The 144179-nt window shown below is 42.2% G+C and overlaps 1 protein-coding gene across 1 annotated transcript; it reads left to right on the top strand.

Annotated features, from left to right (window-relative positions):
* Positions 1 to 61373: 61373 nt before the first annotated feature.
* On the top strand, positions 61374 to 136032 carry N4BP3 (NEDD4 binding protein 3). The gene is made up of 5 exons (XM_073620443.1): positions 61374 to 61626; positions 118603 to 119034; positions 123652 to 124224; positions 127287 to 127547; positions 133269 to 136032. Exons 2-5 carry the CDS (start codon positions 118630 to 118632, stop codon positions 133794 to 133796), a joined length of 1767 nt encoding a protein of 588 aa, XP_073476544.1. The 5' UTR covers positions 61374 to 61626; positions 118603 to 118629; the 3' UTR covers positions 133797 to 136032.
* Positions 136033 to 144179: the final 8147 nt, after the last annotated feature.

The raw sequence follows: 144179 nt of genomic DNA, 5'->3' as shown, positions 1-144179 counted from the left end.
CCCCCCCCCATGTTGAGGGCATGTGGCCTGGTATGGTTCACGAGGGGGGGGGGGGGATCGCTCATTCCCTCCCTTTCCTGAACTGCTGGACTGCATGCTCAGATAAGGGTCTGGTATGGATTTTGGGGGGACACCACGCAATTTTTAAAAAAATTTTGGCGTGGGGGGTTCCCCTCTGAATCCATACTAGACCCAAGGGCCTGGTATGGACCTGGGGAAGACCCCACGCTTTTTTTTTTTTCACTTTTTTTTGCCGGAAATTCTTCTTTTTACATTTAGCTGTCAGCAGGGAAGCCCGCTGACAGCTGATGACTCATCGGTTGTTAAGGGCGCGGCGGCAGACTTCCCGGCCCCCTCCCTAGCAATCAGTTATATACAGTGAATGTACAGCTGAAAAAAAATAAAAACACAAATCGTGGCAAAATTGCGTCTTGGATGCAGGTCCATTGAAGTCTATTACATGCAAAACGCTGCATTTTGTGGGAAAAAAGTCCCCGACCCTTTCCAAAAACGCAGAGGCACAAAAATGCATTGATGTGAACGTGTTCCATAGGAACTCATGTTAAAAAAATTCCCTGCATTTCTGCAAAATGCAAAATGCATCAAAAAACACATTAGTGTGAATCGAGCCTTAGGCCTGGTTCACACCTATGCAGGTTGCATTTGATGCATATTGCAGGTGCATTTTTCAATATACGTTTTTGATCCATTGAAGTTTATGGAACCAAAAACACAACTAGCTGGTCCCTGGCCCTTTCCATAAAATGCACAGATTTGCACGTGACCCATAGGAAACCATGGTAAATGGACTGTAGTGTGTTTCTGCAAAACTGAAAACACACTGAAAAATGCATAGGTGTGAACCAGTCCTTAGAATTAAGTAGGTGTTGCTCGAGGTAGACATAATGTTGCCCCTTTTTATTTTACTATATTCTGGTAACTACTTCACTGCACTACAATTCTGTTTAATTTGACATGTCTATACTAAAAAACTGCAGTGCTTTGGTCTTAGGTGGTCTTCTGGATATCATCATTGTACATAATTCTTTTTACAAAATCCTAGGGTTCTGGTGCACACAGGCTTTTGTTTGTGTCAGAGCTGCCTAAGTCAATGTAATTGCAAATGCAATTTAAACAACTCAAAAGCAGTTTGATGCAAATCAGAGGAAACTTGAAGCAAGTACTATAGTAACTCAGAAGCACTGGAAAAGATACTGCATTTTATTTATTTTTATGCCTGATGTCTGTGTTACAGTACCCAGATCAGGCTAAAATGACTTGCAATCTAAGTGAATTATGTAAAAAATGAAAGCATAATGACCTAACCGTTGAACACTGATGAAGAATGGGTGATCAGCAGGACCAGCAATGAGGTGAGTTGAATTTTTTTGCATCCAATCTCTATGTTGATATTGGTGTAGATTTAAAAAGCAAGGAAATTTGCTCCAGAGCTTAGTGAATGAGGTGGAGCTCTGCTGACTTCCATCATCCAATCATGTGCAAACAAAAACTATTTTCTTTATTTTTGTTAACACGTGATTGGGAATTCTGTGTAAAGTGAGACTTTACCACATTTACTAAGCTCTGGGGAAAATTCCCTTGCAAAGTGCAACTTCCTTTGCAAGGCAGAAATCCTATTTACCTTTATTAAATCAGAAAGACAACAGGAAGATAAAAGGAACTATACGGATTAGCTTATTCAGTACTAATGACAACTGGTGAGGATTAAGTAGTAACAACACCTGTATGTGCTAAGCTAATTGCTTGCACCCAAAGCGCTCAAGCATGAAGGCTGGATTCACACCTATGCATTTTTAGTGCTTTTTGCATTTTGCAGATTTGCACTACAGACCGTGTTCCATAGGAAACCATGTTAAATGGACTGTAGTGCAAATCTGCAAAATGCAAAAAGCGCTAAGGCTCGATTCACACCTATGCATGTTGCTTTTGAGCGTTTTTGGAGGTTTTTTTTTCATGCTTGGCACGTTTTTGAGCAGCATTTTTGTAGCGTTTTTGCGGCGTTTTTGCCGCGATTTGCGTTTTGCGTTTTTTTTTTTTTTTTTCATTTTTTTTTACAGTCTTAAAAAAAAATTACAAAAAAAAATAAATAAATAAAAAAACGGCAAAAACGCACCAAAAACGCTGCAAAAACGCTGCAAAAACGGTGCACTTGCGTTTTTGATGCTTGTCCATTGAAATCCATTACATGCAAAACGCTGCTTTTTGCATGAAAAAAAGTCCCCGACCCTTTCCAAAAACGCAGAGATACAAAAAGGCATTGATGTGAACATGTTCCATAGGAACCCATGTTAAAAAATTCCCATGCATTTCTGCAAAATGCAAAATGCATCAAAAAACGCGCTAGTGTGAATGGAGCCTAAAACTGCATAGGTGTGAATCCAGCCGAAAAAATGGGTGCGTTCCTCTGAATTAACTGAGCATATCAAAAAACAGGAGGGGGAAGAGAAACTGAATTGGAGACCAATTCCAACCAAAAGCAATTCGTCAAGGAGGAACTTAGGCAATGTAGCAAAAATATGAATTAAGTTTATTAGAAAAAAATCACTTAAACACCAATCACAAAATGGTTAAAAACCAAATACCATCACCAATAAATAATATAGACAACGTTGTCTAAAAACAGAACTCAGATGGCCACCACTTACACACACCATTCACACCTCTGATCAGACATATATAGAATGATATCTAATAGTAGATCTTCCAATGGCGGCAGGTGTTCCTGCAGGTAAATTGCTGACGAAAAGGAGGTGGTAAGTAGTGCAGCCGTGGGAGATACACATCCACCATATAGGTGATAGCACAGAGGACTAAGAATAACCTGCTGGTAGATGTAACGTAAGGGGCTACAATCATGAAATAATATAGTTCATAAAGATTTATGCAATAAAGTAAGTAGCCACTATTGTAGAAGTAATGTCCTGTGTAGAGAGCTGTAAGTATTTGGAGATTGGAGTGTGCATAGATGAATATCAGAATCAGTCACAACATCAGTGCTATAGGGGAGAGAATTACTGGAAGGTAAGTATAACAGTCCCATACATGGGATATCAGGTTAGATCTCACCCCTCTGAAGACACCGGAATGTGACATTGCTCAAGCAGAGCAGCTGCAGCAGTCCTTCTCATACTATCTCCAAACAGCTCAGCAGGTTAGCTTCCATCCATCCACAAGCGAGATTTCGTAAGCAGAGTGCGTGCAGTGACACTTAGGATTAGTTGTATGAAGTTGGAGAGTACCGCGTAAATGCGGTTTATGGCATCCTCTAATACCCAAATCAGTTTGAAAAACCTCGCGGAGGTGCAAGCGGAATCCCCAGGGCTGGTGGGTGGGTCTGTGCGCATGCTATGCAGAGCGTGATGGCGTCATGCTTCAAGGAATCAGTGAAGTACTTACTTTATTGCATAAATTCCATTGGAAGATCTACTATTAGATATCATTCTATATATGTCTGATCAGAGATGTGAATGGTGTGTGTAAGTGGTGGCCATCTGTGTTCTGTTTTTAGACAACGTTGTCTATTTTATTTATTGGTGATGGTATTTGGTTTCTAACCATTTTGTGATTGGTGTTTAAGTGAATTTTTTCTAATAAAATAAATTTATATTTTTGCTACATTGCCTAAGTTCCTCCTTGACGAATTGCTTTTGGTTGGAATTGGTCTCCAATTCCGTTTCTCTTCCCCCTCCTGTTTTTTTATATGCTTTATTAAATCAGCCCTACTGTATTAAAAAAAACATACTGGAGATCTCTGCTATAACACACATTAGATAGCCAAAAATGTGTGGGACAAAGCAGGGTTGATTTACAAAAACTGGAGAGTGCAAAATATGGTGCAGCTCTATACAGAAACCAATCAGTTTCCAGGTTTATTTTTGTTAAAACCTAATTGAACAAGCTGAAGATAGAAGCTGATTGGTTTCTTTGCAGAGCTGCACCAGATTTTGCACTCCACAGTCTTAGTAAATCAACCCCAGCGTGTCCTTTTCAGGTGTCAGGAATTTTGTTTGGGAGTCAGATTAGATTCCAAACTCCAGATCCTTGCACGAATAGGCAACTTTATTAAATAAGCCTGCTGTAAGACAATTCAGTAAAACAAGAGCAAGTGGCATCATACAGTACCCCTTTTCTGTGATGATGCCACAGAAAATGCAGTGTGCCTGTTTCTTTTTTTTTTTTTTTTTTTTTATTGTGCCTGTTTCTATGCATTGCTACACTTTGCCCTTTGGCTTTGATCTCTGTTCTGCACTGTTGAATAATTATCATAGGTATTTACTAAAACTCAGATCTGATGCAGCTGTGCATGGTAGCCAATCAGATTCTAACTTCAGCTTGCTCAAGCTTTGCCAATAAAACCTGGAAGCTGATTGGTTTCTATGCAGAGCTGCACCAGATTCTGCACTCTACAGCTTTAGTAAATAACCCCCAAAGTGTTACAGTTACAGACACTTTTATTCACTTTAACAGCTTATTAAAAATAAATCAAATATTTGCATCAATTGAGCTTCTTTTCAGACTTTAATGATTTTCTGAGGGCATTTGCTTATGCAATGCAAGTATGACCATTCAGTTAACCTAACCAAAGCTTAAAGAGAATATAAGAAGAAAGAGAAAGTCAGTTCTTTATTCTCTGTGATTAAATAAAATGAGCTGTGTTCTGCACACTTTGATCTCAATCTACGCCCAGTAATACTGGATTGTTTCACTTGGCTAGACATGGAGAGAGGTTTAGATCAGGACAGAGAATCCACAGTATCCACTATATGTTATCTAGTTGGAATTACTAGAATAGTATAGTCATTGTATTCTTTGATTCAGTGTTTTGCAAAGTACAGAAAAAAAAACAATCATTTTAGAATAGACTAGAAGCAAAAATACAATTTAACAGAATAATGTCACTACAGACTGGTGTTCAGTAATCTGTTCCCAGACTGAACACATCTGAAAAAGTTACCTAATCTGATTTTTTTTTACAAAGATTTATGAATTTCAAGTATGTTCGTCTGGCAAATGCTAAGGAGGATCAGTACCTGCAAGGTCTGACACACATTCCTGCTGCGGAACCCTTTTCTTCTTTGGCACTCTTGAGCAGCCCTAATGCCCAGGTTCTGAAAAAATCATATGATTCAACCACCCTTTTTATTTCAACCAACCTCAGCCAAAACTTTTTTTTTTTTAAAGCACCAAGCATTTTCTCAAGAATGATATTAAACATTCTAAATATTCCGGATTTACATCAGATTCACTAGTAAAAAAATGTAGCAGAACTAAACCCATTTATTTAACTGTTTCACAAAACATGCAAAGGCATGCTGTGAATAACTGTCACATTTTTTTGGGCCAATTTAGACAGGAGCCAATTAACCTACCAGCATGTCTGAAGTGTGGGAGGAAACCCATGCAGGCACAGGAAGAACATGCAAATTTCAGGCAGGATTAAAACCAACAACCCAAATTGTTGTACACTGGTGTGTAGTCATGTTGGAACAGGAAGGGGTCATCCCCAAACTGTCCTACAAAGTTGGGAGCATGAAATTGTCCAAAATGTCTTGGTATGCTGACACCTTAAGAGTTCCCTTCACTGGAACTAAGGGGCCAAGTCCAACCCCTGCAAAACAACCCCACATCATAATCCCCCATCCACCAAATGATTTGGACCAGTGCACAAAGCAAGGTCCATAAAGACATGGATGAGCAAGCTTCGGGTGGAGGAACTTGACTGGCCTGCACAGTCCTGACCTCAACCCAATAGAACACCTTTGGGATGAATTAGAGCGGAGACTACAAGCCAGGCCGCGAGTCAGGCCTTCTCGTCCTACATCAGTGCTTAACCTCACAAATCTGCTTCTGGAAGAATGGTCAAACATTCCCATAGACACACTCCCAAACCTTGTGGGCAGCCTTCCCAGAAGAGTTGAAGCTGTTATAGCTGCAAAGGGCCAACTCAATATTGAACCCTATGGACTAAGACTGGGATGCCAATAAAGTTCATGTACGTGTAAAGGCAGGTGTCCCAATACTTTTGGTAACATAGTGTATATCTGTATTGTTTACTTATCTCTCTCCAGAGCTCTAAGTGCCGGTTCTCTTTGGTGCTTTGTTCCTCTGTTATCAGTCACTTCTGAGACGTTTTCCCAACACATGAGATAAATTTGTGTCGGGGGGGGGAGCTCAGCAGACAGCTTGTCTATTCACAACACAGTTCTTCTACTGTGTGAAGGGGGGGGGGGGTGTGACTTTCCTCCAATCAGCTCTCACATACTGTTACTGCAGCCTCTTTGCATCCTCCTCTGTGCTCCTGACAGATGAAGAAGGATTTTAACATTTTCTGCTCTTTGAAGGGGTGTAGGGAAGAAAAGACTGCAGATAAACAAGTTAAATCTATGTAGGGAGATTTGTTTCATCTCTGTGTATCATCTGGGGCTGTTCACTTCACTGGGTATATGTGAGGGTTTACAGCCATTTTAACTTAGGACAGGTAATTAAACAATCTTGTTGTGATGTCATCTCTGACAGAAATCAATTATGTTTACCAAGATGTAGTCAAGGATGCTATGAATATGGAATATGGTCTTTATGAAAACTATCCAAAAAGCAGTGCCTTCGCTATTGGGGGTGCGGCCCTCACCCGGGTGACACCCGCCAGAGGGGTGACACCAGGCACGGACTGGCCCCCGGTGCTGGATAGAGAGAGGGGCACCGTGGCTTCCTCCTCTTCTTCTGAAATCTCTGCTGTATTTTTTAACTCCCTGTGATGTGTGGGGAGGGAGTCCCAGAGTTTAGTGCCACGTGTCCTCTGGGAACTGGCACCACAATCACCCGCTCTATTATTGTGACAGGCAGGCAGGGAAAGGGGTGCCGGCTGCCTATCACAATTACAATCCTCAGACATAGGTGACAGAGCATAGGCCCCTCCTCCACTCTGGCAGTACATCCACAACAAGAGGAGGAGCCTAGGAGGAGGGGCATCTGTGTGGACAGAGTGGTCTGTAAAAGTAGGGAGAGAGATTTACACACATTGAGCATAGTGACACTGGGCAGATTTACAGGGGGGTTACACAGGTGGGTTACATTGGGGGGGGGTTACACTGGGGGATTACACAGGTGGGTTACATTGGGGGGGTTACACTGGGGGATTACACAGGTGGGTTACATGGGGGGGGGGGGTTACACTGGGGGATTACACAGGGGGGTTACACAGGGGCGTTACATTAGGGAGATTACACAGGGCGTTACATTAGGGGAATTACACAGGGCGTTACATTAGGGGGATTATACGGGGGTTACATTGGGGTATTACACGGGGGGTTACATTAGGGGGATTACATGGGGCATTATATTAGGGGGGATTACACAGGGGGTTCCATCGTGGGCATTACAAAGGGGGGATTACACAGGGGGGTACATTGGGGGCATTACATTGGGGGGATTACATTTGGAGCATTACACTGGGGGGGGGGGTTACATTAAACAGTTTACACTGGGGGCATTACATTGGGCGGATTACACAGGAGGTTTACATTGAGGGGATTACATTGTAAGGATTACACTGGGGGATTACGCGGGGGGGTTGAAATTTACACTGGGGGGGATTTCACTGCAGGGATTTACACCGGGGGGATTACATGGAGGGGTTGGAATTTACAATGGGGTGGGATTACACTTTGAGGATTACAGTGCAGAGATTTACACGGGGGGGGATTACACCGGGGGGGGATTACATGGGGGGGTTGGAATTTACACTGGGGAGATTACACTGTGAGGATTACACTGCAGAGATTTTCACCAGGGGGATTACACTGGGGGGAATTACACAGTGGAGTACAATGGGGAGATTATGCTGGGGGAGTTTACACTAAAGGGGGGAATACACTGAGGGGTTTTACACTAGGGGGATTACACCGTTATACTAGGAGGATTCACACTGGGGGGATTACACTGTTACAATAGGATGATTTACACTGGGGGGGATTACACTGTCACAATATGATGTTTTACACTGGGGGGAATTACACTGCTGCACTGGAAAGATTTACATTGGGGGGCATTACACTTGAGGGTATTTACATTGGCGGGGGGATACACTGCAGGGGTTTTACACTGGGGGGATTTACACTGGGGAGTACAATGGTGGGATTATGCTATGGGGGATTCAATTTGGAGAGTACACTTGGGGGATTTACATGGGGCGGGGGGGGGGGGGGGCATTACACTGGGGGAATTACAGTGTGGGGGATTTACACTTGGGGGATTAACCAGGGCTGCTCAGTCGCAAATGCCCAGGCCTATTTTTTGTCCCAGTTCAGGCCTGGGTGACACCATTAAGTAGGAAGTGATAACCCACTGCGATGGTGTCACCCCCATCAGTGACAGTGCACGGATTGGCATGCCGGTACTGACCGCATCATCATAACAGGGGCCGTTTTGAGGTGCTCACTGTGACCATGCGCTGCTGGCCCAAAACTATCAGGAGAGAGCCCAATGCGCTAGCCTGCCCAGTGTCTACTGCTCTGTCCTGCCTTCCTGCCTTCACTTCGCAGCGGAGAAAGCTATTTTGCTTTTTAGCAAATATTTGTTTTTAATTGCTAGTGTAAGATTTACATTAAAGTCATTTTGATGGGATTTTTATATCTTTATTTGCTTACTTGTGTACCTGCAGCTTTAAACATCAATAAGCTATGGTCGGGCCAGGCCATGCTGACAGGTCTGACAAAGCTTGGTCTTGGTAAACCTGTTGCCCTCCCACACGTCCATTGGCCCATCACTTTGGCTGGCATCTTCTCTGGCCAAAGAACATGCAGGTGGTAGGAAGTTCCGGAGTTTCAGAATAGGTTGGCTTTTTTTTTGAAGATAGAGTCTCTTTAATTAATGCTTCCAGGGATCATGGTTGCTGTACCTCTACAACGTCTGATTACTGCAAACTATGCTTTAATCAGTTGCATCACTACTTCTACCAGGCCATAGACTTGCAGGCACAGTTGCTGAGCAACAGTTCTAAGCAGGAGGCACGTGTAACACACAAAAATGGCTGCCCCCACAGCCCCACTTCATACAAGATTTAAAACTATAAACAGAAAAAGCAATGATAACAGTATTTGTATTGATCTGATCACATTCACATACCTATTAAAGAAATGTTTCCCTTTAAAATCAGTCAAGTGTTAAAGGCACTGTATTTGGTTGGAATGTTAATCATTCAATTAAAGCACTGCTTGATAACTCTGGAATGTGTTAATGTACGTATTGTTTTCAGATCTTTTCAAAACAGAAAGAAAGGCACTGAGAAATGTTCTTCCAAGTAAAACTGATAATTAGCTTTGTCTGTAACTTCCTGGTTGGTAATGCAGTTTTGGGGTAATGTTCCCTATTGTTAACGTACTTGATAGTGATTCCTTATTGTTGATAGCAAACACTGAATACCAATGTTTCCTGCCAACTCAAGCCAACCTAGGTGATGTATTAAGTTAGATAAATAGTCCAGCTAACTGAGAAGAAAATTGACTCCATTATAGCGTTTCTAAAATTAACTCTGGTATAGATTTCCTTCACAGGGTCAGGTTCAGCCAAGAATGGAAATTGTTAGGCCGAATCAGCTACTGACGTCTTATGTTAATACAAAGGCATCATTTCCGCACTGGAGTTTCCAGCTCTGCTTAACCTAGTCATGGACTCTCACCCCTCCTACCTAGATGGTCTTAAGCCTAGAACACACATTTTTTTCTTGATTAACCCAGCAGGGTTGTAGGGGAAAAAAAAACTGACAGTTCTTGTCGGAGCCACTGTACTACGTGATGTTAGTACAACAATCTCCCCTGCTGCTCTATTGTGTTCTGACAGGGGGATCCACACCCCCCCGCCAGAACACGCCGGTCAGTGCTTTCAGCCATTGGCTGAGAGCACCGATCAGGAGCCGGTTGACAGACATTTTCGGTTTCTATTTGAACCGTCCGATGCTGCCTGACATTCGGCCCATGTGTACTAAGCTTTAATCAAGCCATATACTAGAAGAGTTAATTTGAAAACCTTTGTTTCAGGAATGTTTGTTTGAGGTTGTTAATGGGGTTTATTTGATGGTTACTTTCGCCCACAGTGGAGAGAAAATAAGAAGATACAGGATGGAAAATTTATCTTGAACAAGTAAACAGTAAATTTTTTTCTCAGGAAAGGACATTCATTCCAAAATCGAATGTTAAAAGCAAACAAAATTTTCAAGTACTTTCAAACACCATTTGTTAAGTCAACAAAAGCACTGATGAGAATTCTCATACTAACGTTCGTACGTTTGTATAAAAATCTATTAGTGAAGTATTTTTCTTAAAGCGGAGTTCCACACAGAATTTTTTTTTTTTTTTTAAAGGTAATTTGTTCTTTTGTTCAATTTAAAACATTATTAAACCATGTTATTAATGAAATCGCCGCTCAATTCCAGTTTTTTCATATTACTTTTTATTTCTTCTGTGCAGAGCGCTTCCATCTCTAGTGTGGGCATGTGAAGCCCACTAGCATTCTCTTCCTGGATATGGTGATGCTGGATACCCAGCATGCACCTCCCGTTCTCGCGCGTGTGTCGTTTACACGGGGTGCAGGGAAAGGATTATTATGTTGTTGCCATAACAACAGTTGGCGAAGGAGGAACCCGCCCCGTTGTTGCCTTTGCTCGCATCATTTCTGGACTCTAAACAACGTGATTCTAGCCTTCGGCGCTACCCACTGACTCCTGAGAAAGATGATACACATCTCCCAGGAGCACAGGCGCCGAGGGATATGACGTCAATCACCGCTGACCCCGAGGTGGCAGAATAGAAGGGACCCCATAGCAACAGTGGTTACTGAGTGAGTTAAAAAAAAAAAAATTCCAAATGATGTTGCTCAAGGAGCTATGGATTTATGTAAAGTTGATTTTATGGGTGGAACTCCGCTTTCAGGGCAAGAGTAAACAGCCTTTTTAGGAAGTTGTCGGATTCCCATCTGAATTAGGCAGCCCATAGATGAGACTATTTTTTTCATTCAACCAGCAGGTTGCACGAAAGAAAAATGACTTGATTCCCCATCCACCCACTAGATGTGGATGGGGGAACCCTTCCCGATGAGAATATAATGCACTGATCAGCGCTGCCATCTGTAGTTGGTGCCGCTGATTGAGCAGGGAGAATCTGACAGGGCAGTTGTACATAAGACCCCCCCCCCCCACTTGATGCACATAGGTTTTATTAATTCCTACAAGCAATGGTCCACCTGTGTGTGTTCTTTCTGCCTTGTTAAGTGCACTGCAAAGGATTTCAGAAGGTCGTGCACTTTTGAGATCCTCCGTACTGTGCTTGATAAAGTTCAGCCCACTGGAGACAGGGCTCAAGTGGCCTCTTAAGCAGTCATCTACACCTAGCCTAATATAAGCATAAATCCGGGCTAAAGTGCAGTGAAGTGTAAAAGAGATTAAGAGCGTGTTCACCCCGGCACACTTTGGTTTGGGTGCAGTGTGATTTATCTGTGTTTTACACATGGTTTGCTCCCATAAACTTCTATTAGACAGTTTATGAAAGTGCATCATAGTCCTGCATGCTGCATCTTTGATGCACACTTGGTTTAATTACAGAATATGCTATATACTGATTTTGATTGAACTGACCTTTAAAAATATTTTTTTTTTTTGCCAATGTTTACAGAGAGCTACCAATGGACTATTCATCCTATAAACTACTCACTGGTGTTGTATAATTAGTGGGCAGAAACCCTTCTGCAGTATGTTCCCAGAGATTCAGTTGATGAACAAGGGAGTGAAACTAGAGTTAAGTTGCCTACAGACTTATGCCCCGTACACACGATTGGACATTGATTGGACATTCCAAACAACAGAATCCATGAATTTTTTCCGACGGATGTTGGCTCAAACTTGCATACACACGGTCACACAAATTTGAGAACCAGATCTCAAATTTTGTGCAACGGAAATTCCGATGGAAACTGTCCGATGGAGCCTACACACAGTCGGAATTTCCGACAACAAGCTCCAATCTCACATTTTATGTCGGAAAGTCCGACCGCGTGTCCGACCGCGTGTACGCAGCATTAAAGTGCAAGTCCATGTAAAGTGTAAAATCCCTGCATCTGGAGACACCAGAGATCTAACACTAACCTCTCTATCCCTGCAAAGAAAAAACGAGTATACATACCTTTTTGGAAGCCAATCTGACCCACTCCGACCGGATCCCACGGTGAGCTGTCAGCTGTGGCTTCTCTGTGTAGGCGGGTGCAGAGGAGACAGAGGACAACGGAAGCCCCATAGTAACTCTATGGGTGATGTCACTTCCTATTAATTTCACAGCCATTGTCATCCGTGTCCTCTGCAGAGCTTCTGTCGCTGGAGATCCTGTCGGAGCTGGTCAGATCGCCTTCCAAAAAGGTATGTATACTCATCTTTTCTTTACAGGAATAGAGAGGTTAGTGTTAGATCCCTAGTGTCTATAGATGCAGGGATTTTAGATTTTCCATGGACTTTCACTTTAAGAGACTGATTACCTATTCCAAACAATTATGGTTGGTTTGGGCAACAATCTTAAATATATAGGTTCTTTCAGATCCCAGCCAACATTTCCCTGCCAAGTCTGCTCAGGAGCAGAATAAATTGGTAGGGTGAGCTTCTCTATGGTTTTGGCAAGAGAAGCTCCTATACCCTGCTCTCTGTGTCTTTCATACTGCTTAACCTTACTGTCTGTATCCTACTTATTCCTGACCTCTCAAATCTATGCATTACTTAGTCAGACCCCTGCACTTGGTGTGATACCTACTCCTGACCCCGGTACTCTCTGTGTTATGCACTCCTGACCTCTGCTCTCTGTGTGTTATAGACTCCTGTCCCCTGTACAATATGAACTCCTGACCTTTGTACTCTGAATGCCCCTCCCGGGAAAAAGAATGATTTACGGCCCTGGATTATATGTTTTTTTTTGTGACGGGGGGGGGGGGGGTGTCGGATCAATGGAAATACGTAACTTACTCCCACAGGCTACCTTCTCATCATGTGACCAGTTCTCCAAAGTTGCTTCTTTTCCCTACGTGAATTGCAGCTCTCTGCAGGCATGTACTGGCCATCGGGACAACCGGGAGTTTCCCGGTGGGCCGATGGCTCAGTGGGCCAGTCAGGTGCAGTCCTGGAGCCGCTCCTCTCTGACAGTGAGTGATCGCGATTTCACTCCTGTCAGGAGGAGCAGCTTCCGTCATATGCTGGAGAGAGCATTAGGCTTTCTGCTCTCTCCAGCCTGCAGGGGGAGATGAACAGCCGGCGGACTTTCCTTCCTCTCTCCCCTTATCACTTGTTATCACATGACTGGAGAGAGGAACCAGAAGCTGCCTTCAAAACTGTGAGTACATGTGGGAGGGGGAGGAGAGGGAGGACACTCTGATGTGAAGGGGGCTTCTGATGGGGACTCTCTGATGTAAAGGGGGCTTCTGATGGGGACTCTGATGTGAAGGGGGCTGCTGGTGGGGACTCTGATGTGAAGGGGGCTTTTGATGGGGTCTCTCTGATGTAAAGGGGGCTTTTAGTGGGGACTCTCTGATGTGAAGGGGGCTTCTGATGGGGACTCTCTGATGTGAAGGGGGCTGCTGGTGGGGACTCTGATGTAAAGGGGGCTTCTAATGGGGACTCTCTGATGTGAAGGGGGCTTCTGATGGGGACTCTTATGTGAAGGGGGCTTCTGATGGGGACTCTGATGTGAAGGGGGCTTCTGATGGGGACTCTCTGATGTGAAGGTGGCTTCTGATGGGGACTCTGATGTAAGGGGGACGCTGTTGGGGACACTCAAAATTAAAGTGGGCCGTCATGATGAAGTCCAGGGCCATATTTTTGTCCCAGTCCAGCCATGGCTCTCTGACATCATCACAGCATTGTATGCAAGGATACAAATGGCCCGTCCACGTCCTGGGGGCATTGAACAGTGGAGAAGAGTGCCAGCTCTCACAGAAGAGAAGAATTAAGCTAAGGCAGGCCATAGATGGAGTGATTTTCTTTCCTGCAACACAGTCTGTGTTGATGGGGGAATCCTTCCCGCAGAGCCATTGTGTTCTCCTGCCCCTCACCCAGAGAACACAGTGATTATTGCTAGTGGCTATAACATCCGCTAGCAACTATCGCATGTGAAATCCAACAGGCTGGTTGCACCCAAATTGATCGATTGATCATGACCAAAATAGGTCTGCTGATAGGCTCCCGTTCAACACTCTCAGCCAATGGCTGAGAGCACTGACCGGAGTGTTCTGGCGGGGGGGGGGTGTCCCCTGTCAGTGCACAATAGAACAGCCAACGTCATATAGTTAGTACAGAGGCTGCTCCTGAGCTGTCAGTTTTTTTCTGTTCAGCCCTGCTGGGTTGGAAGAAAAAAACTACTAGTGTGTACAAGGCTTAAAGTCCCTGTTGTCTCTGCTATTTCTAAGGTGAAAAGGGCAGTCTGTTAGAATAAATATATCAAAGAATTGTTGGTTGCACTTGCTACTGGTGAATGGGAGATGCAATCAGAATTTTTGTGGTTGCTGTAGCACCAACAAGCATCCCCTGGTGTTGCCACTGGCCCCATGTCTCTTCTTCCATGCCTCCAGAGATAGTGACACCCACACTGTGACAGCGCTCAGGTGTCCCTATTATACAGCAAGTGGGTCCTGTATTTCCTGAAGTTCAGATCTCTGATAGATAATAACACAGAGCAGAGAAAGGCTCCTGAACTCCTTCTCAGCGAATGAAGCCTATGCTCAATATCTGAGGTCTGAGTGGTCTGCATGGGAGAGGTGTTTATTTAAGGGTTGGGGAATTAGTCCTTGGGAGGATTTCTGCCTGGGGGAAATGTGCTGGAGGGAGGAGAAATGGAGAATTTGTGATATGTGAATTTTTTTTTCTAGGAGGGGCCTGACACTTTCTAGGAGTCCTTGCTAGTTCTGACACTTGCTGCCCTGACACTTGTAGGCGCAATTCCTCTTCTCAACCCCTTTCCCCTAAGAACAAAATGATCTATGCCACTGGTGCTAGCAGCTATGTCATAGTAGTGACATTGCAGGCTGATGAAACCACAGTGCTCAGCAGGGATGCACAATATCTGACACACAAAGGTGGCCACAACTAAAAGCACTGATCAGAAACATCCAGTGTGGACAAATTCTTACATAGAGTCAATGTGATCAGATCATAAAGCAGTTTATTGAAAACTGTAGTAAAATTAATAATGAGCAAAAATAAAAAAAAATTTCCTTGCATAGATGGGAAGGCTGGTGCAACTAAATCACAGTACCGTGTAAAAAAGCAGAATTATAACAGACTGAATTTTGTTGTTTACAATATCTGACACACAGGGGTTGGATTGCAGATGTACAAGACAGCGAAGACTGGACTTACCGCCCTCTGGACAGTTAAGTATTTTTTTGTCTTTACAGGGTGCTTCTTAAGTTGGCCATACACTCTTAAAAACAAAAAGATTCCTCCATCCACACAAACAAGGTGGATGAAGCATTTCCCCCGCTGAGACATTTTCAGAATACACTGATCAGTGGCTGCAGTTAAGGCTTCATGTACACGGGACGTTTTTACAACCTCTCCTGAACAATTTAACTTGGCAGATAGTAACCCACGTTTAGCCTAGGTTCACATTGGAGTAATTTGTCATGTGATTTGAGAGATCAAATCGCATGACAAGTCTCAGCCTATTGGAGGCAATGACACTGTTCCAATCGGTGCGACACCGATTTTGCGGCGCCGCACCGATTTGCAAAAGTAGTTCCTGCAATACTTTTGCCGATTTCAGGTGCGACTTCAATAGACATCTGTGCATGAAGCCACACAGATGTCTATCAAGTAGCACCTGAAATCGCTCTTACCTTGCTACTTTGCAATCGCACTACTTCAAGTGAAGTGGATGCGATTTCAAAGTAGCATCAATGTGAACCAGGGCTTTAAACGTCCATTTTGGTGCGTTTACATGCCGTGTTTAGCTGCGTTTTGCCGCAGTTGCGTTTAGAAGCATTTAAAAAAAAAAGAATAAATAGCCAAAACTGAAAAACGCCTGTAAACGAAACGAGTTACCACGTTTAGCCGCGTTTAGAAGCATTTGGTGCTTGAAATGCCTCTAAACTCAGTTTATGGACCCATTTTTTTGCATTCCAAAAAAAAGCCTCTAAACTCAACTGTCTATAAACGACTATAAACGACCCTGTGTACATGTACTGATAAGACAACAGAGTTCAGGAGCAGTTGAAAAAAATGCCCAACTGCTCTTAAATGTCCATTTAGGAGCAGCAGTGTAGGCACAGCAGTGTAGGCTTCATGTACACGGGACGTTTTTACAACCTCTCCTGAACAATTTAACTTGTACAATGTACTGTGGACAGATGGCCTGCACAGTATGGGTACATCGCTGCCTGCTTCCGGGTTCAGGGGGCGTGCATGCACACCCCCACACTGCCTGCACCTGCTGTGATTGTACACAGCAGGAGTCTGTCAGCAAGTCTCAGCCAATGATTAATGGCTGGGACCTGCTTATCAGCTATGTACAATTACAGCCCAGAGCCCTGTGTTGACAATCAACACAGGGCTCTGTAGAGAGGGAGCAATCTCTCTGTTTCTTATCTCTGCAAAGCAGGAATAAAAAACAAAGACATCTGTAGTAAACAGCAGCACACATTACACACTGTTAGGCACACAATTAACCCCTTGATTGCCCTAGATGTTAACCCCTTCCCTGCCAGTGTCATTAGTACAGTGACAGGGTATAGTATTATCACTGATCACTGTATTAGTGTCACTAGTGAGGTCAGTGGCAGTTAGTCAGTTCCCCCCAGTGTCAGTGTCAGATTGCCCTCCCCACTATCACAGTCCCACTGTAAGTCGCTGATCATCGCCATTACTAGTATAAAACAAAATAAATAAAAATTACTGTTTACATACCATAGTTTGCAGACGCTATAATTTTCACACAAAACCAATCAATATACACTTATTGGGATTTTTTTTCATCAAAGACATGTTTACATTAATACATTTTGGCCAAAATTTATGAAGAAATGTGTTTTTTTTTTAAGATTTTTATTGGATGTTTTGTAGCAGAAAGTAAAAAATATTGTTTACAAATTTTCGGTATTTTTTCGTTTATATCGCAAAAAATAGAACATCCAGTGATGATCAAATACTGCCAAAAGAAAGCTCTATTTGTGTGAAATAAATGAAATAATTGAAAAAAATTATATAAATTTCATTTGGGTACAGCGTTGCATAACCGTGCAATTACCAGTTAAAGTAACGCAGTGCTACATAGCAAAAAGTGGCCTGGTCATGAAGGGGGGTAAAACTTTCCGGAGCTCAAGTGGTTAAACAATCAGGGGAGCCCACACTCTGATCGAATTCCATCTGGTACCTGTCTGAATTTTGAGCAATGTAATGCAGGGGTTTCTATTCTATATTCTATGTTTTTATCCTAGTGACAGGGTACTAAATGTACAGTGATCCTGTATACCAAGTGCAACACAATTTAAAACAAATATCTAAAAGTGCCGATGCATAAACCCTTAAGGGCTCGTTAGAAAAAGTGTATTGATCCACACAATTGTGCAACGCGGGATGCACGCTGGATGCACAGGTGTTTTGCGCAGACCCATGCAGGCAACCTGTTAAAATCAATTACAGGCCTCTGAGTGCACGGACTAACATGGATCGCCACGTGCATTCAGGAGTGTACATCCATGTATGCAGTCTGTCTGCATCCTGATCCATGCATCAAACCCACACAGATGTACGATCTGGGATGCATGTTAAGATTTTTATTATTATACAGGATTTATATAGCGCCAACAGTTTGCGCAGCGCTTAACAAAATGAAGGCAGACAGTACAGTTACATTACAATTTAATACAAGAGGAATCAGAGGGCCCTGCTCATTAGAGCTTACAATCTAGGAGGGCAGATCCATGCAGGTCTGTGCAGCTGGCGGCCTGTCATTGGATTTCAACAGGGTCTGCACAGGACACCTGAAGATGAAGATCGCCCCTTTGCATGGGCTTACTGATTAAAATTCCCGTGTGAATGACCCCTAGGGGCTCATTCACACAGGCATAGAAAACACAGTGTTTAGATAAAAACATTGTACAGTTTTGTACATATCTAAATGCAGTACTGTTGTAATCAATAAGACCATACACACAGCTACAGCTACAAGCGAAAATGCGCACTGTGTTTGGCTGAATTAAAAAAAAAAGTAGGACACAGCTGCGTCCCGGGCCACAGATTTTACATAAAATGTTTAAGATTTTGCATAAACACATGTAAAAAAGCATAAAATGTGTGTAAACGTGCTTAAACGCATATTAAGTGCATTAATGCATATGTACCTAAAGTGGAACTTCAGGCATTTTTTCATCTTTCCATCTATTAAAGCTTCTGCCTTTGTTGTTTTACCTTTGGATAGTAACACTTTTTTTTTTCTGCCAGTAAATACCTTATGCAGCTCACTTCCTGTTTCTTGTTTAGTCATTAGCCTAGGCTTATAACATCATGCACAGCTCTCTCTCACTCTCGTGAGAGTTTGCCAGGAAGGGAGGGGGGATGAGTCTTAAGAGGGCCAATGTGAGTTGTGCTCTGCCCCCCCCCCCCCCCCCTCGCTCACTGGAGCACTGGGCTGTGGAGGGGGTGGGAATGGCTCAGGCTCCCAGCGTCTTGCTGAGAGGTTGAGCCGGGTGCCAGTCCAGGCATGTGGGTGGTTCCCGACCATATGGTCGTGATTTTTTCTGAGCCTGTGACATCAGCCAACAGCGGGCTTCAGCCTGCTGTCTGCTGAAAACAGATCGCAGGAGTGCAGAACAAACTGCACTCTTGTGATCCCCAGGGGAAGTCCAGCCAAGCGAGCGTTGGCTGTACATCTCCTTTAAGGCAATAGAAGACTTGTTTGTGTCTACTTGCTTGATGCATCTAAAAGTGTCTAATATACTTTAGGCACATATTTTTCATCTGCTAACTCTGCCAGCAAGAACCTGCATTCCATGCAGAAATACTCATGTGCACAATAGTCTTGCACAGTCATACAGACTCCTCTCTTGTACTGAAATTGCTTACTCTGATTTCAATTCACACTGTGAGCATTTCACAGTGTGCTTTAGAAACTGTAACAAGTCAGATAAAAGCCAGTCTCATTTCCTGGATGGAGTACAGTATGTCCAGCATCATCTAGCGCTTTCCTCCCTAACCTCAGTGTTCCTGGTCCACCCCTTTCATTCATTGGATTTCAGTTCTTTCAGTCATGAAGGCTCAGCATCATATGTAGTAGTAACCTAGGGTTGCTCCAGCCTGACATCCACCCATTAAGGAATTTTGATGTTTGAATAACTCATTCCAAGAACCATCCCACTGTTTGCATGAAGAGTGAGGGCTTGAGAGGAGTACTGAGGGAGGCAGGGTGCTGGGATGTTTTCAGGAATCATAATACAAATACAGCGCCCCACCAGCCATAATCTGTCTGCATTGCATAGAGAGGCATAGAGACACAATAGTTAAATTACTTTTACTAAAATAAGGTAAGAAATAATAAAAGAAGAGGTTTAATTTGTAAAATTTCTAAATTATGTTGATTGGGGGGGGGGGATAGAGAAGGTAAAATATAAAGCAGATTAAACTTCAGTTTTAAGGAAGTAAATTGCGATTGAAGGCAGACTTTTTTTCTGCAGTTAATAAAACTTGACTCACGTTGCTACAGCTAAAAAGTAGGTAAAAAATATACAGAGCGTTTCCATTGTATATAGAATGCAGTGAATACAACCGGAAAGCAGTATTCTATCACTTTTGTTCTGCGTTTGTATACATTGTTGGAGTTGTACTGCTCTCAAAAACCTCCTAACTTTCGCCTACCTGCTGCCCGAGTTCACAATTGAAAAATGAGAGCATTGTATAACTAATACAGACAATAAGTAATTCCAGAAAAAGGGATTGGCTGTTCCAAACACACCTCGGGCTGAAAAATATGTTTATTTAATTTGGTGGAGTCAGGGAAGACAGACAAGAAGACAGTGTGAGAGCTAGCCACAAAATATTACTCATTGTACTATAAAGCAATTGCTCAATATTTGCTTACTATTATTCTATTAAATTATGTAAAATTGAAGGCCTGTTCCCATTGGTGCGTTGTGGTTGCGTTTTTCAATGCGCTAGAGAAAATGCATAGCAACTAGTATATTATAATGCACAGATATGAACAATCTGGGCGTTTCGGTGTATTGGTGCAAAGTGGAACACTAAAAAAAAAGCCTGCACGCTAAAACAGATCATTTCATGTGCGGGCAGTGTGAATGGGCCCTTATTGCAGAAAAGACATACTATATGACTCTTTTGCATTGAAACCTAAGTTTAGACAACATTTAAAAAATATGCTCAAAGGACATGATCTGCTATCAAGCTGATGTGTCCCTTGTGCTGCTGGCTCCTGGATTCCTTGTGCTGCTGGCTCCTGGATACCTTGTGCTGCTGGCTCCTGGATACCTTGTGCTGCTGGCTCCTGGATTCCTTGTGCTGCTGGCTCCTGGATTCCTTGTGCTGCTGGCTCCTGGATTCCTTGCAATCTTCACCCTCCGAAACTCCCCACTGGAAGATTGCGGTGACGATTATTGAAATGGAGGGAGCTGTGACTGGCATTCATTAGGAGTGCCCAGCTATGCCATCTCTCTTCCCAATGCCACCATTCATAGAAGCCATACTTTAGCTCCAATGAGTGAAACAATCTATGAATGGAGGGGCAGATCTTTAAATCATCCACCTGTTCTCCATTCATAGATCACGTTACATTGATAGAAGATGTAGTTTTGGCTTCTGTGAGTGGGGCAGCTGGGGGGAAAGGGTAGGAATAGTTGAGCACGCCTAACAAGTGCCTGGCCCTGCTCTCTAAGTTCTATTAACTTCCATTGCAACAAAAGATTATGATGTCGGGAGTTGTAGGGGTGGTGCAGGGAATCCAAAGGCCAGCAGCACAAGGAGCACATTGGATTAATAGTAAGTCATGACTCTCCTGCTGATTTTTTTTTAATTTTGTTCAAACTCAAGCCTTAAAATTTCTCACCTGCCTGTCCACAGTGTACAAGCAAAAATGTAAAATTTCAGCACCTGCCAAGGAGTGAAATCATCACAGCCCAGCCAATTAAAATGGCCAAAGATTGGAGCGTGGAAGAAGACCGGCTGAAGATGTCACTGGCCAGTGAGGGAGGTTCAGGATAGCAGAGCACCAGAGTAGAGGTAAGTAGAGTTGGGAGAACGGTTCAGCCCGAGCTTGAGTTTGAGCCGAACATTGGCTGTTCGCCCTGTTTGGGGAATACCCAAATTTGCAGGGTGTTTTATGGGTAGTCACCCCGCCAAATGCCCTGCAATGCACTGCGCGCTTTTTTTTTCTTCTTTTTTGGGTGTGGCAGGCGGCGTGATTGACGATGGATTTACATCGGGATACACTGTTTTTTATTTTTATTAAAGGAATTGTAAAATCTGTCTCTGTGTTCTGACACTTTTTTGGTGAATGGGTACTGGTACTATGTACCCCATACTCATTCACATGGGGGCGGCAGGATCTGGGGGCCCTCTTGTTAAAGGGGGCTTCCAGATTCTGATTAGCCCCCTGCCCGCATACCCCACAACCATCGGCCAGGATTGTGGGGAAGAGACCACAGAGCCCCCTTCCCCAAAGCACCCCCCTCATTATTGGCATGTGGCCTGGTATGGTTGGGGGGGGGGGCGCACGCTCGTCCCCCCCCCTCTCTCCTGACCTGCCAGGCTGCATGCTTGGATAAGGTTCTGGTATGGATACTGGGGGGGGGTACGCCGTTTTCTATTTAAAATGTTGGCGTGTACTGGGGGGGGGACCCCAAGCCATTTTTTTATTTGTTTGTTATTAATGTTTTTTTTTTTTTTTTTATTTTATTTAAATGTGATTTGACTCTGTTTTTCTTTAGAAATTTATTTTGTGTTGCAGCATGTTCCATGCATGCTACAGATATGCCACTTTACAGGCAGACTAAGGGGACCCCCTCAGGTACTATATTTAAAGAATTTTTTTGTTTTTATTGCTGCACTTTTAAGTATCATTAAAATCACTGCTCCTAAAAAAAAACATAGTTTTTAAGAAAAAATTTGCATTGATACATGTCCCCCAGGGCAGTACCCGGACCCCATACCCCTTTTACCCCTTTTATAGACAAGTGCTTGCATATAAGCCTTCAAAATGGGTACTCTTGATTTTTCCTGTTCGGCTCCTATAGACTTCAATTGGGTTCGCCGTTTGGGTTAGAACTTTTCCCCTGTTCGGGAGTTCTGCTGCAAACCAAACAGGGGGCTATTCGGCCCATATCTAGACATAAGTATAGTTCTTCTTTAACATAAAAATGTGGCATGCACCATTTTAGGTGCATCTTGACCCATTCAGAATTGTTAAAAAAAGAATTGACCGGCTTCTTAACACAATGCACCATTGTGAACCAGCCCTTTAGAGCAGTATACAAAAGTTTATGAAACCACAAAACCAATTACAATTCAGCTTTCGCTGATCTCTTTTATGGGAACTGAAATCTGATTATGTGAATGACTCTGCTTTGTACATCTTCATTGCTCTTTGCATTTCTTGTCTGCCTAAGCATGAAAATCTAAATTATTTTAATAAGAATGAAGATAAAGAATATAATAGCAGAGGAATGCGATCTGTATTAAAAGACTGGTCTTAGATAAACAATGTTACCCCAGAAACCAGGAGAACAACACAGAAAATGATGTGAATGCCTTTCAGTTGCGTAGGGGTTAATCGGGAACTATTTGCGGGTGGGATGACTTAGCGTAAGGTCTTTGATCTTTAGGTTCAGAGAATGGAACACACCCCTCCCAGCTCATAACCAGTGTGTGTATGACACTCCCTTCTATGGGGGAACAATGTATTTATTGCTGTGTCCAGTGCAATCAGTATCCAGCACAGAGAATTCAGTGATGCTAAAAATGTCACTAATACATGTATTAAATGAAGGAAATGGGCAGTTCATGCTACATACAATCAATGAAACTCAATCTTGGAGCTGTAAGTATGGGTAGATTTCCCTTCCAAAGTTACAAAATTGCCACGGGATGGTTGTAAATGGTTGTTTATCAGACCCCAGTTTGCTGGGATGCTCATGCAAAGTTCTAGAAGATGATAACAAGTGTTCTGATGCTGCATGTTATCTTATGGAGGTTCTCCAACTTGTTGCAATATCTTAGGGCAACCAGGCCAGTCCTTCCCTTTTCATTGTGAGAGGAGAGAAGAAAGCTGTTAACCATGCATGTACCAATTCAGTCCATCAGATAAGCTAAGTTGTTCTCAGACATCTGCCCGTCTTTGGCTAGCCTTAGTTACCATCATAATCAGGCATCTTTCTTGTGCAAATCAGTCTGACACTCATTTACTAAAAGTTTTTGTGATTGTGACATCTGCATCCCTAGACAGAAGCTGAATTAGCTTTCCAAAAATCAGTAGCAGAGTTATCATGGTGCTTGGAAAGTTTAAGCATTTTAAGCTCACACGCCTAAGACATAGCTATGAATAAGTTTTAATCTGGACCCGTGCTACAGGAATAAGTTTTACTCTGGACCCGTGCTACTTTCATCAACAGAGTAAGGGAGTTATGAATCAAGTTACACAGCCTCATAATAAGAACAGTCGTCCACAGAATGTCATTAAAGAGGCCGTCTTACATTCTTAGCATCAGTGTAGCTCCACTACCCACTGATTAGGCACAATTGTTGCTATTCCCTGTATGAGTTCTTAGATTAGTGCGGCGCTTACTAATTAATAAATACATTTAAAAAAAAACAAAAAAACCTATGAAATATAAAGTGCAATAATTGACATAAGCCTCATGTGTGTATCTTATCCATAAATATCTTGGTTTCATAGGATTGCCTTCATATATATATATATATATATATATATATATATATATATATATATAGATAGATAGATAGATAGATAGATAGATAGATAGATAGATAGATAGATATACACCAGTGGAATAAATTTAAAGTGCCATACATACTGTATACTGTAAAATGGCATACATACTGAAATGCGAAAGCGGAAGTGACACCAACAAGCCCTTCCAATGCATTTCGTCATACTGAAACGCTGCCTTGGCTTTTTATCTCCCTAATAATGCACACATAATGGAAGGAAGCATCCTCGGCTACAGTAGCCAAGGAATGATAGCTCTGATCCCGAAATTCACATAATACACATCACTTCTGGGGTGATTAGTCACAGGAGGGATCGGGGAATAGATATTCCCAGGGTTCCTCCTGCTTTTACTGGCAAAGCCATTTTCAATGGTCCTGGGCTCCTCGGTGAGACGGGAGAGCCTGAGAACCACTGTGGGTGCTGCCGGTGGGAACGCAGCCCCATAAAAGTGACTGGGCAGCTCTAGAGCAACCTAATAATTTTTATCAGAAAACCCTTCACAGCAGTAGCTGTTAGCTTGATTTAACCACTTGTCTACCATTCTGTTTTTAAATGCACCTTGGTAGACAAGTGGTCCCTCCGAGTCTTCTCCCATTGATGCATAAACTGCTGTCAGGAATGTCATGGTTCACGGCCTCCTGCTGCCTCGAGCCTCCTCTTGCTGGGTAATAAAACTGTGGGTACCTTTTAGGATGGACTGAGCCTCTCATGGGGCCTCCTTCAGACCCCAGGGCCTTGGGCAGTGCCCAAGTGCCCAATTGACCAGTCTGCCCCTGCAACCGGCCCAGGCGGTGCGTGTGAAATGCAGGACTGGCCAGGGGAAATCTCTCCCTTTCAGCCCATAGCTTTCCATCCACGGCCTGTTCTTTTTGGGTGCTGGGTCTATATTAAGGTAGGGGCCTGGAGCTGCAGCTCCAATAGCCGTACGTTAAACTGGCCCTGTATATAATAATGCAAAGGCAACTTTTGCAATATTTTCCTTCAATCCAGAGATTTTCCTTGCAGTACTTTTTTTTTCGCTGCTAGATGCCCTCCATCAGTCAACCCACTTCCCTTGAGCCCAGGTTGTCCTGGACTCACCTAGCCTGTGACTGGACAGTGAAAAGAGAAGTAGCACAGCGATGAGCTCATTGCTCTGTCTCTCTGCTTTCTCTTCCTATCAGCATACTTCTTGTCATCACATGAACTAATTGGCTGCATTTGCTGCTTCTTCCCCATAGGCTGTAGGGAGAGCAAAATGCTGATACCAGGCCAAATTCAGGTACTTACACTGCTTATATTTAAAAATACATTTACTGATGTATTGACTATTAGAGAGCTGCATTAATTTGTGGATAGAGTTCTACTTTAAAAACAAATTCTGTCTGCTGCAGTTTAGCCTCTTCTACAACTGCTTTTGGCATACTAAAGAAAGGTCATGCACATAAAATGCACAGGTAGAGTGTTTCACCTACCCCCTCACCCACCCCCCTTCTGGAAAACATACGTATACAGGAACCGTATATAAAAACACATGAAAAAAAAAATGCAATCTGATGAGCACAAAAATATAGACATGCTGAACTATAATAGGGCCATAAAACACTATAAGGTATAGTCCAAGAGTAATACTATATTTTATGTTATGTCTGCCTATTGTGTTACATTTTCCTCATCTGCGCAACTGTTGCATTACAATATACTTGCTACTTCTAGGCTTTTTCCACATACAGAAACAAAAACATTATCTTGCACACAGAGTGATTCAGCATTGTAATTATATATAGTAGTGGTAGCATTTATTACAATAGTATTGAAGTACAGGTTGCCAGGAAGTTCTTACTATACTGTTTTTTGGGTGTCATTTTCTGGGTGTAAATTGGACAAAGTTTAATGTGCAAATTACAGGAAGCACTTAAAATACATTGAATCATAAAGCAACTAAAAAAAAAAACACAAGGAAATGTAAGTGATGTCTAAATTATACTACACAGCAAAAAGATAGTACGGCATAGGTAATAAGTTGTCACTGGAGAATATTAAACTTTGCACAACCACTTTGTAGATGTAGAACTTTTTTTTTTCTTGTCCTTTGAAATGAGATAGAAACCCCATAGCCCTAAAACTGCCCATACACGTGGCCATTTTCAGTCAGACTAAGCCACTATCTATTAATTGGCAATTGCACATATGATTCAAGTAATCACCAGAAACATAGCAATCCACCACCAGAACTTGAATGATTATGGATCAATAAAATGACAGCTTCAACACAGTTTTCAGGGTCCTTTACGTACAATTTTGATCCCATCCCCTTCCAGTCAATCAAAACCACCGCTTTATGTCTTCAATTGTAGCCACAAAGAAAAAAAAAAGAACCGAAATTCTGATTTCTCTGTCAAATTGCCATGCATATGGCGAACCTAAGGCTGGCCATACACGGTTCAAATCTTGGCCAGTTCAGCAGGATTCAGCCGAGATTCTAACTGTTAATGGGCAGGCTGAATGTACCAAGTTCATCAGCTTGGGTACAACCAGCCTGCTGGATTCTCTTGCGATAGCAGCTGCTTCTCTGTCACTGACTTCTCCTGGCAAGGTTGGCTTCCCGTGTCCGCCCCCGCCAGGCAATGGCCCGGCAGGAGGGATTCCCCCATCAACACTGTGTTGATGGGGGAATCCAGTGAATTTCTTTCCTGCGCTCCATATATGGCCAGCCTAGGGCAGCCCATTAGTAAATCTTTTTTTTTTTTTTAATTCAACCAACGGGTTGAACAAAGAAAAAATGACTTGATTTCCCCATCCACGCATTTAAGGTGGATGAGGAAATCCTCCCTATTGAGATATTGTATTCTGACAACCAGCCTGCCCTTACATGGATTGAAATTTGGCTGGTGGAATTTCAATCCATATATGACCAGCTGAAGTGATTATAAATGTGGAATATATGGAGTACATAATGAGTTATACTGGACAAATTCCTGCTGTGCCTCTTTTTAATTCAATGGTCATATTACGAAACCTGAGATTCAGCAAACGTAGAAATATTATCGGTAATCAAAGCACAGATTTAGTATCTGAGATTTTTCAAGCTGTATTTCCATTTCTAAAGCATCATGTCTCCTCTGTGTACAGAGACAAAAGCAGAAACAAAAAGCAGTGGTTCAGATATAAAGAGCTGAGATCATTTTCCTTTGCTGTGGGTAGTATGTGTTTACTTGATATTATCCTGCTGTGTATTTTGCTCTAAGCCTGTGACATGCACGCCATGTGTGACTCTCAAAGGACTTTTCTAGTCTGGAAAAACATTTCTAGTAATGATCAGGTTAATCCGCATTCAAATGTTTCACCCCTGTAGATGGGCAGGGTTACAGAAGCTTTCAAGTGCTCTTATGCCGCGTACACACGATCGGGATTTTGGTCGGAAAAAGATATGATGGCTTTTCCGACGGGATTCCGCTCAAGCTTGCCTTGCATACACACGGTCACACAAAAGTTCGCTAAACTTTTGACCGTCAAGAACGCGGTGACGTACAACACTACGACGAGCCGAGAAAATTAAGTTCAATGCTTCTGAGCATGCATCGAATTGTTGCATGTCAGAATTGCTACAGACGATCGCATTTTCGGATAGGAACTTTTTCCGACCGAAAAATTGAGAACATGCTCTCAATCTTTTGCTGGCTGGAATTCGGCCAGCAAAAGTCCGATGGAGCATACACACGGTCGCATTTTCCGACCAAAAGGTCTCATCGGTCTTTTGCTGGCTGAATTTCCGATCGTGTGTATGTGGCATTAGAAGGTTAACACAGACAAGTCATTAGCAGTAATTTGGATTTTAGGATATTTTTTACAACAAACAATTTTGTCTTGGGTGGATAGTAACTACAAATTCAATTACACTTCCCTAGAGACACATAAGGCTGATTCTGGCCATAGCAAAGTAGCAGCTTTGGCCTCCTTCATGAGACCAACATTGAAATGAATTGCTATATGCGCAGTGAACTCTACACACACTCATTGGATTGTCTGAACTGACTTGGACCTGCCCCACTGATTTACCACAGGAGTATGAGGGATGTAGCTTGGCCCCTGGGACATCCACCATACCCTAAGTTCCTGCTTATTTTCTTGTGGATAATTTGGCTCTGTACATACCTCTAAAATCCTCTATAATAATTTGGCAAAGAACTGTGCAAACTGTTGGCGCTATATAAATCCTTCCTGTATAATAATAATAATAACAATAATGCAAACTGGGCCATATCTACCATAAGGAGCTCATGTGCCTGAGAGATCTCACTTTGGTCACCTTGGAAACTTGTAGGGTCATTCACATGGCATAGCTAAGGAGTAGATGTTGTATTAAAATCCATTATCCAAAGAGCCTCTCTACAAATGTGATTTCTCTACTCATCTTTAGGCTACATATATGGCTATATTTTATATAATAGCACACATGGATGAGTGCATAGAGGTGCAGGGTTACGGCACCATGCAACATTTACAAATTGTGGTGACCACCACTGAACATTTGTCGCTAATATTAGCAAAAGAACTGCATGGGGAATGGGAGTACAGGGGAAATTGTTCACAAGGTTTTGTATAATTCAGGTAACATAAATCCATTTCTCATTTATGGCAGGCTAAACATATGGAAAGTAATTTTGCATATAAAGTAGAACCCATGCCACCTTCGATAGCGCATTGTAGCATTATATTTACTAAAATAATAATATGACTCAAGAGGTGGAACTTAAAGAAAAGGCTATCATCATTCACATGTGCCTAGGGCAGCATGATCTCTAAATACAGTCCACGGGTACAGGTAATGTTAAATGTCAGCTATCTTATTTTCTATATATAACTATACAAGCACATTCACAAATGTTATTAATGCTCTTTTATATACAAACTGGTTCTTTAATTGTCAGATGCTCTGTCCATAAAACATTGATGCATGCACATCAAGGTTAGTAACACTGATGAATTCTACAAATCAATTCAACGTGAATTATTATTTTTTATATCAGATGTTTTTTATTGGTAGTTTTCAAATTAAGGGTACAGACTTGACAAAACATGTTGAACAAGGCACAAGAAGAACAGAAAAAAAGAAGAAAAATAAATGTCATTACATCAAAACATTATTCAGAATAAAGTCCGCAATAATACTTGCACAGATATCTTATACAATTATTTGTTCAATGAAAATGGGTTAAAAAAAGAATCTTGTAAAGTGGAAGTATGGCTCTGATAATATTCAACTAATCAAAAATCTATAGGAATTGAGGAGTTCAACCAGCAAGACCAAATATGGCCAAATTTTCACAGGGTGTTCCACAAATAGTAGCTGTGTTTTCACACACCTATATAGTTTTTGTAACCATCAGTGGCGGCTGGTGCTCAAAATTTTTGGGTGGGTGCAAACAAACTGAAAAATTCTGAAAAATACTAAAACAAAAACAACAAATTGCAGCCTCGCTGTGCAATCAATTTCAGCCACTGTGCCCATTATATGCAGCCACTGTCCCAATCAAATGCAGTCAACTCTGCCCATCATATGCAGCCACTGTGCCCAGCAAATGCAGCCAACTGTGCCCCATCAATTGCAGCCTCTGTGCTCATAATATGCAGCCACTGTGCCCAGCAAATGCACCCTCACTGTGCCCATCAATTGCAGCCACTGTGCCCATCAATTGCAGCCACTGTGCCCAGCAAATGCAGCCAACTGTGTCCCATTAATTGCAGCCTCTGTGCCCATAATATGCAGACAACTGTGCCTCCCCAACCGCCCGCTGTCTGCCGGCACTGCCATGGTGGTGGTGGGTCAGGCAGTGAGCTGTGGAATGGGTAGCACGGTGATGGCTCCTATATCCTCCGTGCGTGTCTTCTTCCTGTAGTTCTGCTACGCTGCCAATGGGATCGCCTCTGCCTTCAGCCAATCAGGTGCCTGGTATTACATCTGCGCCTCCTGATTGGCTGAGAGGCAGTTCTGTGTGCTTTGCTAACACACCTGGGTGCACTGCGAGCGCAATGGTTTGTGCTCGCAGGTCACCTGTTTTGGCGCCTTGTAGAGCCTATGGCTCTAATCGGGTGCTTCAAAAACACCCCCCCGCCGCTGGAATTCAGGCGCCCGAAAAGGGTCCAGACGCCTGAATAGGGGGTGGCTACAGCGGCCATGGATAGATTCATGCAATGCATGAATCTATACATACTACACAGAGTGGGTGGCTGGAGAGAGGGGGCCGCACCCGTGCACCCCTAATGGATGCACCACCCCTAGTAACCATTCTCCTGCAGTGAGGAAAGGTGGGGGGTTTGATGAAGAATCCCATTTAATGGCACGTATTCTGCATGTAGCAAATAGTGCTCTAGAAACTGCTAGAATCTTGTATTCATCTCAGAAGGTAAAAGGGTATGACTCCAATAAGGATGGCCATACTGTACATTATACAATTTTCTTATTCAATCTCCTTTAGATTTACCTTCGACTGTGTAGTGCAAGGGCCTGCCTGATTGCACACAAACTGAAAGTTTTTAGGTTTGACCTCATATTATATGGCTTTGGTAAATCTAAAGGAAATTTGTACAAGACAATGTTAATAAATCACGTGTCTGGTGATGCAACACGTTGGGAGGAGGAGCCTGTGACGTTCTCAGCAGTGCCAGTGGTGTCTGTGTGTGTGTACACTGGAGGCGGATGAGGAGTTCTCAGCTCGTAGCTGAATGCAGCTGACCATACATTTTCAGTGCAATCTTTTTGAAGCTATGTGTGTGGGATATGTGCGTGAAATTATTTTACAATACATCATATTACCGTGGTTTAAAGTCCTGCGCTATGGTCTTGTTTCTTGTTTCTATTTTCCATATAATGGATGGCCTATGAGAGTGGGGCTTATCACCATTTAGTACCAGCAGGAGAACGGTATCACTGAACTCACCGTCATTCACCCAAGCTTGGTTTTAAAGTACCGGTCTTGCTAAGAAGATTCCTACTTGTATTACTAGTAGTGGACTATATATATATACCTATTTATTCACTGTATTTATTTAGAGGTTTATTTTTTTAATTACACATACCCACTTGTACCTAAATATTTTAATATTTAAACATATATCGTTTTTTTATGGGATTTTTATTTTTGCACCCAGTGTGATATTAATTGGTTAATAAAAGCGCAATTATTTATTTTATTTAATAAGTATGGCCAGCCCAAGGTACAAATTATGTAATTTGTGAGGGTAAGGCCGGCCATAGACAGTTAGAATCCAGGCCGTTTCAGCAGGAACCGACTGGCATTTGAACCATGTATGGGCAGGCTGAATGTACCAAGTTGATCTTTTGATCAATTGGGTACAATCAGCCTGCCGGATTTTACATACAGTTATCACTAGCTGCTGGTATAGTTGTTAGCAATAATCGCTGTGATGTCCCGGTGGGGACTGCTTCCCCTGCTGAGAGAATACAATGGCTCCGCGGGAGGAATTCCCTCATCAACATTGACTGTGTTAATGGGGTAATCACGTGATTTATTTTCCTGCTACCCATGGTTGCAGGAAAGAAATTTGCTCAGTGTATGGGTTGCCTTATGATAACTTCTTTTCAATATCTTTTAAGCTTGGAACACCGCCATAGGAAGTGTATCAGATCTCCTTGGGGTCGACCACATTTGCTGCAGCAGGGGTCAGAGTGTAAGCCAATTTTATAAAGAAATTCTGATGTGGGATACTCCCTATGTAAAATAAAAAGCTGCGTTACCTTGTGTGAGTAAGATAAAAAAATGATATTTTAACAATTTGTAAATATCTTCTCAGGTGTCATTCGATATGGGACCTAGATCTCTTTCCCATTTCTGTTTATAAGTAAGTGGGGTCCTAAGAAGAAATTTTACCAAAAGCTTTGTATAAACCTTGGAAACGAGTCCCCAGTGTCCTAGGCTTTAGCAATTAGATCAAGTACAGGGATGTCAGAAGCAGAGAAAGCAAGAGGTAGAATTTTGTGCCACAAAGGTATTTGCATTCATTTAAAGAAGTAGGGCCAAATCTCTGCACTTCTGTGACCTGTATTCAGCCTACAATGGGTTATAGGCTGCTGTCAGCTGACATCACTCCAGGTTCTGAAGAGATCCTGACTTTAAGGGCCGGTTCACACTGCTGCAGTGCGATTTTAGTGCGATTTTGATCTGATGGCGTTGCAAATTTGCATTGCGAATTCTTTATGTGTTCTTGCAGTTCTACTGCAAACTTTGAAGTCTATGGAACTGAATTCGCATCGCACACGGATCAAACTCGGACAGGACCCTCTTTTTATGCAGATTAGATTCGGAATGCATTGATGTGAACGGCACTTATGGAAAACGATGTTATTAAAATGACTTGCGAATTTGAGCGATGGCAACGGCTCAAATTCGCAGCAGTGTGAACCGGCCCTAATGGTGCATGCTGGATTGGGGTGAGTGCTGGAATAGCCTAATTTGTTCTTGAAAATACACAAGGTTCTTATCACTGAATTAGCTAAATGGGATAAATGATCATTTTCCTATGCTGACTGTTTTTTTTCTAAAATTTATGAGCTTTGCCCGAAGTTCACCTTGAAAATAAATGGCAATTGTGTATATATTGTAACCTGGGGGACAGGTAGCAGGTACAAAGCTCCCTGGGATAAGCAGTTTTTTAGGCACAGATACCGAAACCAGAGAGGTAGCCAAACAAAAACCTAGCTGTGTCTCGGCACTAACTATACAATATATACAGGCCCTAACTACCAGGCTGAGCAAACCTACAGCTTGCCACCTTCCACAGATACAGCTTAACAGCTTTTTACTATCCTTTTGCTCTCACAGACCAGTGTTGTCTGTGTCTCCCAGGCCAAGAGCAAAGGCTGTCTGTCTCAGGTGAGTTTAAATTAGCCTGGGGGAAGAGGACCCCTGAGATACGTATAAACTCAGGACTTTTCCCGTCTCTCTCTGGGGGGCTCTGCTACAATATATAAGGTAGAAATGTGTCTCTTTTAAAAGTCAGATAATTAAATACATAGGGGATGATTTACTAAAGGCAAATAGACTGTGCATGTTTGAAAGTGCAGTTGCACCATGCAAGTGCAGTTGTTTCAGGGCCTAGTAAATGATGGAGAGCTCTGCTGACTTCCATCATCCAATCATGAAAAGTAAAAAAAAAAAAAAATTTTTGCTTGGACGTGATTGGATGATGGAAGTCAGCAGAGCTTTCCATCATTTACTAAGCTCTGGAGCAACTACACTTGCATGGTGCAACTGCACTTTCAAAACTACACAGTCTATTTGCCTTTAGAAAATCAACCCCATAGTGAGCCAAGTGCAGGTGACAACATGTGTAGCTATAAAACAATGGTAGCATAGGGGTTGATTTACTAAAGGCAAATATACTGTACACTTTGCAAAGCGCAGTTGCCCTCTGTGAGTGCAATTGCTTCAGCGCTTAGTAAATGAGGGAGAGCTCTGCTGACTTCCATCATCCAATCGTGCAAGAAAAAATGCTGTTTTTTTTTTCCTTGCATGTGATTGGCTATTCTTTGCAAAGTGATCTTTACCTCATTTACTAAGATCTGGAGCAACTACACTTGCTGAGTGCAACTGCACTTTGCAAAGTGCACAGCCTATTTGTCTTTAGTAAATCAACCCCAATGTGTCATATGACAAAAGACTAGAGACTCTAGGAAAAGCAGGGAGGAGTATTTGTTATCCAGCGACTCCCACTTCATTTTTTAACACAACCCAGTTGTCAAAGAGAGATGAACTAGAGTAACTGGTGAGACAGAAAATCAAGGAAAAATACACAAAAAACATTTCTGAAAATAGGCATTACCTATCCATTCGGCATCTAAGATATGTGTGTAAAAGTAAGCCATTATTGTCTACTGTCATTAGAGACAACAACTGAATTTGCCCACGGTAACATGACATATACAACATTATAGGGAAATATTTTTTATTTAAGTAACTTAAATAAACCTTTTCTGTGCCGGCACCGAAGATGTAGACGAATGAATAAGGGGGATTATTTGCAATGCAAAAAAAATATGGCTGCATGATGATGTAATGTCTTCATCCATCAAATACCATTGAAGTGGGCCACGTTAATTATCCACTAGGCACTTGAACAATAGAGAGATCAAGACAGGGGTTACATCAGGAAGCCTAGATCAATCTGGTTTATTCAGTCTTTGTCTATTACTGGCAAGCCATGGGGGATGGTTTCGTTATTGAAACTGTTTCATTAGGGAATAGAAACCAAAGTCATGTCTGATGGAAACTATGGAGCTAAGTGGACATAAAATGAGAGTGGCTCATTCATAACCATGAAAAGACAGACGGTACTACAGATTTTGTATGCAAACTTGGTATTTACAAAGCACTAGTCCCAGCTTTTGTTTACTTAGAAATCCAACACAGTGGAATTTTGCTAATTTTGTGTAATAAAGTACTCCTCTGTAATTATCTAATGTTTTATTTTACTAAAATGTATTTGTCAGTTCTTGTCTGCACCTGTTTTTTTTTCTCTTGTTGTACATTAAATTGTGTACCATCATTTAGGTTGCCCAGAAGCATTAGATGTCCATTGTTTAAGAATTCCTTTCAACAAGTGCAGGCAACAATGAAGCAGTCTGTGTGCAAAGCCCGCAATGTAATGGGCAAAGCTATCTCAGTAAAGTGGGGTACATTGGAAGAAAAATTCTGTATGAAGCACGATCGTTCGACTTTCGTATAGTGTGTACCCAACTTTTGACATCCAATTCAGACTTTCTAAACGAAAATTTGCAAAGGTACAAACTCCAAAATTTTTCTCGTACGTGAACGGAACTAATGATTTTCGCATAATGTGTACTGTTTTCGTACCGTTCTCATAGAAGAAAAATCAGATATAGAAGACTACGCATGATCAGAAACAATAAATAACAAAAAAGCCTTTGTTTAACGAGAATTTTTGTGCAATATTTTCATCCTCGGTTTCGACTTGCTGTGAATCATCGAGGAAAACCGGAAGGATCGTTCGCCTGATTTTCTTATAGTGTGTACCCACCTTAAGTTTATCCATGGCCATACAAGATTTATAATCTCCTATGGGTTCCCCCAAATGACCTGAATGTTGCATTGGATCATTGGAGTGGAATCGTAGTTAGGCTTTTATTCTGGCCAATCTACATTTTTTGGTTGGGTTGGAATTGTTTTGCCAACAGCCAAAAGATCTCTTGTGTCATATCTTCCAATCATGCTGTGATAGTCCCTTCTATGGACCCATAGCTAACTAAGCTTATCAACTATAGAATATTGGTGAATCAGGGTGGAGTTTGTTAAAATTGGGTCAGAGCTGTCCTAGTTCTGAGTTTTACAGTGATGGTAGGTATGTTGTATAAATGTTGATAATAACATGGCTCTGTAGTTTACTATCTATACGCATCAATAAACCATCATTGTATGTGTTTATATATGTATTACCTGGAAAAATTTCTTACTATTCAAACTGTCTCCTAATAACTGCAATCTGTAACAACTTTATGATAAAAAAATGCGGAGAACCTGTTGGGTGGCATGAATATATGTTCCCTTCCAGTGCTTGTATGTGAGTAATGCATCATGCATTTCTTTTTTATTTACACTTTTGAGTGTCCAAAAAATATAAATCGCAGAGAAAATCAAGTGAAACCACTAGTGCCAGCTAAAGTTATTTTTGCTAAATTTCCCAAACCAATATTTAATTTATCATCTAGTTACTCAAAACGGAGTAAACTATTAAAAGTATGGGTGGGATTCATAATTGTCAAGCGTATGGCTAGCATAAATTCAAGCATATATGAACAAAAACACCAAATAATGCATTTATGTTTTGATTTATAAAACATGAAATGTACAAGTAACTGGGTTAAATACCAGAATTTGACCTTGTTTCAACCTCTTGTATTTTCCTGTAACACAGTAAGGAAGAGTAGCAATTTGGGAAAGTTAGGTAGCCTAAGACTGGGTTTACATTAATGTGAATTGGTAGTGGGTTTCCCCACATCCAATTTGCATGACAGGAGATTGTGACTGGCTCTCAATGGAGCCAGTTCACACATCTCTGTGGTGGCTGCGGAGTGGATTGCACAGGGGTCCTTTGGCTCCGTTTCAGGTACGAATTCAGGCAAAAATTTGGGCCTGTTTCATCCCTGAAATGAAGAACAGGGACGCACCGGACCCTTGCTGTAAACCAAATCTATATTAGGTGTGTATATATATGAATATATATGTGCTGACAAAAAACATGCCAACAGGAGGACAGAGCAGAGAGATGACCTCATCATCCTGTTCCTGCTCCATTTCTGTCCAATCATATGCTATGAGCAAGCAGGTGACCTAGCTGTGTTGGTTTACTGCAGTACAGAAAAAGCAGGCTTTAATGAAATAAAGAGATAAGAAACAGAGTGCCAATCTGCATTTGTTAAAACAGGCCACCTTGTTTTGAAGGTTCCAAGGGTCAGAGCTGAGCATTGCAGACTTTCCCAGACAAATTGGTAAGTTTTCCTTTGAATGCCTCATTAACAATCTTCCAGACTTCAACAACTATTTGTATTCCCAAGCCCTTATAAATTGAGCCCCCAAAATGTGTTGACCTATCAAATACATTGACAAATAAAATGAATGTGAACAAATACTTGAGGACTGTCCAACTCTTCCTTATCTTTCTACTCTTTTTACCCAGTCAGGACCCTAACAATTCCAAGAGAACCATCCTCTTCTACCACACTTTCAACTTTAATGCAGATTTGTACTGTGAAAGCTATTGCTGAAAAAGGCAAGCAGAGAGCAAAGGAATAGTCACCAACATTGCCCGTGGTCTCTCTGCAGCTTATGTGTCTTACCATGCCTTGTTCTGAACTGAGGTTATGTGTGGAGGTGGCCATCTTGGAGGAGGCAGAGTTTTGCTTCCTCCTATCAGATCTACCCCTCTGATGATGACTGGTGACCTGAGAGCTGGTGCTCGTTAAGATTACCATCAATACTTCATCAAAAAGCATCAGAAGAGGTAGAAAAGCCCAGATCTACAAATTAAGTGACGCATAAGCAGGGGGATACTTACACTGCTATTTTTCTGGAAGAATTCAAGGCAAAACTAACCTTTTAATATATTCCTTGTAGCGTAGAGAATCTTCAGTTTTTGAGTTCAGGTCCACATTAATGGCCTATTCACACTACTGTTATTAACACATGTTAATGTAGATTACTCACATTGGTATAACGTGGTGCCCTTCATTTTGAATAGCACTCCAATACACCTTGCCGAGGAACTAATGTGCATTGCGTTGTGGGGCGATGCAAAGCCAGAAATGCTACATGCGAAATGTTTTATGTATTTTGGTGCATCGGGCAGGCCATGCAAATGGAATGCACATTGATGTGTAGCATAATGCATGTTAGTGTGCATGTGCTAATGCAGTGTCATAGTATTAATAGGCCCTAAGTTGCCCATTTTGTGGGCAATCCCATCACCTAATAAACATAACGTTAATACCTTTGTTTGATAATTGCACAGTGCATTATTGTACATATACTGTAATAGAGTTTATTTTATAGAAGTGTTTATTATATTCATTGACCTGTACAGAAATTGACATCACAACTGTATCAGTAAGCTAAACAAAATGGTTAAAACAAATGATTACTATCTACTGTTGTATTTCAGAACATCTGGTGACAGCAGTTAGCCCTCTTCTATTCAGTAAACTTAAACGCATTGACCGTAGAGGTAACATGTACTCTATAAGTGTCTGATGTTTGTCTAATATTTAATGGTTCTCCCTTAACAAACACACACTTCTTATGGTTTGCTTGACACTTTACCTTAGTATGGCAGCACTAACGTGCAAACAACAAATCCTTACTCTTCGCAAACATACCAGATTGGCCAGCTGTCCTCCAATTAAAGCACATGTAAAATCAATCAGTGGCCAGCTAATCTGGTATCCAGAAATCTTAACTTCTATGATAATATATATGCTTTATATATCCCCACATTCAGCCGGCTTCTCACATTGCTTCTGGGTAGGACTTCTGCCCCTTTTTACACGACTCTGTGGTTTCTCATTCATATACATGGACAAAGCTGCACAGTGCCCAGAGAGAAAGCTTAGCTGGAACCAAAGAACACTATAGAATAGTTTGCAGGTGTGTTGGATAGCATACTGGGCTATGTGGTTCCTCTCACTGACCCTTATGTCACAACTGTGTCCTGTGTTGATGCAGGGCTCAGCAAGAGGAACCACAGCACTAAGCAGTGTATGTGCAGCAGTGCCAGGAGATCAAGAAGGCATTGAAGACATAAAGAATTTACTGTATTTATTGGCATATAACACTCACTTTTTCACCATGAAAATTGGGTGCAAATAGCGTGTGCGTGTTATACGCCAATACTTCAATTTTAGCTACCTCGGAGGGGACAGGGAAGGGGGCAGGACGAGCGGCGTCAGATTACATACAGTGAGAAACTCCTGTTTACTTGGTGGCCTCTATAATAGGAAGTCCCGTCTCCTGGGCCGCCATTGGACCACTGTTCTGTCTATCATAGGAGATTCTCACTGTATGTTATCTGTCGGCGCTTATCCCACCCCTCTCCCTGTCCCCTCTAGGCTGCAGATGGGCATCGATCAGGCTGCACTGATGGCAATGGTGAGGCTGCTGCATTGATGTGGACTGATGAGGCTGCGTTGATGGCACTTGTGAGGCTGCAGATGGGCATTAATCAGGCTACATTGAAGGCAATGGTGAGGCTGCAGATGGGCACTGACCCTTATTTTGCTTCAAAGTTCCTTATTTAAAATTTAAGTTTTTTTCCTGAAACTTCCCTCTGAAAATGAATGTGCGTGTTATACGCCTGTGCATGTTATACGCTGATAAATACGGTAATTACTATAACCACTGGCCTACATGACACTTTTACCCCCTTCCTGCCCAGGCCAATTTTCAGCTGTCGTACTTTGAATGACAATTGCGCGGACATGCAAAACTGTTCCTTAACAAAATTTTTATAATTTTTTTCACACAAATAAAGCTTTCTTGTGGTGGTATTTAATCACCGAAGTGTTTTTTATTGTTTGCTATTAAACTAATAAATACCCAAAATTTGGAAAAAAAGACAAAAAAAAAGTTTACATAGTTTGTTATAAAATTTTGCTAACAGGTAATTTTTCTCCTTCACTGATGTGCGCTGATGAGGCTGCACTGATGGGCACTGATAGGCTGCACTGATGGGCACTGATGAGGCAGGACTGATGGACACTGATGGGCACTGATGAGGCCACATTTGTGGGCACTGATGAGGAGGCACTGGTGGGCACTGATGAGGTGGCACTGGTGGGCACTGATGAGACTGCACTGATAGGTGGCACTGATGGGCTCTGATAGGCGTCACTGATGGGCACTGGTAGGCTGCAATGATGGGCACTGGTAGGCGGCACTGATAGGTGACATTGATGGGCAGCACTGGTGGGCACTGATTGGCAGCATAGGTGGCCGCAGATTGGCAGCACTGGTGGGCACTGTAGGGACTGCACTGATGATCAGATCGTGGATCTTGCAATAGTGCTTTATTGTTTTAAAATGTTTTATTTAAAAAAGCCATAACAAAATTTACACTCACACTTAAACAGGCCTGTGTGTGTTTAACTTATACCAATGCTGCTAGGACGAATGTGTCACCTTTCAGCCGGCTATGCAGCCCCGGTCATCAGTAGTCCCCGAGGAAGTCACAAGGAGTGATGAAACTAGTAGGAGGGACCTGAGAGGCTGACGAATGTGGAACCAGAAAGGACTACTCAGAGGGGTTGATTTACTAAAGGCAAATAGACTGTGCACTTTGAAAAGTGCAGATGCACTCCGCAAGTGCAGTTGCTCCAGAGCTTAGTAAATGAGGTAAAGCCTCACTTTGCAAAAAGTACCCAAACACGTGCAAGGAAAATAAAAAAAAAACAGCATTTTTGCTTGCACATGATTGGATGATGGACATCAGCAGAGCTTTTGCTCATTTACTAAGCTCTGGAGCAACTGCTCTTGCAGAGAGCAACCGGGGCTGCAGAGCCGGCTGAAGGGTGATGCGTTCATCCTAGCACCGTGGGTATAAGTTAAACACACAGGCTTGCTTACGTTTTTTAAAGTGTGAGTGTAAATTTTGTTATGGCTTTTTTGAATAAAACATTTTAAAACGATAAAGCACTATTGCAAGATCTGATTGCTTTGCATGTGTCGATGTGATTGGAGTTCACGGGCAGCAGTAAGGAAGCTCAATACCTGAAGTGATCGATGTGATTGAAGTTTACGGGCAGCTTATAAGGAGAAGGAATATTATAAGGAGCGTTTCAGAGGATTTATCATTTTCAAAGGCTTTTTTATTAATCCTATAAGGTGAGGCACAACCGATGGAGGGAGCACAAGGATTATGAACAATGCACTTATTGGCGGATGATTGAGGAGAGATTGATATATTTATATAATATATAATTTTGTTGTGGGAAAATTTTATATCCTGCTCTCAAACTTTGTGTGTCGGAAAATCCGATGGAAAATGTGTGATGGAGCCTGCACACGGCCAGAATTTGCGACAACAAGGTCCTATCACACATTTTCCATTGGAAAATCCGACCGTGTGTACGGGGCAATAGTTTTATTTAGCTCTGCACTTATTCTGATTTTACTTTTGTTTATTGCACATGTTCAGGAAGTGTGGTTAGTGCTGGCAGCTCCAGTAGATCTATATAGTGGCTCACAAGGTTTTTTTTTATATATTCACAATAATTAAGGGCTTTATATTTTTATTTTGTGGAGCAATCCATTTCAATTATTCAAGTATTGCTAAAATATTACAGCAGCTTGTCTTGGCTCTGAGCACTTTCCTCAGATAAGCAACGGAAAGAGGAATGCGGGGAGAGATGATTTCTGCATTTCTGTTGCCGTTGCTTGTCTGGGAAAAGTGCTCAGAGCCCTCACAGGTTGTCACTTCACAGCATCCATCTCCTTCTTAGCTGTCTCACTCTTAGGAGCCAGAACAGTAAAAAATATAATGATAGATCGTCTTTAGGCAAAACAATTTTTTCAATTTTGAATAAAGTAAGGGAGGGGTAAAACCCCTATTTTTATTTATTTATTTTTGCCATGTCACATTGGGGTGATTGCTTCCTGTCCCATATCACTTCCTGTTCCATATCAGTTCCTGTCCCATATCACTTCCTGTCCCATATCTAGAACCGGAAGTAGGAGGAAATTCCTCCAAATTGAGGGAACTCCCTGGTAGTTACCAGGGTCACCAGAACTAGTGTCCCTATTGGAAAAATTCTCCTCTATTCCTGTTCTGGTGACTAACCAAAATTTGAGAGTTTCTTACACTTTTATATTGATGATAACAGTAGCCAGCATAAATAGAGAGGGTGAATCCCCCTAACAGGGACACAACAGGTAGCAATAAAAACCTGACAGGGGTAATAATCTCTCTCCACTCTATCCAAAACTAAAGAAAAAAGGATTTTGCCTTCAGTTATATTTGAATTTGACACCCACCGGATAGGTAAAATCAACTTTTTTTTTTTTACAGAGATATTTTTGTCTCACTTCTGCCAGTTAGTAACAGGGTCACTTTCAGATTACTATTTGTGATAACAAAATATTCAGAAATGTAATGTACCAACATTCTATACATTTACAATGATGTATTAAAATGTATTCCAGAGCAATAAAACTTGATATATTGCTGCATTTTATATAGTGCATATAAATACCAATAAATGAAAATAGCAGAGCTCTTTTTCTAACATATTACCTTGTAACGTTTGCTATAACTGCTCTGAAGGCACGTCGGTATAGAAGGTTATGGCTTTGTGATTGGCTCTTATTATTTTAGCTCTGAATCATAGTACATGCCTGTCTCGTAGTGTTGACAGACAAGCTGGTGAGAGGCTTTATCACACCAGCCTGCTCTTGTATCCACTGGCATGTGTCACCAAAATATGATCTGTCAACATTCTTCTGCCTTTAAGCCCTGTTCATAGAATGCCCTCTGAAAAGGAATTTTCAGACTCTGTTTATTTACTCTGAAATATTGTATTGTACTGTGAGCCCAAGGTTTTATAGAGGTAATCTCAGAAAATTAAGGGCCATTCATGCTATGGCATTTGTGTTTCTACACCTTGTAAAACAAAATTCATCATCATGCTGATGTTCACACTTGCATTGGATTCCCCAAAATTGGCTTAATGTGACATCTGGTCTCAACCATTATTTATTTATTTATTTATTTATTTATTTATTTTTTTAGTTAAAAATAACAAACATGTTATAATTACCTGCCTTGTGCAGTGGTTTTGCACAGAGCAGCCCAGATCCTCCACTTCTTGGGTCCCTCTTTGGTGCTCCTGGCCCTCCCTCCTGTTGAGTGCCCCCACAGCAAGCAGCTTGCTATGGGGGCACCCGAACCAAGCCACAGCTCCCTGTGTCCATTTAGACACAGACCCCCTTCATGGCCCGCCCCCTTTCTCTTCTCATTGGCTGACTGACTTTGATTGACAGCAGCGGGAGCCAATGGTGCCACTTGGTGTCTCAGCCAATGAAGAGGGGAGTCCCAGGCAGCCGAGACACTGCAGCGACATTGCTTAACCTGGATGGGGCTCAAGCGAGTATTAGGAGGGCTGAGGGGGGCTGCTGGACATAGAAGACTTTTTATCTTACTGCATAACCTGCATTAAGATAAAAAAAACCTTCTGCCTTTACAACCACCTTTAATTCCACTGGTGTGATCAGCAGGAGCTGTATATAGTGACCCAAGTTTGTGCAGGAGGAAGGAAGAAGAGGATTTCTTTGTAAATAGGGAGGAAGTTGTCTCCTTTTTAATCTGTGTTCTGGACATTTTCAAGTTGGGCATCCCATAATTCCCTACCCCATCCAAGTTATCATCCCCTAATAAAACAACAAAAACAAGCCAAGGACTGTTTACTGCGTTTCAGTGAATGAAGGAAATGTTGTGTGACTGGCTGTGCAGCACCCGGACATCAGTGACCCCTATAGGGGTAGTGCTACCATACCATAGAATGACAGTCCAACTATGTTTTTTTTTTTATTTGTGTATGAAGAAAAATATCCACAGCTGCAGTTGTCTTTGTGAAGTTAAACTTGCTTATACATTTTATTTATTTGTAAAAAAGTGGCTGATATGATACATACCTAATTAATATATCTTTTTTTAATTATTATTATTAGCACAGATCGTTTCTGTTATTCTTTAAATAAAACACTAGTTACAATTATACAATTTGATTTTACATTTGGTGTTGGAATCCGGGACAGCAGCTCAGTGCCTGGCTTTCAGAATGTAAACAAATAAATGGCTGCCATAAAGTTTTAAGACCAAGAGAAGCCCTTGATCACATAGCATAAGACTCTGTCCTTATACTTCCACTCAAGAGAATTATAAGTTATGTGAGATTTATTGTGCTTGGTTGAGCTATCCTGTCTAAGTTTATTTGCATTCCCCCTGACAATGCACTATAGTAACCTAATCCACTCCCTACAAATTGGATAACTTGTTTCTAATGCCTTTGCCTCTCTTTACGATTAATGACCTCTGTTTACAATGCTTTTATATATATATATCTATATATCTATATATATACCTAGATATAGATATATATATCTATAGATCTATAGATATAAAGATCTATAGATCTATAGATATAGATCTATAGCTCTATAGATATATATATCTTTGGGCGGCACAGTGGTGTAGTGGTTAGCACTCTCGCCTAGCAATAAGAAGGGTCACTGGTTCAAATCCGCAACCACGACACTACCTGCTTGGAGTTTGCATGTTCTCCCTGTGCCTGCGTGGGTTTCCTCCGGGTACTCCGGTTTCCTCCCACACTCCAAAGACATGCTGGTAGGTTAATTAGATCCTGTCTAAAATTGTCCCTAGTATGTATGAATGTGAGTTAGGGACCTTAGATTGTAAGCTCCTTGAGGGTAGGGACTGATGTGAATGTACAATGTATATGTAAAGCGCTGCGTAAATTGACGGCGCTATATAAGTACCTGAAATAAATAAATAAATCTTTGACTAGAGTTCATTGTTACCATAAATTTTTCTTGTGTAGAAGATTGTATACATGACAATGCCCAATGATATGCGGGTACGCATGTCAGGAAGCTCATGTGCGTGTCAGGAAGACCACTGCACAGAATCAGGGCTGTGCGTGTGTCTGCGCGCATACAGTATTCACTAATGTGCATGCGTGTTGGCCCAAATTAACGTGCATGTTTGGCACTGGCGTCTTGGTGCCCAATAGCCTATATTAAGTGATATTAAAGTGTTGGGTTTTTTTGTTTAAAAATAATGAACATGTCATACTTACCTGCTCTGTGCAGTGGTTTTGCACAGAGCAGCCCAGATCCTCCTATGGGGGCACCCGAGCTGAGCTGCTGCTCAGTGCCTCCATTCAGGCAAGGAGCCATGGCTTGGCTCAGCCTCACCCCTCTAACTCCTCTACGGTTCCCTGACTTTGATTGACAGCAGCAGGAGCCAATGGTGTCCACTGCTGTGTCTCAGCCAATCAGGAGGGAGAGTTCCGGACAGCCGAGGCTCTTGTGATCTTGTGCAACATCGCTGGATAAAGATGGGGCTCAGGTAAGTATTAGGGGGGCTGAGGGGGGCTGCTGCACACTGAAGGTTTTTTTTCTTAATGCATAGAAGGCATTACGATAAAAAAGCTTCTGCCTTTAGAACCACTTTAAGGTAATACAGAATTTAGGAGAGTTGGTTGTCGGCTTCTGTGATCTGTGACTGGTTACCTACTTTCTGTGTCTTCAGTGCTTGTCCTGATCTCTCATTATCACCCTTGACTTGTGGTCTGACTCCATCCTCTGCCTGCCATGTTTGTACTGCTTCTGTTTGTCTGATACCAGCCTCGGCCTGGCTTCTGATCCTGCCTCCGTCTTCTGAATCTGCACCTGCAAGTTCCTGTGCTCCATCTGTGTGACAGCATCCTGTGAGAATTCCAGTCCTGCATTCAGAGTATCTCAACATTACCCAGACTGTCATCTTGCCAGGACCTGCCACTGGCACCCATGCCACCACCCCTCATTTTGCTATACCCTGTCACCCAGTCCAGGGGGATTGTGAAAGGGGGTGTAAAGGAGGCTCTCTCATCAGCTCAGCCTCTATCAGGTACATGACACAGGAAGATATTGGCCTATCCTCTAATGAGTCAGTATCCTAATGATACTCATTCAATGGACTATATCACATGCATAAATTACTGTTTTTTTTTTCCAACATAGAATGACGCACTGGACTTTTCTTGCAGTGAGATTTTCCATCAACAAGTCAGATAAATGGTCCAGTCATCACAAACGAACTTGAAATTGGAAACATTGGATATTGGTCTTGGGTTGTTAATGGCCAATATTACTTTTGTACTTATATTTTCATCTGCAGCACATTCAACTCAGTTGTGTTGCAGATTAGCCATTGCCATCATGTAGTTATTTTGAGTTGCTTGTCTGCAAAGTACAGGCTTATATAAGAACATATGTTGGCTCTTTTGTGCATAGCTGTGCTAATACAACTTTCCACCCCATGAAAGACACATCCTCACACCATATTGGCAGATAAGAGTCTTTCTTTACAATAGCGGTATCAGGGAATTTCTAGTTAAGATACTTCTGAACAAACATTAGCCAGCCTTTTAGGAATTTCTTTTTGAGATGGCTGCTCAAGAAAATGTTCAGATTACAGGTACCCACATCCTAAGAATCATAAGAAAGCACAATTGGAGGGGTGGGGCAGCAGGATTTTTTGGTACCGTCATGAGACATTACAAACACTTTTAAAAAAAACAAATACATTTTATTTTACATATATAATCAAGATTACAATATAAAAAAGGGGGTCATAAAAAACACTCAAAATGCATAGTGGGTCCCTCTAGACAGTCACTACACCACTACTAGGAGGTCACTTCTACCTAAGGATACCTCCAAGGATGAAGTGAAGGTGTGGACTGTCAAGCTCGAAATATGTTTCGCGGTCACCCGCTTCTTCAGGAGAAAAGACAGGGGGGACCAAACACTAAAAATAGTGATGAAAAGCATAAGTACAAGCCATAATATTCTATTGATGACACATATTTTGCATATCGTCCAACTGTTCATTTAAGAAAGTAGTATAGAAGATTTTTACCTCAAAGACCGAGTCAGGTTAGTCAGCAACCAGAAGAGGCACCAAGGCACATATCCCTGGGCGAGTATGGGAGCAGATCTACATAGGCCCCTGCATGCACTATAATTCTTTGAAATATAAGAATATGTTTCTAATTCATATTCCAATATAATGTTATCAATCAAGATACAGCATAAAATATGTACAACCATGGCATTGCCCTCAGGCCAAGAAGATCAAAAAGATCAAAGCTTTGTAGGCGGTGGGATAGATGAAGCACAGCTGGACCTCAGGGTCATAAATAGAAGAATTTCATACCCAAACTGGATACATCTCAGTGTTGCTTCTATCAGATTTGATGACACAGTAATATACTGTGTCTAAAATTGAATGAGAATAAGGAACAATACCAGTTTAGATCCCAGGCATATTTTGATATAAAACACTCAATGGCAAATAGAGATATCTCAGAATTAACAGCAAAGAAGCAATAAGGAAAAAAGGGGAGCGAAAGACAAACACGTCTCAAAGGGGAGATAAGTAATATAAGCTTAACCCTCAACCAAGTTTGAGTAGTTGCTATAATAAAAGCCGTGATACCACCCTAGGGCAAGTCCTATAGCAAAATATAAAATAAAGTAAAACCATAAATATACACTCAAATAAATTCAAATTAAATTATCTGATCCAAAACTTAGTTACCCTAGGGCATGGGTGCTCAACCTTTGGAGCACCAGCTGTTGCAGAACTACAAGTCACATGAGGCATTGCAAGCCTCTGACAGTTACAAGCATGACTCCCAAAGGCAGAGACAAGATGGGTTGTAGTTCTGCAACAACTGGAGGGCCACAGGTTCGAGCACCCATGCCCTAGGGCAGTGGTTCTCAACCTTACTAGTACTGTGACCCCTTGATAAAATTTACCAAGTTGTGGGGACCCCTAACAGTAAAATTATTTTCGTAGCGTGGGTTATCAGCACCCAAGGCAAGACAAGTAATTTGTGCCCCTAACCCACGGACATGTAGCGCTCCCTGAGTCCCTCCCACTCCACACAGTATTAAAACCCCTTATGGTACATTTTAGGATGTACCATTGTTTCTCTTTGTTCTCATTTCTTTCCCTTTTATCTCTCTCTCTGCTAATTTCTTGTTTTTTTCCCCATCCCTCCCTCTAGCCATCTTTCTTGTTCTTTCTCTTATTCTTTCTCTCCCTTTTTCTTTGTTCCTCCCCCTCCTTTTCCTTTTCCTTTCCATGTATTCATGTATTCTCTATTTTTATGGGATGAGTGGCAGTGCTGGCGAGGAGTTGGGATGAGTGGCAGTGCTGGTGGGGAGTGGGATCAGTGGCAGTGCTGGGGGGAGTTCTGATCAGCCATCTTAAGTGCTCTTGATCAAGGTCATCTGCTGATCTGGGAACTGTAGTGGGGACTTTTAATGGCAACTATAATCACAGGTAGTAGTACCGACTTTGGGGTGTCTCGTAGCAGTGACACCTATGCTGAAATCAGGAGATAGGGTCTGCTCCAGCCCCTCCCACTTAAAATTCCTCATCAGTCAGCTGACCTCTAGTCTCTGCCCCCCAGTCATGCCGTGAACTGAATGGGCGGCTGTGAAGAGGCTGAGTGGGCGGCCGCAGGCTCCAGGAACAGCCCTGCTGGACAGCCACGGGCTCCAGGGACAGCCCTACTGGACGGCGGCGAAAAGGCTGGGAGAGCAGCACAGGATTCAGGAACAGTCTAGGATTCGGTGACCCCTGGCAAATCATCATTCGACCCCCGGGGGCACATTTTGGCTACCTATATAGGGACCATGTACCATCTCAATAGAGTTTATAATTAGGTTCTACCAGGGTTGTATTAATAGAAATTTTAGATTTATCATTTGCTATGTATTGCCATTCTGGTAAATCTATTGAATTAAATGGGTCTCGCTCACATTGTTCTATATGTGGAAGGTTATAATCCAGATCCACTAAAACCGTCCATAGATGGTTCGAATCTCAGCTAGTTCAGCAGGGACCAGTCGAGATTTGACCCAGGCAGGGCAGGCAGAATGTACCCAATTCGAACTATCAATCTAGTTGGGTACAACTAGCATGTTGGTTTTCTAGCATGCAATTAATGCCAGCAGCTATAGCCGCTAGCAATAATCACTGCCCACAGCTCCCCACGTCCCCCCCCCCCTCCCGTTGGTAAGAACACAATAGCTCTGCAGGAGGAATTCCTCCAACAACACTGACTGTTTTGATGGGGGGAATCCAGCGATTTTCTTTCCAGCAACCCATGGTTGTAGGAAAGAAAATCGCATCATCTATGGCCTGCCTAACAGATTATATAGTATTAAAATTCAACCCTTTGCTCACCCTTTGCATCGTGAGGGATAACAGACGCCTGTTTTAGTTTAGCTGCAAGGTTAGATTTGGTCTGAATATATCGTTACAGTTCAGATGAGGGTAGTTTGTGTTTTTAATATACCAGAGGATATATATAGTTTCTAGATAAAAAAAAACAAACCTCCGGAAACCTTTTCACACTTGTTGCACTTTTCACAATTATCATGTGGCCGATGACAGCTCCTACACCAACCCTGTGATTTCACAGACAGACGCTGCAAGTCTATGCAGCCCCTTCCTTCTAGTCTAATGGCACAAGTATTGGGAGTGTAATTGGAAGTACTTCCATCAGCCACGGCTTTGACCAGGCCATCCAGGGATTATATTTGAGGCTGTTACAGGCACATTGTGCATTAGGATTTTTATTGCATCCCAATAAAAAGATTAATTGAGCTAGTCTGTGCACTTCCCTTGTAGATAAAAAATCCCCTATGCTTACTATTTTTAAGCAAACTTTTTCCTTTTTGGTTTTTTTTTGTTTGTGCTGCATTGAAAGATAATCAAAATATTAAAATACTGCAAACTGCAGAATAATTGTAGAAAACTGTTTTAATCTAGTTTAGTCCCAAAATGAAAGAAAAATGTTAGTTATTATTATGTTATTAAAAACCTGACTTTCTTTTACCATGTTTGTGACTATATCATACAGGTTTAATCACACACAATGAAACCATCCCTTGGACCAAAATGATGGTAACACTAGGTTAATGGACAGCAGCTGTCGTTTCTGCACCCTGCAGTGGGCTCAGCCACTATACTTATAGACATGCACGTATACTCAGGCATCTATACTATGCATAAATGGCCTCTCACCTGCTGTGCAAATGAATGGAGCTGCTCCCCATCTGGTAAGGCCTTGTTCACACTGGTGTAAAAAACAAACGCCTCCATTAAAGTCAATGCAACCACGCTGCAAGTGTGTTTTAAACCCTCCCAAGGCATGTGGCATGCCTTGTAGAGCTCTACAGCAAGACTATTTCCTTGTTTTCCTTTTGCTTAAAAATAAATACATTATTAAATCATTAGATTGTAAGCTCCTATGAGCAGGGCCCTCTTAAGCCTCTTGTATCTTATTGAATTGTAACTATACTGAATCCCTATTTATATTGTAAAGCACTGCGTAAACTGTTGGCACTATATAAATCCTGTATAATAATAATAAATCCTATTCTAACACCCACAAACGCATATAAAATGCATCTTAAATGCAGGCTAATGCTACAGGCATTTCATAGCTACTAGTCAATGCCTGTGTGAATTAGACCTAATACAGGCAGTCCCCGAGTTATGAATGGGTTAGGGACTGCCTGTTTGTTCCTCAGATTTGTTTGTAAGTCGGAAGCGCATGCGCAGAACGGCAGAGACGTTGTTGTCCGTTGTTTTCCGATGTTCTGTCAAGTAGCCGTGCATGCGCAGACGTCGTTTTCTGATGTTTTCAGATGTTTTCCACTGTTTTCCGATGTTTTCTGCTGTTTTCCGCTGTTTTCCGATGTGCCCAAAAAGTGGCCGCGCATGCGCAGAACGTCACACCGCCTCCCGTTCGTAAGTAGGAGTCGTTCACAAGTCGGAGGTTCGTAACGTAAACTCGGGGACCTCCTGTACAAGGTAGCCTGATCAACTTCCAAGTGAGCTACTTGCTTGTATAACACTTTTTAAGCAACCCTGCAAGGGCAATAGCTAGGACCTTGATGTGCATTTTTCCATCCTGGTTCTTCCAATATTACTAGAAATCATGGGTTTTTATTATCTGTCTGAATTCCCACCAAAACTGAGCTGCCAGATTTGATTGGACTTAAAGGATGAACAAACTGTGTACAACAATCTCAATTGCTTGTGCGACTCACAATCTTATAGCCGGTTCCCTCTGCTTGATTGGTATTGTGGTCATCTTGAGTCTTCTTTTGTACCTCTACGCAAGTTCTGTTGAGGTTTTACTTTAATAGACATTGTGAGGTTTTTTTTTTTTTTCAATTGACAGTATAGTCTGTGCCTTTTTCTGATATCTTATATATTTGTTCTTTAAAGCGGCCACAGCTAGTGCCATTGATAGCTGCTAGAGGAAATGTTATCAAGATTCCTGCTGTACCACTGATTACTTACTGACAGAGTTATGATAGCCTACTGGCAAGAGTGACATTAGTACCTACTAATATTGGGTGTCACTGATAAGTACTTAAGGGAGGTCTGACAATTATTTAGTGAAAGGGGGATATCACATTTACCTGCTAATAAAGGGCAACGTGATTACCTAGTGATAGGGGTGTCATGATTATCTATTGATAAAGGGTGGTACATTACCTGCTGATAGGGGTGACATGATTACCTTCCAATAGGGGGTATCACAAATACCTACTTGTAGGGGTGACACAAAACCTGTCAAAACTGGGGTGCAGAAAAATGCCAGCAGGTGCTCTGGACTGATGACTCTAAATTTGAAATATTTTACTGTAGCAAAAGGTAGTTTGTTCATAACGGGCTGGAGAGCGTTACAATATTGAGTGTCTGCAGCCAACAGTTAAGCATAGTGAAAGTTCCATGTAAATTTGGGGCTACATTTCTGCAAATTTAGTTGGAGATTTGGTCAGGATCAATGGTGTCCTCAGTGCTGAGAAATACAGGCAGATTGGAGAACTTGCCATTTTGTTAATTGATAAAAATAAACTATTAATCCTTCTATTTCTGAAAGCATTCTTAATTGACAGCATTTTTCACACCCGCCTAAAACTTTTTCACAGTACTGTAGAAAGCATACATAGGTAGTACAATTATGAAATCTTTCAGATAATAGTGACAAATGTAAAGACCTAGGTAACACTACTGTCCTAAGATGCTACTTGTTAGAAAAGGGGAAAGTAGAACAGATGGGGTCCTGAGATAAAGAGGTATAGTGGGAACAGAGAAGGGGGATTGGGGGAGTGGTGGGAGTGGAGTTTGGCTGGTGGAAACACTTGGCCACTAGATGTAAAAGAAGTGATAAAAGTTGAGTTTAAGGAGACAACGATCAAAGTCAGCAGCCAAAAATGTGTGACCCATGGATCCAAGACTTTTTGGTATTTGGGCCATTGTGCCTTGCAACTTTGCTTGTCCGTTTTTCATTGATCAGTGTCCAGTGTAGTCTAGATTTTGCTTCTGTCACACTTATAGAGTCACAGAGCCATGTCTTTGCTTTCATTTGTTTCGCAGCTGTCCAAACATAAGTCATTATTGTAAACTGACATTTAGAGATGCTTGATGGTTTCACATTAAAGAGGAGCTCCAGCCTTATTTGTAAAAATTAAAAGCCAGCAGCTACAAAAACTGTAGCTGCTGACCTTTAATAAACAGACACTCACCTGTCCCAGGATCCAGCGCTGTACTCACCCAAGCTGTTTTCTCCTCCCATCTTCAGTCCTGGCACCAACATCTCAACGGCGGGCACCCGGCTGTGAAGCTGCAAGCTGTCACAGCCGCACTGCGCATTGTGAATGGTCCCTCAGTCTTTTGGGACCCGTGACATGTCCCAGAAGTCTGTGGGAAGAAAGGGAGGAGGAGAACTTCTGCTCGGATCGCATAGGCAATCTGAGTGGAAATGTGGGAGCAGCGGGTACCTGTCAAAATTAGGTTCCCGCTCCCCCTCCCCCCAAAAAAGTGCCATTTCTAAAAGAGGAGCGGGGGAGAAGACTTTAAAGCGGAACTTTCACTTTTGGGTGAAGCTCTGCTTTTTTATAAAGAGAGCTTCAAATGGGAATTGTTTGCTGAAGAAGGATATGTAGGATTCTGTAAACCTGCGCCAAAAATTTTAAACAATGGGATAGGTCCACCAAGTATGTAGAAATATGCCTATTTCTGAACATAGTAGGGTTGCCGGTGGGATTAGATGCACTAATCAGTTAGATAACATGTACCATCTAAGTAATACCATACAGTTGGTTTCCAGTGCTGTTGCTTTGCGTAAGCATGATTTTGAGGTGTCCCAAATTTGGGCCCAGTCATCATGTTCCAAGGCTGTTACCAAGGGCTGGAGAGTATTCAGGGTACGGTAAAGTAAAGAGATTATCCATGGAGAATGTTGATCGTTTTTGCATTTGTTTTAGGCTGGATTCACACCTATGCCGTTTTAGTGCTTTTTGCAATTTGCAGATTTGCACTACAGTCCATTTAACATGGTTTCCTATGGAACACGTTCTGTAGTGCAAATCTGCAAAATGCAAAAAGCACCAAAAATGCATAGGTGTGAATCCAGCCTTAAAAGGTGTGAGCATTTGTCTCTCAATACACTGTTTGTTTTCTCAGGACTACCCTAAATGGTTGAATCCTCTACTGAGCATCTCAATGGACTGTCAGATTTGAGAGAGACCAGTGCATATATGATATGCCTTATATTAAACAGTTTAGCTTTAATAATCCTTATGGCTTAATTTGAGTTTCCTCTCAAAAGATATACATTTGCTTCACAGAATAATGCCTGAAAAGGCTCCATTAAAAAACACCCATATGTAATCCACTTCTCAATTTAAAGCTGAAGGTATATCCGAAAAGCCTTTCACAAAACATTTACGAGTGAGCTTTTTTTGAGTGTACTGACACATGCTAGCAGAATGTATAACAATTTCATTAGAGATGCACAACAATGATGTTTATAAGCCTGGCCTAAAACAGCTCAAATCCACCTTAATCTGATAGACTGATGTGATGCCTGGGCCATGATTGGGCTTTTCAGGAATATCCTTAGGAAGGGATAATGGGTTCTTTCAAAGTTGGAAGCAGCCATTACTGTTTAAAGATTTTCCAACTTGAAAAATCGTGAGACCTGTCTGATAGCTCCAGGATGGATGGAAGGTTTTTATGAAGCATGTGCTACTTCAATCTATCAGGCAAAGAACACAAAAAATAGTAGTGGCTAATGACGCTACAGAGGATAGCCAGATGAAAGAGACTTCTGCCCACCTGTGACTTGCCTATCATATTTGAAAAGCATGAATGTAATAATTTTCGTGTTATTTTTTTCACATATTTTACACCAGCTTGCAGAAAAATCTGAAAAGCAGTTTTGTTCACAGACATGGGTAACAATACCTCAAATCATGTTCTGATGATGTGTAGTGCAGACCCGGGACTGTTTGGTCCGAGGTTCCATTCCTTGATAGGCACACAGCAGCCGGGCACACAGTATTTTGCAGTCACTCGAGTCAGGAAACAGGCTGCACATGTCTTTTTTGTGGTTTTTATTTTGTTAGAGAACTGGGATAGCGTGAGCCTAGGGATACAACAAACTTAACAACTTGCAGTAGTAAACACTAAATCTTAAATATTCCTTCAGGGAAGAGGGCACCCCCTTTAGGCTCAGTTCACATATATGCGGTGTGGCACATCGCATGTGATTCGCACAGGAATCACACTGCCTTCCTGATCAAATCGCATGTGATGTGTGTGAGATGCGATTTGAGACACTCATTTATACGGCTCATATTGCACTGCATCTGCACAAAAAAGATGCAGGAACCTTTTTTTCCCTGCACTGGAATCAGATCGCATGGGTGTTCACACCTATGCGATCTGATTCTGTCAATCGCACTGCATTTTTTGAACCATTTTGTTGTGTCGTTAACTTAACATTAGCACCTGCAGCATTTCAAATGAACGCTGTGTGTTTCCCGCACCACATATATGTGAACCAAACCTTAAAGTGAAGGTAAACTGGTACTAAAACAGGAACTCCTCAACAGAAGTATAGTCCTGGACGTACAAAGAATAAGCTCTCCCAAATCAAGCTAAAGAACGTCTCCAAGTCCATCAGGCTGTTTCCCGAACACTGTGTAGCCGCCTGCAGTATGAGTCAGTTTCTGTGCTTGATTTGCCTGTGTCTTGGAAGCTTAGATGAGCTCCCTGCAAATCTTGAGGAGGCTAGGCCAGAGGTCCCCCAGCCAAAGCAGAAGCTGTGACCTCAAAAAAGATTCTTGCAGCTGCAGGTAGTCTCCCAGGGATATCACAGCCCTCAGGCTGGGTCTTACTCCCCCAGGAACAAAATACTTCTGTTCTGGATCCTAGTTCATTTATAACCCTCTCACCCCCATGCTGGTCATTCATACCCTTGACCAGGGTTTGGCAGGAGAAGTATTAATTCATACCTCCCAACTTTTTGAGATGGGAATGAGGGACATCTATTAGCAAAAGTATGTAAGAATAGGACACACCCTCTGTCACGCCCCCATAAACAAGAATTATACAAAAAAAATTAGTTTTTAAAATTTACAAATGTAACAAATGTATTGTAAAAATGGATGAAAGGTTTAGCACTAGGAAACTCTTTTTCAGGAATAAAAGGTGCATTGTATATACAACTATATAGATCAGACCAAAATGAGGGACAAATGAGGAGGAAAGAGGGACAGAGGGACTTTGTTCCACATCAGGGACAGTCCCTCGAATTCAAGAACAGTTAGGAGCAGGGCTTTTTTTCAGCGGGAACGCGGGGGAACGCAGTGCCCGCACCTCCAGCACTGGATGTATTTTATGGCAAGGAATGCCAGGGTGTGCTGGAGGGTCTAGTGATGCTGTCTGCTGGGGGATCTATTGTTGCTGGTAGGTATCTATTTTTGTGTGGGGGTCTATTGTTGCTGAAGCAGGTCTTATGTTGCCAGGGGGTCAATTGTTGCTGGGAGGGATGTTGAGGGAGAGGTCTATTACTGCTGGCTGCTGGAGGAACTATTGATGTTGGCTGCTGGGAGATCTGTTGTTGCTGCTGGGGGTCTACAGTTGCTGGGGTGGTGCTTTGTTGCTGGGGGATCTATTGTTGCATGGGGGATCCATTGTTGCTAGGGAGTCCATTGTTGCTGGGGTGGGGTCTATTGTTGCTGGGGTGGGGTCTATCAAGTTCCATACAAATTACTAAGTAGCAGAAAATGATACTTGGTTCTTTATTCTCTAAAAGGGGCGGTACAGGGAGGTGGGTAGGGGGTGGAACCAAGGGACGGTGCTCAGAGGTGGGTAGGGGGCAGAGACAAAGGGTGACTCAGAAGGGAGGAGTTCCTGCACCTATTCTCTGAGAAAAAAGCCCTGGTTAGGAGTTATGTTAATATGCAGGCCAGGGTCTACGTTCTTCTACCCACTATATCCCATAATTCAGTGGAATGCAGTGGAAAGTAACCTAGCCTGCACCAACAGGTCCCAGAAGAGACATTTTTCATTGCTCTTTCTGGCTACAGGAAGGCTAAAAACTATATTTAAGCTCTAGCAGCCTACTGTGGCACTACATATGTCTATGGGGTTAGACAGATATCTGCTGGCCAACAACTCCCAAGGAGAATATGAAATGGCATAGGAGGTCATCCTTTACTTGATCTACTACGGTAAAATCTTCTGTCTTCTTCCAGTTCAGCCACTGCTTGTACAATTTCAGTCTGCCTATTTGGATTTGAAGCAATCATCCCCATAGAAGCCTATAGAGATTTCCTGACTACCAAACACCTAGAGCAGGCATCATAAGAATGTAAGAATGTAGGTAGGGGCTAAACAGTGAGGTGAGATAAGATTTTTCAGCAACAGATCTGTTGAAGTGCTATAGAGGTAAGTTTAAAGTGGTTGTAAACCCCCAATGCGGAAATTGTACCTATAGGTAAGCCTACAATAAGGCTTACCTTTAGGTACTGTAAATATCTCCTAAAGGAGCCATTTACTGTATATGATGCCAAAGACAACATTGGCACCTGTGCCGTTCCTTCAGAACCCTGTGCCATGACCTGCGGCTCCGGTGCGCATACACAGTGACGTCACGTGGCCCCGGTCAGTCACACAGCTGGAGTCTGTGGACTCGGAAGGAAGACAGGCGAAGATGTATGCGCCTTCCAGCAGTGACATTGCATCGGTGGAGGGCTTCGTTTGCAGTAGACATGCAATTTGTTTAGTTCCAAAATAGGTTTTTAATGAATTTTGACAAATTAGTTAATTCCAAATTTCCAAAAATTTTCAATTTCTGAATTTTGAATTTACGAATTTTGAATTTCTGAAGTTACAAAATCTCGAATTTCCGAATTTCGAATTTCCAAAATTGGAATTTCGGAATTTTCACATTTCCGAATTTTCGAAAATTTGAAACTTTTGGAATTTCGGAAATTTGGAAATTTGAAATTTCGGAAATTTGAAATTTTGGAAATTCAAAATTTCAGAAATTGGAAAATTCGAAATGTCAGAAATTGGAAATTTCGGAAATTGGAAATTCGGAAATTGAAAATTTGGAAATGGGAAATTTGGAAATTCGAATATTTGGAAATTTGAATATTCAGAAATTGGAAATTTCAGAAATTCGGAAGTTCAGAAATTCAGAAGTTCGGAAATTCAAAATTTTGGAAATTCAAAAATTCGAAATTAGGAAATTAGAAAATTTGGAAATTGGAAAATCCAAAAATAAGAATGAAAATTTGAACATTCAAAAGAATGAAATTCTGAAAATTCGAAAACGCGAAAATCTGAAATAATAACTAATAATAAACAAATAAATAATAAATTACGAATTATCTGAAATAACGAATGCCATATCTAAATGAATGGAACGTAACAATCTAATAATAATAAATAACAATAATAATAATAAAACCTTTCTATTATTATTTATTAATAATTTGTTCCATTCCATTTGTTTAGATGCGGCATTCGTTATTTTGGATAATTCATAACTTCAGATAAATTTGTATTCGTTACGTTCACAAACAGCCAAATTTGAAAGGAAATTCCAATACCTATAATTGAATAGTTAGCTATTCTTAGTTAGTTATTATTTCGAATTTTACTGATTTTCTTTCTTTTTTTTCCGATTTTCGAATTTCTGAATTTCCAAATTTTCACATTCTGAAAATCCGAAAATTCGTAAATTTGGAAAATTTGGAAATTCTAAAACCTGGAAATTTGAAAATCTGAAAATGTGAAAATTCAAATTTTGGAAATTTGGAAATTCATAATTCGAAAAAATTTGGAAATTCAAAAATTCAAATTCGGAAATTTGAAAATTCGGAAATTCGAAAATTCGAAATTCAGAAATTGAAATTCGAAAATTCGAAATTCGGAAATTCGAACATTCAAAAATCCAAATTTTCGAATTTTCGAATTCCGAATTTCTAAATTACTGAATTTGCGAATTTTCGAATTTCAGAATTTCCGAGAAAAGCAAAAAAACGAATGAAACGAAAATGTACAAATTTTTTGTCAGTGCACATTTATAGTTTGCAGGTAAGTTTCACATAATGTGCTAGTATGTACTTTGCAGGTTACCCTCTTTACTCCTCTTTAAATTACACATTTGACATCTCTACCCCCCAAAGCTGCAGAATGATGCTACCTGGAGTTCTTCTTAAAAATGTTGCTTACAGGTATTGAGCGATGATGTTTATGGGTAGTTGGGATTCTGACTGTTGGTAATGGATTAGGCATTTTGACAATTAGTTAGCAAATAATTGGAACCACTGGAAGCCCCATTATATGCTGAGCATGTCGGGTGGTGCCAGCTAATCTTATCCATCTAGCAGAAAACAATGGGATCAATAAACATGTTTGAAATCTACTGATGTAGCACTATGTAATGCCATTTTCTTAAGATGATTATTTGCCCCTCATACACACAAATATTTTGTATCTATTGTGGCAACAGTTTTCATCCACATGAAACTATCTTCTTCTGCAAGAGATTAGCATAGTAGACAGCTCAGTATCAGCATCACATGTATAGTTCTAGTCATTTAAGACAAGGAAAAGTTTACAAAGCAGTCAGGGTGGCCATAAATCCCCAAAATGTCTCTGTCCCAAGTTCAATGGCACAGTGTGGCACTGGCACAAGGATCTGGCTATTTAGAACTAAAGGGGAATAATGGACGGTCAAAGGTGCTCATATATATATTTCCCAGCTTGTTGACTGAGACTCCCTCTCAATGTCAGGATGGTTAGATGTCATCTGGAGAGACATCCTCCTATCTATGGCCAGCCTTAACTACTTGGCCTCCAGAAGGTCACCCCATTCATGACCAGAGCATTTTTTGCTATTCAGCACTGTGCTACTTTAACTGGCAATTGCACGGTCATGCAACACTGTACGGAAATTATATTTTTATCATTTTTTTTCTCATACAAATAGAGCTTTCTTTTGGCAGAATTTGATAATAGGGTTTAGGGATTAGGGATTTTATTTTTGTGATATAAATGAAAAAAGATGGAAAAAAAATAAAATTAAAAAAAAAGTAATTTTCTGCTATAAAACATATCTAATAAAACATTTTTAAAAATCTAATTTCTTCATGAATTTAGGCCAAAATGTATTTTGCTCCAATAAGTGTATATTATTTGGCTTGCATGAAAATTATAGCTTCTGGTATAGATACTGGGTTTTTTTTTTATATACCAGTAATGGTGGTGATCAGCAACTGTGATGGCGAGCAATCTGACACTAACTGACGCTGGCTGGAAGAGTACACTAACTGACACTGACATCAATAGTGACACTAAAATAGTGATCAGTGCTAATACTATACACTGTCACTGTACTAATGACACTGGCTGGGAAGGGGTTAACATCTCAGGGTGATCAAGGGGTTAAATGTGTGCCTAACAATGTTTACTTTGTGTTATGTGCTGCTTTTACTGAGCGATCTTGCTGGGTTTTTTTCCCCCCTGCTTTTCAGGGAATAAAAAAACAGCAAGGTTGCCTTTAAGTGTTTGGAGCTCTGTGTTGTTTAAAACACAGAGCTCCTTCCCCTGCATGACGGAGCAGATCAGTGGGTGTCGGTGGTCAGTCCTTGTCCTGCGCCCACTGAGCAGCTTTTACTGTAACAAATCCCAGCACAGCCAGGGTGGCGGGCGCGTGCACGCACATCCCCTACCTGAAAGCGCTGATCACGTGTCAAATATGTGATCCAAGGTAGAGCAGCCGCCCTGCTGCAGTATATCTGTGTGGGGAGGTCAGCAAATGGTTAATCTGCCCAGCATTCAAGAAATGTACCACATCAAGCAACTATATCTGTAATACAAACTTCTTTAGACTCTGGCTTTTTTACAGAAATACAAACCTCAGCTATCTCATCAGGTTTCAACTAAGGAGACAATGAGATTTTGTTTGCATTAGGCATACAGGTAAGATTGCCATGCATTCTGTATCACACGGGATCCTCCTAGATTTCAAAGTAAATGTGTGCGTCCTGTATTGATTTAATTTGGGACACGGGTTATGCTGTATTTAGCAAATTGATGTCCACCATCCTTAAATGCTAGGACAAAACCAGCTCATGATGAATGTTATCCTTGGTTTCTAGGATGCAGGTGGCCTAGGCTGCTTAGTAGTTGCTAGGACACAGGTGGTTCACGATGCCCAGTGTCCTGGTTACTAAGATGCAGATGGCCCAGGCTGCCTAGAGGTTGCTAGGACACAGGTGGTTCACGATGCCCAGTGTCCTGTTTGCTAGGATGCAGATGGCCCAGGCTGTCTAGTAGTTGCTAGGACACAGATGGTTCACGATGCCCAGTGTCCTGGTTGCTAGGATGCAGGTGGCCCAGGCTGCCTAGTAGTTCTTAGGACACAGGTGGTTCACGATGCCCAGTGTCCTGGTAGCTAGGATGCAGATGGCCCAGGCTGTCTAGTAGTTGCTAGGACACAGATGGTTCACGATGCCCAGTGTCCTGGTTGCTAGGATGCAGGTGGCCCAGGCTGCCTAGTAGTTCTTAGGACACAGGTGGTTCACGATGCCCAGTGTCCTGGTAGCTAGGATGCAGATGGCCCAGGCTGTCTAGTAGTTGCTAGGACACAGATGGTTCACGATGCCCAGTGTCCTGGTTGCTAGGATGCAGGTGGCCCAGGCTGCCTAGTAGTTCTTAGGACACAGGTGGTTCACGATGCCCAGTGTCCTGGTTGCTAGGATGCAGGTGGCCCAGGCTGCCCAGTAGTTGCTAGGACACAGGTGGTTCACGATGCCCAGTGTCCTGGTTGCTAGGATGCAGGTGGCCCAGGCTGCCTAGTAGTTCTTAGGACACAGGTGGTTCACGATGCCCAGTAGTTGCTAGGACACAGGTGGTTCACGATGCTCAGTGTCCTGATAGCTAGGATGCAGGTGGCCCAGGCTGCCCAGTAGTTGCAAGGACACAGGTGGTTCACGATGCCCAGTGTCCTGGTAGCTAGGATGCAGGTGGCCCAGGCTGCCCAGTAGTTGCTAGGACACAGGTGGTTCACGATGCCCAGTGTCCTGGTAGCTAGGATGCAGGTGGCCCAGGCTGCCTAGTAGTTGCTAGGACACAGGTGGTTCACGATGCCCAGTGTCCTGGTTGCTAGGATGCAGGTGGCCCAGGCTGCCTAGTAGTTGCTAGGACACAGGTGGTGACACAGGTGGACATAAAAAATGGAACTACTGCTATTTTATTCTCGGGTGTCTGCTTTCGGAAATGATATAATATTTGGTGGTTTTACATAATCTTCAAGCCTAAAATGATTTTTAAGATATGTGCAAAAACAAAAATGTCTCTGGCAGTGACAGGGTTAAATATACAGGAATGATGTAGTGATTAATATATTACTTCCATAGTGATATTATAAGTGTGTATATTTTGATATATAATGTGCTAGTTCTGTAGTCTTTTCCTTTTTTTTTATGAGAGCAAAAACTATTTTCCCGTTCTTTTATATCTCTATAGTTGATTTAATATTTAAATGCCTTAATGACATAATCCAGATTTGGAAAGAAGAATAGAACATAAAGGAGTGAAAATTCAGTAGAAATGGTTGGGCCAGCTGTCACAGTGACGTGTATTACATAAGGCGGTATTATCTCTTCTGGGAACAGAGCCATGAGCCTGGAGAACGGAACACTTCTCCGTGTGATCCAGACCAGAGTTTATGTATGACTCCGGCTGGGATTAGTGAGTGGAAAGTCCGCGGGGCAGTCCAGTTTGAGGAGGTATTCCAGTCCGTGGTTTGCCTGTGTTGGGTAGCGCTGTCCCAGCTCTCAGTGCCATTCTGGTATACGGAGAGGAGTGTTCAAACGTGAGAGAGGGAAGTGTCAGCGGAGCGCACTGTACAGACTCCCCGTCAGGACTGCACCCTCACTGGATGATGGTGAGTGACTTCTCTGTGTGTGACTGGGGCTGCCGCCCTCCCTTCTCCAGCCAGGAGCAGGTGCATTGTGTGTCCGGCATTATATCACAGTCCGGGGGACAACTTTTCCCAGTGTGACCTATGAGAGGCTGTGTGTGGGCTCCTCTCATTGTTATCCCCGGCCATTACTGCTTCAATAGAGAGGAGAGGAGGGAGTGTGAGGCGGGCTGCTGATGGAAGGACCACCACAGGTTGGGATGGTTCAATGCATAACTTTACAGGTATGTAAGGGGACCCTCAGTACCCGCATCACTTTACAGGTATGTATGGGGAGCCCCAGTACCTGCATCACTGTAAAGGTATGTATGGGGAGCCCCAGTACCTGCATCACTGTAAAGGTATGTATGGGGAGCCCCAGTACCCGCATCACTTTACAGGTATGTATGGGGAGCCCCAGTACCTGCATCACTGTAAAGGTATGTATGGGGAGCCCCAGTACCCGCATCACTTTACAGGTATGTATGGGGAGCCCCAGTACCTGCATCACTGTAAAGGTATGTATGGGGAGCCCCAGTACCCGCATCACTTTACAGGTATGTATGGGGAGCCCCAGTACCTGCATCACTGTAAAGGTATGTATGGGGAGCCCCAGTACCCGCATCACTTTACAGGTATGTATGGGGAGCCCCAGTACCTGCATCACTGTAAAGGTATGTATGGGGAGCCCCAGTACCCGCATCACTTTACAGGTATGTATGGGGAGCCCCAGTACCTGCATCACTGTAAAGGTATGTATGGGGAGCCCCAGTACCCGCATCACTTTACAGGTATGTATGGGGAGCCCCAGTACCTGCATCACTGTAAAGGTATGTATGGGGAGCCCCAGTACCTGCATCACTGTAAAGGTATGTATGGGGAGCCCCAGTACCAGCATCACTTTACAGGTATGTATGGGGAGCCCCAGTACCTCATCACTATACAGGTATGTATGGGGAGCCCCAGTACTCCCATCACTGTACAGGTATGTATGGGGAGCCCCAGTACCCCCATCACTGTACAGGTATGTATGGGGAGCCCCAGTACCCGCATCACTGTACAGGTATGTATGGGGAGCCCCAGTACCTGCATCACTGTAAAGGTATGTATGGGGAGCCCCAGTACCCACATCACTTTACAGGTATGTATGGGGAGCCCCAGTACCCGCATCACTGTAAAGGTATGTATGGGGAGCCCCAGTACCTGCATCACTGTAAAGGTATGTGTGGGGAGCCCCAGTACACGCATCACTTTACAGGTATGTATGGGGAGCCCCAGTACTCGCATCACTGCCTGTCTGCCATACACTGCTCTCTCTGCAACTATATAATATATATTTAGTATTGTTATGTGTGTGTGTGTGTGTGTGTGTGTGTGTGTGTATATATATATATATATATATATATATATATATATATATATATATATATATATATAATTATTATTTTTTTATTATAATTATACTATAATAATATTTAGTAGTAATAGTAATTTTTTTTTTTAAATATGTGAATATATTCAAAATAATAATATTATGTAGTGTATGTGTGTGTGTGTGTATACATGCGCTAGTCACCCCCATACATGCGCTAGTCACCCCCATACTAAAAAAGCCCTCACTGGATCCCACCAATCTCAACAACTTACGTCCCATCTCCTTACTCTCCTTCTCCTCCAAACTTCTTGAAAGACTGGTCTACAACCGATTAAGCGACCATCTGACCATGAATAAACTTCTTGATCCCCTTCAGTCCGGTTTTCGACCTCAACACTCCACGGAAACTGCTCTCCTTAAACTCTCAAATGACCTACTAATGGCTAAAGCCAATGGACACTATTCTGTACTACTTCTCCTGGACCTCTCTGCTGCCTTTGACACAGTGGACCACCCCCTCCTCCTCAAAAAACTCCACTCCTTTGGTCTCCGTGACTGTACTCTTCGCTGGTTCTCATCCTACCTATCCCACCGCTCCTTCAGTGTCACTTACAACTCTACTTCCTCTTCTCCTCTTCCTTTTTCCGTCGGGGTCCCCCAAGGTTCTGTTCTCGGACCTCTCCTTTTCTCAATCTACACCACCTCCCTGGGTCAATTGATTGCCTCCCACGGCTTTAAATATCATCTCTACGCTGATGACACCCAAATCTATCTCTCCACCCCCCAGCTCTCTCCATCTGTCTCCTCACGCATTACCAACTTATTAGCAGACATATCAGCCTGGATGTCACATCACTTTCTCAAACTCAACCTATCCAAAACCGAGCTCATGATATTTCCTCCCTCAGGTGCCACTTCCCCTGATCTCCCTGTCAAGATCAACGGCTCAACTATCAACCCATCTCCCCACGCCAAGGTCCTAGGTGTAATCCTGGACTCTGAACTAACCTTTCGACCCCACATTCTATCACTATCCAAAGCTTGCCGCCTCTGTCTTCGCAACATCTCCAAGATACGCCCCTTCCTAACCAATGACACCACAAAGCTTCTAATCCACTCCCTGGTCATCTCCCGCCTTGACTACTGCAACTCCCTCCTCATTGGTTTACCTCTAAATAGGCTATCCCCACTTCAGTCCATCATGAACGCTGCGGCCAGGCTCATCCACCACACAAACCGCTCAGCGTCTGCTACACCCCTCTGCCAATCCCTCCATTGGCTGCCACTCAGTCACCGAATTAAATTCAAGATACTAACTATAACTTACAAAGCCATCCACAACCTGGCCCCTAGCTACATCTCTAACCTAGTCACAAAATACCAACCTAATCGTTCTCTTCGCTCCTCCCAAGACCTCCTGCTCTCAAACTCCCTTGTCACCTCATCCCATGCTCGCCTTCAGGACTTCTCCAGAGCCTCCCCCATCCTCTGGAATGCTCTTCCCCAATCCGTCCGATTTTCTCCTACCTTATCCACTTTCAGACGATCCCTGAAAACTCATCTCTTCAGAGAAGCCTATCTGGCCCCCACCTAACAACTGTACATTTATCTTCTCAATCAGCACATCACCCACAGCTATTACCTCTTGTATCTCTTAACCTTCCCTCTTAGATTGTAAGCTCTAAGTGAGCAGGGCCCTCTGATTCCTACTGTATCAAATTGTATTGTATTTGTACTGTCTACCCTCAAGTTGTAAAGCGCTACGTAAACTGTTGGCGCTATATAAATATTGTATAATAATAATAATAATATATGTGTGTGTGTGTGTGAGCTTTTTTTTTATATATATTTTATTATTATTATTACTATTATTTATTAATAATTGGTGGTAGTAGTATCGATATTAGTATTATTATTAATTGAAAGCATATATATAGAAGTTTTTAATGTGTGTGTATATATATTATAATTAATATTTATTAGTATCAGTATTATTATTACCTTTGTTATCAATTGAAAAGAAATATAGATCTGTGTATGAGCGCTCTACAACATGAGGGCAGACAGTACAGTTACAATACAATTCAATACAGGAGGAATCAGAGGACCCTGCTCGTTAGAGCTTACAATCTAGGAGGGAGGGTCGGGTGATACAAAAGGTAGTAACTGTGCAGGATGAGCTGATGGAGAAAATAAAGTTGTTAGGTGTGGGCAGAAAAGGCTTCTCTGAAGGAGGGTTTCCAGGGATTGTCTAAAAGCAAACAGACTAGGATATAGATTGGGGTAGGGAATTCCATAGGGTAGGAGAGGCTAGGGAAAGGTCCTGGAAGCGAGCATGGGAGGAGGTGACAAGGGAACTGGAGAGCAAGAGGTCTTGGGAGGAACAAAGATAAATCATTTTAAGTAGTAGTAGTGGTGGTATCAGTATTATTATTAGTAGTAGCAGTAGTAGTAATATTATTAATTGAAAAAAATTTCTATAGCTGTATAGATTTTTTTTTTTCCCCTAGGACTCTGACATTTCTGCAGTACATATATAATACACGTGCATTAACGCATGGTAAACCATTCATCGCGGTAAGGCAGCCCATTGAGATCAGTAGGCTTCTGATGTACTAAAAATGTTCAGAAAAATCGGACACTTTGCAAAACGTTTGCCACAATGCATCAGGGTGCGTTGCAGCAATGTGCTTTTCTGTAGTGCATTGGGACGTATTCAAAATGAATAGTACAGCAATGCATGGAATGTGCACAATGCATGTGAATGGACCCTTAGGCTACTGTTCACGGCTCAAGTTTCAGCTGATTCTGCAGGAAATTTGAGCCATGGGTGCCCGTATCAGCACCACCCAGCTCAACAAAAGTGAATTGTTCAATCGGACTTTGGCACAGGTGCCGGGTGGAATCCCAACAGTGCCTGTATCCAATCAGATGTCCAGGTATTCTGACAGCTATGGCTGCTTGCTGTCAGTGTACAATAGCCAACAGGGGAGATTTGTCCACCTGCACTGGTGAGCATGGATGGGGGACTCTATGGGGCTGATTTACTAAGGGCAGATAGACTGTTCACTTTGCAAGGGAAGTTGCCCTTTGCATGGGAATTTGCCCCAGAGTTTAGTAAATAAGGGGAACTTCTGCTGACTTCATCCCGTTATGTGCAAGCAAAAATGCTGTTTTTTAAATTATTTTCCTTGCATATAATTGGTATTCTTTGTAAGGTGAAACTTCACCTTGAAAATTAACAGCCTACTTGTCTTTAGTATTTCAACCCGTATATTTGTATGGCCAGCTTTAGTGCTATATAGGAGATAGATATGGAAGCCACAGCAGTTCATACAAGAGATTCAAGCAGACCTGTATGGTTTAGTGCTACATAATAACAAATCTTCAATGTGGCTGATATTTGAGCATAATATTATTGAATTAATGTGAACATATATTTGTGATTGTGTTTAGAATAGGGGGGACATCACTGTATTAGATCCGATGCCAAAACCAGGGCCTCACCTGACGACTTAAATATATAAGAATCCAGAGTAGCACTGAATTTATTAAGTTCGATAGCAAACATATGTGGCAATTTGCACATATTCTATTAAATTAAATGTAATACATTTATAAATTTGGACCTAAGGCTGTAACTTTTTTATTGTCTCTGGATTAATATAATTGTGCGTGTGTATGTATATATATAGTATATCTCACCATTAACACAAATAGTACATTTTATTGTTCCCTACAATGGCACAGCATTCTGTGTCTTTAAAGGAAAGCTGTCACCAGAGAAGTATGCTGGCATTGCTGACCTCTTTTAATTGGGGTAATGCTAGCTGCCTGGCTGCCAGTGCTTTTAGTCACTGACTTGAGTCAAGTATGCATATAAGAAGATCTATCTTCATTTGCTGCATACTTGTTCTGGGCCAGTAAAACCTTAAAGCGGGGTTCCACCCAAATTTTGAACATTATCTCTATGCATTCTCTTCCTTGCCTAGATGCTGACATGCTGTGTAAAAAAATTTAAATCGCCGTAATTACCCTTTTTTTTCTAATCTTCTTAGCACTTCCTGGTTTTCCTCCCATGGGAGTAGGCATGTTTCTAGCCTCTCCCAGACCTCCCACAGTCCCCTGGGAGCTAGTCTCAGGCTTCCCAGCATGCATTGTGCAACAGCGTCATCACAACATCTCGGTGAATGCTGGGAGCACAGCATTCACCGCATCCAGGAAATACATGCTTGTGGGCTTCAAATGCCCACAATGAAGATGGAAACCGCCTTCAGTGAATTTTATAAGTTATTCTTTACAACGAAATCGGACACAGGCGGACTTATTACACAGAACATGTGAGTAGATAATCATGAGAAGAAAAGTTTGTGAATGAACTCCAAAAATAAAAACGATAGATAGGTGGACCCCCGCTTTAAGACCAGTGACAGCCAGGAAGATACAATTAAGAAACTGAGGCCTCTATTGATATGAATTGCATAAAGCCTACGTATGGTGTACCATCATCCAATTTGGAATGAAAAAGACTTAGAGATTGGTCCCCAACCGATCACCCATAGAGGGAGTTTTGAAGGACTATTTTGGTACCAACTTTTACAGCATTTACTCAAGGTTTGATAAAAATATTCAATTCTTTATTAGTACAAAAAAAACATAAAAACAGGTTATCCAAATACTTAATAGTAAATGTCATAAAAGATACATGATAACAATCCATGCATATATCACCAACATTCATGTTCCCTGCTAGGGAGGATCAGGATATGGTGGATTTTCACAGATAATGTTGCTCTCAACATGTTTCGTGGAATTCTACCGCTTCATCAGGGGATTATCTATAATCAGTCATTAGGATAGTAAACACCAAATATTACAATATATATCAAGTTTATATGCAAAAATTACAGATCTTCTCCCGATGAAAGGGTAGAATTCCGCAAAACATGTTGAGAACAAAGTTATCTGTGAAAATCCACCATATCCAGATCCTCCCTAGCAGGGGACATGAATGCTGGTGATATACATGGATTGTTATCATGCATCTATTATGGTATTTACTATTAAGTATTTGGATATCCTGTTTTTATGACTTTTTGTACTAATAAAGAATTTAATATTTTTATTAAATCTTGAGTATGTGCTGTATAAGTTGGTACCAAGATAGTCCTTCAAAACTCCCTCTATGGGTGATGGGGACCGATCTCCCAGACTTTTTCAGGAAGATACCATGTCTGGAAGGGAGTCTGGTTTAAATTTCCGCCTTTTCTGGAGGGATTGGTCGAGTTTTAATCCACACATGAACACCTTGGGTACACAATCGATTGACTTGTGTACTGCCAGCCAGTCATTTTTTTCCCTGAACGATTAGTTTGAATGCCTATTGCTGGCAACCCTAATCATTGTGTTCTGTTGGCAGGGAAGGCTTCCTGCCGGCACAACACAATAGCACTGCAGGAGGAATGGCTCCATCAACACTGATCATGTTGATGGGGGGAATCAAGCAATTTTCTTTCCTTCCACCCGTTGCATAATCTATGACCTACCTTAGCTTAGAAGGCCATGAGACCCTTAAAGTTATGAGACCTTGTCATAGTGGACTAAATATGTATTTTGAGACCATCAAAAAGGTGGACCCGTATGGTCTGGCTACAAGATGGTGGATCAGGAGAAGAGCTTGCCATATAATTGTGGAAAACATGATGTTCTAGCAGATTTTCTGTATGTCTGCCAGATTCCTAGGAACACAGTTATTATGTTTTATTGTTTGTTACTGCATTAGAATGGCATACACTTTGTACTTTTAAACTTGGATGCCCAGAGGGCCTTTATGTTTTTATTATTGAACCTTGTTTTATTTGTGCACAACCACAGGAGGTCCGCTTAGTGATCTACTTGTACATATTTAATCTTGCCAGTGTGTTCTAAAAGATTCCAAACATTTAAAGACCTGTGTGTGTGACAGCTGTATGTATACATTTAAAGTGGTTCTATAGATAGGCCATGAGCTCTGATTTTGGTGGTGGGTTTCTTTGTACCACATGATTGTGTATTTGACAATATCATACAACAAGCTTTGACATTTGAGGTTCTTGGGATTGCCTGCTTCATAAACTTTCTATATACCGGGATAGTGAATGTGTTTTAATCATTAGTACATTTATTAGTGGACAGTTGTCAAGTGCTGCTTTTGGGTAATCATAGTTGTTGACATAAAGGTTCTCTACGTCACAGAAGACCTTGGCATTCCCCAAACCTCATCATATTTCTTTGTGACCTTTAACAAATTGTTGAGTCTTCTTCAACATTCTAGACAAACATATCTACTAGCAGCACCAAATGTTTGAGGCTATGTGGAGAGGAATGTCTCCAAATGTGCAAACAGGCCACCAGGCATTCTTCCATCCAGCTTTCTGGCTAAAGCACCATTCACCCTGTAGCTGGCTGCCTTAGAGTGTTGTTAAACAAAGGTGCAGTTTTGTGTATGGACTGTCAGAAGCCTGCTCTAATAGGTGACACTGGGAATTATTAATTGATACAGTGCTAAAAATCTATATACTTCCTACAACCTGTAGTTAAAGACCCCAAGTGTTTTTTTTTTTTTGTCATTTGAAGGGGAGCAATGCTCCTTTTTTTTTCCATTATACAAATTTTTTTAGTGGAATGCACATTACTGATACAGCTCCTTTCTGGATGACCTCTGATTGCTAGTAACAGGTTAGTTTCCAATGGTGCATATGGGGATGCAAAGGGGAGGCTGAGGTTAGAAGCTGATTGGTTTCTATGCAGAAGTGAGTCTTTTTTTGCCATCTCTGTTTTAGTACATAAACCCCAATGACATGCCATGGCACTCCAATATCATTGTGACTGTGGTTACTGATTTTAGCAGTCTTTCTCAACCTTTCTACCCCAAATGAACCCTTGAAATAAATTTAGGGTCCTAAGCGAATGCTTGCTAAACATTATTTGGGGTTATTGGGAAAAATGCACCTTACATTTCTGGTCATTGGGAAGATGTTCCCTCTACAGACTGCTAAAAAAAGATCATTGGTGTCATGGCACTGCCTATTCTAAGTGGCATTGGCTAAAGGACTAGGCAGGCACCATCAAATGGAAGGTCAATCAGCCACAGTTCAAGGAACTCCTAGGAGGAATCTCTGGAGGAACCCTGGTTGTGAATAGCTGGATTACGGGAACTGCAAACACAATCTTAAAGGGGTTGTAAATGTAAAAGTTTTTTCACCTTAATGCATTCTGTTGAGTCCTTGCGGGGGGAGCCGAGACAGCCGCCCAGGAACCCCAGAAGACCATGTTCGAGGCCACTCTGTGCAAAACGAGCTGCACAGTAGAGGTAAGTATAACATGTTTGTTATTTACAAAAAAAATATATATATATCTTTAGTGATCCTTTAAGATCTTTTATAGAGTGGAAACTTCTATTCTGTGTGACAGGGCTTCTTAACAACCAGGAACATGAGCCATCTACAGATCTCTAAGGCTGCGTACACATGGGCGGACTTTTTGACCTGACTGGTCCGACAGACTTTCCAGCGGACTTTCGACGGACTTTTGACGGACTTCTGACGGATTTTTTAACGAACGGACTTGCCTACACACGATCATACCAAAGTCGGACGGATTCGTACGTGATGACGTACACTGGACTAAAATAAGGAAGTTGATAGCCAGTAGCCAATAGCTGCCCTAGCGTCGGTTTTTGTCCGTCGAACTAGCATACAGACGAGCGGATTTCTAGGTCCGGCGGAGTTACGACGTAAAGATTTGAAGCATGTTCCAAATCTAAAGTCCGTCAGATTTGCGACTGAAAAAGTCCACCGAAGGTCCGGTGAAGCCCACACACGATCGTATTGTCCGCCGGATTTGGTCCGTCGGCGTCCGTCGGACAAGTCCGGTCGAAAAGTCCGACCGTGTGTACGCTGCATAAAAGAAAAGGGCTGCACAGTGGATATGTGGTTAGCACTTATACATAGTAGCACTGGGGTTGCGGGTTCAAATCCCAACCATGTTCTACCTGTGCCTGTGCCTGAATACTCCGGTTTCCTTCCACATTTCAAATTCATGATGGACGGTTAATTGGCTCCTGTCTAAATTGGCCCCCAGTATGTATGTGTGTATATATGTAAATATATAAATATACATGTGAGTTAGGGACATTAAGCTCCCTGAGGGCAGGGACTGATGTCAATGTATATATGTATAATATATGTATGTGAAGTACTGTGTAAATTTACACAGTGCTATAGAATTACCTGTAATAAATAAATGTCATATGTGGCACTATTGGCAGGAGTCAGTAGATTGTTATAGGCTGAGATTTTATAAATGCATGTGCAGCTTTCTCTCATCTAATGTGATTTCCTGCTATATTAAGTCTTAAAAAAAAAACAAAAAACATAACAAGTATTATGTATCACAACAGTGGAAACAGTGGGACAATTTATTACCACTGGATTTGTTGGAACACAATTTTATGGTCTCTATGAACTGCTTCCTGCTATTGAGATAACTAGTTAGCTGACAAAGGAATCAGTTTTTTTTTGTTGATCGTTATATTGATTCTCTGTGACCTGAAGAGAACCACTTATCTAAGAGGAGCTTTATGGCTTTGCCTTAGAAGCCTATTACAGAGCTGGAAGCCACAGCTGTAACATACAACGCAGGCATCGCTGAAATTGAAAGCACGATTCCCAAGGTGCATATTGGATTCTCTGTCCTACATGCAGCCAGCGTTTGTTAGGAGGTGCAATTATTGAGGCTGCACTAAGCTAGGATGAGTTGTGAGTTACTACAGACACACCTAAGCAAAGTGACAGGCATATCACACATTGTTTGTCGCTGGAGTCTCCCATTAACTCTTTAACTGCTGCTAACTGTACTTCTAAAACTGCCTCTGTACAGGTTTAGCCAAGTCTAATCCCTTATGATTATAGACATGAAAATTTGAAAAGCCAACAGCACACCTTGAAGGATAACTAATACCTTCTTGGTCCTGGTCTGCAGAGGTGTCCATCTACTTTGTAACTTTACTCATGCAGAGACTACTTTCTTGTAGCAGTTTGGGATCTCCGCTGATTATTTAGAGTGTATTGCAACATAGAATCCATCATTATGGCACCTGGAAGTGCAGACAGTGAATCAAGACATTATGGCAACCAGGTGGTTTCTTTGCTTTCTCCTCTTGTTTGCTGTTACACTGCAGCCAAGCTGAATGTAAATAAAGCAATGTATACACTGGCCTGAGCAAGTGACAGCTCTGAATGAAAAGGTACATAAGAGGTTAGGTTTACAAATAACTTGATGTCCTATAAATAAAGAGTATTTTAACCACTTGACCTCCGGAAGATTTACCCCCCTTCATGACCAGGCCATTTGTTGCGATAATGCACTGCGTTACTTTAACTGACAATTGAGCAGTCATGCAATGCTGTACATAAATTAAATTGATGTCCTTTTTTTCCCCCCATAAATAAGTTTCTTTTGGTAGTATTTGATCACCACTGTATTCTTATTTTTTGTGCTATAAAAAGTCTTATCAGTTTGAAAAAAAAAAAAAAACTTTTTTACATTCTGCTATAAAACATACCAGATAAGATTAGAGAAATCAAATTTCTTCAATTAATGTGGGCCAGTATGTATTCTGCTACATGTTTTTGGTAAAAATATCCCAATAAGTATATGTTGATTGATTTGCGCAAAAGTTATAGTTTCTATAAACTATAGTATATACACTGGAATTTAAATCTTATTTATTTATTACTAGTAATGGCGGCGATCAGCGACTTATAGCAGGACTGCCATATTGCAGCGGACAATCAGACTCTAATGCCGCGTACACACGGTCGGACTTTTCGTCTACAAAAGTCCGACAGCCTGTCCGACATACTTCCGACGTACCTTCGGCGGACTTGCGGCAGACTTTCTTACGAACGGACTTGCCTACACACGACCACACAAAAGTCCGACGGATTCGTACGTGATGACGTACACCGGACTAAAATAAGGAAGTTCATAGCCAGTAGCCAATAGCTGCCCTAGCATGGGTTTTTGTCCGTCGGACTAGCACACAGACGAGCGGATTTCGGGGTCCGTCGTACTTACGACGTAAAGATTTGAAGCATGTTTCAAATCTAAAGTCCGTCGGATTTGAGGCTAAAAAAGTCCGTTGAAAGTCCGGAGAAGCCCACACACGATCGGATTACCAGCCAGCTTTAGTCCGTCAGCGTCCGTTGGACTTTTGTAGACGAAAAGTCCGACCGTGTGTACGCGGCATAACTGACACCTTTTGTGAACCAGTGACACTAATGCAGTAATCAGTGCTAAAAATTTGCACTGTCACTGTACTAATGACACTGGCTGGGATGGGGTTAAACATCTAGGGTGATCAAAGTGCCTAACCAGTGTTTTGGTGTACTGTGTGTGGTGCTTTTAAGGGAAGTAATGGATTTTATTTCCTGTACTATACAGTTCTGTATGTCTTCCTGAAGATCGGCGGCTGCCAGCGGTCATCCCTTGGCTGGAACCCGCTGATCGGCATCTGCTGTGTATAATCATAGCACAGCCGGGTCACTAGCAGCATGCGTGCGCACCCCCTACCTGGAAGTACCGGGGCAGCAGAGCCACCCTGCAGTCGTACATGTAAGTGATACGGTCGGCAAGTGGTTAAAGTAGCGTTATCCTTTTAAAGTATTACTAAACCCACAACAGTAAAAAAACAGCCTGTATAGGCAATAAAGCATGCTTGTTATACTTACTGTGGAACCTAAGGAGTTAATCCTGCTCATTGTGTTTAAAAGGCTGTTTGACCCTTGTTTTCTCTGATCCTCCCCTTCTTCCACTGTCCCCAATCCATCTCCTGATAGTACAGAGCTTGGGGGCACTCTGCACATGCTCAGTTTCTTGTGTATTGCTAGAGAGTTTTTTTTTTTTTCGTTTTTTTTTTTTTGGAAGGGTGCATGCGATCGGCACAGGGCAAATCAGCACTGTCCAGACAAAGAGTCAGGGGTCATGGAGCCTCATAGGACATTCAGAGGAGAATGAAAACTCCTCCTACAAGCTTTAACCAGTGTTCGGCTGGACACTGATAGAAGTCATAAGACTGCTATATACTGCTGGTGGGAAAAGGTATTTAGCAGTTTATATTTACTAAAAAAATTGCATTTCCATGTTCTATGGGAGACCAGATATAAATAATGCAGGGTCCTGGGTTTAGTAACACTTTAAAGTGATTGTAAAATCATGTTTAAAAAAAACCCAAAAAACCCAAACATGTTATACTTACCTGCTCTGTGCAGTTGGCTTTGCACAGAGCAGCCTGGATCCTCCTTCTTGGGTCCCTCTTTGCTGCTTGTGGCCTCTCCCTCCTATCAAGTGTCCCCACAGTCAGCAGCTTCCTATGGGGGGCACTGGAGCCGAGTCACAGCTCGTGTCCATTCAGAGATGGAGCCCTGGCCCCGCCCCCCTCTCCCCTGATTGGCTGACTGACTTTGATTGACAGCCACATGAACCAATGGCGCTTCTGCTGTCTCAAACAATTAGGAGGAGTGTTCCGGACAGTTTAGACATTCATGGACATCGCTGGAGAGAGAAGGGGCTCAGGTAAGTAATTAGGGGGTGCTGGGGAGGCTGCTACACACAATTTTTTTTTTTTTTTATATTAATGCATAGAATGCATTAAAGCGGAGTTCCACTTAAAAGAAAAAAATGAAACGTCAACAGCTACAAATACTGCAGCTGCTGACTTTTATTATTTGGACACTCACCTGTCCCAGGGTCCAGCGATGTGGGGGAACGAAGTCCTGCTTGTCTCCCCCTTCTCACTGCGGCGCCGGCATTGTTACTGTGGGCGCCCGGCTAGGGCTAGGGGAAGCCGCGCGGCGCGCCGTGACATCATCTGAGATCTGTAATGTGTCCCAAAGGGAGGGGGGAGAGGTGATCTTCAAAAAAGATAGGGACAAAGGTCCCAAAAGGTATTCTTCAGGAAGGATACAGAAAGTGTAAAGGACTAATTTAACTTTATTTAATTGTACAAAAACAAATAAATACTTGCAAAAATACTTGTCTAAAATAATGAAAAAGTTCCCAAATCCCTCCTCCAAACACATTTAATTAAAATTAAGACAAGAAGGTCTTAATGGAACACCGGTGTCAATAGCAAATCCAGCCATACACATCAGTCACCCATCTCACACACACGGTTCAATCTGATTGTTGTATATTCACCGCAGATTGGCCTGGTAACTCAATAGAGACAAAAGTCACTGTGATATAGATGAGATTAGCCAGTGGTGATTATGTATAGAGAGTTTGTGTGTTCTGCTCAGCATGTAACTTCCACTCAAACTTGTAAAGCAACAATGCATATGGATGTCAAAATCGCACCGATTGAAAAGCGCAGGTCATTGGTTGCTATGTAGGTATGGATCACAATTGATTAATCAGGAATAACATCGGTCAAAGGACATTCAGCAAATAACTTCCACTCAGACTTGTAAAGCAACAATGCATATGGATTTCAAAATCGCACAGTTTGAAAAAACGCAGGTCATTGGTTGCTATGTAAGTATGGATCACAATTGATTAATCAGGGATAACATCAATCAAAGGATGTTCAGCAAGTAACTTCCACTCAAACTTTTAAAGCAGCAATGCATATGGAGTGCGCCGGGAGAAAGTGGAAGCTGGGACCCTCTAAAAAGAGGGTATCCGCTCCCCCCCCCTCCCAAAAATGACATGCCAAATGTGGCATGTCAGGGGGTCACCTTCCCTTAAAGCGGAAGTTCTATTTTTGGGTGGAACTCCGCTTTAAGATAAAAAATCTTCTGCCTTTACAACTCTTTTAAGTTCTGGTATGGATTGTACTTAAAAACCATTTAGCATTTTTGTTAAAAGAGGACACCAGGAAAACACAATAGTCAGCAAAAAATCATAACGTGACTATCTACCTGTGCCTCTTTTTCATTTTTGTGTCGCAAAAAATGGTATGGGTTCAACATGATTTTTGCCCATAACAGAAAGACAAGCCTTCTTGTGACACATTTCTGTTTCTGTGTTGTGGACACAACTAGCCATTGCACTAGGGCCTAATACTGGATTGCAATCTCATAGACGCACATGCCAAGATTTCAGATTACACCTAGTTGCTACAATTTGTATTATTGTAACTTCTGACTCAGACCATAAACAGAGTGCACTAGACCTGATCTCATTGGAGATTTTAATCTCGAATGGAGTTCTCAATTTAACCCCGATAGGAGTTACAAATGATGCCATTTAAAAAACACAATCTCATCTAGAAGGTCTCCAATTTTCCTATGATTAAAATAATGTTTGCACTTAGCTAACACACACAAGATCAGTTTTCTGTATACCTCCAAAGTGACATTTATCCTGTGTGTACATGACCTGGGACAATGCTTGATTTACTATTCACTGAAGTGGAAAAGGAAGATTGTCACCTGCCAAATATCTCCATTAATTAAACAGTAGTAAACTTCTCTCTGCTGATTGCGCAGAGGACAGTCCTGATGTGCCATAATCCTTCCTTCAGTTCTCAATGTGAACAAGTCCTCCCACATACCTAATCATCAATTTACCACATAAGTAGCCCTGAACTAGCAATGTGTTTGCTGGCGTCTCTGAAAAACAAAGCTTGATTGTGGGGTTTGGATAGCGCTGAGTGGTCAGAAATTCATGGAGCTGACAGTTTAATCCCATATGTACAAACACAAATTATAACGTTCCAATATAGCCTCAATTCTTGCAGTTGCAGAACATTTTGGACAGCTTTGTAAGCATCTTGTTCAGACAGTGATGTTTATGTAGCAGCATCAGACTGTTGGATGTGATCCAGAAAGTGTAACACCAGGATACTAGGGAGCTGCAACTGGAAAATATATCAGCAATTAAAGGATGGATAAATGGAAATACATGTTAACATCTATAGTGGTGCTTTCTTTCCGTTCGCAAAACTGGTCTAACATCTGTTCATCAGTCATTTCAGTTCACCCTGTGCCTTTTTTTTAAAATGCACCTAGTATAAGATATATTTTTTTATGTTAAAGAGGAACTTCACTCTCTTACCTGTATTGTTGAGTTATCTTCAAAACACATTCTCCTTCATCCAGTGAATCTAGTATTGTCCAGCCTCAATCTGCTGGTTATATAGTCTAGGTCCTGTGCTGCCATCTGGGTCCTCCTCACTGATGAGTCTCTTCTAGGTTCAGGCAACTCACCTCCAATGGTGCCCTGGCCCTACCCTCTGGCCTTTCTGTGTTCCTGGTTCTGCAACCTCCTGGGATATGTGACATGGGTATGGTGGCAGGGGCCAATTGTCAGGCGCCACCCTTTGGGCTTCTTCTGCTAATTTCGTGTTAGTAGAAGTTTGGTGAGTGTTGATTCGCGCTTTTCATTTTGTGCTTTTCATTTTGCGCTTTTCAGTTCGTTTCTGAAACGGCCGTTCGTCAACCAGACATGTTGCGAAATCGGAGGAGATAATGTTTTATTTATTATTGGCCTTGAAGTTATTGCTTTGACCCAAGTCCAGTCCAGGAACAGGAGGAGGAGGATTTCTTGGACCAAAAATTGGTTGCTTTATTAATCGTGACCAATTATGTCATATGCCTTTGCTGCAGGAGCTCCAGGAGAATAATCCGGATGATTTTCGGAATTCTCTCCGGATGACGGACCCCTGCTTTCACCAACTCTTGGCATTGCTGACCTCCTATATTAAGAAGCAGGACACATGCATGAGGCTTTTATTTTATTTTTTGGTTAAAAATGATTTGATTTGGTATATTTTCTATATTTTTGGATGCACAGAATGCACTTTTTGGTTAAGTTCTATTGGCAGATAGCATGTCTAATTTTTTTTTTTTTAATGCACAGTAAAAAAATTGTGTGGAATAATACTTGGCTATGTGTTTTACTTCAAATGACAGTTTGGGAGTAGGTTGGTGATGGCGAACCTTGACACCCCAGATGTTTTGTAACTACATTTCCCATGTTGCTCAACTACACTGCAGAATGCATGAGCATCATGGGAAATGTAGTTCCAAAACATCTGGGGTGCCAAGGTTCGCCATCACTGGAGTAGGTAGTTACATTTAAAAAAATACAATGTAAAATTAACAAGGGACACCAACATAGTTGCATCTTTGATCTTAAAAACTACAGGATAATAGTGTTGTGGTAAAAAAAAAAAAAAAAAGAAGAAGAGAATGTGCACTGCATTTCGAGATTTCATAATTTGATGCGTCACAAATGTTAATTCTCCATTATGAACACTAGTTTACAAAACCGACTACTTCGTCCTTGCTTCCGAGCATGCGTGTTTGTACTTTTGTCCGACGGACTTGTGTACACACGCTCGGAAAATCCGACAACAGACTGTTCTCCGCGGAAAATGTTAAAGCCTGCTATCCAACATTTGTCTGCGGAAAATCCGACAACAATTGTCCGATGAAATGTACAAATGGTCGGATTTTCCGCCAACAGCCTGTCATCACACAATTCCCGTCGGAAAATCTGATCCTGTGTACAATGCTTTACTCCTTTTTGGGAGTAAAGTACCACATTAACTGCATGCATGCTAGCAACTTGTAAGTAAAAATACATATTATGGACTCAGTACCCTCCCTGACTAAGCCTTCATGTGTTTTTCTGTCCAGAAGGATGGTACCATTTTTGTTTAGACATTATCAAGGGTCAGCATCTACTTCCTTAAAAGAGAAGTATGTTTGTTTTTTAACCCATCTTACTTGCCTAGGTGGATGCAGAAAGTTTTATAAGAGTCTGAAAGCTGTTGCAGCTGGATTGGGCTGGACAGTACACTGAGTGGTACAAACGTTTGGGGCAGTATGCATCCAGGGACAAATGCCCAGAACACAAGCAGTATGTGTACTGGGCATTCCTTCCTAGGCGCATACTGCCCCAAGCGTTTGTACCACTCGGTGCACTGTTCAGCCACCGCAGCTTTCAGCCTCTCATAGAGTTTGACAGCTGCCAGCAGCTTTGCCTCCCGCCTGCAGCTAAAAGACAGAATCTGGGGCCCATGAGTGTGCATGAGGCCCAAGGCAGACTTTGCTCACCTATGGACTCCTATGGATTGGGTGTTTACTTTGAACACCTATCTAAATTAGAAATTGTGCTTCCTGTGGGGCTCAGTGAATCCTGTGATGCAAATAAACACAAGCTCAGAAAAACTTTCACTGTATACAGGTCCTATGTTTACTTGCTAAATGGAATTGCAATTAATATTATTATACACACAGGAGTGTAACAAAAACCAAAGTAATCTGAGTTGTCATTCATTATTTTTGTACAAATACTCGAAAATATGCACAAATGCCATGCTTCCTGCTTGTGTGTGCATACTTGCAAATACATGTAAATACGCAGAAGTGATATACAGCTCATCCTCGCGGTTTTTCTAACAAGAATGCCTGATGCTCATACATCAGTATAGTGTGCAAGAGGTCTAACAATTATAAGATGCTACTTAAAGCAGTAGTAAACTCCTGGAATAACAAAAAAAAATGTGGGGCCCCCGGGCAGTTTAGGCTATCGTGTGCTGTCAATTCAGTGCGCATGTGCCAGTGATGTCACCAGCTGGTTCAAGTGTAAATATCTCCTAAACAGCGCAAGTTTAGGAGACACTCGCTGTACCTACAGGTAGGTCTTTTTAGACGCCTACCTGAAGGTTCAAGTTAAAAAAGCAGGGTTTACTACCACTTTAAAAGTATCCTTTGTTACTGTAGCAGACTGCAAATCATGCTGCAAGGTGAGAAATGTATGCTTTTTCAGTTTTTTTAGTAACGGCTCATACAGCAGGGGGTTCAGTGAAAATAACTTTGGTTTTACATAAAGCCTGTACTGTCATGTTGATGTATTTTGTTGACAGTACTGGAGTATCAGATCAAATGACACAACCTTGGTTGTGTAATGATCCAAGTGTTGGGTACAATAGCAGTTTTCCTCCGATTTTCGGCTTGTGTGTACCCGGCGTTAGATACGTACACCTAATCAGAACGTTTTGACCAGCAGCCTAGAGTGTTCCTCACTTAATGGTAAGCACACCTATATTTGTAGAATTTAATTGTGCATTTGTAGGTTGTAGGTTGGAAAAATCATCCAAGACCCTAATTTATTCATCATCCACTATCTGTGGGTGATGTAAGGCCATCTGAAGCTAGTTAATGACTTATGAACAGTCAAAGGCAAAACCTCATGTTGTGGATTGAAGTAAATCAGACACGTGCTTTGCTTATATTTCTTGAAGCAACCCATATAGAAGAAATGTGTAGGCTGTCATTGCGGGCTGACTCAAAAAACATATAGCCAGTAAACTCAGAGTGAAGTCAGAACACCTTGTTTGTATGTGTTTTAGGAGCTCAAATAGTATTGAATCTATTGGAAGAAAGTGACAGCCAGGCAAATAGCATTTTCCAGAGAGGTCAGCAATCAAAGCCTAAATATTTTGGCCTGTACATGTTTCCTTTAAAATGAAAGTCCCTTATCCTGTTGATTTACATTTCTTTTTTTTTTTTTTTAAGGTTACATGACCACAGACGTTTTGAAAAATGAGCTGTAAAGCTAGTACAGATGCCAGGAAAAAAGCGGCGTTAAAAACGCGATCTTATCCGTGTTTTGCATTGAATTCAATGCACGTTTACCCGCGCTAGTTTTCAGCCGCGTTTCTCTGTCTCTATCCAAAATCAATGGTTCCCTATTGGAGTCCATTCATTTGAATAGAAGTCGCACCAGAAGTCAGATCAAGATGTGTGCTGAGAATCTTTGAAGGGGGAACCCCGCAAAAATAAAAAAATAAAATTTGCGTGAGGTTCCTCCCAAGACGATACTGGTATGGATCTTAAGGGGAAGCCCTACGCCAAAAAATTTGTGTGAGGTTCCCCCCCCAAGACGATACTGGTATGGATCTTAAGGGGAAGTCCCACGCTAAAAAATATGGCATGGGGGTCCCCCCAAGATCCATATCAGACCCCACTCGTCCCCGCCCCCGTTCCTGACATGCCAGACTGCGTGCTTGGATAAGGATCTGGTATGGATCTTGGGGGGACCCCCACGCCGTTTTTTTTTGGTGTTGGCTTTCCCTTAAGATTCATACCAGACCGAAGGGTCTGGTATCAACCTGGGGGGAGAACCTTACGCAATTTTTTTTTTTTTTACATTTTCGCGGGGTTCCCCCTTCAAGATTCTCAGCACACAAGTCACACCGCAAGTCGGGAACCATTGATTTTGAATAGAGACAGAAATGCAGGACGAGGCTTAACACAGCGTTAAACCTTGTTAAATCGCGTTTAACACCTTTTGCCGGCGTCTGACGGTTTTACAGCTCTGGTGCTGGAGCCTCAGAATGCGCTGGTCCTGGGGTTTTTTTTGCAGCTTAAAAACAGCTATGCCATTTACAGCTCAAAAACGCCATGGTGGGTATGAGACCATAGGCTAACATGGAGAGGTTAAGCTGCAAAAAACTCATAAAAGCAGCTGTAAAAACGTCTGTGGGCATGAGGCCTAAATGTTCAGTTATCTGACTACTGTTTTGTTCAGTGTTGGCTTTCGCTGTTTTCTGTTGTTCACAATCAGAACTACAGAAAGTATTTTTTGTGATAGAACATGTCTAGTACCTGTACTGGCTGTGTGACAGATTAAGTGGCAGCCAAGATCCAAGGGATGTATTTCTCAATATCACATTAAGTATGGTATGTGAATGAGTAAGAACACCTAATGGTATGCTAACAATATTTAGACATACAGATGTGATGTAAGCAGCTGAATTAGGTCCTTGTAATTGTTATTAGGCGGGTTAACTTTCCCATACTTTTGTGTTGTAGTGAGGGTGTCACCCTTAGGTGCAGCTCATTTCAGGTCGAGCTTGACTGGTCTGGTATACCTATAACGTCTGTTCCATTTTCCTTGGTTATTTATAGCCTGGCTTAATGAAACCCTGGGCACTGCTTCCTCTCTCCATGGCAGCTCACATTGAGGTCACTTAGCAAAGTTTCTGTTGGAGATCAACCAGTTTTGCCTGCAGGTGGTTTGCCTTCTAGGTCTGTGAGTTCTTCTTGTTTACATTGCTGTGGTTTACCTTCTATAATCTATCCCTATTCCCAGAAAACAGTCATAGGATGGCTCATAGTACTGACAAAAGTACACTAATCTCCAGTGAGTTTTCTTCCCTTTTCTACTCTCAGACGTGAGTTGCACAATATGAAGTATAAGAACCCAGTGTAAATGCATAGTAGTCTAAATCTGGGGTTTCCAAACTACAGCCAGTTGCAAGATTTGTTCCGGCCCTCTGAGGGGGACTCTTATGTAAGGTGGGCCTTTGACGGGGCTCTGATGTAGGGCGGACTTTGATGGGGATGCTGATGTAAGGGGGGACTCAAGTTTACTTGGAATTTCTTTGCTTTGTTTTACTGAAGTTTCTTCCCTCTTGTTTTAAATTACACTCACTTTATTAGGTACACCTTGCTAGTATCGGGTTGGACCCCCTTTTGCCTTCAGAACTGCCTTAATTCTTCATGGCATAGCTTCAACAAGGTGTTGGAAACATTCCTGAGATTTTGGTCCATATTGACATGATGGCATCACGCAGTTGCTGCAGATTTGTCAGCTGCACATCCATGATGTGAATCTACCTTTCTACCACATCCTCAAGGTGCTCTATTGGAATGAGATCTGGTGACTGTAGAGGCCATTGAAGTACAGTGACTAATCTCATTGTCATGTTCAAGAAACCAGTGGTGAGATGATTTGAGCCTTGTGACATGGTGAATTATTCTGCTGGAAGTAGCCATCAGAAGATGGATACACTGTATTCATAGTGATGGAAATGGTCAGCAACAATACTCAGGTAGGCCGTGGGGTTTAAATGATGCTCAACTGGTACTAAGGGGCCCAAAGTGTGCCAAGAAAATGGGTGGCTCTGGTGGAGTTGGAAGTCAGCAGTCAGGCTAGTCCTTCCATCCCCCATGTCCGCCGTTCTGTCACATCTCTGTCATCCCCCTGGAGTGGCGATCAGAGACTGATGGAGAGATGGCTGGGAGCCGTGTGTTCCCAGAGAAAGTTGACAACCCCGCACACACCAACTCAGAGTCCAGAGTGCCAGTATGTGAAGAAGAAAAAAAAAAAAAAACATTAGCCCTGCTGACAAAAGTCCAGGCGCCAGGGTGCAATTGCTGGTATTCACTGGAATACATTCACATTTCCCCATGTTTTTTTCCTTTGCCATACTGCAGGTACAGATAAAAAACCCTTGATGTGCCAGAATGAGTGTTCCCATACCTTCCTGTTTGAGCTGAAAACACAATGATGAGCTCTGAAATCCCAGCACATGGTGTCAGCCCTGCCTACTACATTGCTTGATGGATAGGACACAGTCCCTCTTCTCATCTCCAGTCTTTTTCCTTTTCTCCATACCCCCTCAGTGTGCACAAGATGTTATCAGTTTAAAAGATTTCTGGCAGAATCAGCTGGTATTTTTTTCAGATATATAACAAAACATTTTCAATTGTGTATGTAGCAGACCAAAAGGGACCCACTAAGAGGGACATTTTTCAGGTTTATTTCCACTCTAAAGTCTACAGTGACCACTGGTGGAAGATTTCAGCTCTTGCTGTGAACTGGCAATGTACTTTAGTGACAGCTCTCATCAGGTCTTGGTTGCAGGGCCGTCTTTAAGGCAGGGCAAAAGGGTCAGCTGCCCCGGGCCCAGTCATTGTAATAGGGCTTACCTGTAGGTAAAATGAATAGCTCCTAAACCTGTATGGTTTAGGAGATATTCACTTTGCATGCAGCCGCTGTCGTCAACATCAAGGTAAGTATTTCATAATGAGCTAGTATGTGGTGTATACTAGCTCATTATGCCTTTCTTTGCTTTACAGTTTTTTTTTTGTGCGGGTATACACCCGCTTTAAGCTTTAACAATAAAACCTGGAAGCTGATTGGTTTCTATGCGCAGCTGTAGCAGAACCTGTGCACACTAGTTTTAGTGAATCACCCCAATTTATTTATAGTTCTGTTTATTAATATACTGTATATACGCAGATCAGCAATAGCTACTTGTCAAGCATAAACACTGTGCAACACAGTAATTATGCTTTAAGTTAAAGCAGTAATAGACATGAGATCTGTGATAAGCTTTGAGATAGTTATATTACGTAATGATCATTATGTTTATGGCCACCTTCAGGCCCCATTAGATATATTGCCAGACAGACCTAGGATAAAACGACAATTGGCTGTGTTGCAGTAGTTTTGAGTTGATTGATGTCTTTTCACCTAAAATTAGTTGACTTTGGATGTGTCGCCTTCTTTGCCCCTCAATATAACACATGGACCATCATGCAGCTGTCTGTGAAAGTCAAATCTTGGAGCATTCACATTGTACTCTCATGCCTGAACACACTAATATCTGTGGCCAGCTTTACTCTGTGTACCGCTAACCACGGCTTTATTTTCTCTTGCTCAGCTTGCAGTCTAAGCCTAGGTTCACACTGACTGCAGGTTAGAATTTCATCTGAACTCGCACTATTTCATATTCGCATGTCAGTCCGACTTCGGGAGCAGTTTCAGATACATCGGTGCGGGTTCCTGCACAGATGTCTATACAAATCACCCCCCGAAGTTGCCAAACGTAGTACAGGAAATAATTGGGAATTGATGTAGCACAGCACCGATTTGGACGGTGCCATTGCCGGCAATAGCCGCCGATTTGGCATGCGATTTGACATGTCAAATCGCATGCCAAAGCGCTCCGATGTGAACCTAGGCTAAACAAGAGAAAATCAATTGATTCCTCCATTCATGCTAAACAGCATGGATGGAGGTATCTTCACTAACAGCTATTGAACTCAGACAGCCACAGTACCCACAGCTGCCTCAAACTCAAGTACTCAAACAGTGAATCTGTATGACAGAAAGCAGTCACTGTTTAGCCAATAATTTTCCATATGGCTCAGTCAGTTTCTAAATAGACTTGTTGAGCCATGTGGTACATGCAGGCCCCACTCACAGCTTGAATTTTGGTCATTTCACGAGAACTGGCAGAAATTTGAGCCAATTATGGCCAGCCTAAATGTATCACTCTGCTTAGACTAAGTAAATGTAATAGTATCTAAATGACCTTGTAACTGGTTTTAGGTAAGCAGCAGTTTAGTAAGAGTGCTAATATATTTTCTATATAAATTGATATATCTCTACAAAATTAGTAAATGAGAGAAACAATAGAGGTTTCCATTACTCAAGGAGTTAACTGCTGCTTGCAAAGAAAAAATAATCCCGTGCAAAAGCAATGGCATAATGTGCTAGTGTGCATCGCATGCTAGCACATTATGAAATACTTACCTTAGAACAAATTCCCTCCAGCGGCGCGCTGTCACCGCTGACAGGGCTTCCATCTTCACACGGTCTTCCTTCCGGGTTCCTGGGCTCCAGCTGTATTGAGTGGCTGGGACCGCAATTACATCACTCCCAAGCATGCGTCATGGTATGTTAGACCTTCAGAACGCATGACATCACCAGCTGCATCCAGTGGGAACATCTCCTAAACGCCGCAAGTTTAGAAGATTTTTAATGTACCGACAGGTAAGCCTTATTGTAGGCTTACCTGTCGGTACAAGTCCAAAAAATGACTTTACTACCACTTTAAGAATTCCATTGTGGAGCAGCACCGAAAGTATGGGTGTGAGTACACCAGATTCATGTTCCAGTCACAGACAGGAACTCAAATCTATTGCTTCCTGCACTGAAGTCCGTGTCCACACTGGACACCCCTTCCTCATTGCATACCCTCCCACCCCATCACACTGACAGGCGCATGGCTGAGAAGTTTTGTACCAGGAACGGGTGAAGCATGGCAGGGAACTGGGAGACTAATTCTCCATTAGCTCCACTTTATTTTTGATTGATAGCGCACTTCAGTGGGCAGATAAAAAGCCACTATTTAGTCCAATAGCAGCTTTCAATTATGCCCCCAAAAATGAGCATTGGCATATTTGGGTAATGACACCACTATCCTCAGCCCCTCTGTTTACATTTAGCTTTTGGGTGGGGAAATCTCCCTATAAATAGCTGAATGGGGTTGGGAATAGAGTCCTGTGCGAGAAACTGTCACATGCATTTTTCAAGCTGAGACATGGCCCACTTGGAGTAGTAGGGTACCTCTGTACACCAGCTCAGAGTTGATGTGCATTACTGCCAGTTTCCCAATATGGGAACTGGCAGTCATTTTTTAGGAATCAAAGCAGTAGTAAACTGATGAAACGAAAAACCTGCAAGACAGTGACATAATGTGCTAGTATGCATCACATACTAGCACATTATGAAATACTTACCTTAGAATGAAGCCCCCGTAGCGGCGCCCGGTCACTGCTGAGGGGGCTGACATGTTCCCCTGGCGTTTCTTCCAGGTTTGCGGGCTCCGGCGCTGTGAGCGGACAGAGCCGCGATGATGTCACTCCCGCTCATGCACGCGGGAGCCCTCCGTTGCCCTCCGGCAAGAAAACTCTGAAGTTCCGGCACGATACGCCAGACCTTCAGAGCACATGCGCCACTGACTTCAGCAGCTGCATGCAGGGTGAATATCTCCTAAACAGTACTTATTATAGGCTTATTATAGGCTTACCTGTAGGTAAAAGTCACCAAGTGGGGTATACAACCGCTTTAGGCGACAGGTTCTTAAAATGGCGGTAATAACTACCAGAATTTGCTGCACGTGGGTCTAATGTTCCCAACACTGATGCAAATTGTTACCTGAATTAGGTGCAGGTAGTTCTTAACCTCCCTGACGTTATTCCTGAGTGTGGCTCGGGGTTAAATTTCAGTCCAATTAGCGGTAACCCCAAGCCACACTCGGGATTGCATTGCAGGATCTTACTTACCTTGTCCCCAGGATCCTGTGATCTCCCCCGCGCTGTCTGCGTTCTCTGTCTCCTCCGAAGCCTCTCCGTGCCAGGCTCCGTTCCTTGCGAGCGTTGCGACGCACGGGGGTGGAGCCTGGCGGCAAATTCAAAAAAATGTACAAACCATAACACATACAGTATTACGGTACTGTATGAAATCATTTCACATCCCTTTTTGTCCCCAGTGCTTTGTTCAGTGCCCTGCATGCAGTTTTATATTATATATACTGTTCTTTCTGCCTGGAAACTGGAGATTGTCCATGGCAACCAAAAAAGTGTCCCTTTATGTCAAAAGTGGCTTTAGACCAGCTAGAAAACAGCGATAGTAAATTAGAACACTTGCAGAATTGAGCGATAGTGAATCATGGGGAAATTTATTTTATTATTATTATATTATTATTTTTTTAAAATTATTTAAATTTATTTATTATATTATAATTTATGTTTTTGTGTTTCAAACTTCATCATACCCGGGATATCTACTAGACTCTTGGTGGACAGATTTAAGTGTGTTATTGTTAAGAATTACAGGCCTGCAATATAAAACGTCAAATTTCCATGCAAAACATTGTACCGCTTTCAGCACCTAAAATCCGAAATAATCATACCGCCAGGGAGGTTAAGGAAACTACCATCAGAAAAGTGTTAAGACTTTACTGAATTCCCCAGACTGACTTCTCATTCTGCAAATGCAATTTCCTTAGCTGTCATGCTGGCCCACTGGCTTCACTATCCCTGTCTTGCAGGAATGGTCTGACTTCATAACAGCTCACACTTCTCAAAGTGGAAAACACCTACTGGGAAAAATCTAAAGCAGTATTAAACCCAAAGCAAACAGTTATATTGCAGCTGATTAATTCTTAGATGTGATGACTGCATTTTTTTTCTTTTCGGCTTTCTTTCGTTTGTTTTCACCTGGTAATCCGGCCAGTAATTCTTTTGATTTTCAACAGAACAAGCTTTCTTACGAATGTAGCTGTTACAAGGATGAGAGGGGAAAATAGCTGAAAATAGGAAAACTAATGCAGCCATCAGATCTAAAAATTAGTACGCTGTAATTTAATTTTTGCTTTTGGGTTTATTACCACTTTAAGTTAATGGTTTCCTTGACAGCCCAACAAAAAGGATGCAAGGATCATTGGCTCTATGGACATCTCATCCAAGGAGCAGCAGAGGTCACTTGGTTGCTTAATGATTGCTTGAACAAGCGTAATAATAAATCTTCCACTTTAAATAGTAACTAATGCTGTAATATGCTTTGTGTTATAGAGTTTGCACACAGCTTGGTGTTCTTATTCGATGGATGTCAGAACAGACCTGTTTACACAGAAATCAATCAGACTTTGCTCATTGTGGCTCTCAATTTTGACAGCAGAAAAAAATGAAGTACTCTTCATAGCAATAAATCAAGTGTTTGTTTTACTTTGTTTATTTTTTGAAATTGGACTAGTTAGTAGCTGTGGGGCTAGAAGCCAGTATGGTGTATGCCACACTTAAAGTGTAACTGCATTTTCAGTTTAGTTTGAAGATACTCTTTAAAGATGATCTCCAGGAATGTGATTCTACTCCTAACTAATCAGTGGGTTAAAAAAAAGCTACCTTAAAGGAGAAGTAGGGCCAATGCTCTTTTGGCCCCACTTCTCCTGTGGATCACAAGAGTACACTTAGTTCTGCCCTCTTGTGACCAAGATTCATCCGACAGCAGGCTAAAGTTTGCTCTTGGCTGAGGTCACTCAGCCTATCCAGACTCTGAAGGGATCCCCACATTAATGTCAGGATCCACCCAGAAGCTTGAGCCAGCAACTTCAACCCTCTCCACAGCCCAGTGCTCCAGTGTGCAGTGGAGGGACAGAGCAGAGAGCTGATGACAGACAATAACCGAAAGACCAAGAAATGAGCCATCAGTGGTCTTTGATCGCTCAGTTTTTTAGCCTTAGAGGTGGTGGGGGACAGATGCAGCATCAAACTGATGCTACATCTACCTAAGTGTGAGAATGATTGTTTTCTTTAAACCCCTTTTAATTACCCAAGCACTCTGAATCACCTGTGAATCGTACAGGAAGTGCACCATATTACTGTGCAAGTCGCATACGATTTAGTGCAGTGCAATTTGAGCTTATTCATTTTGAATGGACTCAGATCTCATCGCGTCGCACCAAATTGCTCGTTTTGTACCATGCGATCTGATGCAGGCAGAGGCACTGCTTTTGCCATCTGCTTTTGGGGTGCCAGTAACATTGCACTGACACCCACTGCAGTTTGCAAGGGCAGTGCGATTTGTATGCGGTGCAGGAAGTGCACGCAGATTGCGGGTTTCCCACCCACGTTCTAGTGTGAACCAGGGCTTACTCTGTGGTCATGCAACCCTCTGGGTTCCCAAGTCTTCTATCTACTGCAGAGTGGTAGGGTCCTTCCTAGGGTGCCCATGTGGCTGCCAAGCTGCACAAGACTGCAGTGCTGGAGATGCAGGTACATAAACATTCTATGCATTCAGATTAGTAACCGAAAAAATCTGCGACTAAGGACATGCTTTTTTATGCGTGTGTAAATGCATGTATACCTATATACATAGATGCAAAAACTGCATTCTGGGACTGAAAAGGATATAGAGGCTATAGAGATAAACTAGTGATTTATTCATTTAAACACATCTAAACCCTTTATGCAGGAACTTGTGTGCCAGAATAGCCATATCTATTTGATCAGTAAATTTCCTACGCCTATGTGCATGTAGGCTTAAAGTAAATCTGCATCCACAGGAAAAAATTGTAAGCTGGCATTACTGATTTCTCCTTCTGGATACGGCAGTTCTTATATTGTCATGCTGATCCAGGGGCTTCAGTGCTTTCTGAGTCATTGACCCAGACCAATATTCAGAAGGAGGTCAGCAATCACAGCTACCATATTCTTTAACTACAGGTTTCTTTTATACAGCCAAGCTGCCCCAAAACTGCTGTTTGGTAAAGAGAATGCCTTTTGGCTGAATCATCCACAGGTTCTTGCATTCCGAGAAACTCATGTAGCGAGATGTCCTTGTCATGGTTTTCACCTCTTGTTCCTTCATGCCATGGAGTTTCAGTGCCTTTGTAATGTAAAATAAATGATGCGATTTGCATGATTGCTGCTGGTTGGCAGACCGTATAGTTCTGGTGCAGAGATCTCCACGAGTGTGATTTATCAAGATTCTAGCAACTACTGAAAACTGATCTTCCACTTTTGGGTGAACCAATGAAAAAGTTCTTTGACTTTACATATTTTTATCCTTTCTAATTATTCAGTGCCTATAGTGCACTGCCACCTCCAACTTTTTAAAACCTGTTTACCTAAAGCAAGCAAAAAAATTAGCGCAAGGGACATGACTTACTTTCATCTCCAGTTCACATCGAATGCGGCTTTGGAATCGTGCTGCGATTTCAAAGCCACCGGTCAGTGCAATATCATGTACGGCTTGCCGACATCTGTGCAATTTCATGTATGGCTTGCCGACATCTGTGCAATTTCATGTATGGCTTGCCAACATCTGTGCAATTTCATGTACGGCTTGCCGACATCTGTGCAATTTCATGTATGGCTTGCCGACATCTGTGCAATTTCATGTATGGCTTGCCGACATCTGTGCAATTTCATGTATGGCTTGCCGACATCTGTGCAATTTCATTTATGGCTTGCCGACATCTGTGCAATTTCATGTATGGCTTGCCGACATCTGTGCAATTTCACGTACGGCATGCTGACATCTGTGCAATTTCATGTATGGCTTGCCGACATCTGTGCAATTTCATGTATGGCTTGCCGACATCTGTGCAATTTCATGTACGGCTTGCCGACATCTGTGCAATTTCATGTACGGCTTGCCGACATCTGTGCAATTTCATGTACGGCTTGCCGACATCTATGCAATTTCATGCACAGATGTCAATACGAGTCGCACATAAAATCACCAAAAGTAGTGCAGAAACCTTTTCAAAGTTGGTGCAAGCTGGAGTCATACCGATTTGAACAGTTCCATAGCCAGAAATAGGGTGCGACTTGTCATGTGACTTTAATCTGTCAAATCGCATGACAAGTTGCACCGGTGTGAACGGGGGCTCAGTGAGATGTATCCCTTGTGCTGCTGTGTCCTCTTTTTGTCAAAATCTTCCTCCTCCGATTTACCCCCACCCCCACAATCTACTGGAGCAGCAGTGGTTAACTAAGGGGCTGTGCTAGGCACTCATAAAGAGTGCCCGACTGTATGTAAAGTGGAAGAATCCTGGGGGTTTTGAGGCTACATGCACACTAAAGTGTTTTGTAAATGTGCAATTTTGCGCACATTCAGGAAACACACGGAAAACACATGTCAGCCATTTATTGTTAATGACACCCCAAACACGGCAAAACACACGTGAATTTTTTGCATGATAAACACAGCAAAACACAGGGAGCTCAAAGCTTAAGAAGGTGCATGAGCTACTTTGCCATGTGTGGTGTGCATAGGGTAGTTAATTGAAATGAATGGGCTGACCTATGCATGCGCGATTTTGTGCTCATTCGTGAAACCCTATAATGTGAGAGTACCCTGGAGCGTTTTACAGGGGTATTACAGATGTTTTACAAGTGTTTACAAGGGTTTTTGTATGTGTATCACGCTTTGGGCCCCTTTCACACTTGTGCGACTTTTCCTGGGACTTTGAACATCAGAGTCGCATGACAAGTCTTACCCCATGGTTCTCAATGATAACCATTCATATCTGTGCGACTTCAAGTCACACCGACTTCAAAGTAGTCCCTGTACTACTTTGATCCAACTGGACTTCAGGTTTACACAGGCATTCCCTGAAATCGCGTTAAAACCGCGACTGCAAAATTGAGGCAAAAGCGCACGACTTTGAAGTCGTGGCAGTGTGAAAGGGGTCTTAGGAGTTTGTTTCCTTTGACTGGGCAACGTAAAGAGAGGAGTTCTATAGGAGGAGATGAGTTTTTCAGTTGTCTAAATGCACAAAAAGAAGTGTAACCTAAATGTGAAGGTGCTCCTATCGAAGTCTGTGGGACCAAAATGCCTGAATACACCCAAGAAAATTCCTATACTTTAAGCTTAGAGCTACTGAATGTACACATATTAACAGGAACAATTGGGAACAGGATGCTGAGATGATGACTGTAGTTGGGAAATGAGCAGAAAAATGTGTGTGAATAGGGGCTAAAACTTAATATAAAGACTAAAAAATTAAATTATATAAAATAAATTGTAACTTTACTAGTTAGTGTTCAGCATGTAGACAGCCAAGAGTATTATGTTTTAATGAAATAAAGTGTGATTTTGCAATTTGTCTTAAAGCAGGGTAAGATGGGTCAAAGCAGCCAATCATTTTAAAGCAATATCTAGCGGGTCATACGCCTTGATGCTTAGACAGTGATGTACAGTAATGGTGCCTATTCATTGACTTAAAGTGATATTAAACCCAAAAACCAACATTTTATTATATTGCAGCTTACCAATCCTTAGACATGACTGCATTAATTTTCTTTTTTAGGCTTTCTTCCTTCTATTGTCATCTGGTGATCCAGCCAGTGAGTCTGAACTCTCCAGCAGAATGTATCAGTTACAGAGATGAGACAAACCATTTACCATTGGCAGGGTGCTTACAATGATCAGCTGTTAAGCTACTTTCACACTGGGGTGGTGAGAGCGTCGGCGGTAAAGCGCCGCTAGTTTTAGCAGCGCTTTACGGTCGTTTAGCGGCGCTTTTCGGCCACTAGCGGGGCGCTTTTAACCCCCGCTAGTGGCTGTAGGGGTTAATACCACCTGTGTAGCACCACTGCCGAAGCGCTTTGCAGGTGCTTCAGCAGCGCTGCCCATTCATTTCAATGGGCAGAGCGGTTTAGGAGCGGTGTATACACCATTCCTCCACTGCCTCCAAAGATGCTGCTTGCAGGACTTTTTCTAGCGTCCTGCAAGCGCACCACCCCAGTGTGAAAGCACTCGGGCTCCCACAATGGAGTGATAGGAGAGGCGCTTTGCAGGCGCTATTTTTAGCGCTAAAACACCTGTAAAGTGCCTCAGTGTGAAAGTGGCCTTATTTATTTAAAAAATAAAAAAAAAAGGAAAAAAAATATTACTGTAACTACTTAAAAACTTTTAGCTGGAGTTTGGCTTCCATTTGTTGATTTTTCTAAATCTGCTAGTACATTCATCACTCCTCTGCCCCCGGACTGACAATGGACTGACAATGCTGTTGTCCAAAGGTGCCCCCTGTGCTCATTTATCCTAAATGGGGGCATTGTAATAAAGATGGCCAGACCACCTGATGAAAACAGAAGGGAAAAAAGCTTAAAAAGAAAACGAATGCAGCCGTCACATCCAATGATTGGTAACCTACAATATAACTTTTTTGGTTTTGGGGTTAATACTGCTTCAATCGGTTCGTTTGTGGCCATTTCTTGACTCAAGCTACAAGTCAACCACATTTTAGTGCAGACATTGACTCACTTGAAGCAAAAGTCTATAGCATACCACTCCTTGTAGTAAATAGGGTGCAGCTATTAGCAGAGAGAAACAACCCGTGCTAACATGAGTAGGAAAACAAAGTGCAGTGCACACTTATTGTTGCACATATGATGCAGTTGATATTTCACAAGAGCCGCCTCTATCGGGTGCAGACATGTGAGATGCCGTATATTATAGCATTTCTGGGTCAAACCCTGCAATGACAATGTGTGGGTTGCTATTTACAGCTTTGTGTAAGCGTATAAGCTTTGTCCTCAGAGGTAGTTGAAATGATTGGTTACTTTACACAGAACTGTATAAGCTGCAGGAAAATTGGGTTTGTTTAATGAATTTTCCTTCTGAACTTTTCTACTGCTCTGGCCCACATGCAGGTTTAGTATGTTATAGGGACTGTTAGCTTCATCTTCATTTACAAGCATTATGGGTACAGCAGGAAGTCTATTGCTTAACCCACTAAAAGACATAATGGCGAGAAGTGGCTACACAAGTGGCTAATACAACCTTTCAAATACGAAAGCCCCGTACACACAGGCCGCATGTTGGGCGGCATTGGCCGGTTCCTGTTGAATTGACATACAGCCCCGTGTGTATGGCAGCTGGCCGAGCCCGACAGAAGCCACTGAAGGGGCATGACCGAAAAAGGTTTGCCAACTGCCTCCCGATCAGCGCCCTGAGCCAATGGCTGCAAGCGCTGACCAGAGTGTTTTGGTGGGGTTTTTTCATTCGGCACTCTGGGTTGAACAAAAAAAAAAAACTAGCAGTGTGTACCAGGCTTAAACAGATTGCATTGAGAGAGAGCATTGATATTAAATCTCAGGAAGATTAAATTTAAAGAAAAATACAATTTAAAACAGTTGTATATTCCTTTAAATTGAATCCTATGTATTTTTACATACAACTGAATGACAAATGTTCAGATATAAGGCCCCTTTCACACTTGTGCCACTTGTCCTGCGACTTGGGACTGCAAAGTCCCATGACAAGTCGTACCCCATGATTTCCAATGAGTACCATTCATATCTGTGCAACTTGGTCCCTGCACCACTTTGGTCAGACTTTGATGACTTGAGGTCCATAGACCTCAACATTACACAGACATTGCTTCAAGTCGCGTCAAAATCGCACAAATGCAGTAAAATCGAACAGATGTGAAAGGGGCCTAAGAGGCAATGAGACTCAGCTGTATACACATGTCCTTCATCCGTTGCAGCTGGCACTAAAACTCTAATTGTTGGCTGGGGTTGAATGCTAGGGGAAATGGTGATGTCACTCCATCAGACATTTCATACTGCCTTGCGCTTTGCTGATAGACCAGGAAGGTGGTCACGTGCTCCTCCTTACCTAGAAGCACTAGTAATTGTTTCTAGCCGCAATGAAGGAAGGAGTGGTGACAAGGAGCTAGCAAGATGGGTATAAGTGTGTGGGAGGGGGTGCTTTTTGGGGGGGGATTTACTAAATCTGTAGCAGATGGGATCCAGAGCATCCGTGCATAGTAACCAATCAGCTTCTAGCCTCAGCTTGTTCCATTATACTTTGAAAATGAAAGCTAGAAGCAGATTGGTCTCCATGTACAAAACTGCTTAAGTTTAATTAAATTCACCTTTTCCTTCACTCCAAGTTGACAGTGGGGTTGATTTACTTAAACTGGAAAGTGCAAAATCTGGTGCAACTTTGCATAGAAATCAATCAGCTTCCAGGTTATTTTGTCAAAGCTTAAAGTGACTGTAAAGTCTCAAGGTTTTTCACCTTAATGAATTCTATGCAATAAGGTGAAAAACCTTCCTTGCTGCCCCCAGACCCCCCCCCCCTCTACTTACTCTTTCTTCTTCCTCTGAGCCCGATCTGATCCAGCGATGCGCACGAGCCCAGCAGCTCCAGCCGCTGTCTCTCTCCTCAATGGACAGATTGATAGCAGCAGGAGCCATTGGCTTCTGCTGCTGTCAATCAAATCCAGTGACGCAGGGCTGAGTACCGCTGTCTCTGTCAATGGACGCAGCAGCAGAACTCTGGAGCAAGCCCGCTTGGGTGCCCCCATGGAAAGCTGCTTCCCGTGGGGACACCCAATAAAGAGGAAGAGGTTGGAGCACTGGCGGGGCACCCCAGTAGAGGAGTATCAGGGGTTCTCAGTGGAAAACTATTTAAAGAGCAGGTAAGTATAACATGTTTGTTATTTTTATGAAAATAAAAAATAAACCTTTCCAACCCCTTTAATTGAACAAGCTGAAATTAGAAGCTGATAGAAGCTGCACCAGATTTTGTATTCTCCAGTTTTAGTAAATCAACCCCTTAGTGTTTCTTTACTCTAATAAAAAAATTGATGTCACCCTCTTGTCCATACTGACTGGTCAATATATATGAATCACAAAACAAACTGAACAGAATAGGAAATCAGTTTTTCACAATACCTCACTTAGTTAAAGCGGAGGTAAAAGTGGAACTTTTGCTTTAAGGCCTCCTCCCCAGCTGTGTTTGTGAAACAGAGCTTTTGATGAGGAAGGGGGGAGCAGGTACACGATTTTGACAGGTACCTGTTCCCACTTCCGTTCCAGTTGCCTTAGGCGATTGGAAGCGGAAGTTCTCCCTTCCAAAGTGTTCTGGGGAAGACTTTGGGAGTAGAAGACTTCTGGACCAGTCACAGAGCGCAGCGCTGCTGAAGCCACAAGCTGTCACAGCCGGGTTCTCATAGTAGAGATGCTGGCGCTGCCGAGGGAGGACATGGGAAGAACACAGCACGGGTGAGTGCACCGCTGGACCGTGTGACAGGGGAGTGTCTGTTTATTACACTTTTTGTAGCTGCTGACTTTTAATAAACAAAAATATGACAAACTCGGCTTCAAGTGCAATGTCCTAAAAATACAAATAGGTGGATTGTTCATAACATGTTCTGTATAGCAAATAAAGCTCAAATAAAACATAGATCTGTATTTAATAATAGAACACATTAATTCTACTAAGGGTCATACTTTTAAAGCAGCAAGAATAGGAAAGCACTTTAGGGATAAATATATTAAAGTGTATATCAGGGCAAAAAACATATGCAATGCATGCCCATTTCCCATGTTTGTCCCTTTAAAGTACAAATACCTGTTAATCTGCAAAAAAAAAAAAAAGTACTCGGCTTTCAAATCCTGTTGAGAGTTGACAGCACACAGCATTGTTCTGGTCTGAGTGGTGTCAGCCCTACCCAGTTGTCTTTTACTAAATTACAAAACTACCCTTCTCATCTACAACATAGACACTAATTATTTTGTAGTCACATGACAGGCTCTGAATTTCTGAAAGGATCAACAGGTATTTTTTGCAAATTAGAGAAGTTCATGGTTAGGGTTTACATCCACTTTAATTCTAACCTACATGCCTTGTTTTATTCATATATTTTTTGTTATATTGTATATAATTATAGAGGCTGATTTTATTTATTGTATGCAAGCAAGAGCTGGTCCTTGTTCAGACAATTTGATAAAAGGGTTATGACAGTCCTTTTTGTACATATACAATACATATTGCTGTAATTATTGAAACCTACACTCACTGTCCACTTTATTAGGTACACCTGTTCAATTGCTTGGTAACAAAAATTAATAATCAGCCAATCACATGGCAGCAACTCAATGCATTTAGGCATCTAGATGTGGTGAAGACGATTTGCTGAAGTTCAAACCAAGCATCAGAATGCGGAAGAAAGGGAATTTAAGTGACTTTGAACGTGGCATGGTTGTTGGTGGCAGACGGGCTGGTCTGAGTATTTCAAATCTGCTGACCTACTGGGATTTTCACACACAACCATGTCTAGGGTTTACAGAGAATGGTCCAGAAAAAGAGAAACTATCCAGTGTGCGGGAGTTTTGTGGATGAAAATGGGCAGACATGAGATGACAGAAAGGCAACAGTAACTCAAATAACCACTCAGTACAACAAAAGTATGCAGAATACCATCTCTGCACAATGCATAACACATCAAACCTTGAAGCAGATGGGCTACAGCAGCAGAAGACCACATCGGGTGCCACTCCTGTCAACTAAGAACAGGAAACCGAGGCTATTTGCACAGGCTCACCTAACTTGGACAATAGAAGATTTCAGCTGCGACATTCAGATGGTAGGGTCAGAATTTGGTGTAAACAACACGAAAGCATGTATGTATCAACGGTTGAGGCTGGTGCTGGTGGTGTAATGGTGTGGGGGATATTTCCTTGGCACACCTTGGGCCCCTTAGTACCAATTGAGCATCATTTAAACACCACAGCCTACCTGAGTATTGTTACTGACCATGTCCATCCCTTTATGACTACAGTGTACCCATCTTCTGATGGCTACTTCCAGAAGGATAATGCACCATGTCACAAAGTTCAAATCATCTCACCACTGGTTTCAATGAGATCATTGTACTCCAATGGCCTCCACAGTCACCAGATCTCAATCCAATAGAGCACCTTTGGAATGTGGTGGAACGGGAGATTTGCATCATGGATGTGCAGCCAACAAATCTGCAGCAACTGCGTGATGCCATCATGTCAATATGGATCAAAATCTCTGAAGAATGCTTCCAACACCTTGTTGAATTTATGCCACATAGAATGAAGGCAGTTCTGAAGGCAAAAGGGGGTCCAACCTGGTACTAGCTAGGTGTACCTAATAAAGTGGCCGGTGAGTGTATATTGAAAGTATGCGTTGGTCTTGCCTTCCATTGTATAAATCGCTTTGGGCTAAACAATTCAACTCTTTCTATTTTTCCATTTTAGCAGACATTCCTCTGTGAATGAGTAGTTTATCACCTGACAAATTTATTCCATTATTTTGACTAACCTCTTTGATGGAGACATTGATATCTAAGAACGATAACGCTCAGTCTCCCTTTTTGGAAATTCCAGAAATCAATAGAACCGGAAGATAAAAAGGTTACTACTAATTGCTTGCTGTCAACCTGAAATTCCAGGAAGCTAAAGAGCCCGCTGGATCTTACAAAAAAAAAAACTTAACTTAAAGCGGAGGTCTACCCTAAAATAAAAAATTACATTAACATTCTCAAAAAAATATATAAAAAAAATTTGAAAAAACAATTTTTTTTTTAACTTACCAGAAACCCCTGTTGCTAGGCAGTCTTCCTAATCTGCCTCTTCCTATTCCGCGGCACTTCCTCCTCTTCGGCAAGCGGCCCCCTTGTCTTCTGGGACATGTGTGTGTTCCCCAGAAAACAGGGCCAATCACAAAGCACCGCACGACTTGCGCATGCGCAGTAGGAAACGGGCAGTGAAGCCGCAAGGCTCCACTGCCTGTTTCCCTTCGTTAAGATGGTGGCGCTTGCACCTGATCCGATGGACGGATTGGCCTCGGGGGGCTGACATCGCAGGATCCCTGAACAGGTAAGTGTCCTTATTAAAAGTCAGTAGCTACAGTGTTTGTAGCTGCTGACTTAAAAAAAAAAAAAATTGCGGCTGGAACACCGCTTTAGAGCCCTTGCACACTGGGGCGGTTTGCAGTCGCTATTGCACTAATAATAGCGCCTGCAAACCGCCCCGAAAGTGCCGCTGCTGTCATCCCAGTGTGAAAGCCCCGAGGGCTTGCACACTGGAGCGATGCGCTGGCAGGACGGTAAAAAAAGTCCTGTCAGCAGCATCTTCGGAGCGGTGAAGGAGCGGTGTGTATACCGCTCCTTTACCGCTCCTGCCCATTGAAATCAATGGGACGGCGCGGCTATACTGCCGGCAATGCGCCTCTGCAGAGGCACTTTGCAGTGGTATTTAACCCTTTCTCGGCCGCTAGCGGGGAGTAAAACCGCCCCGCTAGCGGCCGCATACCGACAGTAAAACGCCGCTAATAATAGCGGCGTTTTACCGCCGACGCCGCCCCCCGCCCCAGTGTGCAAGGGCTCTTAAGAAAGTACTCTATGCAAGTGCTCACTGCTCAGTTGTAGGCTTATTTTCAAAGAAGGCACCTAATAGCAAGGCATTGATGACAAAGAACCATGACACATTTCACACTAAATGGAATTGCTTGTTTAGAAACAGCCAATTAAGAAAACACATATCTGACCTTTCTGTTAATTCTTAGTAATTGGGAGTGTCCTTGTTGTGTCTACATGACTGTTAAAGGAATTGTATATGTTAGGGATGAACCGACATTTGGTACGCACCTAGGTTTGGACTAAACTTTGAGTGTTTAGGTGTAGGGACGAACGCCAAATTTTAGCCTGTTTGGCCCTCTGCTTGATGAGAGCAGGGGTATAGAAGGGGTATTCCTAAGGTCACTGGTTTCTAAGGAACCACGGACGTCATGGAGGATCCCCACTCAATTTAGCCACATCAATACTGGGCACTTTCACCCCCTTCCCGCCCAGGCCAATTTTCAGCTTTCAGCGATGTCGCACTTTGAATGACAATTGCACAGTCATGCAACACTATACTCATATGAAATGTTTATAATTTTTTTACACAAATAGAGCTATCTTTTGGTGGTATTTAATCAGCACTGGGTTTTTTTATTTTTTTGCTAAACAAACAAAAAAAAGACAGAAAATTTTGAAAAAAAAAACAAACCTGTTTCCCGTAATAAAAGTTTGGAAATTAGTATTTTTAATTCTTCACTTCTCGCTAATGAGGCTGCACTGATGAAGCAGCACTGATGGGCGGCACTCATAGGTGGCACTGATGGGCAGCACTCGTAGGTGGCACCGATGGGCGGCACTCATAGGTGGCACTCATAGATGGCACTGGGCGGCACTGATGGGCGGCACTCATAGGTGGCACTGATGGGTGGCACTCATAGATGGCACTGATGGGCGGCACTCATAGGTGGCACTGATAGGCGGCACTGATAGGGGGCACTCATAGGTGGCACTGATAGGCAGCACTCATAGGTGGCACTGATGGGCACTGATAGGCGGCACTGATTGGCAATGTTGGAGCTGCACTGGTATTCAGGGCACTGATGATCAGCGACCTGATAATCAGTGTAAACATTCCCTGTTGCACTTGCCGGTTACTGAAATTCCTTTCTTTGCATTGTGACAGTGCGTGAGGAAAGGAATGCTGATAACCAGCAAGTTTGTTTACATGTGGTTAGCTGTGATCGGACACAGCTGATTACGTGGTAAAGGGCCTCTGTGATTGGCCCTTTACCTCGATTTGTGATCAGCTGTGTCCAAAGCACCAGCGATCAGTGCTATAAAAATGCATTGATTACTGTGTAAATGACACCAATAATAATTTTTTAACTCCCACTGAGCATCAAGCCTATGGCTTTGTTTACTCCCACTGATGCCAGGGCATTTTCTATTTCCACTGGTCACGGCCCGGCCCCCCTAATATTTGAAGGGCAGTAAACTGGCCTTTTGTTTCGAACGTTTGGAGTAATATAATCTGCTTCATTGGGAGGGTGAACACTTCTGTATGAATACATGATAAATTGTCGAAAAACGTGTTACTCGTATCAAATTGTATGTAAATTAATTTAATTAAAATTAATAAAATTGTCTGTTGGTACTTAATACTCACTTAACCACTTCAGCCCCAGAGGATTTTACCCCCTTCCTGACCAGAGCACTTTTTGCGATTCGGCACTGCGTCACTTTAACTGACAATTGCACGGTCGTGCGACATTGTACCCAAACAACATTTACGTCCTTTTTTTTTTCCACAAATAGAGCTTTCTTGTGGTGGTATTTGATTGCCTCTGTGTTTTTATTTTTTTGCGCTATAAACAAAAAAAGAGCAACAATTTTGAAAAAACGCAATATTTTTTACTTTTTGCTATAATAAATATCCCCCAAAAATATATAAAAAAACTATTTTTTCCTCAGTTTAGGCGATATGCATTCTTCTACATATTTTTGGTTAAAAAAAAAAATCACAACAGCGTATATTGATTGGTTTGCGCAAAATTTATAGCGTCTACAAAATAGAGGATAGTTTTATGGAATTTTTTTTTTTTTTTTTTTATTAGTAATGGCGGCGATCTGCGATTTTTATTGGGACTGCGACATTATGGTTGACACATTGGACACTTTTCACACTATTTTGGGACCATTGTCATTTATACAGCAATCAGTGCTATAAAAATGCATTGATTACTGTGTAAATGACAATGGCAGTGAAGGGGTTAACCACTAGGGGGCAGTGAAGGGGTTAAGTGTGTCCTAGGGAGTGATTCTAACTGGGGGGGATGGGTTTCAACACACAGGACAGTGATCACTGCTCTCAATGACAGAGAGCAGTGATCTCTGTCCTGTCAAAAGCAGCTCCCTGTTCTTCCTCTCTGTCAGACGATCGCAGGCACCCGGTGGACATCGAGTCACGGGACCCGTGGTCACGGAGACTGTGGCGGGCGGGCGCGCGCCGCTTCTTAAAGGGGACGTACCTGTACGCCCTTTTGCCAACCAGCGCCATTCTGCCGACGTAAATCGGCGTATGGTTAAAAAGCTCAAGAACATGTGATCCCCCAGGTGAGTGCAAGGACATCATAGAAATCCCACTGGGGAGTAGAAGGAGGGAGATGGGATATGTGACCGATAAATGAAGCCCACGTGACTATATAATTTACAGTGCTAAAAAGTGAAAATAGTATTCTATGGAAATAAAGGAAATTGTTTATGATGCACAAACAAAACTTTATGCTTTGCAAACAAACTTACATCCAGTTGGGGTTTAGATGTACCATTTTTTTTTTGTAAAGTCGGTTTGTCAAATTAGAATTTAATAAGCACCGGGATTGTTTTCAAATCTTTTTCTTAAGACATCTTGCGGTTTCACATCCAGAACATGACAGCATGCTTGCATTCATAATGGGCGAAACTCGATCTGCTGGGATTTTATTTTGCCGAGAGCAAAAGTGGAACAGTTTCTGCTTACATTTAAGTGACTGAGGGCTTCACTGGAGAATAATTGACTTTGATAAACTATGTATCACCTGGGAGTGTATGATGGAGAAATGTTGGAGATGAAAGCTTTTACATGACTAAGTCAAATGGGGATTTGTTATTTAAAGAAACATCTTATTTTAGGACTTGTTCATTTCCCATCAATGAACCATTTGTAAAGAAAATGTTGTAGCGCCTTTGTAGTAGAGTTCCATAATGGGATTTAATAACGAAAACTGGAACCACCAAGTGGGTGTTGGTTTTTACGTTAGAATATGCAGTGGGATTATAAAACAAGGAGTGTAATTTAGGGCTGTGGGTCAGCCTTTTACTTTATTATTATTATTATTATTATACAGGATCTACATAGTGCCAACAGTTTGCGCAGTGCTTTACAATGTAGAGGGGGGACAGCACAATTACAATATAGTTCAATGCAGAAGGGACAGGAGGACTTTACTCGTTTTACATTTGTATATTTGAACACTTCCTGTTGGCAATAATCAATTTGACCAGCTCTGAAGTCAAAATTTAAATACCACTTATTTCTACTTAAAAGAGAAATATGGGGTTTGGGTTTTTTGCAGATTTATATTTACTTAGGTGGATGCAGCATCGGTCTGATGCTGCATCTGTCCCCTGCTGACTAGGGATGAGCCCGATGTTCGAGTCGAATGTAAGGTGTTCGCCTGTTTGCCGAATAGCGAACAATTTGGGGTGTTCACGGCAAATTCAAAAGCTGCAGAACACCCTTTGAAAGTCTATGGGAGAAATCAAAAGTGCTAATTTTAAAAGCTTACATGGTATCGCCATAAAAAATGTTTGGGGACCTGGGTCCTGCCCCAGGGGACATGTATCAATGCAAAAAAAAGTTTTAAAAATGGCCGTTTTTTTCGGGAGCAGTGATTTTAATAATGCTTAAAGTGAAACAATAAAAATGAAATATTCCTTTAAATTTTGTACCTGGGGGGGTGTCTATAGTATGCCTGTAAGTTTCTGTGTTTAGAACAGTCCCTGCACAAAATGACAATACTAAAGGAAAAAAAGTCATTTTAAAAGTACTCGTGGCTATAATGAATTGTCGGCCCCGGCAATACACATAAAAGTCATTGAAAAAAACGGCATGGGATTCCCCCACAGTCCATTACCAGGCCCTTTGGGTCTGGTATGAATATTAAGGGGAACCCCGAACCAAAATTTAAAAAAGAAATTGCGTGGGGGTCCCCCCAAATTATATACCAGGCCCTTCAGTCTGGTATGGATATTAAGGGCAACCCCGCGCCAAAATTAAAAAAAAATATGGCGTGGGGGTCCCCCTCAAAATCCATACAATACCAAAAAAATGTATATATTACAGGTTACCAGTCATTAGATGTGGTGGCTGCATTAGTTTTCTGTTTTTAGGCTTTTTTCGCTCTGTTTTCACTTGGTGACCTGGCCAGTAACACACCTCCTGTAATAGAGTGCCTCCACTCTGGATGAAGGAGCACAGGAGGCACAACAGACAACAGCACTGTCCATCTGGGTAGAGCGGAGTGTTAGATGTATTAACAGATTTAGATACACTACACTTAGATACACTACACTTCCAGCTGACACTTTATAAACAAACATTTTTTTCCTTTTGGGATAACGGTTTTACATAAATATAAGGTTATCATCGTAAGCACCCCTGTCAGTAGAAAATGGTTTGTCTCATCCTTGTAACTGCTACATCTGCAGGAGAACTTGTTCTATTGAAAAATAACAGATCTCCTGGTTGGATCACAAGATGAAAAAAGAAGGAAGAACACTTAAAAAAAGAAAACTTCTCTTGATGTCCAGACTTTGTTTATACTGTATGTATTTGTCATTTTAGTGTCTCACTTATTAGGTTTTAAGGCATACATTATGTCTTCTAAGGTTCATTAGTAAGAACACGAATGTGCCCATTCATCAACATTGAGCAATATTTATGTGCAACAAATGCTTCCATCTCTCAAGAGATGAGTTCTAATTGGTTGTTTGTAATGAATACGGTTTGTACATCATCATTCATTTTTTTGCTCTGCTATAATAGTTAAGTCTGTCATCAGCTGCTCGCGGTTTTATACCTGCCTACACTTTTTTAGTGCCGTCAGTCATTTTCATCAGGCTGTCACTTTGACTAAGTTGGTTTCACAGTTTATGGCAGGCCATAATTTCTTGTGCTGCTTAACGTCCTAGCACCAATTAAATAATTATCCATTCTTTTATCGCTATAATGTTTAAATCCAGTTACTGCATTACTTATACGAGGTGTACTATAGAAAAGTCTGAACTTTTCTCATGGTTGAGCAAGAGCCAGCAAAGGTGCACGTCCCATTATGTAACCTCTAGCACTAGTGCGGCCGCTCTATAGACATGCACATATGCATGGCTGCACAGTCAGAAAGACTCTCATTGTTCCTACCAGCATCTCCTGGCCCAGTATTGACAAGACAGTTCTCAGAAGATTAGTATCCTGTAATCTTTCCCATCTCTGGTTTAGATGCCGCTTTAGTGATTTCTGTTGCAGGGACGAATGAGGACTCTGCTCTGGGCCTGAAAGCAGGTATTCTTTACTACTTTCAGATCAGGTTTGACTGCTCTGAGATTAGAGGCTTGGGCTTGGCTGTAAACATGGCAAGATGCAGTGTATTCGTCATTGGTTAAAATATCGTATACCAGTGGAAACTCTTTGCAGTTGGACTAGTAAAAAATGTTGGCTTTATGTAATAGTGTGTGAAATATTTTGGTTTTCAAATGGATAATATTTAAAGCTGAACCCCTTGCAAAAATAACAAGGTAAAAAGAATAGGCCATTCAAAGATATAATTACAGAACAAGCTTTTTTTTTTTAAATTTTCACCACTAGATACTTTCTAATGTGAACTCGCCCTATACTCTCCCCACAATACTCCCCCATTCCCCGATGCACTTATGTTCATGGATGATTAGCTGTCACTACCCATGCAGCTGGAGTAGCGGTAAAGGGATTTGAAATCCTGCTATCTTATTGGTGCCAGCGCTGACCAATTGGAATCACTCTGATCCATCCCAGAAGACCTACAGAAAAAAGCAGAAGAGTGGGGATTTCAAATCCCCTGGACCGCTACTCCTGCTGCATGGGCAGTGACAGGTAATCACCCATGAAGGTAAGTGCAGTGAAGACTGGGGGTGGGAAGGGCATGCGGTGCTATTTCACTATTGCATGTAATGTGAAAAGGTGAATTTACACTTTGAAGTTTTATGGAGTCATGCTTTAATATTGTCTTCAGAAGCTCTGTAGGCCAGACATGCAACCCCCTCTCATCTCTGTTATGTCAAGGGAAAAGTAGCTTATTGACTGGGAAATTTAGCTCAACCAAATACAAATACTTTAGCCTGATGTGTCTGTGAAGGTGTACTGTGCCTCAATGTTATTGCTATCATTTTAATCAATTGGATCTTTCATTGATCATCCTAGATCTATACCTGTGGATCACTTGTGAGCTGGAATGTACTTATAAAGTTTAAATAGCTAGCCGCTGTTTTCTGTGTCACCAACATAACACTTTGTTGATTCTCTTTCAGACAAGGCCACGCTTATGCCACTGTCACTTATATTTACAGGATTCCTATCCTGATGTTTTAGCTTTGTAAATTGAGCCTAATATCTAGGCCAGATGCATTGAATGTACAATACATTTTATTTAAAGGACAATTTCAGTCAATATGTTGTAATAAATAATAAATTGAAATCAGAGAACCGATAATGCTAACCAGGACATACTGCAATTTTACTATAGTCAAGAAGCCCATTTGATTTATCATAATACGAGTCCTCTATAATTCTCTATAATCAAATTCTTTTGTGCTCCTAACATAACATGGGTAGATTGGTTTCCTGAAACCATGGATCTTCTTCAATACTGACAATGTGATACATGAGAGATTGTAAGGAGCCCACAGTCGGGATATTTCAGTATAGCTCTGTTGCATTGGGATGTACTGGTGCACTATATTAATGTCTATACTGAACTTTGTAGCCCAGTATATAATATGTAAGACCTACTGACTAAATGTCAAAAGCTTGGAACTGTAATGAGTAGTTTGTAGCTTAAAACACCACTGTTTTCTAAATTGATTAAAGGACAACACTGCATGGAGTGCAGAAGGAGCAACGCTTCCTTGGCCTGTGCCTAAAGTCAAAATTTGGCTGGTTCAACAGGGACCAACTGAATTTCGATCCATGTATGGGCAGGCTGATTGTACCCAAATCAATCCATTGATCAACTTGGGTACAACCAGCCTGTCAGCTTTTTCTACATAATCATTGAATGTGCTGGATGGGATGGCTCTCCCACTGGCAGAATGCAATCAAGCAATTTGCTTTCCTTTCACCCCTGGTGGATAGAGAGAAAATCGATTGAATCTATGGCTTGCCTAACTGCTAATCCCTCTTATTTACCATATGGCATTTATATACTTGTACATTCCAAATTAGATTCTGTACACAATTTGGCAGCTTTGTTTCATTTTTTCTGCCACTTTTCCTTATTATGTATTCTGTTGTCTCAGGCTGGCCATAGTCTTTTTTTCTTTTTCTTTTTTTTCCATTCAGCCAGCAAGTGAAAGAAATTTACTTTTCTCGCCTGCCCATATATGGAACAAAATTTGGCTGGTCCCTGCTGAACCAGCTAAATGTCGATCCATGTGTGGCCAGCTTTACAGACTAGCTGAAGTATGTCTCCCATTTTATTAAATACCTTAAGGGGAATTATAGAGTTCTTTTCTATATCCATGTGAATGTGATCGGTTTCATTTAAACGATTGTTAACTGCCATATTAACATGAATCATCCTGTGTTTGTCCATGGGCATAGAGTATTTAGGTCAATATAGAAAGTTTAAGGGTAACAGGAGCAAAAGCCTAATTTTACGGTGTCAATATCCCATTTGTGTATATTCAAGCTTAAACAAGGGTTTTTAAGGGGCCATTTACACACAGAGGAAGAAGTAGTACATACACACTTAACGTTAAATGCGTTGGTTCGATTCACAAACATGCTTTTGGTTCAAGCAATGTATGAGAACATACTATTATGCAATGTGCTACCAGAAATGGTACATACACATTTTTTGGTGTGTTAGGCATCCCATTCAAATGAATAGGCTGCCTTTATGTACAGTATCTCACAAAAGTGAGTACACCCCTCACATTTTTGTAAATATTTTATTATATCTTTTCATGTGACAACACTTAAGAAATTACACTTTGCTACAATGTAAAGTAGTGGGTGTACAGCTTGTATAACAGTGTAAATTTTCTGTCCCCTCAAAATAACTCAACACACAGCCATTATTGTCTAAACCGCTGGCAACAAAAGTGAGTACACCCCTAAGTGAAAATGTCCAAATTGGGCCCAATTAGCCATTTTCCCTCCCCAGTCTCAGGTGTGAATGGGAAGCAGGTGTGTTAAATTTGGTGTTATCGCTCTCATCCTGGTCACTGGAAGTTCAACATGGCACCTCATGGCAAAGAACTCTCTGAGGATCTGAACAAAAATAATTGTTGCTCTACATAAAGATGGCCTAGGCTATAAGAAGATTGCCAAGACCCTAAAACTGAGCTGCCGCACGGTGGCCAAGACCATACAGCGGTTTAACAGGACAGGTTCCACTCAGAACTGGTCTCGCCATGGTCAACCAAAAGTTGAATGCACGTGCTCAACTTCATATCCAGAGCTTATCTTTGGGAAATAGACATATGAGTGCTGCAGCATTGTTGCAGAGGTTGAAGTGGTGGGGGGTCAGCCTGTCAGTGCTCAGACCATACGCTGCACAATGCATCAAATTGGTCTGCATGGCTGTCAGCCCAGAAGGAAGCCTCTTCTAAAGATGATGCACAAAAAAGTCCGCAAACAGTTTGCTGAAGACAAGCAGACTAAGGACATGGATTACCGGAACCATGTCCTGTGGTCTGTGGTCTGATGCCTTGCTAAAGAAGCTGAGGGTAAAGGTGATGGACTGGCCAAGCATGTCTCCAGACCTAAACCCTATTGAGCATCTGTGGGGCATCCTCAAACGGAAGGTGGGGGAGCACAAGGTCTCTAACAGCCTCCGTGATGTCATCATGGAGGAGTGGAAGAGGACTCCAGTGGCAACCTGTGAAGCTCTGGTGAACTCCATGCCCAAGAGGGTTAAGGCAGTGCTGGAAAATAATGGTGACCACACAAAATATTGACACTTTGGGCCCAATTTGAACATTTTCACTTAGGGGTGTACTCACTTTTGTTGCCAGTGGTTTAGACATGAATGGCTGTGTAGTGAGTTATTTTGAGGGGACAGAAAATTTACACTGTTATACAAGCTGACATTAATGGCTGTGTAGGAATAATATACTGCTCCAGATGGTAATCTCAACACTAACCTCCCCTGGATGAATAAAGGGTGCTGGCTCCGCATGAAATGGTCGTGTAGTGAAGAAAATCCAGATAGCCGCACTCCAATGCAATCACTAAGTACCAGTGAGGGTGTGAAACGTGTTAGTTACAGCTGTTCCTGCACTTCTTGTACTGTATGGACTGTCTTTTATACCAATAAAGGTGATTGCATTGGAGTGCGGCTATCTGGATTGTCTTCACTACATTAATGGCTGTGCGTTGAGTTATTTTGAGGGGACAGCAAATTTACACTGTTATACAAGCTGTACATTCACTACTTTACATTGTAGCAAAGTGTCATTTCTTCAGTGTTGTCACATGAAAAGATATAATAAAATATTTACAAAAATGTGAGGGGTGTACTCACTTTTGTAAGCTACTGTAACTCACCCCTAACACACACTTCAGTGTTAGGAATGGATATAGACCCCTACCAGAGAATGACATGAATACAAATACTTTCTGTATTGCTAAAAACAATCTATTTTTTATTTGACAATAAAATATTGATATATAGATATATATCATTTTATAGTTGCTTTTTGGCATATGAGGGAGCAACTGTTACCATTTCACACCAAGCTTCTGTCTCCTTTATTTAGGTCTCTGCTATTTAATAGGGGTAATTGTGCTTTGCACATCTGACACCTAACCATGAGTTATAGCACAGAAGTTTCAAAATTGCTGTCCTGCAATAATAAAACCACATCTTTGATACCTGTTGTATAAAAACGTACGTTTTATCGCTTAGGTCTTTTTTTATTTTATTTTTTTTTTAGCTTTGTGACCAGTCATTGTCAGAATTGGGGGGAAATAACTTCCTGTAGTAAATCATCTTGCTGTAAAAACATCATGATTGTACTTTTAACAAGATGCGAGGTGCGTCCTGTCCAAACAGCCTCACCTGCTTCCTCTTTAATCCTCCCCTGTGAATTGCTATTGTGCTCTTTTTTTTCCCTCCCCTCACACCAATGCTTCACTGCTAGCGTTCCATCTCCAAGTGGAGACTTCAAAACAAGGAAGCATAGCTTCCAGCAGTACAGGTGTCTTGCCAACTAGTCAACTTACTACTGATCAAATGTGACATAATCTGCACAGATTGCTGGTGGCCATGGTTGCAATAACATTATCATAAAGTAATGATTATTCACATCCGCAGACACATTCAACCCAACATGTGGGGTGCTTTGGGGCAGCTTGTCCCTATGTTGATGGGGACAAGAGCCTCTTCCCCACAACCCTGTCCGGTGGTTGTGGGGGGCAGTACCTGGGGGCCTTCAGATTCTGATAGCCCCCCCTATGTTGAGTGCATCTGGCCAGCCTGGTAGGGTCCGGGGGGGCGGGGGGCACTCGCTATATGTTTTATATTCTGCTATATGTTTTATAGCAGAAAGTAAAAAATATTGTTTGTTTTTTTTCAAAATTGTCGGTCTTTTTTTGTTTATAGCGAAAAAAAATAAAAAGCGCAGAGGTGATCAAATACCACCAAATGAAGCTCTATTTGTGGGGAAAAAAGGACATAAATTTTATTTGGGTACAGTGTTGCACGTCCGCGCAGTTGTCAAAGTATCGCAGTGCCGTATCACAAAAAATGACCTGGTGAAGAAGTGGGCAAATCCTTCCGGGGGTTAAATGGTTAAGATCCTCAGAGGACAAGTCACCCCACAAATCAGATCATGATGATATAACTTGGATGCGGATCCCATTCAAATCTATGGGCTGAAAGTCAGATCAGTTAAGACGACTCTCATAGGGCACCATTGATTTTGACATGTCCAGAAAAAGCTTTATGTGGCTAAACGCTGTATCTTAACATTTACACACGTTTACAAGCAGTTCTAAGCATTTGGCGTTTGAAATGCCGGTAAACTACAGTCCTGAATGCGATTTATCTGCTTTCAAAAAAAGTCAGTAAACTCAACTGCCTGTAAACTACTATAAGGGACTGAGTGTACATGTACACATAAGATAACACTGAGGAGAGTTTAGGGGGTGCTGAAAAAAAAACACCCAACTGCTCTTAACGTGAGCTTAGTTAGCAGCTGCAGTGTACATTAGAGCCTAAGAATTGGTAAGCTGCAGTATAATAAATGTTTGCTTTTGGGTTTAATACCACTTTAAATATGTACTGTTGGTAGGGGCAAGATCTAGGCACACCTATTGCTTTTCCTGCATGGATATAGAACAAGTTCACTGTAAGACAGTGCACAGATAATACACTATAATTCAGGATAACAAAGAGTAATTCAAAGAACACATGAAGACACATACCAAAACCTTCAACTAAACTTACATGACCCAATAACTGCACCTGTTAGCTGTATTGTATGTTTTATAGAATGACATAATTTATGTGTGTTCTTTCATTAAACTACCTGAATTGTCCCGTGTGTGGCAGAAAATCCATGTGTGACAGTAAAGACAAACATGTCCATGATGCATACATTATCTTGTTCCTGGATCATTAGCCGTTGAGTGATGCCAACAGAGCTAAACGTAGTGAATATCTACAGTATGTCTGGATTCTTGGTGGCAGATGGTAAAATGGCTTGGTGGGCATGTTTGTGGTGTTAGCTTCTTGGAAAGACGAATTGGCCCATACAGCAGTCTCTTTAGTGTGAATTAATCATGGTTCTGCCAGGCATGCAAGGAATTTGCTCCGCAGATCTTTGAAGGATCTGCCATTGTGTCTGTAACAATGGGTTAAAGCACCACATTCCAGCCACCAGCAGCCCTGACCCTGCAGCCTACACATGAAATGTTTGAACTGTTTAATTAATAAAACAAACAGTAATATCAGTGAAGGAATGTGCGATAAGGAAGCCTACTGTGGGAATAGGTGTTTAGATGATCAGACAGGTGTACTTAACCCTCTTCTGCCCTGAAATTGAGCGCTCTCTGATCCCTCCTGTATTGAATTGTATTGTAAGTGTACTGTCTGCCCTCATGTTGTAAAGCGCTGTGCAAACTGTTGGCGCAGTATAAATCCTGTATAATAATGTGAGCCTAAGGGCTCATTTACACTAGCCTTATCCTCTGAAGAGCGATCCACAAAAGATCGCAATTCATGGGGCGTTTGACAAGCAGTGAGAAGGTGTCATGTCATGTATGCCTAGGTGGTCCTATTCATTTGGGTGGGCTGTGTTCGGCAAGTAGTTCTGCCCGTCAAATACAATGAGGTGGAGAATATTTGCCACTCGGCATTGCAAAGCATAACAGCATGTGTACACTCCTGTCTGCTGCCTCTGCAACTTAAAAAAAAAAGTAGCTCGACTGCATGTTTTTGCTGCGCCCAACCAAGTGTAAACATGGTCTTAGTTTGTAATTAAGTTACGTTCTGCAGCTCTACTTACACAAATTCTCTAAAGCCTCAACTAAACAAAGGGATTATTTGGTAGATTGAAGCTAAAGCTATAGCTGGCCATACACCAGTTTGATTTTGTAATAGTCGGGTCAAATTGGCATTCCTTTTCAACCACAGTGACAACAAAACGCAAAGGAGCAGAATGGAAAACTTTTCTCGAACAAACTAAATTCTAACTGTGAATATGGTGTTCATTCAGGTAAAATCGTTTGGCTGAACTTCTATGGATCACAGAAGTGCAGAACATGAACTGCACTCCTGTGAGCCATAGAAGTACAGCCAAACGATTTTACCCGAATGAACGCCATATTCACAGTTAGAATTTAGTTTGTTCGAGAAAAGTTTTCCATTTTCCATTCCCGTTTTCAGCAGAGAGAGGGCTGAAGGCTGCTGTCGTCTGATGTCTAGGCTCGAGAAAGATCGCTACCATATGGTAGGGATCCACGCACATGCCTGGACTGGCACCTGGCTCAGTATAGTTAAAAAATAAAAACTCTTTTATTCATTTTGTGATGAAGCCTGTTATTAGTTTTGGGATTCCATTATACTAAATAGCCGGTTTGAGTAAAATTATAAGGGTTTTCAAATGAAATTAGTTGAATCAGTGATGGCAAGAAAGAGAATGTTCTGACAAATGATTTTTCTACAAACGTTTAACCGAATATCTGAAAAGTTTGGTCAGCTCTTTACTGGCATCCATTTGGATACTGAAGTGGCCCCTCTAGGATACTGAAGTGGCCCCGCTAGTCGAAGGTCAACCTTAAAGCTATGTTGTCCGTTTTATAGATGAATAGACTAAAATAACTTTCCTGGAGAAAATGCTGCCCCAGGCTCACTTCTGTACTGACCATATATGTGAAGGCACTTGATTACATCGGTGCTGAAAGTAAAGGTCAGTCAATCATGACCTGGAACCAGTATGAGATTGGAAAATAAAAGACGGGTGATAGAACATTTTTAGGAGAAGTCAGCCATGGCAGCTTTCATGTTTCTGTCATATCTGAACGTGAAACACAACCCATTCTATTTTGTGCACAGCTCTCTCTGTCTATGTGTAAAGCTGTCCACATAGACCATCATCCTCACCGCCATCGTCCCTTCCACGCTGCGCTGCACGAGTGTTTCAAGCCTCGCTTTCAGATCGCTCTACTGCAGGGTAGTCTTTCTGGTCACGATTGCAGACTGACAGCAGTGAGAGCCGGCAGTGCGGATGACGGTCTATGAGGACAGATTTCCCTCGGATGCCGTACTTAGATGTGCCTCTTTTAATCATCAACCATGTGAGTTGCTAAATGTTGTGCCAACTTTAAATGTAACCATATTGCTACACTAAGGCTCGATTCACACAGGGGCAACACGACTTCAGCGCGACTTTGCAAGGCGACTTCAACGCGACTTCAGCACAACTTTAAGCAATTTACAACGCGACTTTGGCTGTGACCAATCACAGAATAATCAGCTCTCTGGGAGGGAGGGGTTTGCCTGGGCAAACTAATTTTTTTTAACTGTAAAGTCGCTTCAATATAGATGGAGATCCGACTTGGAGGCGACTTCCATTGAATTCTATGGGTACAGGTCGCCTAGAAGTCTGATCCAAGTAGTACAAGTAGTACGCTCTGAAGTCGGAGCGACTTCAGTAGTGTCAATTAAGACGCTCTCATTCACTGTAATGCAAATCTCACAGTAAAGCGACTTGGGGCGACTTGAGGGCTTACAAGTCGGATCCCAAGTCGTCCTAGTGTGAACCGACTCATAGAGGCGCCTCTCTTCTCTTTTATACTCTGTAGCTCCTGCTGGATTTTGCTTCTAATCCCCTTGTAGAGGCTTCCATTTGTGGATGGACATTTTATTTATGTGATTCACAATCACATTACTATAATATTTTTATATGGACTATAAACTGAAGGACTTTTTAATAATTGGTTGTGGGACAAATCATTTGGGTTTCCATTTTTTCTTATGTGGAAATTCGCTTTGATATAAGAGTGCCTTGGATTACAAGCATGTTTCTGGAACGAATTATGCTCGCAATCCAAGGTTTTACTGTACTAGTAAAATTGCCACTCTTTTCTACCAGGTCTATATTTTTCTTGAAGGGTAATTCACAAAATAATACAAGGTGTACTAGTTTCAAATATCTTGGCCACTATATCTTGGCCATGATGCCCTGTGCTGCCTGTATAGAGGTCCATACACCTCAAAACACAGCCCTGAAGCAAGTTTCCATTATTATTCTTGCAATGGCAAACACTGCTTTCTTCTGGGACACCTGCCTGGAAAAGACACCTCAGATGCACTTCTCACTGTTCAGCATATTCACATGACTGTGCTGACAAGTGGGTGCTTGCCATTGTGAGCATTATGATGGATATTCACTCCAGGGCTGCGTATTGTGGTGTATGGACAGCAGCACAGGGCATGAGGGCCGCTATGTGCAGCAGGGTCCAAATGGTTGGCCAGGATATTTGGAGTTGGTTCACCTTCTCATTTTTTGTGAAAAGCTGAACTTATCGTTTTAAAGTGTAACTCCACTTTTGCTGACAAAAAATATTCCCCTCTGGGTGATTTATGTACAATGCAAGGATTATAACAAACTTTGTTGCAGATTCCTACCATTTGTTGTTCTGACGATATAGCTGTTTGTTAGTCTGTTGTACAAAGTGAATCTGTGTGGGAGTAATTATACAATTATCAATCAGCTGCTGCAATTGCAGGGCTCTAACGAGGAAGGTGGCAGGGTCTGCATCCCTTTAGACAGGACTTCCTTTTAGTGGTATCTCACAAAAAAATTACATTTTTGTTGCAGGGGATGCCAAAAATCTGACTTGTAGAGACTTCTGGGAAAATCAGTAAGCCAAGCAGGAAATTACATTTTCTGTAATATGCAATGCGATATGGCTACCTCAAGGCGTTCTGTACACAGATTGCATTGCAGATAACAGAAAAATGAAAGCAATGCAGATTGAACAGGACTTGACTTGTGTCGCAATTGTATATCCTATATTTTTATTTTTTATATATTTTTTTTGCTTTTTTTCCCACGAAAAGGGAGTTACCCTTTAAAGTATCTGTGAACCCTTACCTTGTAGAACAACCCATGCAGTTTAAAATATAAATGAAAGGCAAAACATTTGTGTGTGTGTGTGTGTGTGTGTGTGTATGTATGTGTATATGTGTGTGTGTGTGTATATATATATATATATATATATATATATATATATATATATATATATATATATATATATATATATATATATATATATATATATATATATATATCATCATTTTCTGCTCTCAGCTGCATAGGGGGCTTAGAGAGGTGGGGGTGGAGAAACAGTCTTCCCAGTGAATGGCTGTGCGTGGGGGGGGGGGGTGAAGAGCATGTCAGCACAGGTCTTGGCCATTGGAGGACAGACAGGCTGTTCTCCCAGCAGAGCCAGAAAATGAACAGGCTGGGATGGATGGGCATCTATACCTAGTGTGGTCAGTTTAAAATAGGAAGGCAGGGGAACTGACAGGATCACCAAGCATTTCACACTAAAGAAGAATTACAAGGAGAACAGGACACTTTTAAACCCAATTGCATGGTACAATAGACACACATCTGGAATATGAAATGTTGGGGTAACATTCTTTAATATGTAAATGTTACTACAGAGAACTACAGACCTGCTGCAAAAAATGGTACAAGATTGGGGATATGTTATATAAGAATTCTTCCACATGTGAAAGCACACATCTAAAAAGTCAGAAGAAAAGATAATCCAAACTTCGTCTTCTTAGTCTATTCGTTTACTTCAATTTTTTCTGGTTCTGACAGATTGGGTACTGTGGAACCCTGCGGCAGTTCTTGTAGCATACATGTGATGTTACAGAAGGTTTTCTCTAACCTGCTCAGTAGCACAGGACCCATGTCAGACTGAGGGGAGTTGTTCTGGGTTTTACAGAGCAGGTCACAGATGCAGAAGAAGCACAGGGGACATCCAGTTTCCATGCTTGTTCCATAGCTGTGTGCAGACAACCTACACCACACTCTGTATATTGGCAAGGTATACTAGGGGGATATCAGTAGTAATAAATTACCACCACATATTGTTAATGTTCTGGTAGTGGGAATACAGCTTTTAGATATAGGGTTGGTCTGAACACACGCAGGCCTCTGTCAATCCACCATCCCACAATGTTACTGTAAGCTGCGCTGCATCCAATATTTATGAGCAATTATAAGAGTTAAAACTATAATTATGGTGCTATGACTGTATGGGGTTGCCTTTAATTTCCATGCTTAATTGGAATAATCCTTTTGTCTATGAACTGAATAAAATTGATGTCTTTAAAAGCCACTTTTTCTTTCTTCCCAGTTTTTGCATAAAAGAAGTGAACATACTGCATGTATCAGGATATCTGTGAAAGAACATGTGTTTGATTTTCGTATGAAAGCATGTGGGTGGCCTTCATCTGTCACTGACTCAGTGCTCCTTTCTTTCTTATTCTTTTACTAACTATTCTGTTACTTTACTTTCTTTGTATGACTGTTAAAGAAGAACTCCAGTCCTTTCATTTGCTGCCTTACAGCCATGCTGTGTGTAATGCTAGGAAGCTCTTCTGCTGATGTTCTCCCCTTGTGTTTTATACAATTCCTAGGGGCCAATTCTTATTTATTTTTTTAAGATGGGGTAAGATGAAGACTGAATTAAATTAAGACAGTAAAACGGTTACTCCGCATCCAATTCACACAAGTGTGAACCCAGCCTAATACAGAAGGTATCCACTAAAGCAATCAAATAGTGATGGCTTTTTGATTGCTTTAGTCCCTGCTCACCACATCCTGTATGGTTAAACTGTTTCATTGGGTTCCAAGCCTTACTCCATAGAAGCCATGGATGCTATACATTGCACTAATGATGGCCAAAAAGCCTGAAACAGCTGTATGCCGTTTGGAATAAATTGTAAACTGTATAAAATGAAACTTTATTTGCACTTTACACCAGCAATTCTGAATCTGGATAGTTAGTATGGACAAAAGCCCCTACTCTGCTTCGGACACCTTTGCTCCTGTCAATTCAGTTTTGGTGCACAGGCCTGGCAGCAGGGCTGTTTCCTGGTATAGGTGAGTTAGGTAGTTAGGCCGCCCACATATGAGAACGCATGGGGTGGAACATAGTATGCACGGACGCCATCTTCGGTATTGGCCAGTACTGTTGATTGTATGGAGCAGGGTTCCTATTTTGTATATAGAGTGCTCGTTTATTCACAGCACTGTGTGAGTGTTTTTAATCTTTTTCTAATAAATAGAGTGCTCGTTTATTCACAGCACTGTGTGAGTGTTTTTAATCTTTTTCTAATAAAATTGGCTTTTTTTTCCCCACTATTAGAGACATTTTTTTTTCATGTGTTTTACATTCATGTACTTGCCACGCTGTACCTGGAGAGCAGAAGAGGTCTCATTTGGATAGGTGGGCTTATTGCTTGGTTGGACCTGGATAGATTAATCTTTTAAACGCAGATGACCACTCGTAACCTGGGGGTCAGTAAGCTCTGGTAAACTACAGTTTGTAATGCGGGTGTACAGCACTGGATGCTATTTTCCTGGTTGAGGTTGGACTCTCTTTTCATTTTGCATGAATACCATCGAAAAAATTCCTTTTTTTTTTTTTTTTTTTTTTTCTTGTGACATCTGATGACACCCTCTGCTGGATTCTTCTTTTTAAGACCTAAGTGTCAGCACTTATTTGGACTAGAATATTTAACCACTTGTTGCCTGGGTTGGTGTTGCACACGTTTTTAACATTATGTGTATATTGTAAGAATATAACTATTGGATATATGCTCTTATTTATGTGTTTTTTTTTTTTTAAATAGTGGCAGTTGCCACTCTATTGGATGAGGCCTAAACCCAAAAGTTGAGAAAGTGAGTCCTTCCTAACAAAGTAAAAGCAAGATCAAATGGAGAATATAATAGTCTTTCTTGGCTAACAGAAGTCTAATGCCCTGTACACACGGTCGAACATTGATTTTTTCCGACGGATGTTGGCTCAAACTTGTCTTGCATACACACGGTCACACAAAGTTGTCGGAAAATCCGATCGTTCTAAACGCGGTGACCTAAAACACGTACGTCAGGACTATAAACGGGGCAGTAGCCAATAGCTTTCGTCTCTTAATTTATTCTTAGCATGGGTGGCACTTTGTGTGTCGGATTTGTGTACACACGATCGGAATTTCCGACAACGGATTTTGTTGTCGGAAAATTTTATATCCTGCTCTCAAACTTTGTGTGTCGGAAATGCCAATGGAAAATGTGTGATGGAGCCTACACACGGTCGGAATTTCCGACAACAAGGTCCTATCACACATTTTCCGTCGGAAAATCAGACCGTGTGTACAAGGCATTATAGCACCTTCTGTTAGACATAAGTATTTTTATTATTTGTGCCAGCTGACAGGTAAAGAAAATTGTCTACAAACTGCAGTATGAAATGCACAGTGTTAAATTATGTTTATTTTCCTTTTTGCAGATCAGTCAGGCCTTCTGTTAATTCTCCATGGCAGCTGCACAGACGTTCAGCCTAGCCTGTGACCCTGGGAACCAAATCCTCCATTCTTTTAATACGGACATCTACAGGTGCAATATGGGTAGTGTGAGCAGTCTGATAGAGAAACATGACTTTTCACAAGATGATTTCAGATTAGACTTTAAGCCCCTCCCAGATTCTCACAGCCCAGGGAATATCCTGAAGAGGAGTCTGAATCAAAGAGAACTGCTGAGCTACTTGAGTATTACAAAGAAAGATGGCAAGAGTGCCAAGAAGATACCTTCTGGGCTGGGATTCAGGAGGGAACACAGCATGGAAGGAGAAGAAAATGACTACCCTGGGTTGTACCAAAAAGAGCACAGGAGTACAGACTTCACCAAGACATCACTTCCGGAACGGGGACGTTTTGAAAAGGTATGTCCTTTTTAGTTCATAAGATGGGGTGTCTTTTTGTGAAGGTTAAATCTATGCAATACTGAAAATTCATAGTTAGCGCCCAGGTTGAACCCAAATTGTTCTGTATTAAGAGTCATTGAACAATAGCATGTCATATTCAGTTTGTTTTCAGTTTTTGCACTCATAGTTGTACTGCTAACTCATTATTTATTCTTATATTAACTGGTGCACACACAAAACATGTTAATTTTTAGCTCCAATGCATGTACCTTCAGACCTCACATCAGCTCCAATTCCTGCACCTTCAAGTTCAGATCTGCCCCAATTCCTATACCTTCAGACCACCGATCAGCCACAATTCCTAATCACCTAATTCCAAATCACTGGACCTTAGATCAGCCCCAATGCATAACCTCCAGGCCACACATCAGCCCCGATTCCTGCACCTTCAACCTCAGGTCCACCCCAGATTATCTTTAATTCATGCACCTTCAGACCTGAGATCAGATTCCCGCAACATCTGATCTCAGATCAGCTTTATTTCCTGCACATTCAAAGTTAAGATCACCCCCAATTCATGCACCTTTAGACCTTAGATCAGCCCCAGTTCCTGCATCTTAACACTTCAGATCAGTTCCAAGCCCTGCACTGTCAGAAATGCAAAGGTTTTACGTACCTGTTGCAGGCTTTAAGCAAGAGGAAGAATGTAGGTGTGTGGGCCTTCTTTCACATATTGGAATACCCAGCCACTGACTGGAAATCCTCTTTCAGTTACGTCAGGGTGGTAGGTGGGCCATGGGCATGCAGTGTTGCCCATGGCAACAAAACATTTCCTGTCATTACTTTGCTTACCACTTGTCCACCACTGGTCTCTTCTGCACTTTCCATACCTGTCCTTCATCACTACTCACATCTGCACTCTTCGCACCTCTTTTCCACTACTACTCACCTCTGGATCCCCTGCACCTATCTTCTATCACTGCACTCCTCTTCCACCAGTGAGCTCCTCAAACACCTATACCCCCCCCCCCCCACACACACACATACACACCTCCTCCACCAAAACACATCTCTTCCACAACTGTACCCTCCGTACACCTTGGCCTCCATCTATCCCACACACACACCATTTTCACCACTTCAAGCCCCCACATACCACTACTGCACCATGCCTGCACACTGGTTTCATCGAAACTGCACCACCCGTACACCAGTTTCACCAGCAAACACTGCCTGCTCCAGCATATGTGTTCCACTGCTGTATCCCTCTGACACGTGTTCTATCACTGTACCCTCTCTGCATACATGTTCAGCCACTGTACCTCCCTGTTCCACCACTGCATTGTGCCTGCACACCATTTCCATCACTGTACCCCCACACACATGTTCCACTACTACTGCACCGTCAGTATGCCTATTCCACCGCTGTACTCCCTGGCATATCTGCTCCACCATTGTACCCCCCGCAGATTACAGCTTAATCACGTTAAGTGCAGGATTATATGTGGCTGCATGCGGTACAAAGGGGAGGAGCTTTATGATGTGAGCCGCACACAGGTCGATGGCAGAAAATTGCATGTAGGACATTATGCCCGCGGCTGGTGATTTTGACAGCAAGTGGTCACAGCTTTGGGACCTGTGCCAGTTCCAGTGGCATAACTGGTCAGAGCCTTGGGACCTGTGCCAGTTCCAGTGGCATAACTGGTCAGAGCCTTGGGACCTGTGCCAGTTCCAGTGGCACAACTGGTAGGAAGCATCCCTAGTAACAGGAGGCCCCCCCTACACATGTTACATATTGCCATGTACTCGAGAGTGAGGACTCCTGGATAACTCTAATGCCGCGTACACACGAGCGGACTTTCTATCCTACTTGGTCCGGCACACTTTCCGACGGACTTTGTCCGCCAGGTGCGCCGGACTTTAAAACGGACGGACTTGCCCACACACGCCGGGACTTTCCGGCGGGCTAAATCCGCCCGTCTTTCCGACGGACTTTCGCCGGAGTTCCGGCGGACTTTCAGAATGAACGGACTTGCCCACACACGGACAAGTCCGTTCATTTTGAACGTGACTCAGGTGCGACGGGACTAGAAAAGGATGTCAATCTTGCCGCTTTTATCGGCGAGATTGACACCTTGCTAGCCCCGTCGCGGGGCATACCAGGCCCTTAGGTCTGGTATGGATTATAAAGGGGAACCCCGCTACGCCGAAAAAACGGCGTGGGGCCCCCCCTAAAATCCATACCAGACCCCGATCCGAGCACGCAGCCTGGCCGGTCAGGAAAGGGGGTGGGGACGAGCGAGCGCCCCCCCCCCTCCTGAACCGTACCAGGCCGCATGCCCTCAACATGGGGGGTGGGTGCTTTGGGGGAGGGGGGCGCCCTGCGCCCCCCCCCCCAAAGCACCTTGTCCCCATGTTGATGAGGACAAGGGCCTCTTCCCGACAACCCTGGCCGTTGGTTGTCGGGGTCTGCGGGCGGGGGCTTATCGGAATCTGGGAGCCCCCTTTAATAAGGGGGCCCCCAGATCCCGGCCCCCCACCCTATGTAAATGAGTATGGGGTACATGGTACCCCTACCCATTTACCTAGGAAAAAAGTGTAAGTAATAAAACACACTACACAGGTTTGTAAAATATTTTATTAAACAGCTCCGGGGGGGGGATCTTCCTCCGGCTTCGGGGGTCTTCTTCCGGCTTCGGGGGTCCCTCCGCTTCATCTTCTCCCGGCGTCCGGTTGGTTCTTCTCCGCTCTCCGGCCTCTTCTCCCGGTGTCGCAGGTCTTCGGCCGGCCCCTCCGCTCTCTTCATGTAGCTCTATTGCGAGCGGAGGTCCGGACTTCTGGGCTTCTTGGCTTCTTGGCTTCTCTTCTCTTCCCCCAGATGTCGACACGACGCTCTCTCCGGCTGGACTGGTCTCTGAGGGCTGCGTTGTGACTTATATAGGCGGAGACCCCGCCCCCATATGATGTCACAGTCCTTGGGCATGCTGGGACTGTGACGTTTTAGGGGGCGTGGTCGACCACGCCCCCTAAAACGTCACAGTCCCAGCATGCCCAAGGACTGTGACATCATATGGGGGCGGGGTCTCCGCCTATATAAGTCACAACGCAGCCCTCAGAGACCAGTCCACCCGGAGAGAGCGTCGTGTCAACATCTGGGGGAAGAGAAGAGAAGCCAAGAAGCCAAGAAGCCCAGAAGTCCGGACCTCCGCTCGCAATAGAGCTACATGAAGAGAGCGGAGGGGCCGGCCGAAGACCTGCGACACCGGGAGAAGAGGCCGGAGAGCGGAGAAGAACCAACCGGACGCCGGGAGAAGATGAAGCGGAGGGACCCCCGAAGGCCGGAAGAAGACCCCCGAAGCCGGAGGAAGATCCCCCCCCCGGAGCTGTTTAATAAAATATTTTACAAACCTGTGTAGTGTGTTTTATTACTTACACTTTTTTCCTAGGTAAATGGGTAGGGGTACCATGTACCCCATACTCATTTACATAGGGTGGGGGGCCGGGATCTGGGGGCCCCCTTATTAAAGGGGGCTCCCAGATTCCGATAAGCCCCCGCCAGCAGACCCCGACAACCAACGGCCAGGGTTGTCGGGAAGAGGCCCTTGTCCTCATCAACATGGGGACAAGGTGCTTTGGGGGGGGCGCAGGGCGCCCCCCTCCCCCAAAGCACCCACCCCCCATGTTGAGGGCATGCGGCCTGGTACGGTTCAGGAGGGGGGGGGGGGCGCTCGCTCGTCCCCACCCCCTTTCCTGACCGGCCAGGCTGCGTGCTCGGATCGGGGTCTGGTATGGATTTTAGGGGGACCCCACGCCGTTTTTTCGGCGTAGCGGGGTTCCCCTTTATAATCCATACCAGACCTAAGGGCCTGGTATGCCCCGCGCTCGCCGCAATAGGAAGATTTGTTTTTCCTATTGCAGCGAGCGCGAGATGCAATACCATCCCCTCGTGTCGTATTTGGTCTGTCGGACCAGCCTACACACGAGCGGGCTTTCCGTCGGACCAGCACACACACGAGCGGACTTTCCGCCCGAAACTGAGTCCGACGGAAAGATTTAAAACATGTTTAAAATCTAGGTCCGGCGGGCTTTTGGGAAGAAGTCCGCCGGAAAAGTCCGCCGCCGCCCACACACGGGCGGATTGTCCGGCACACTCTGGTCCGCCGGACCAAGTATGCCGGAAAGTCCGACCGTGTGTACGCGGCATAAGGTGATGACTTGTAGTGGCTTTTAAAGCATCGACTATACAAAATAGGGTACCAAAGTTTATTGCCATGTCAAGGGCGCATGCAATTTTAAGGTTTGACATGTTTGGTATCTATTTACTCGGTACAACCTCATCTTTTAGATTTGACCCCAAAAATTGGAAATTGAATGCGTTTGTGTGCCCTAAAATGAACTTCAGTGCGTTTCCTAAACCACTGCGCTAATATTGTATAACATAAAGAATTGGAACTACCACCATTTTATTCTCTAAGGTGTCTGGTTTTAGAAATATTAAATAATATTTGGGTTTTTTTTGTAATCTTCAGGGCTAAACTAATTTTTTAACGTGCGCAAAAATGGCTTTGGCAGTGAAAGGGTTAAACAGTATCATTGTTGGCACTGCTTGTGACACTTATTTTTTTCTGTTTGCAGTCTCGTTTTGGACCAGCTGCTTTGAAGCCTTCCAATGGAAAGAACTTCATGTCAATGCAGAGTTTATGTTCTTCCGGTGGACACAAGCTATCAAAAAGCAATGGGAGTCTAAATACCCTAGGCAGTCTTAACAGTCCACCACGTCATGGACCTCTGAAGTCAACAAACAACCATTCTGTCAGCCATCACGAAAGTGAAAGTGAAGAAAACGACAGCTTGTCAGACTGCAGACAAAATTCAGTCAACAGCTTTTCAGGTTATAGCCCTGGATTCAGTGTGGCACGGGGTCAAATCAGTGCATCCACTGGACATATAAACCATATTGGAGGTTCATTAGATCGAGCATCGCGGACAGGTCGAGACATGGCACCTGGTGAAAAAATTCCACTGTCCTGCAAGAGCATGGCAACGCTAAGCCGCCTGCAGTGTTCAGGCGAACCTCCTCCACCGTATGAGTACTCTCAGTCTGTAGAAGATGTAGCCCGTCAACTTGAAGAAAAACTCCATGAGAAAGGGGTAGAGCTGCGACAACTAAGAAGGAATCCAAGTGACAAAGACGATCCCTTTACTCAGGTGAGTGGGTGTGCATTGTGGACGCTTTTTAGGAAACACTCAACACGTCTTTAAAGAGACCCTCTCACCAATTTAACCTAAAAATTGCAGATAAAAGCACAGAAAACTTAAGTATTTTAAATGCTTAATTTGCAGTATTTCTCCTTTACATAAATTATTCTTTTTATGCGCTTGAAATGTTAAACTTGCTGGAAAATTTGACAGGTCATTTTCTTAGCACAGCCCCCTCCCCTTCCTCCTTCCATGTCATAACCCTCTCCTCTTCCAAGCGTGTTTTATATGTCTAACTACTTCAGCTCTTATGGAACACCTCTCCAAAACACAAGCAAAGCATCAGAAAAAAAAATGGTGAGCCCAGACTTCAAGCAAATGTAGTGTAGAAGGGAATACTTCTTATTAAGGAATGTCCAAAGCTTTCCTTGACCCTTTTCCGCCGCCGCCCCCCTCTTGGCTCTTTAAGAGAATATAAGTGTGGGAGGCGGAGGTAAACATTCCGATCATGTGACTGCTGTGAACGGCAAGTACGCATCCTTGACATTTTAGTTACTGTTCTGGGAGCGTGCTCTGCGGACAGAAAACCGTTCCCTATGAATGCATATATTCGGTCTCTCTGTGTTAAGGCCCAGCGGCTGCATATATGCGTATGGTCAGTGGGAACAGGTTCATAAGTTTCCTTTATGCTAGTGTCTCACAATAATTACTCTTTGTGCTGACCCAGCATCTGTGCCCCTCCTCTCAGTTCCCAACATAACTTTTTATGTAGCTGCTGAGGCAGAAGCAAAGGGGAATACCATGGAGTGACAGCTCTGAGTTTGCTGCGGTTGCTGACATTACATTCAAGTTGGCAGCACCCAGCAGCAGTCTTGGCTCAACATATATGTTACAGTCTAAACCTATAATCTTTTTACAAGCAACTTTAGATTTACCAAAGTTATGTAATATGAGCACTTCCCTAAACTATCCAATCAATTTGTATCCATTAGGCAGGCCCTTGCTAACTGTTGGAGATTGTACCGAATTGTAAGGTGTGTGTGTGTGTTATGCTTTTACAAGGTAATAAAATGCATAATATATGTTTAATGCATGTATTCACTTATGGGAAGGATTTTTGTTGTAATTAATGTTCTCTGGCAACAGAGTCGCTTTAACAACAGAGGGCATATCTGGCACTACAGAATATCATAGATCATAAAATTCAAGTGTCTGTACCCCTAGTGGAGATACATACAGTAAACATTTTTAAAGAATTACAAAGGAGATTTATTATGAAAATTTATAAGGCTGAAATTTTCTGATCACTGTTAGGCCCCATGGCCACAATAAGGAAGGTTTGTATTCTACTGTGAATGGTGCAGTTTTCATTATTCAGAGGCATAGCTAAAATCCCTTGAGCCCTGAGCAAATCTGTTAAAAAGGACCCAGCACAATTCATTATACAATGATATAATGTATATCCAATGATTATCAAGGATATACCTTACCAAAATAATATAAAAAAGAAGAGAAGAAATTTTTTTTTTCTTTTTTTTTAACCTTAATACTTGGTAAGGTCAGCTAATCGAATTAAAAGTTGGGCATTCATATATTTCACAATTGCATTGGGGGACGCATCTATGTGTGTATTATTCCTATTGTATTTGTTTGCCGAAACTTCAATGTAAAAAGAAAAAAAAAGAGAAGTGAAAAAGGGTAAACAAAAAGGAAAGAAGGGAAAAAAAAAAGATCTATGGCCACGTTAAAGAAGCTTTGTATTCTAATGTGCATAGTGCAGTTTCCATTATTCAGAGGCATAGCTAAACTCCCCTAAAGCCTTGAGCAAATCTGTTAAAAAGAACCCAGCACTCCTTATTATTTATTTACACCTACACCTACACATAGGATAACAAAGCGGTGATCGTGAAAATGTCCTCTACCTTGTAAACATTTTTGTGCTTCCAGTGTAAAAGGGAAAATAATTTGGAGAAGAATTGGCACTCCTAGGGGCCGTGGGCACCATGAGGTTGTTATCTCTATTGTTCCACTTGCTGTTTAATTGTGGTGTAAATATACTATCTTCATCATGTATTATATGTACAGGTTTGAAACTGCTGTTGTGTACTGACAGCTGTAAAATTAAAATTAAATGTAAAGAATCCTGAATGAAGATAAGGATTGCCGCACTCTGAAGAAAAACATCTTTATTGTAGAACTTTTAAAAATCCAAAATACAGTCATATAAGTAGAGACAGGACAGGGTATAATCGCTAACGCATTTCACATCATTGGATGCTTACTCATAGCTCAAAGAATAAAGCCTAAAGAATCCTGAACATTCATAGCGTTACAAGGCATGGCCCACACATAATAATCATCTGTTTTCTTGAGACGATTGCATAATGTTTACAAAGGTAGATGTTTTTTTTTTTTTTTGTTTTTACCTTAATGCATTCTCTGCATTAAGGTAAAAAGACTTCTGTTTTTAGCTCCTGCCAACCCCCCTATCCATGCTTACCTGAGCCAGATGTTGATCCAGCGCTGTACCTGAGAGCAGGAGCTCTCTCCTCACTGAACATGAAAGCAGCAAAAGGAGCCATTGAGCAGAGAGCAGGGGGCGGTGCTGAGCCTCGCAGTGTGTGTGAATGGACATACACAGCTTGGATTGAGCCCATACAAGTGCCCTTATAGCAAGCCTCAAGGGGCACTTGGCAGGGGAAAGGAGCGCCAGCAGGGGACCCCAGAAGAGGAGGATCAGGGCTGCTCTGTGCAAAACCATTGCACAAAGCATGTACGTATAACATGTTTTGTTATTTAAAAAAAAAAAATCACTTTATTGCCATTCTAATCCACAGCAATACTGTCTCATAAAGGCACTTGTTTGCTAGTATAACTGCTAATATTAAAGGAGGTTTATACATTACTAGAAAATATGTAGGCTGTAATTGCTGATGCTTATTGCCTAGCTGCAATGTTAATCCAGTGCCTACAGTATTTACCTCACTGACCTGGAAATACCTGAACCAAGTAAGACTTTTTTTAAATTTAAATAGGCTTTTCTTTCATTTTTTTATGTGTATTGTTTGCAGGTATTTGAGGATAAGCGCCGTTTATGGATGGAGGAACTGGATGAATTAAAACAGATGTATGTGTCCAAGCTGCAACAGATCTCCCAGCAGGCACTGCGTAGCCAGCGGGCCTTACAGCTACAGCTATATAAAGTGCAGCAAGAAAAAAAGCGCCTCCATGAGGAGCTCAACTCCTTAAGAGCAGAATTTGAGCAGCTCCGGCAAAAACAATCCTCTCAAACTGAAAACCTTAGCCCTAAGTTAGAAGAATCTAAATGGGAGGTAAGAAAACTGTCATACACCTGTGTGCACCTTGGTGCAATAGTCCTGATTTATTTAACCTAATATAAAAAAGTGTATAAGGGCTCATGCACACGGGCTTAATAAAATAGGCCTATCAATTCTGGATCTAGAAGCTGTCAGCAAGATCCTAGGTAACATATTGTCGGTACACTGTACACATGTAAATTTTGTTAATGTCTTCACTTTTACAAGTGTCTAACACAGATGTGCACTATAGGATGCTAGGATGCTAAGTAGCTTGATCCACTTGCACCTTAGCAATGAAAGATGCTAGATAGCTCTAACTGCCCACAGCATTGTGAGCAGAGCTAGTGCTCCTTGTATATATTATTTAATGTGCAGTTCTTGTAGCAATGAGTTGCCCATGAGGTCTGCATTCAGGACGGTGAAGTATACTGTTCCAAACATCCCAACCTGCAAAAACACATTTCAGGGAGGTGGCAAACTAATTTCAGGGAAGTGGCGCTTCGCTTTCACCACCACCAATTTAACACAACTAGAGGATGGTCGAATCCTCTAGTGGAATCAGTATACAGAGGTTCACTTATTCTGAGAGATATTAAAGGAACACTCTAACCAACATGACAAATTCAGTGATTTGAAGTGGTCATGGTGGTAGGAGTCAGTATGTGAAATGCAGCCTGATCAGTGCCAGTGAAATGCAGCCTGATCAGTGCCAGTGAAATGCAGCCTGATCAGTGCCAGTGAAATGCAGCCTGATCAGTGCCAATGAAATGCAGCCTGATCAGTGCCAATGAAATGCAGCCTGACCAGTGCCAATGAAATGCAGCCTGACCAGTGCCAATGAAATGCAGCCTGACCAGTGCCAATGAAATGCAGCCTGACCAGTGCCAATGAAATGCAGCCTTACCAGTGCCAATGAAATGCAGCCTTACCAGTGCGAGTTAAACGCAGCCTGATCACAAAGAGCTCTGTTACGGACCTTCAATTCTAATATCCCGGCAGTCACTGTAACAAAGTCCCGCCTCCTATGTTCCATCTATCTAGGAGGCGGGACTTTGTTACAGTCCTCCTCCTCACACAGACTGGTCTTCCCTGGTGAGGATGTCCATTCGGACATTGTGAAAATATCAGCTTCCTGGGGCTGAGAACAGCAGACATCCAAAGTCTCCGGCGAGGAGACTTCCGCATTTGACTGTGGCTCCCAGACAGCCGTGAGTGCCAGGCGATATCCTGGCTGAGCCTGTCACTCAGCCACAGACAGAAGACAGAGCAGCCCGAGTAGCCGCCGCGGCCGTACTCCATTCGGCCGCTCGGGCTGCTCTGTCTTTTGTCTGTGGCTGAGTGACAGGCTCAGCCAGGATATCGCCTGGCACTCACGGCTGTCTGGGAGCCACAGTCAAATGCGGAAGTCTCCTCGCCGGAGACTTTGGATGTCTGCTGTTCTCAGCCCCAGGAAGCTGATATTTTCACAATGTCCGAATGGACATTGGGGGCAGAGCTCACATGGTTTAGTGTGTTGCCGTTCTCCATCAGGTCCACTCTGACAGTCTGTGGGAGGAGCCATTTCGGCCCGTGTATAATTTGATTGGCCGGGGCCAAAGTAGTGCGATAAATCCAAGGAGCTTAAACTCTGCTCAGATGATACCGGACTGACTGACTCATTTGGGGGCGACAAGTAAATGTCAGTGTTCAGTAGTACATTTGTGCTGTTCACGTGTAAACATTTCCACAAGCATTTAGCCTTTTAAAATTGAAATTTTGACACTTGCAATCTTGTTCCACAGACCACTAGCCTCTTATTCTTTGATTTAGACTTTTCTGCAGGTTGTCTCTCATGTGGTACCCTCTATGGTATATGTTCACCCAGTACTTTTGTGGAATTGGAATTTGGTTCTTTCGGTACTTCAAAAACTGCCCTTTGAACCATTTAGGGGATATTCACTTTTCCACGCTTATTCACAAGGTTGCTTTCCTTGTTGCCATCACCTCCACAAAGAGCATGTCTAAACTGGTGGCCTTGTCTTGTAAGGAATGCTTTGTCAGCGAGGTCGTTTTGAGGCCCAGAGCCGATGTCCTTCCTAAGGTGGTTTCAGCCTTTCACCTCAACCAGTATATTGCACTTTCATCCCTCTGTCTGGCTCCAGTACAATAGAAGATTTCCCTTCATTGCCTGAATGTGGTCTTTGCTGTTAGTGTCTACTTTGCATCCACTGCTTTCATTAGGAAGATTGATTTTCCCTTTTGTCATCTCAGATGGTCACCGCAAGGTTAACCAGCTACTTGCTCCACCATTCTTCTCAGTGGTTTAGACAGATCATTGTTCATGCTTTTCTGTCAAAGCACATGCCACTAGATCTGTGAGTGCTTCTTGGGCTTTTCGGAGGAACCATTTCCTGAATTTGCAAGGCAGCCACCTTGTCCTCTGCTCACACATTCTAGGATTTCACCAGGTGGATATTTAGGCCTCATCTGATGCCATCTTTGAGTGTAAGGTCCTCAGGCAGCTCTTTAAGCTGCAGACAATCCCCAATTTGTTCTGTTTCTTTTTTTAGTGCGCAGTTAGTTCTTGTTGGGCTATTTGTAATCGCTGTAAGATCCTATTTTTGGTTCATTGAGGGACCCCCCCCCCTCAAAAATCCCTGTATTCGTCTCTTTGGTAACCTCTATACGTTTGTTAAAAAATCTGGTGTTTTTAACAGATGTGACACTGAGCCTTCACTCGTATCTGCAATAAATCTCTCACCTGCCGACCATACAGACTTCACAAGGGATGCCTCTTTACTACAGAGAGCCGCTAATAAACCAACTGAAAATTATCAGGTGGCATTGCTATCTTCTACACACAAAAAACATATGCATGGAAATTTGTGTGCATAAATGTGTAGCTTGTACCAATTGTGTAGGTGGTGTTGCTGTCATGTCATGACCCAACCTCCCTGGCTAATTTTCAAGTAATTTCTATAGAGACACAGTGGGGTTACGTTACTAAAACTGTAGAGTGCAAAATCTGGTGCAGTTCTGCATAAAAACCAGCTTCAGCTTCCAGTTTTTTTTTGTCAAACCTTTGAACAAGCTGAAATTAGAAGCTGATTGGCTACAATGCACAAATGCACCAAATTTTGCACTCTCCAGTAAATCAACCACACAGTGTATATGTTAGTCACAGAGGGCCACAGAGGGCAGTGTCTCTCATTGTGAACAAAATGCTGCTAAATGCAATACCTCCCTCCAGTTCTCCCTCTTATGTTTAGGTAACCTTTACATTTGCAGCTGGTTGTCCCATAAAGTTGCACACTTGTCTGGGCTCACAATTTAATGTGACTAGAGAAGGGTTGGGAGGAACAGGAAGCATGAGCAAGGTCCCGGTTAGTGCTAACTTGTTGAGAAGTAGAGTGGTGATTGGGGCAGGTTTTCTTACTTCTCTGATCACTAGCTTGCAGTTTTCAGACAGGTGCATGCACAGGATCGACAGATGTTTCAGGCAACTGTGAACTAATGTCTGGCTTTCTTTACTCTCTCTCTCTAGCAAGGGTCTCAAACTGGCAGCCCTACAGCTGTTGTGAAACTACAAGTCCCATCATGCCTCTGCCCATGGGAGCCATGCTTGTAACTGTCAGCCTTGCAATGCCTCATGGGACTTGTAGTTTCGCAACAGCTGGAGGGCCGCCAGTTTGAGACCCAGCTCTAGAGCGTTTCCTATTTAATTTATATCAGATTCAGCAGAAAGTAATAGCTCCTCCAGCTTGGCTTCATAATGAAAAATAGTAGGGGAATCAACTTGCTCATACCAAAAAACTGTAGATCCTGTTAAAGAAACCATTGATTTAAAATGATAAAATACAAACCACTATAGATGCTGCGTGGTACACAATAAAGTGTGGGAGTTATCAAATAGCAGTACTGAATTCTCCACATTATATCATTTTGTAGTTTATTAGTGAACTAGGGCAGTCTATAAGTGCTCTGAGAAAAAAAAAACACTTCTGGTTATTTTAAATGTCTTTTTTGTCTGTACTTTCCCATCCCACATTTTATATAAATGAAATGTTGACAAGACCTGCAATTATGTAGTCTACATTAGATCCATCTATGGCGTTTTCAAGTCACACATAGTTGGTTCCTTGGAAAAAAAATTCTCCTGCCTTCCTCTGCAAAACATTTAAGTGGATAGCCTAAAAGACGATCCCCCTACATCTGTATTTTACTTTTACATATATAAAAGCGATTTTGCATTACCTAACATAGTGCTTTTGCTAATATGTGTGAACATTTTCAAGATTTTATATTATGTTTACATAAATGTAACCAGCTTTATTTGTGTTAAGGCTTGTGTCACCAGCTTTGGGCTTGTGCAGAAAGCATCAGTTTGAGATGACTCTGAGCTTGTGTCCGCATCTGTTTAAGATGCTTCTGACCTCAATCAGAATTCATTGACGGGTGCCTTTTAACTTACAGTTAACCTCCTCCTGACCTGCTTTAAAGTGGTTCTAAATGCTCTTCTTTGTTTTTTTCGTAAAAATAATAAACATATCATACTTACCTGCTCTGTGCAATGGATTTGCACAGAGCAGCCCCGATCCTCTTTTTCTCTGGTCTCCTGCTGGAGCTTCTGGCCCCTTCCCATTGCCAAGTGCCCCCAGAGCAAGCTGTTTGCTCTGGGGGCACTCGTGCATGCTTGCACCTGAGCCACCTCTGTGTGTCTGCTGTTTCTCAGCCAATAAGGAGTGACAGACCCGAGAGAACAACTGCTCTCGTGCACATCACGGGATTGGTCTCGAATATGTATTGAGGAGGAGGGGGGCTGCAGGGGGAGCTGCACACTGAAGGATGAAAAAACTGGAGTTAAAGAAACCTTCAGCCTTGGCAACTACTTTAAGCAGGCTTGGAATTCCCATAGAACTCGATGGGATTGCAAATTCCGCTTAAAGTGAGAAAAGAATAAAATAAGTTAAAAAAATTATTTATAGCCCATTGAGGGAAACAGGAATTTTAATATATTTGGGTTGTACTGCCGTCTACTGCTGGTTGGGCAAATATGTTGGACAAATTTTCTTCAGATTTTCTGAAAAACAGTCTAACTTTTTTTGCTAGCCTTCTATCCTTAGTGACTTCAAAAAAGATTTTTTGTTACACTCCTGGTGTTTTGTTTTTTTCAATTTCAGTCAGGATTGCTTGGGGCTTCTGCTTGAGCTAGTCTGTACATAGCAGCTATCTGGATCAGCAACTCCACAGCATTAGACGAGTGTGGAACGAACTTGGAATGCTACATTTAGGCACTGGGCTCTGCATTTGACATTTTCTAGACCTGAGTGTACTGGTTAGTTAGTCGTGATGTGATATCTGGGTACAGAGCTGTGGCTGATCTGATCTAATCTTGTAAATATTTTTTTATCACAGACATTCAGTAAAGATGCTTATTGCACTAGTATACACATTCCAAGTCGGCTGACCATCTCTAAATCTGAACATGACCATTAAAAGATGACACAAACAACTTGTGAAAATTGTAGAAAAATTACTTTCAGGCGAAGTTGAGCTCAGTAAACAGAGGGGTTTTTTAAGCAAAGTAAATAGATTTGTTATATATATATATATATATATATATATATATATATATATTTGTAAAACTTGTATTTTTTAGTCCTGATCGTAATGAAAAAATATGTACAATGCAAGTACAGTATACATTCCCTTTAAAATATATATTTTCTTATTCAGAATTTATTTATATTGCAGATTTCTCAGAAAGCTGGTGAGATCTCTCTACTGAAACGCCATCTTAAAGATTCACAAGCTGAAGTTACACAGAAGATGGGGGAGGTCTTCCTGATGAAGACACAACTTCGGGAGGCAAAAGCATTAGCTAGAGAGAGAGAAAGAGAGTCGGCAGATCTAAAAGCCCGCCTTCAGGCTTTTGAGGATGCCAAAGAAAAACTTTCTCCAGCTTCATTAATGGACACGCATGGAAACCCAAAAGAAGGTTTGGAGTCTGCGGACACAGAGAGACTAAGGGCTGAGCTCATTTTGGAGAGACGTCAGAATGAGGCCCAGATCCTGAGTTTTGAGCATGAAAGAAAAATATGGAAAGAAGAAAAGGATAAAGTACTAAGGTACCAGAAAGAAATCCAGGCCAGCTACTTAGAAATGTTTTATCGTAATCAGGCTCTTGAGAAGCAGATCCAAGAACTGAGACAGGTTCCAGTACAGTCTCCAAGTACCCCGTCACTGTGGATGGATGCTATGGAATCATTTGAGACAACATGAAACCCAGAACATGCCATGATATTACTGCTAAGCTAAAATCTGTACAGGGTGACAGAACATTTTATTTATGTGCTGGGACAATGTGAGTAAGCCTCCATTCTCACAATCATAACTGCTGTGTTCAGTGGAATTAATGGTATGGCACCCTCAAGTCAGACTATTCATTGACACTTGATCATCTCAAGTCTCCTGCTACTGTCAAAGAGGGGATAGAAAACAAAGCGATATTTCATAGAAGTTATGAGACCTTCAATGACATTCTGTGTATTACATGGAGCATTGAATGACCATGGGAAGAACCAATTTATGACTTCATACATCAGTAAACACCTGATTCCAAGACCATATCGATTTTTTGTCATGAGGGTATTTCCACAATAACTCCATGAGAATAAGAGAGAAAAGGTGGTGTTTTTACAACTATGTTTAAAGGTCATGTGGCACTTTACCTCTTGTCTGTGGCCACTTTGTGACTTACAGCACTATGGACAATACTTTAATTTTTTTTTTATATGAGCTGTGAAGACAAACCTATGTTTTAGGAGCTTAAAACACTGTCTTTAAGTGATGAAATGTAAGGGTAATTAAATGACGTCACAGCAAAAAAGTCAGATAAAGGTTCTCTGATGAACTAGCCGTGAAGAGTAAATGGTGGTTAGACATTGCTTTAACCACTGAATGTTGCCACCCTGATTCAGCAAGTAGATCACCAGTAATGTACTGTAGAGAAAAACATTCTTACCGCAACCTGATTTCATGGCAATATTAGCCTGCTGGCCAGAAAATACAACCTTGCAGACATTTGCATCTAGAATGGTTTGCACAGAATAGGCTTGATTCATAAAGCCTTAAAGAGGACCTAAACTGTGGCTACGGTACTGAAAAAAAGCAAGCAAAGAGAAAATCTCTAGTCAGGTACAGATTCTGCTCTAAAAAGAACAGTGAACAACACAGAGTCATCACCAGTCAGAGGCAGCTGTGCCTTGGGTGATCTCAACCAGCAGGTATACAGCTATGAGGTTCAAGCCACAGAAGTGCATAGACACAGGAATTGCACTGCTTTTTTTCGGGCAGAATTTAAGATAAAAGATTAATATGGGTACCGTTTAGACACAAAAACATTTCAAGATGTTTCTTATAGTAAGTCACTTTTTGAGTCCAGGCCAACTCTAACACAAGGCTAATGGTCCTTTTTATCATAGTGTGGCTATAATTTCCAAATTTCATTGGCTGAAATAACTGTCACCTGAAAATGTCATTTTGTTAATATGTTAGCTTTGTGAATTAAGCCTAATGTCTGCTGAGATCTTCCCATAGACACCTGAATAATTGCAAGGTTCTGCCAATTAAAGCAGGATTTGGTGACCAACATCTGATGCGCATATATACCCTAAGCCAGTGGTTCTCAACTTTCATTTCTTCCCCTACTGTACACATTTATTTTCCTATGTATTACATGGGGCATCCACCTACACATGCCCCCTTGCAGTGATCCCCACCCCTTCCCAGTTTGAAAATTACTTCCCTGAGCTTTTGGGCAAGAACATGGTCGATTCACATTGCTTAGCTATGCGATTTGTGATCTTTGGAATAAAAAGATTTATTAGTCTGGCGTGACTAAGTCATTTCAACCTGTTTGACAAAGCTGGTCCTTTCTCTTTGTGGCTTTATTGGATTTTAAAACAGGTTATGCAAGTGTAACTGATTCATAAAACCTTCATGGTAAAACTGACCCGAAAGACTAATAATGATACCACAAAAATGTACATCCAGTCCGAATTATTGTATAATTAAAGTAGAACTTGACTCCAGAAATGTTAATTTCTGAAAGCTTAGTTAAAGGAGTAAAACATTCATCGTGTCATCTATTGTTTACTTTTTTCTTCCATGAATTGTCACATTGCATGGGACATTTGAGAATATACTTGTATCTGAATTGTGCCAACCACAGGAAATTAATAAAGCTCTGATTAGCTAGCCAGAATCAATCCGATCAATCTAATCTAGACCAGCCTTTGTGCTGCATGTGCAGGACATGTGAAGGAAGGCAGAAATCTTGAACAAACATGTTAAGTAAAGTTTTCTGACCATAACTACTACAGTTTGGGCCTGTAGTAGTTTGTAGTAGTTTTACATTTTTGTGTTTTCCTTTTTGTTGTTTATTATGTTCAGACTTTAAATGTGAAGCAATTGTGTGAGGTACAAATAAATTGGATTTGTATTTCTAATTTATAAATGGATATGTATTGTTTTATTTTGTATAACAAAAATTGTGGTAAGGATAATTTGTGAAACATATTAAAAAGAGCCAGTAAACACTATGGGATACATAACGGGGGGGGGGGGGCGATGGGTTGGGGTGACACATTTTCAACAAATTCCATTTAGATATTATGTTTTATAATATTAAATTTCTAAGATTTTTTTTGTTTGTTTTTTACATGGCTTGTATTTCTTTCAAAGGGTGAGTAATGTGTGTATCTACACTTAGACCTTATGTACATGGGCAGCAAAGTGGCTATGTGGTTAGCACTTCTACAGTACCTGGCAGCACTGGGGTGTTGGTTCAAATCCCAACCAAGGCACTACCTGCTATGAGTTTGCATGCTCTCCCTTTGTCTTTGTGGGTTTCCTCCGAGTACTCCGGTTTCCTCAAACACGCCAAAGACATGGTGGTAGGTTAATCCTAGGTCCTGACTAAATTGGCCCTAGAATGTTTATGTATGTGAGTTAGGGACCTTAGATTGTAAGTCAGGGACTGATGTGAATGAATAGTGTGTGTGTGTGTGTGTGTGTGTGTGTGTGTGTGTGTGTGTGTGTGTGTGTGTGTGTGTGTGTGTGTGTGTGTGTGTGTGTATATATATATATATATATATATATATATATATATATATATATATATATATATATATTGCTGTGTAAATTGTTGGAACTATATAAATACCTTTTAATTTTTTTTAAAGAGGACAGTTCACAAAAAAATATTTTTTTTGCTATAATAAATATTTAAAAAAATGTAAAAAAACACATTTCTTCATCAGTTTAGGCCAATATGTATTCTTCTACATATTTTTGGTAAAAAAAATCGCAATAAGCATATATTGATTGGCTTGCACAAAAGTTATGGCGTCTACAATATAGGGGATAGATTTATGGAAATTTCATTTTTATTTATTTTTTTTACTAGTAATGGCGGTGATCATCGATTTAGCGGGACTGCAACATTGCAGCAGAGAGATCGGACACCTTTGACACTTTTTTGGGGCCAGTGACATTATTACAGTGATCAGAGCTAAAAATAGCCACTGATCACTATATAAATGACACTGGCAGGGAAGGGGTTAACACTAGGGGGTGATCAAGGGGTTAAGTGTGTCCTAGGGAGGGGTTTCTAACTGTGGGGGGAGTGGACTGACTGGGAGTACAGAGCGATCGCTGTTCCTGATCACTAGGAACAGACGATCACACTGTACTCCCCTGACAGAACGAGGATTTGTTTGTTTACATAGGCAGATCCCCATTCTGCCTATCTGAGGAGCGCCCACAGTAACTCGTGCATGAAACAACGTACAGGTACATGATTTTGCGCAATGGAGCCGCTCTGGCGCAGTATATATGTGGTGGGCGGTCCTTAAGTGGTTAATGCTGCATCTTTGCTTCCTTTTTTTCACCCTTTCTTTATGCTGCATGGCCCAAAGCACCTGTGTGCATAAAGCTGTATACATCAAGTAAAGTACCAGTATATTGTGCATTACGCACACTATGATTTATATACCAAGTAGCACATACCTTCACCTCATTCAATAAGCTAAGTGGAAATTTACATTGCAAAGTAAACATGCTCTACATCTTTATTAAATCAAACCTCTATTTTGAACTTTAAAGATGCCTGGTAGCCATGCTGATCCTTAGCTTTTGAGGCATATACCTGGAAGAAGTATGCAGAATGGCAGCAAGACAGGGAAATGTCATCATAATTGGGGACTTCAACTATCCAGACATTGACTGGGCTGAAGGGACAGCCCACTCATTAAAGGCCAGCCATTTCTTAAATGTTCTACAGGATAACTTAATGTGCCAATTGGTGGATTCCCCGACTAGAAGTAATGCATTGCTGGATCTTTTAATTACAAATTATACAGATCTGATTGCAGATGAGGAAATATAGGACAACTTGGGAACTAGCAAACACAGAATTTTTACATTCCACATAAATCATAGGAAAGGGAGGCACATGGGGAGTACAAAAACACAAAATTTCAAAAGAGCCAACTTTTCTAAACTGAGCTCAATGCTGCAGGATATTAAGTGGGACCAAATCTTTGAAATAGGGAACACAGAGGGAAAAATGGGAATACTTTAGGAATATATTAAATAGATGTGTCACCGAGTGCATTCCAAGGGGTAATAAATATAGAACAAACTACCTGGGTGGCTGAACCAAAACGTAAAATGACATATTAACCACTTTAAGCCCCGGAAGAATTTGCCCAGAGAAAGCTCTGTTTGTTGAAAAAAAAGGACATCAATTTTGTTTGGGTACAGTGTCGCATGCCCGCGCAATTGTCCGTTAAAGCGACAGTGCCGTATCACAAAAAATGGCCTGGTCATTAAGGGGGTAAATCCTTCTGGGGCTGAAGTGGTTAAAAAGTACAAAGCGGAGGGGTCATTGTCAGCATTCCAACAATACAAGGAATGCAATGTGAGGTGTAAGAATGCAATCAGGGTGGCTAAAAAAGACTGAGAGACACAACAGAGGAGAGTAAAAATAATCCCAAGAAGTTTTTGAAATATATTAACAGTAAAAAGGTGAGGACAGAATACATAGGCCCCATAAAAGACGATGAAGGGAAGATGGTTACAGATGACAAGGAAAAGGCAGCTGTGCTAAATGCTTTCTTCTCCTCAGTTCCTTCACACTGGAAAAGGAGGGGTATACCGACCACGACAGTATTGTTAGTAACACGTCACAGCATTGTGGCTAACAGAGGCCGGAGTCCGGAAAGGATTAGAGAAGCGTAACATAAATAAATCACCAGGACCAGATGGCTTACACCCGAGAGTCCTTAAAGAACTGTCAGGTTATAGCCAGACCGCTATTCCTAATCTTCATGGACAGCATATTGACAGGATTGGTACCAGATTAACAAAAAGCCCACGTGGTATCAATATTCAAAAAGGGCTGAGATCTATTCCTGGGAACTATAGGCCTGTCAGTCTAACGTTGGTAGTTTGTAAACTATTTGAAGGGATGATAAGGGACCATATCTAAGAATTTGCTGACGAAAACTGTATCATTAGTAGTAATCGGCAAGCATTTACGAAAGGTCACTCTTCCCAAACCAACCTATTAACGTTCTATGAGGAAGTGAGCTGCCACCTGGACAAGAGTAGGCCGGTGGATGTGGTGTATCTGAATTTTGCAAAAGCATTTCATACACTCCCCCACAAACGTTTAATCTACAAGCAGAGGTCTGTAGGCATGGACCATGAGGTTTGTTCTTGGATAGAAAGCTGGATAGGGGGGCATGTCCAAAGGTTTGTGATAAATAAAGTATACTCAGAATGGTCTAGAGTGGTTAGTGGGGTACCCCGAGGATCTGTCCTGGGACCAATTCTGTTTAATTTATTTATAAATGATATAGAGGGTGGGATAAATAGCTCGATCTCAGTGTTTGCAAAAATGACACAAAAATATGCAGGGCAATAACAACACAGCAGGATATAGAAACTTTACAAGAGGACCTGAATAAATGAATGGAGTGGGCTAATGCATGGCAAATGGAGTTTAACATTGAAAAATGTAAGGTAATGCACTTGGGGGTAAAAATATAAATGCAAATTACTCATTAGGGAGAGAACCCCTAGGTGATTCCAGGGTGGAGAAGGATCTAGGGGTCCTAGTAGAAGGCAGACTGAGCAATAGCATGCAATGTCAATCTGCGGCTACCAAAGCAGCAGAATATTAGCATGCATTAAAAAGGAATTTACTTCAGAGATAAAACAATTATTCTGCCACTTTGGTTCGGCCGCATCTGGAGTATTACGTCCAGTTCTGGTCATCAATCCTCAGAAGGGATGTGCTGGAGCTGGAGAGAGTCCAGAGAAGGGAAACTAAATTAATATGGGGACTGGAGGACCTTAATTATGAGGAACGACTACAAGCGCTAAATTTATTCTCCCTGGAGAAGAGACACCTGAGAGGAGATATGTTACCGTTATACAAATATCTCAACAGTGATCCCAGCACGAGTATGAAACTTTTCAGTCCCAGGGAGTGTAAGAGGACAAGGGGCCATACAATGAGATTGGAAGAGAAGCAGTTTAACCTTAAGCTGCGTAGGGGGTTTTTCACAGTCAGGGAGGTAAGGATGTGGAATGCCCTTCCACAACGGGTGGTGTCAGCAGGAAGTATGGATAGTTTTAAAAGACTCTTGGATGGCAATCTTAGCGAAAACAATATACGGGGATATGGGTAATGATTTTTATACACACACCTACACAGGATCAACTGGATGGACTGTTGTCTTTATTCAACCTTACCAACTATGTATGAATAAGGCCCCATTCACACCTGAGCGTTTTGGAGGCTGAAGCTCCAAAACACTTAGGGAGAAAAAAAAAATCAGGTATTCTCTATGGAGATGGTTCAGATCTTCACTCTAAGTCACCTGAAGCCAAATGCTTGAAGCACAGAAAAGTTTTGGACCTACTTTGTCATAACCCGGTGACCCCTTTGTTTATTTAGCAGCGGGGGGAAGCGATGTTGTCATTCGGCAAGTGACAAGCGACAAGACCGGTATTGTTTGGCGGGGGTTTTTTTGTGCAGGTCAGTAGCTGGCGTTCATGGTGATTGACGATGGATTTACTCCAGGGGGACATGTTTGTTTATTTTGTAAGAAAGGACTTGTCAAAAACTTTTTTTTTTTTACTTTTAAAATTTTTGGGGTGAATGAGTAGGGGTACTATGTACCCAATATGCATTCACATGGGGGGGGTGGGATCTGGAGTTCCAAAAAGCTATTCCCTGGGCCACCACAAGCATTGGGCCAGGGTTTTGGGGAAGAGGCGCTTGTCTCTATCAACATGGGGATAAGGTGCTTTGCCGGGGGCTCTCCCTACCTGGCAAAGTGCCCTCCTCCATGTTGAGGGTATGTGGTCTAGTATGGTTCAGGAGGCAAGTGCACCCCCCTTTCCTAGCCTATCAGGCTGCATGCTCAGGTAAGGGTCTGGTACGGATTATGGTGGGGGGTGCCCCTTAAAATCTATACCAGACTGAAGGGCCTGGTATGGATTTTGATGGGAAGCCCATACAATTTTTTTTTTTGGATTGGTGTGTGCCCCCCCCCCCCCCTTAAAATCTTTACCAGACCCAAAGGGCCTGGTACGGTTTGGGGGGACCCCCTTACTGTTTTTTTTTTTTTTTTTCAATGCCTTTAGTTTATATTCTGCTGTCAGTGGGGAATCCCCACTGACAGAAGGGATGTCTCATTGTCAGGACGCCGGCTAGCGCTGGCTCCTTAACAACCGATGACTCATCCCTGCTGCTGACAGCAGGAACGAGTCACTGGTTAGGAAGGTGGTGGGTGCCGACTACCTAAAACGCACATAGAAACGAGCTATAAAACACCTGAAAAAAACGCTCAAAAATGCAACACTCAGGTGTGAGTGCAGCATGAGAGTTCATCTGCATCTAATTCATGTGCTTGTTCTAGGTCAGTAACTGTATTAAAACCACACCTGTACTTTTTCACATTTTTTGCACAGTGGTGTGGTTCAATGCATGTCAACCAAAATGAATTGCACCACAGTGTGGTTAATATGTTAACAGAAAGGTGGCAAATGGCCTGGCCTGACTCCCTAGCCCCAAAGCCTGATTGATAATCAGGATAAGGAGGATGCATGTAGAGGGGTGAATACTGCCACCCTTTTTTGTGCTTTTGTCATACAGTGTATATATAGGGGAATATTCCTCCACTTGACATGATTAGAGTGGCTTTTTCACTATTAACACCGAAATGATGCAGTGGTTCTCAGCTTAGTAAGGGATTTGCATGCTGAGAATTTAAAGTTAAAAAAAAATGTGTATCTGGTACTGACAAGTTACAGGGAAATAGGTCTTGACAGATATTACAATGTGCTTTTGAAGGTGGCTCACTGAACTCTTGTCCTTTTTGAGCTTGTTCTGCCATTTGTGGTGTTCACATTAAAACAGCAAGCTGTCTAGCTTGATTTTTCTACTTCGAGAATTACATAGAATCCTTGGAGCAAGTATCCGCATGTCACTGACAGCTGCTGAGATGAAGATCTGAGAGAGTAAATCGCAGTGGGTGTCTCCAAAACTTGGCAGGTAAAGCAGAAACCAAGCCAACCTCTCCTGGAGTTCCACAAAAGGACACCGGAACTATTCCATACACGTCTCCTAAGAATTGCTGATATGCTGCATTACAATATGCCATTCCAATCTGGGAGGGGGTGCCTCGTTCTTTTTACACTTGATACAACATCACAGAACCATGATTCTTTGATCTGAAAGCTGCAGGTGTATGACTTTGCAATTAGGATGTTTATTATTAATATTATTATACAGGATTTATATAGCGCCAACAGTTTGCACGGCGCTTTAGATTTATTTGAGATTTGTAATATTCGAAAGTTGTATTTACAGCTGGCCTCCAGGCAGATTGTAAAAGGCACACATTAATACAGCTCTGTATTTATTAATACATGTTTTTTTCTAACAAGCCGTGTAAGTATCTGAATTTTATTTGGTTTCAGGCTCTTGCAATCTATTTTACAGCATAGCTCAGGCTGGAGGTGTGAAAAGCAGCACAAGTAGCCATTCAGTCATGCAGCAGAGCTCATGTGCTAACAAAGGAGCATGCTGATAAGAGGAGAGAGCAGAGAGAGAGAGAGATGAGCTAATCTGCTGCTCCTACTTTTACTCTCCCTATACTATCAGGCACAGGTGTGTGTGTGTGTGTGTGTGTGTGTGTGTGTGTGTGGGGGGGGGGGGGGGGGTTGATCTGGATACACATGGCTGCTCTGTATAAATCTCAGGACTGCACGGATAAAAATCCTTTGAGAGGTAGAAGATATGTAAAATATGTATTTCATCTGGGAATTTTGCTATTTTCCTAGAGTTGAGCTTGAACGCTGTGGGGTAGATTTCTAGTACCCAATAGCCCAATCTGAATTTAGAATTTATAGAAGAATCTTCAATTTTTATGTCTTAAGTGATGAAAACCGTATTAGCAGACTGTCAGTGAAAATACTTATGTAGCGTACACACCAGTGACATTTTTACAGTGATCAGAGCTAAAAATAGCCACTGATCACTATATAAATGACACTGACAGGGAAGGGGTTAACACTAGGGGGCGATCAAGGGGTTAAGTGTGTCCTAGGGAGGGGTTTCTAACTGTGGGGGGAGTGGACTGACTGGGAGTACAGAGCAATCGCTGTTGCTGACCACTAGGAACAGAGGATCACACTGTACTCCCCTGACAGAACGAGGATTTGTTTGTTTATCTGAGGAGCGAACGCAGGTGGCCGTCAGACAACGCGTCCACCGGACTTACGCATCGGCTCCCCTGCTGTGCAGCGGGCATGCGCCCACAGTAACTTGTGCATGAAACAACGTACGGGTACATGATTTTGCGCAATAGGACCGCCCTGGCGCAGTATATATGTGGTGGGCAGTCCTTAAGTGGTTAATACTGCATCTTTGCTTCCTTTTTTTCACCCTTTCTTTATGCTGCGTGGCCCAAAGCACCTGTGTGCATAAAGCTGTATACATCAAGTAAAGTACCAGTATATTGTGCATTACACACACTATGATTTATATACTAAGTAGCACATACCTTCACCTCATTCAATAAGCTAAGTGGAAATTTACATTGCAAAGTAAACATGCTCTACACCTTTATTAAATCAAACCTCTATTTTGAACTTTAAAGATGCCTGGCAGCCATGCTGATCCTTAGCTTTTGAGGCATATACCTGGAAGAAGTATGTAGAATGGAAGCAAGACAGGGAAATGTCATCCTAATTAGGGACTTCAACTATCCAATATATGGTAAACGTTCCGCGCTACCCCCAACTGTGATAAACCAATGTGAAATTTAAATTAGTGAAAATCTATTTTAAAGTGCATAAAAAACACACAAAATCGCAAATATATGAAACATAAATAATCCTGAGTGCTGCAACTAAAAAACCTTGAACATGAGGTTTTGTACAGTATAAAGAAAAAAGTTCAGTGCGCTACTCAAATTAAAACCAAATAGTAATGTGAATCTAAAGAAATGAAAAAATTATAGTTCACATGGAAAATGATGGTATCATAAACTGGAGGTGTAATTCCTCTTTAAGCCCTCATGC

This window comes from Aquarana catesbeiana, linkage group LG03 (assembly GCF_042186555.1).
Source record: "Aquarana catesbeiana isolate 2022-GZ linkage group LG03, ASM4218655v1, whole genome shotgun sequence".
Classification (NCBI taxonomy): domain Eukaryota; kingdom Metazoa; phylum Chordata; class Amphibia; order Anura; family Ranidae; genus Aquarana; species Aquarana catesbeiana.
This window is presented reverse-complemented; position numbering and strand designations above follow the sequence as displayed.

Excerpts from the sequence above, each read along its gene's own strand:
- N4BP3 (XM_073620443.1), top strand. The coding sequence starts at position 118,630 with ATGGCAGCTGCACAGACGTTCAGCCTAGCCTGTGACCCTGGGAACCAA. Across the intron at positions 119,035-123,651 it reads AACGGGGACGTTTTGAAAAG|TCTCGTTTTGGACCAGCTGC; the intron begins GTATGTCCTTTT and ends TTCTGTTTGCAG. Across the intron at positions 127,548-133,268 it reads TAGAAGAATCTAAATGGGAG|ATTTCTCAGAAAGCTGGTGA; the intron begins GTAAGAAAACTG and ends TTTATATTGCAG.